Consider the following 144,179-nt stretch of genomic DNA (forward strand, 5'->3'; position numbering starts at 1 on the left):
GAGCCAACTGCCTTTCCTCAGGAAAAGCCTGTAGTTGAGACAAGGGGAAATCATATATGAGAATCATTTTCTCACTCTATATATAAATAAAGAGAAACTTTACTGTGAAAATATTAGCCACGAAGTTGTTTCTGACAGATGTCCTTACATCTTGATTCCATCACAGTCCAATATAATATTTTTGAACTCTACCTCATTTCAATATATATTTACTTAGAGAGAGGGGAGAACAGCAAAATGTAATATTCAGAGGTTTTATTATAATTTTAGAGTACAGAATACGCAGATAGCCATCATCCAAATCATTACCCAATAGTGCTGGGCAAGTAGCAATCACAAGATTTAATATGTGTGCACAAACGTTTCACATTAAAATCTGATAGACTGTATAGTACCTCCCACTAAAAGGAAAAGGAGGGGAAAAGAATAATAAAAAGATGTGGAGCAAGCGATAAATTGTTATGCCTTTGTTTGCTCTTGATTGCCCCTTTATATTCATAATAACTCTGCCCCTCTTCAAGAGGCTGCTATTTTTTGTGACAGTGTGCGGCAGAAGAGACGGTCACTGTTCCCACTCGAGGCGACTGGATTTTTGTTCTTCCAGGTTTCTTTGTTCTGCACTTATATGGTTTCACGTTAGGTATAGCAGCCTGAAACAGGAATAAGGAAGCATTTCTCTTCACAGTATCTACATATACAGTGTATACCAGCGCCTCTACTCCTTAGTTTAGTGCAGCCCTTCTGTGCTGGTTTCAGATGAACCTTGATAGGTTTTAGTTATACCCATTGGAGTTTGCACTGAAAAAGATGTATTTTGATTTACGCAGATCTGCATGACTCCTGCAACATTTTATCACATGCCTCGCTTCAAAAAATCAAGAGTTCTCCACGTCTCCCTGTCACACGTGGCTCTCGGGGCAAGAGCTGGTTTGTGTCTCACGGAAATGAAGCACCTGAGTGTTCAGGCGACCCTCACCAGCTGTGGCCTGAGGGACTACTTCAACAGGAGCCAATGCTGCTGACCTTTCTCATCCTCTCCATCTCTGCAACACCTTGGAGCGAAGATCAACAGCTACTGTGAGAAGAGGGGTTTGGATATTTCCTACTGAAGTCTTCCTTTCACCAAAAAGAAACCTCTCCACCACACTGCAGAGGGCCCAGAATTTACCTTTGCCTCCTCAGGCTCCACAGGGTGAATGATTGCGCTCCCCATCTTTTCATCTCTGCTGTTCCTTTAATGGCAGGATACAGATGAAAACCCTCAAATACGTGCTTTCAAAACAGTCTGAGCAGATCTTCCCCACAGCTTTTTGTTTTTCTTTTTGTTTATTTTTAATGAAGGTAAAAATACAACCATAAGTGTGATGTTTAAGGAGAAAAAATCCTGCTGTTAGGAAAAAGGAGGAAAAAAAAACAGTCAGAAGAGTATCCTATTGTTTGTTCCAGAAGGATCTCATGGAGATGACAAACTTCACCTAACATTAGCAGAGTCAGGTTAATTATTTTTTAAAAAAATAAAAAGTAAATTTGATTCACAGTCAGCTCCATATGCTGTTTATGAAAATCCTGTCTCACTCACCAGAAACTCGTTGTTTAATAGCTGTGAAACAGAGCTTAAAGAAACATCATTGATTAATATGGCACACGCTGATAAAAAAATCTCCATTTACTTTAAGCGTTCACTGATCATTATTTCAGATATTCAATATGGGTCTGGAAGAGACAAAATGAAGAGGTGCTTAAGATCCAGATTTACATCTCTAGGGATTCTGTGGACACCCCATTAGCCTTTCTGATATGCAAAGAAAGGAAAAATAAATTTTTCCCACCTTCCCAAACACAATAATCAGAAGAGGATCCATGACTAGAAGTTGAAAATGAAGTTACAATTGAGGATTGGCTACCCAAAGGGATTTGAAACACATCCAAGAAGACAGAAATGTTTTTGTCATCCTCACAATAAAGGAAATCAGAAAAGCCACTGTTAATCAGGAGGTAATGTAATTCCAAACATGCCTTTTAGAATACTTATACTACCACTGTCTTTAACAGTGATGTATGATTTTGATTGCCCTGACTTTGTGGAACCATTCTGAGTTTAAAAGACTTGATTTTTAGAGGATGGAGATTTTTAGAGGATTTGAAACCACTAATTCAAAAATCTCAATTTTCTAGCATATACAGCAATACCTTAAAAAAGTGAAGTTCTGCCATAAGTTATCTGCGACTGCTTCCTAATTATCTCACTATTCCTAGGATATGGTTGCTCAGAAGTGAGTTCTCTGAAGCACAGAGCTATCTGGACTAACTTAACCTAGTTAGCTCAGACATCATTACCACTCCAGTGGCAGCAGTCTGAGCTAATTTCTCCTCCTCAACAGAGCAAATTGCTCTAACTTTGGCAGAGAGAGTCTTAGAATAAGACATTGCCAGTTTCCGTAGATATGGTGTACAACCTCTTCTTTAAAGTTAGCTTTTAATGTGGGCACGGTAAATCATCATTAGCATTTGTGTAATATATTGGGGATTTTTCAAGTGGTGACAGGTTTTCAGCTATGCAGTAAAGCTTTTTTTTACCCATGAAGGGATGAAATTGTGAAGCAAAACTGAACATTTACAAATGTTATCATTCATGGTACTGAAAGATCAAGTAGCAGAACTAAAGAGACAAGCAGATGCACTTAGAAAAAAATCAATGCATACGAGATATTTCTTTGATGACACATGCCTAGTTTTAGACTCCAAAGAGGTGACAGGAGAGGGAGGCCAGCTGCAGGGATGGAAAAGATGAGTGAAACAGAGATAAGGCACAAGAGAAACAGGATAATATAAAAGATAACAGTTGAGTAATTGTGAAGACAGATATTAAGAGAGGAAGGAAGCATGACAAAAACAGTGAATGCAGTAACAGTCTAATATATCAAGTATTGGAAATCATAGATGGTGAATCAAAAGTTTTAATACAACACTTGAAAATAAATAAGAAAAGAAGTGACAAAACAATGTAATCCAGGCTAGAATATTTTTCACTAGTGGCAAAATGAAAGCATAGAAGGGAACACTGAGAAAGAGAGAGGCATTTCAAAGAAGAAAAAATACAGAATCAAAAACATTGTGAATTTTTTCCTTTAATTAAAGTTCATCTTTATTCTTTTGCCTTGGTCAGCAATAGTTGCTGCTTATTACTGAACTTTATTTTCTTTACTGTGTTGGTTTTTATTATTATTATTACAAAGCTGTGTTCCATTAATAGCTGCTTTTGTTTTGCAGGCACATTCCTGCTAGGAAGCATTTCACAAAGACTACTTTTGTTAGCAGGTACCCTCAGTACCAAGTTTATCCCTCACGTATTGGCCTCCCGTAGGTGGGTAGGACTGCACAACCTCAGCGAAGGACAAGTCTGACCAGGTAAACACTCCACTGTGTGACAGACAATTCCCATCAAGACACCAGGACATACAGCATACCTTCATGGCAGATTTGTGTCACTAAGTGAAAAGAGTGGTACTCAAGATGAATAAGTAGAAGACACATCATGGAGGAGGGCCTGTTCCACAAAGCCATAGCCAGGCAGTAAGTTTTCTAGTGGGAGTCCTTTTCACATGGAGCCTAATGAGAAGACACGCTCCATCTGTATTTGCACTAACCCTCAATGTCCTCAGGATAACAGCACAACTGCTGTGGTATCATTGCACCAGCTACACATTGCAGAGTGTGATTGAACAATTTGCTCAAAACATGAGATGTGAAAGGTGCACCAAGACTTTTTTTTTCTATATACCTCTTAGTGAACTTCCAAGAATAAAAAACAGTATGAACTTTATGGATGTAATGAGCCTTGCATCGCAGGGGAAGGAGGGTTACCCACAAGAAAAGTTCTACTTCCAGCTTAAGGTCTAATACAAGACCTTGTCTCCAGCACAGATCCTGACTTTATCATTATGCAAAGAGCTGTAATTAAATGCATCAGAAACCATGGTCGTCTATATAGAATTCAATAAAAAAATATCATATCATCCATGAATCAATCTTATTGAAATTTTGACTGAGATATAGAACAGAAAATGTCAACAGGTGGTATGGTTATGTCTAGTTTTCCAACAGAGAAGTTGATTGTTGGTTGAAAGTAAAAAAAAGTTAGACTTATGTAAATTTTTTTGTCTTACTCTTTTGGCTTCCTCTCTAAAGTAAAAAAAGAAACAGAATTTTAAAAAGAAAAGCATTTTCCTGATCTAATTTAAACTAGATCTAGTATAGAGTTATTAATTTATAAAAACAAGAAGGCAAGCAGTGAAATGAGCTCATTCTTTTTCATATCATTATTATAATCATTTTCTTGGTAGCTGCTTCTCACAGTTAGTTAATTCAGCTGTAGATAATACCAAGTATGCAGGTGTCAGTTGATTTTTCTGAAATTTCTAAATGTTTTCATTGTATTGCTCATACTGAAAGTACTGGATAGTTTGCTCCCCTACGCCATTCTGAAACTCTGTAACAGCCATTGTTTGTTTTCCATACAAATGAAGCTTAAGCATCACATTACCATGGTCTTCACTCACTGTAAGTTGCATTTACAGTAAAGGAGACTGAAAGTTTAAATTGTTTGAAAATACAGCCAAAGCTTCAAGGTTTCCAGCTGAAGAGAACTTTCTTTTAATAGTTAAAACTCACACCTGTTCAGAGGACCATGCCAGGTCCTTAAAATGAATTTAAGCCCTCAAAATATTGCTATAAATTTAAGCAATAACTTATCACATGAGCCTTGATCCGGCTCGAGACCCAGGAATGAATTTCACCTGTGGTGAGTGTTGTGTGAAGGGAAAAAAATGTATGAGAAAGATTCCACAGAACTAAGCAAGCTGATAAGTTAAACAAGAGGATTGGCAGAGAGCCTGCTATGATTGGTCATATTGGATAAACAATGTGAGAAAAGTAATCTGAGATATTTTAAAAGCCATTCTAAATCCTTACCTAGAAACAAAGGAGAGATATACTACACTTTCTTTGTGTTAGCCAAGAAGAAGGAGTGAGGATATCGTTCTTCCATTCATGCCTTTGTTAAGGCTCTGAATTTTCAACCATACTGAATTAAAGCCAGAGGAAAATCTGAGCTCTAGAGATACAAAACAAACCAGCGATAAAGGAAAAGACTGTATAATAGGATAACTATTAAATACTATTTTCCACCAATTAATATCATAACAGATACAGCTCTAATAGGATTAGAAAAATACAGTTTGACATGGTATCTCTGTGATATAAAGCACAAAAAAAACAAGGGCTATAGCTGAAGAAAACTAAAAATGTTGAGTTGTATTAGTCAACCAAATAGATTAATAACTATCAAAACAACAAATATTTAATGCAGGCAGTAAAAATCTAGTAGCAGATATCCAAAGTCAACTTTAAAGGCTTCATTGATCTAGTATTCAAGCTGCAAGGCTGCTATTTCACACCTTGTCTGTGCTGCCAACTTCTGCAGAGATTTATCTGCTTACATGACATGAGTACTTCATGTCTTTATGCACCTGACCACACAAACTACACATATAAATGTAGGTTGTACATTCATCTTCAAGCTTTTACACGTGATTGGTGCCTGTAACAAATAAGTGGATTTGAAGTAAAGGTTAAATGAATTATCATATTTATCTGGGCCTCTGAGCTGTTACCAGGCCTTCCATAGGCTAGCACCGCTCCGCTCTTAGAAATGTGTATTTCAAAGTGTCATGGTTTAACCCCAGCCTGCAACTGAGCACCACACAGCCGCTCGCTCACTCCCCCCCTGGTGGGATGAGGGAGAGAATTGGAAGGGTAAAAGTGAAAAAAAACCCTCATCCGTTGAGAGAACAGTTTAATAACTGAAATAAAATAAAATAGTAATAGTAATAGCAATAGCAATAATACAAAAAAAATGCATACAAAGCAAGTGATGCACAATGTAATTGCTCACCACCCACCAACCGATGCCCAACCAGTCCCCAGGCAGCTGCCCCCTGGCCAGCTTTCCCCCAGTTTATACACTGAGCACGGCATCATATGGTGTGGAATATCCCTTTGGCCAGGTTGGGTCAGCTGTCCTGGCTGTGCTCCCTCCCAGCTTCTTGTGCATCTCCAGCCTACTCAGTCAGTAGAGCATGAGAAGCTGAAAAGTCTTTGACATAGTGTAAGCACTACTTAGCAACAACTAAAACATCAGTGTGTTATCAACATTATTGTCATACAAATCCAAAACACAGCACTATACCAGCTACTAGGAAGAAAATTAACTCTATCCCAGCCAAAACTAGGCCACAAAATAAAAGGTTAAGGGTTTTATACAGAGAAAAATAATCAAGTAATCAACTAATTCATTTGCTAAGTCAGGTGATAAAGACACTTTATCTTTAAAAATCAGGATACAGGTAACACGGTTTGTAAAATCCTTTATGAAACTTGGGAATGTTGAGGGTTTAAAGCTTCATCTTTCAGTGGGAAATGCAATTTAACTTAACAAGGTAATATATATGCTTTTGAATGACCTTCCTTTTGTTTTACAGTGACATCAGATATTCTGACATAAGACTAGAGCCAAGTAGAATAGAAAGCAGACGGGAACTCTTGGTAGAAAATGAGCAGATTTTGGAACTTAGGTTCACATTTGCAGGTACTCAAATATGGATTTCACTTCAGGAAATACAGCATACAACTACAATATAACTGTCCAAACATGACTCCTGTATGGCAACCGTATTTCATTCCCTATTATGCATGATTTCTGAAACTAGTTTCAAAGCTGTACTCTAGAAATGGCTTCATTCCAAGTCATTGTGTTTTGGATATTACTGAATATAATAAAGCCTCGTTACGGCTGAATATGAAATGGCTGTTATTCATGTATTTGCTGTGCCAGCGACAAGCTTACCCTAAATTTGTGGTTAACCAAAGCAAAACTCGGTGTGTGATGCAAGAAAAACCTGAGCTAATTAATTATCTAAAGCTTATATGCTATCAGCAGTGATAATAAAATGCCTTTATTCACACTTATAAGGGCTCCATCTTATTGCTTAAATTTAAAGCAATATTTTGAGGGCATAATTGTAGTAGTGTTCATTAGATAGAACCAGAGTCATCTTTCATCCTGCTGTATCTGAGCAAAGCTTGCAAAAATGAGCTCTAACTAGAAAAAAAGTGTTGCAACCTGTCATAGACTAAGTGTACAGACCATCTTCAGAGTGTGAATGCATAACATGAAAAAATTATAATAGGTTACCTGGTTTTACTTGTTTTTAAATATTCTGCATGCTTTTTATAAATGGCTATTGTTCTGAAAAGGAGCACTTGTGACATATTGTCCTCCTTTTTTCCCCAAGTATTAATTTAATAAGTTTTAACTAAATACAAGCATATGAAGATTACAGGAGTGTGGACATGAAAGCACATACTGTGGCACATACATGTGTACATATTTTTAGGAGATGTTCAGTACACCTGTAAGTGAATGATAAGGTCTAATTTGAGGGTTCTAATTTCCATCTAATTTGAGGCTAAACCAATAAATAAATGAAACATAAGTTGAGGTAAAATTAAGTACACACTTTCTGGACCAAGCTATCTTTTCCTCTTCAGCAAACCATAATGCTCCACAAGGATAACAGTAGTTAACTATTTCAGCCATATGCAATGGATATTTCTGAATGTTAGTGTTTAACTTGATTTCACCATATGCCACAGGAGCTTATTGGATTTAATTATGACTTTGCATCAAGAAAATTAAAGATTTTAAATCTTCCAAGTAAAACTTTCCAGAGTTCTCCTAAGGGAATCCCATTGTCATTATTATTGGTTTTTGACTGGCCCACTGTGTGAAACAGACTTATCATTTCATTACTCCAGGACATTAAATTGCTCAGCGGAGTGAGTGCATTCCCCTCTCAGTGTGTTGAGTCATGCAGCATCTATGCAGGGTTTGCAAAATTCCTTTATCTCCGGTAACCTCTGTGACCCAACCCAGTGACTGACTGGCACCTTCACTGTGTGGGGTTAGGATACCTCCAGGCTTTCACTTTGAGGAGCTTTTGTAAACTGTTCTTTTAAAAGCTGAACAAGGCCTTCACAATTATGAAGTAATCCAGGAAACTCTTCTGCCTTTCTAAGTTCTTGCACAAGAGCCTAGTGTCAATGAACCCATGTGCCTAAATGAGCTCTATTACAAAAAGAGATAAAGATTACAATTACAGTGTTTAAGCTGACCTATGATTATCTGAATTGAATCTGACACAGATATGCTCCCTGCTAAAAGTTGCAGTGGCCACTGGCAGATTACTAAACCCTGGCAACCCAACAAACATTTTCATTTTAATTGTATCAAAATGATGACCCAGTTCAAGTCTTCCCATTTTCATCATCTGGGTTGGAAACATCAGCTGATAATGTTGTCAGTAAAATCAGCTGTCCTAGCCACAAAACTGATAGCCCTGGGCAATGGTGGCTTCTTTCAATTAGCACTTTGCCTTGCAAAGTTGGCCCATGCGTAAATTGACATGAACGCTCATTGAGCTAAATCAGATGAGGCTGAACAGCCAAACACATGAGAAGAGATGGTATTTATCCTGGCTAACCTGCAAAAATAAACTGAAAAAAATGGCAATCTTTTTTTTTTTAAATACAACAGTAGTACAACAATCTGCCTAATAATTCTGCCTCAGGGAATGGGTATATGCAGAAAGGTGCGGGCTTGATTAGTTTGGACTTGATTTTTTGAAATAAATGTTCAAATACAAACTTAAAAACAAAAAATTATATACCATCATCTAATTTTTGTCTGTGCATGAAAGATATAAGTTTAAAGTATGAGACATACATGAAGTTACTTATTTTTCAATCCATTCTTTCATTTATATCCTTCTGAAATTACACAGTTTTTTACAATGTAAGCACACCTAAAAAATGAAGAGACAAGGGGAAGATAGTGGTTCTGTGCCTATCCACAATAGTTGCATATTGCCTTAAGAAAAATAAGAGATATTGCACAAAACAAATTAACAAAAAACAGCAGCCGCAATCCTCCTGTAAGAGCAAGGTAATGTAAGCCTACAGCCACAAAGCGCTGAAGCACTTTTGAATCACATGATTAGTCTTGTGGTAATGTATATGTGTTTCCTTGAAACAAGGTGGCACTAATATATACTACTATGACATTTTTGGTACCAAGAAAAGAAAATATTTTTGGAAAATATAATAACAAAAATGTAGTAGAATAACAAACAATATGAAATATTGATCTGTCCTATACCAGGTGTATATGCTATTACAAAATGAGTAAGGAATCAAATATAACCAATAGAATAGAACTACTTTCCACCTTTCCAGCACCCCAGATCTTGGTGGTCAAAAGCTTCAGGATATTTCCATAGCTGAGACCAGATTTTAATATCTTTGTGCCACACCCTGTGAACAGCCATGCTCATTTCAAGCTGCCTGTACAGGGAATGAGGAACTAAGAGGACACGAGGTGGATTTCTACAGACCATTGCTCCCTGTCTGCCAGCATTCCCCTCTGCATTTGTCCTGCTGGATCTGTTCAGTGTTGCCCTCACTTAGGAATCCACCCCATCCTACATCCCAGTCTCCCCGCCCTTCCTTCTCTAGGAATACCTCCCCTCTGCACTCCCAGCTCTTCAAACTCCTAATCTCCCAATTAAACTGTTCCTTGCCACAGCATTGCACTATGATAACTGATGATGAAATAGTTGTCAGGTGTGACTGTTTTTCTGGATTCTGTTTCCTCTCCTGAGGCCAGCATTGGTGGAAAAAGTCAAAGTGATAGTCATGACATTTCTTATTACCTATAAGTACAAATTTTCAGGTCTAAGATTAATCAAAAGTTATATTTTATGTATGATTTCACTGCAAAAGAGGATTTTTAGGTTTGGTGATTATGTTGGGTCTTTTTTTTTCAAATGGCCAGCAAAGGGCACTTAGAACATGGACATCTTCCTTAGCTGCTCAGTATCATTTTGTGTTGGTATTTCCAAGGCATATTTACATTAAAATGGCACAGTGTTTTTCCTTATTTTATTAGTCATTATACTCCTGGCATTTTCCTTCTGAACTTTCTTTTCTAAAAGTTTCCTCAAAGGCAGCCAAGTATGCAAGTTCCCTTTTATTTCTTAATTCCAAAAGGGAATATGGTAAGTGCCTGCTCTGCTTTTTATTAATGCATAGTTTACAGTGGAGATAATCCACATGATCCAAGGAATAAACCCACCGACTTCATGCAGGTGTGTGGGCATGGCTGAGTTTCACTGATCTGCCAGAAATCTAACACAGGCCTTGAGATTTATGCTCACTGGTTAAATATGCAATCCTTCAAATGATTTTGCATCCAATATATCACTAATTTATAAAAGTAAATAAATAAACAAAAAGCTGGCATTTGCCACAGTACAGTCGTTGAAAAGCCTTGGTACAATAATGATTTATCTTGCTTAACAAGGGGAAAGTAATGCGTAGTATGCAGTTGTTCACACTTCTTATAAACCTCTAAAACAATCTTTTTTTGCTCAGTGACAGAAGAAATCTTCACAGGTTTTCGCACAAAATCTCTAAGCAGCTATCCAAGATCTGGAGGTTTTTTCCTCCAGCGTTCTTCCTCCTTCTGTTTGCTATTCTACTTGGCTCTGCTCTTACGTGTTAATATGAGGTGCCATTCTAAAACAAAAAGTTTAATCAAAAGCATATAAATTTGCTGATGTGACAGTATATCAAACACAACGACTGCTAGAGCAGGCTTTAAAGAAAACCCACAACATTCTGTAATACCTCAAGCATATACTGCACTGGAGGATGTGCATGCTTCATTATCACATCTCAGAAACAAATTCTCTATATCCTGACATAACAAGAGAATAAAAATGGAAAAAAAACCAACCAACCAACCAACCAAACAAAAACCAAAATGTGAGTAATAACTGCTTGTTACCAGGTCTGACCTGGTTCCTGTGTGGTACTGTCTCTCCATCTACTCCTGGGCACCTGCTGCTCTGGGAGGGGTTATTTGCTCAGGTGCAGCAATGTGTGAGCACAGGGAGCCAGCTCAGGCCACAAGGTACTGTGGGTTTTTTTTCACCTGGATCTGTGCCTTACTTAGTGAGCCCTCTTATAACTAGAAATTTTAGAATACTAGAATATCAACCTTGGGTAAAGGCTGTTCAAATGCAGCTTTATTGTTTCTGAACAATGGCTCCATGCCACATGATATCTGATCTAGTAAGTATGGCCAGATCTGTGTTGCTTCTGTGGAGTCATACCTGGCTTTACCTCACAGCTGTACTCATGTCTGACTGTACCTACTGAGGTCTCAAACCAAGGCTTCCTTTCACCTCACCAGACCTGACCCTGTGTGTGCATGGTACATGGGAAGAAGGAGAGACTGGTGATTGCCAGCAGCCAGTATTGTTAATAGAAACCTTATCTCCTGATTCACAAAGCAGCATAGTAGTCTTTTGACACTGCTCGCTCTCATCTTCAAATGAAAGTGTTGGAAAGACAACTTCTACCCATTCATTTTAATACATTTTAATCTTGTGCCTTACTTTGCTACACTCATTTAAACTTACTCCACAAGTCCTCTCATTGATTTTATTAAAATGTCAGCATACAGTGATCAGGCTACTTTGAAGATCCTTCCTGAAAAAAGACGGAGCAATTTTATCTCTATAAATTTTATCACCTTGTACAGATAAAAAGCCTCTTCAAACAAATGCCCAATAGAACAGGTATCATAAGAAATTATACGGGCAGATAACTATGTTAATTTATTATTATTATTGCCTTTTTCTATTCCTAAACTGTTGCCTATTAAGACAGACAAATAATTTCCCCTTTAACAAACATCAAACAATCCTCATGTTAATGGATTTCTAAAATAGGGGTTCTCACAATACAAGAAGCATTGCAAACAATGCATGACTGCGTGTTTTGGCTCACAACAGAAGTGAGTATCTGGATGTCACAAAGAATGTCTGCAAAACTGCAGGCCTTGGTAGGGCGCAGAGTGATGTGTGGGAGCACACTGGACAACTGGGGAAAGGTTTTTTACATAAGATATGTGTGTAGCAGTGTATAACTGCATGTTTTTCATAACTCTCCTCCATCTTCTATTGTTTACAATTCTCCATTGCTATATCACGTTTCTCATCAGACTGCAATACTTCTGAGACAGGGCTTGTGTCTAGCTGATCTGTCTCTAAGGCATCTAAGATACTACAGGGGTGTCATAAGTACACATTTTTAATCCTTGCTTCTCCTTAGTCATATTCTCATCTCTGTTTATTAACTGCCACTCTTTAGAAATCCCGGTCTTGAAGATTTGCCACTTCCCTGTTTCTCTGTGATATTATATGCTGCCTTCAATTCAAGCAAGTAACTTAAGTCAATGGCACCCAGCTTCTCTTCTAGGCTTTCACCTGCTGCTTCAAGGCAGAAAAAAAGAGCAGTTCTCCCCAGTCTGCAGCTGTAGGCTAATTATCTCTGGTCTGCCAGCAGAAAATTTAAAGAAATACACACTTTTACTCTTTTTTTCTTTTCTTTCAAGTAAACCACAGGCCAAGTGTTCTCCATTTAATTTTCAGTTTAACCCCACTGACTTCAGAGCCTGTACATAATAGCTGAATTTAGTCGGGTAGATTATGATTCACCTAGTTCTTCTCCCCAGGCACTAGATGGGGAATTCACACACCACATTTGGGTCTCTGGATTCTGCTACAGAAATTAAACACCTAAAATTTAGGTTTGAGCATTGCCATGCCTACAACTCTTTCTGCATCTGGGGCATGGAGACTACATCAGCTGTGCCTAAGGCTGCTTTTCCCTCCCATACCCGTTTAGACTGAGGTTTCCTGTCCCACTTTAGCAAATAAATGGATGAAGGGCATTAAAGACACGGAGTGTCTCTTTCCCTCTTTCAGATTATAAATGTTTAAGACAGTGCCTCTGATTTTAGGGGAAATTCAGCCTCATTTCTAGGGATACAGTTTTTCTAAAAACAGGAGTTTGGTAAGAACTCTAGATCTATTAACAAGATAAGAAGTTTATTATTCCTCTTCACAGCAGCAGGAAGGAATTAAAAAAACAATTAGTTCAATAAGTTTCAGCTTCCTCTAATGACCCACTTAAATATGAAACAATAAGCTGATCCAAAGTTTACACCTGTACTCTTTGAACACCACTAAAAGAAGCATATGGAGCAATGCTGAATTCTCTGTTGACCTAGCAGTGATTTTATTCATGTTGCCATGGGGAATACACTGCTCATTAATTAGTTTACTCATCCTTAATATTTTTTGCATTTGCTTGTAAATAGACATTTCTAGGTTAAATCAATCATTTGTCAAGGATCTGATGGGTTGGCCATGTCCTTGTCGGAGAAAATGGTTAACACTGCATTAAGCAGCTAAAAATTGTCATCTCTGCTAATGGAGGAGATATAGGAATCCGTCCAAATCTCATGGAACTAATTCTAAAATAACAAGACAAACCAGGAAGGCTTTCATACACTTTTTTCCACCTTGTAGTGCAGAACTGAAAGTGGCTGTAGACACCTAAGCAACTGAAGCCCATGGAAAAGACATATGGCATAGGATACATCATGTGATTGCTTGGATGCAAAATACTGAAGACATCTGAAAATGTCATCTGTGAATCTTGACTGTTGGTGGGAACATCTCTCACCCAGAGCTAAGCTTTTTGAAGTGCAAGGCCTCAGCTGTTTCCTCGGCACTTCCTGCTGACATCCTCGTCTTTGATGCCAGCACCAGCTCTGCCTCTTTTAGGATAAAGTACGTGTCTTTAACATGAGGATAGGTTTTATTTATTGAACCTTAAACAATATTTTTCTCTTGGTCTGTTTTTCCAACTGTTTGTAATGTCATTTGGTTTAATAAATTGGGGTTGTGACTGTTATAAAATAAAGTCCCCCAAATGCTCCAGTGGGAGGGTATTTTCTTCAGTTATTGTAGACTTTGCAAAATTGTCCCTGCTGTCTGACCATTCGGTATAAGCCAGCTCATTCCAGCTTTTAGTGGTAGAAAATGCACAAGTTAAATTCATAAGATATGTTTACAGCAGTCTTCCTTTCTGCCTTTACTCTTGTTGAGAAAAAGAAGGCTATCGTTTCCTATTATTTATTTTCCACCGTTCTAATTTTAAGCTCATTGTAGTTATATGAACCTCAGGGGATCTGAAACCACAGTGCTGAAGGGGTTAAGCAGGTTTTTAAGCAAAGAAAATATGTGTCTAGACTTGCTGAAGCTTTTAAAATGCCATCTAAAAATCAGTGTATAGGAGTCAGCTCAGCCACTGAACATAGAAAGCAGTACTTTGAAAGGAGCACTTTATTGTTCAAGTACTCTAAAAGTGTATTTTTAAACATCTGGAGCTGTGAAAGCTGTACACCGAGACTGTTCGTTGCAGGAGGAGGCAGGGGATGGCAAGCAGCCGTGAGATCAACAGTGTAACACCTGGTTTCTGACCTAAAGTGACTAAGAAACTGAAGATCTCATCATTGGCAGCCGCAGCTCCCCTGCAACATGATCTCTTCTCTGATATATTTGTCTAATGATCTTTGTAGGACTCCTGTAGGCTCTCGCTCCAGAAAACAATCCCTCTGAGTTCTTTCTTTCCTTGTAGAAACTGGCAGAGATGAGAAACAAAGTATGAAAGACGGCAAACAAATCTCAGTAAGGGGAGCCCCTTTCCCTTCATAATGACCAGCCAGCATGCCTGTTGCTCCAATGCAGAAATTCAAGTTTTGTCTTTAATATTACCAGGCATCTCCTAGACCTCATGAATGCCCTATTTTTTCCTCCATTTCCACATGATAGCATTCATGCTTCTTGCTACAGGGGTCTAAATGCATCGAATGTTTCTCAGTCTGCTGGAGGGATTGCTTAAAAGCACTGTGTATTTGTTTCAGTCCTATGCACTTCCATACATTGTTTGGTGTAGACGTGTACGAAGTCAGTGGGAATTATGTCTGTGTATGCCAGAGCTGAATATGGCCCTCGATTTACTGTGTCATCCAGTATTTGTAACACAATAGTGTTTGTCAAAGTGCCAGTGTGAAGTGCAAGTGGATTTCGAACAGCTGTAGTGCTGCCATATGTTGCCCTTTGGTTAAGCCATGACTTAAAGTTCAGCTTCCCATTTAGAGCAAAAATTGACAGATTCATCTTTTTCGGATCTTCAGAAGCAATCAGGCTCTTCGCTGTGCCTTATTCATCTAAATCCTTCAGATGGGTGCTGCTGACACCCCCCCACCCCGACATCGGACCCAGCGGGTGCCTTAATTTCTGAAAAAAAACTCCTGATGGAGTTCACTGTCCACCATTAATGAAGTGTGTGGGATCTCAGTCCAAGCCAAAAGCTCAGAGGAGAACTTACAAGCAGGCACACTGCCAGTAGGACCTGATCTCCCACTTAGGACATGTGCCGATTTGGGACAATGTAAGGGTCAGAGCCCTCAGACAAGATTTAGGCTGCTTAGGTGGGCTTGCAGTCTCTTCTGCGACATGAGCCATGCCCTCTGTATTAAAAGGGAATTCCCTAAATGTCAGGTTTTGGGATACCCTTGGTCCATCTCTCTTACTGAACAGTGACAGGATAATGCCACTGCACATAACTGGTGAGGCTGGACAAGCAGGGTTAGAGCCTGACTCCCTAGACCGCTGCTTCATGGCTTTTAGTACATGAGAGGATTTTCTGAGCAGTGGCTGTTCAGCTATCAAGAGTGATAAAACTCCAACAGAAAAGAACAACAGACTTAAAATACCTGGCAGGGCACTGGCCTGAATTCATATACTCATATCCCTGCTCTGAGTCACACTGACCACATATTTAAACCCAGGACTCCTACACCACTGGTGAATAACCTAAACTGGAAGGCAAATTTTGCGTGTCCAAAGAAGGGCAACGAAGTTGGTGAAGGGTCTAGAGCACAAGTCTTATGAGGAGCGGCTGAGGGAGCTGGGGTTGTTTAGCCTGGAGAAGAGGAGGCTGAGGGGAGACCTTATTGCTCTCTACAACTACCTGAAAGGAGGTTGTAGCGAGGTGGGGGTTGGTCTCTTCTCCCCAGTAACAAGTGATAGGACGAGAAGAAACAGCCTCAAGCTGCGCCAGGGGAAGTTTAGGTTGGATATTAGGAAAAACTTCTTCATGGAAAGGGTAGTTAGGCATCAGAACAGGCTGCCCCGGGAAGTGGCTGAGTCTCCATCCCTGGAGGTATTTAAAAGATGGGTAGACGTGGTGCTTGAGGACATGGTTTAGTGGTGGACTTGGCATTGTTAGGTTAACGGTTGGACTCGATGATCTTAAGGGTCTTTTCCAACCTTAACGATTCTATGATTCTATGACAAATGCATGCTTCTAGAGGCGATGGAGATGGTGACAGTCCGGCTGCTAGCAGGGACCCTTAGTACTTGGGAAAGGACCCAGCCTTTGCTGGGTGTGGTCCGTCTACAAAAGATGGATTGAGAAATAAGGCAAATTGTTACTACAAGGGTGATTTACATGGTTTGTGAGCCAAAAAATGGATTAAGAGGCCTATTTGAAAAGTTTTATGCTCCAGGGTGGAAGATACAACGAGAGAGTATTCAGAGAAATATTTCCGATCAATGTATTATGAAGGAAATATTCTGGTTTTGCTGTAGAGAAACATAGGTGGAAACCTGTTAAGCTTTGTGACTGCAGCCAAAAATATAATCCTCTCTTTCTGGATAGGATGCCTAAGAGGTGCTGAGCAGTTTCAAATCCTACTACTACTAATGCAAGCTTAAAGTGCTTATCACTATCCAAGGTGTTTTACAGGAGCAGTTTGCCACAATGCTGTGGACACAATAATTGGTTGTGATAGCATCCAAACTGTTTCCTAAGCAGTTCCTTTTCAGTTCTTCTAAGATTACACTATAGGAAAAAGCCATGCAATCTCGACTAGCACACTATATATATCCCATCTCTTTGTTTTTAAAGGATAAAGCAGAACTAAGGGAAGAGTTCAAAGTACAGCAAAAAAAAATTGTTTGGAGCATGGAAAATTCACTAAATGGGAATAGACTGAGGAGCATGGGTACGTTAAGAGTGAGAATGAGATGAATGAATTTTTTTTTAAAAGTAGAAATATGCTAAGAAGTGATACAACTTAGGAGTTGATTTCTCTGTCTCAGAAGAAACAAATAGAGTTTCAAAGGTGGAAAGCTAAAAATTGATCAAAGAAAACATTCTTTCATATAATGTGTGACTGAACTATAAAACTCACCTCCGCAGAAAGCCACTCAGGCCTAGAATTTAGGAAGATTAAAACAAATAGAATTTGAACACTGATTAAGTGTGCTGGGAGTTCTGATTTTCGCTGTTTTTAAAGAAGAACTTGGTACACTCAACAATTACATTTATCCTAAAATAGGTAGGATTTTTGCAAGAGCCATTGTTTCTAAAAGACTTGGAAATGTTACTAAATGGGTCTTATACTTTACAGTGATTTAATTACCACCTCATCCATGGCTGTCAATTGGTTAATAATCAGAAACCAAATTCTTCAGGGCACTGAAATCAGTCAACTGCATCAGTGAAAAACTCCACTTCAGGTTTAAGGAATCACGTTTGGGTCAAATGGTGTTCTAGGAGCCGGCAGTAATGTTAAGTGGAGCCATCAAATAGTAAATAGGGAGTGTAAGCCTTCCCAGACCTCCTTCTGTGGCCCAGAAATAGCCTCTCCTGAGAAGCCGGTGCCCACCTCTGGGTCTGCTGAAGATGCTGCTGTGATAGTTGCAGCTGTTTCTCCCTGCCTCTGTGATTCTCACCACCCGTGCAGCTTCCAAGGGTTTAATTAAGCCGGATCCTCCTCATTGCAAAGCACGGCTGGCAGAGTACTCGGCAGCGGTACAGCAGATGAGCTAAGGCATGCCAAAAGCCCTGGATCAGCCCCCACGTGCCTTCCTTACGTGATCAGCCCACTTCCAAGAAATCTTTTGATTTCCGAACGGTTGCTGTCACAGCCATGTGCAGAAAGCTGAATGACTGAGCACCATCGCCCAGAGCTTCAGCCCTGCATTTATCACACGCTCAGTGCCATGGCGAGGGTCATGCGAAACTCCCGTGTTTCCCTTTGGGAAGGAACGATCAAAGCGCTGGGGCTTGAGGCCTCGCCACCTCCTCTCCGCCTCCCTGCAAAAGCCTGAACAGCCCAGGGTAATCCCTCACTGCTGGTGACTGAAAGAGAGAAAATACAATCAGTCCTTATAACTTTTGCGAGCAGGGATGAAGCCTTTCTGGACTGAGGTGTATTGCTGTTTTGATCTGTCAGTAACATGACACAAGTAAAATGCAATGGTAAGATCTCTCTCAAAAACCTGATGCAAAAATAAGTCTCCCGAGTCTCATCTGTATGTTCGTAGACACTGGTCTATTAATGGTGCCTTGAGTAAGGGGACAGTGTGGAAACGTTGCAAGCAGCCAGCTACACAAAAACCCAAAAATGCTGTATAACTTGATAAATATAGTTCTGATGCTATCTTTGAAATATTTAGGCTCGGTGAAAAATCCAAAGGAAAAACATCTGCTGTTTTAAAACGCAGCTCTAGAAGGGGGTGGAGGGGAGCTGGCAAAAGGGATTTATGTTTCTCCTGCAGGAACAATGTCTTAGTATAAATCCCTTGTATTGTGTGTAATCACATAGGTTACACCTACCAGTGGCCAAAGCATCCAGACTTTAGTTTTATCACTGCTCATCATAAGAGACTGAAAGGACAAAGCTACGTAAATAAGCCCTAAGCTGGCTGCCACCAGGCTGGTGCACCGACAGTAAAACCAACAGCACTTTCTGTCTGTTTCTCAGTATTGAGCTGACTTAAGGAAATAAACCAAAACCAAATATTGCTTATTGCTAAAAGTCATTCTGTCTTTCAAATATGTTCACTCAATTTTGAGTGGCACACCAATCACTGTTTCTTAATTCTGCTTAAATGATGCCTTCCAAAGTGAACTGCTTACACTCTTCTGAAAAGAGATTTTAATAGATTTTTTTTTTAATTGCAAGACACAAGATAAAATAACCTGCAATATTTTTAGCTTAATGTATTGATGAATGTAGATGTAAAACCAACCGGATTGAAATGAGCTATATTTAAATTGTATTTAGAAATTTTACTGCATGCTATTTTCCTTCAGATGCAATTGAATAAATACAAAAGGAAGAGATAAAGCCACATAAAAATTCAAACTAAGGCTGATTGGAAAATAAGGGCCTTAGAAGAAAAAACACTCTCGGTACAAGGACTGCTCCTGTGTTCCATCAGAACATAATTTTTTTTCATGAAAAAGTTGTCACCAGCTGAAATCCAAAGGCAGTCATATAAAAGGAGGAAAGCCTAGGGCAACATTTGAAAAGAAACTTTCACAGTGAGCAACAAAAGCTTTGTCCAGAAGTGAAACCTTATCTGGGAAGATACGAAGCCCCAGAAAGGGCTTTGTGACTGACAGGGCTGGTGTACTGAGCAGGTGATCAGGGCACAGCATCACGGTATGTGATAAACAGGCTGAAGGAAAGCAGCCACCATTTTCTCAATAGTGGAAATTCAAGAGAAGACCTCCAGAACCAGCAGTATGAATCTTTACAGCTTGAATGTTGTTTTGAGGCTCGGAAAATTTACATGTGCATTGTTGGTCACGTACAAAAAGGAAACATGGCACATAATGAAGGAAAGAGTGTGAAGCAAAGGCAGCACATGCAACTCTAACTCTTGTATCATCATTTGGGTTTCCCCAAATCTTGAGATTTTTCAGAGTGACACACAGAGTTCTTTTGCATCTTCTTCTGCCTTCTGGCCTTACGTCCTCCAGTATTCGTTGCGGTGATGAAGGCTAAAATGCTATCGCTTCTGAATAATTACTAAATTGTTCATGTGATCATATACTTCCAAAAGCTGAGTTTAAAGAAAGCCAACATTCAGTATTTTGACCTAATTATGAAATTTGGAAACACTGGGAATGTGGCGTGTGGGGATGAACAGATAATGCAATAACAGCGGACAGCTGACCTGCCAGTTATGCATATGGAATAGAATTGAATGCAGGAGTAGGAAGGAATGAGTTTAAATATTAGAAGATAGGACAAAAAGATACATTAAAATGAGAACAATTTTTATTATACATTTGCTAGTACTTTTAATGAACAGACACAGCAAATTGCTGAAGATGTTCAATAAAATACAAATTACAATGTTTATGGCATTTAATTGCAGTCTCTTATAAAAGCATGTCATTGTTGGTATGTTTTTGACTACAGTCTTTATAATATTCAGGACAACACTCATAAAGCACTTTCTCTTAGCTAAGAGGTACAATAAAATCTGTATGAGTATTGCTTATGCATGTGCAGTTCTGAACTGTGATAAGTAGGATCAGATATCAAACTGAATCATGCTAATTTATATCCACTGAAGGTCTGATCTAGAAGGAACCATTCCCCCACCCTCACTGGATTCCCCATATTATTAAATTAATTGCACTTCTTCAGCAGCCTAAGCATATGAGGCTCTGTCAATGCATTTATGAAAACACAAGCCCTATTCCAGAGGTTATGACAGCTATACACAAGGTTCTCTGCTGTTTAGACTCTTAATAGTCCTAGAGTTATTCAGTTCTTGCAGACCTTTGATCTCTTTTTCACAAGATCCCGGTTTGCAGAAAACACTGAGTTCTGGTCTTGGTTCTCCATCCCACGTAGGCTCTTTCTCGTCTCAGTGTCTAGCAGAACAACCTGGCCTGATCTCCTCACCTGCTCGAAACAACAGCCAACACTTGCCAAACACTATGCTTATTTGCCTTTCATCTGTCAACACTTTGCTTGCCATTACCTGTTTTCCACCGAAGCCTTTACCAGAGCTGCAAAGACCCTGTCTCACTACCTACCTCCACAGATGGGCCTGTCATCTCGGTCTGATTTCTCCCCGAAATTTTGTCATTGCAGATGTCCGCAAGCCTCCCCTTGGGAAGTCACTGCCCTCTCTCACACCTTCCCTCTCCAGTCCTCCTCCCTCTGCTCCACAGGCCTTTCTCCAGGAACAGCCACCGGCAGCTCCCCCTCCTCATCCACACCGCGCATAGGCAGGCTCTTGCCCCTGTTTCACAAGAGTCGCCAGCCCCTGTTTGCCAGGACCTCACCCATCATTGGCAGATCCAGGCACAGGCAAGGATATCATCTGCACACTACTTCCAATAGGAACTCCAGTTCCACCATCAGCCCAATGATTTTATCAGTAGGGTGACTCCTATGGGTTGCATTATGCCTTAATTAAGCATCAAAGTATTTCCGTGAGTCATGTGAAAGACAGATATTATTTTATTTCGTCGATGATAGCTCAGTCAGCTGAATCCAGCACCACTGGGATTATGAATGGCACAATCATGAATACACTGTGGCATATTCTCCAACACTCATCTTTTTCCAAAACAAATATTATTTGATTTCTGATCTGATGCTTCATGTAATGACATGCCAACTGTATAATGAGTATATTTGGTGTTTTTAAACCCTGGGCTTTTTCCCCACCAAAATTTCTATTGTGGCTGTGATGATGGAGAGTGTCTCTTAGAAAGACTGAGTTTTCGCTTTCCTTTATTTTGCTAACCATTACATAATTTTAAGCTTTTCTGCAAAAAGAAAATTTACGGTGCCCATAGAATCAAAACGAGCATGCTGCTGACTGAGTGAGCATTTGATCAATGCATCACAGCAAAGCTAAAGAGAAAGGCTAAAGAAAGAGGTGTAACATTTTAAACCTAGGCAGTAACATGGTTATGCTTACTTTGTGAGGCAGTATTTTATGTAACAAATCCTTATTCCACTCTAGATGGATAACAACTGTGAATTGTAATTTTATTTTCCACTTAGCGGAGCCTATTGACTTGGACTAGTTCTTGCCAGGGAACCAGTTTTGTAATAAAGGCAGTAAATTCTGATTTTGTGCTTGTTTGATAATTAATAATGCAATGTCAGCAGCAGTGCAAAATGCAAGTATGATTTTTTTTTTACTCTGCAAGTTATAAAAGATGGGTTATAAGTCAATGACTTTATGCTGAGTGTCTAAGGCACATATCATTTACTAAAATGAGTTTAGCAGACTCAGCGGAGGTTCTGTTATGTTTGTGAAGGTATGTGTGCAAGGCCCTGCCATTAACCCAGCATCCTTGTCCCCAAGCGTTAACTATACAGATACAGTTACACTGGCAACCATTTTTCCTCCCCAGTGGAGACACCGTTTATAGCAACATTGCTTTTCCTTATTGCTAAAAGAGTGACAAAAATAGGCGTGTGTGGGTGTCAGTATACATGCTAGTTATAAATATAATATATATCTGCAATTATATAATAATATATGTTTATCATCTGTGGAAAAAAGGCACAGAAATGAAAATGCCCTGTAAACTTGACACTATTGAATTATTTTTCATATCACCATCTTCCAGTATTTACGAAGGCCTAAAATAAAAACAATAGCCTTAGCCTTAACTAAACTAGAGTCACAGCTCTAACAGATGGCTGTATCAGACAAGCTTTCAGCGTAGACTGCACCTGAGCACCTCACAGCCATTAACGATGTGGGGACCCTCACAATAACCCACCAAGAGGAGCAAGCGAAATCCCGTGTGCAAGCACGAAGCAGGGAGTGAAGTCTCAATCCAGCCAAGTATGCATGTGCCACTGAGTACACAAGAATACGTCCTTTGAAGTGACTTACAGCCATAAATGCAGGATTAGGCCCAAGTGATTTACTGGGAAGTCAAAGGATGCCCACACGCTTCACCATGGGCATTTATGCCTTCTGCTGGACCAAGTAACTCTCCCAAGGACATCTGTAGCAGAGTCAGGAGGAGAACCTAAATGCCACTGTGTAACTTTCCCCTCTAAGATCAACTTTCAGCAGAGATCCTGTAAACAACCTGTCCAAAATGAGCCCTGTCAGCCAGAAGCCATGCTAGCCCAACAGTTCAACAGTCCCTAGGGCTTTCTGTAAGTCCAGTTTCAGAATACTTGTGCCATTGCAACACATATAGTGCTTTGCCATACAGCCATTTCTTCCCTGATTATTCAGAAAAGAAAAAATAATTTAACAAATGGGAATCGCATGACCAATACTATGAATAACTAGCCGCCTTTCTTCAGTGAAAACTCTATGACAAATTGGCGTTTGTTGTTAGTGACAGATGCATCTTTCCCCTTTGTAGACCTTCCCACCTGTTACTCCATGGATGGGCACACCGTTTATGTGCTGCTAACAAACTGAAAGGTGCTTCACTTCCGAAGTGACTGGGCTTCGTCAAAAAATGAACATATTATTTATTAAATGAATCAGTTATCCTAGTGAAAATTAGAGCAACACAACCACACATCTTGTATTAAGGCTTGTGTCACCTGCATGTTGGCCCCCATCTCCCTTAAGGTGCAGTAAAGCAAGGACAGGATGATGCATAGAATCATAGAATGCTTTCGGATGGAAGGGACCTTTGAAGGTCATCTAGTCCATCCCCCCTGCAATTGGCAGGGACATCTACAACTAGATCAGGTTGCTCAGAGCCCCATCCAGCCTGTCCTTGAATGTTTCCAAGGATGGGGCCCCACTGAAGGATGCATGGCCCCACTGAAATAACCAGGCAGACATGTTTTGACTTTGCAGCATTTCTAATCCTTCGCCACTGTCCTAACATCTTCCAGCTCCTGTCCCTTCTTGCTTAGCCCTGCCACCCCAGGCTTGCTGCTCCCCCTTCTCAGGAGCAGCAGTGACAGCAACAGCACCCGGAAGGCTTCAGGTGTATTTTTTTCTGACTCTGCCCACAGTATAAACCCACTCCATAATGTCTGGGAATTGTTTGTGTGGTTATCTCACCTCCCAGATCATCCAGGCAACCTGGCTACTGCACCTGACTGAAGCTCACAGACTTCCAAGGGCATAAGACCCCCACGTGTTTTTTAAAATCTGCTGATACACGTAAGAGAAAGTCTGGGAAAAAAATAGGTTTAACAGAAGTCAGTGTATTATAAGGAGCTTTCTTTCCTATAAACCACTAGCAATCAGGGTGGAGAGATGGGGGAGAAGAGAGAGAGAGAGAGAAGGGAGGGACGGGCAGAGGGAGGCAGGCTTGGTGGCTTTCTTATGTATTTTCATCTTTCAAAAAAGAAAAAAATCACAAAACAAAAGAAGAAAATACTTAGAAGGCAAGGTTTCCATAGGAAAAAAATATTTTATTTTTTTAAGAACAAATTCAGTTTGAAACAGACGTGGAATGTGATTTTTATAATTTTCATTTTCTGGGAACTAATTGCAATGTGGAACTAAAGCAGATTTCAAACTTATGACCGGCTAGTTTTAAAACAGAACGAAACAAACAAACAAACCAAACAAACAAAAAAAACCAAAAAAAACCAAAAAAAAAAAAAAAAGAAGAAATTATTTATAACTCAAGCATAATACTGTGTTACTTACAAACTGGACAAAGAAATTCTTAAATAAATATTCATGGTACACAATTTCAGCACAAATATGCGGCAATTTGGCAACCTTTTATACCATTTTTTCCTCAATACAGTGCAAAGGGGAATGACACTGCCTTTAAACAAGCTGTAGCTAAATACATTGCAAAATTCAAATTTTATACAAAACATCTTGCTCGGACTTTATAAAAAACCAACATTGCTCTATATACACAATCTGGTTAAGAAAAGCCATTTTTGTCTTGTTTTCATGTGGTTTTTTTTTTTTATTATTTAAAAAGGTGAATAAGGCTACTGTAACACCCCAAATCCATATACAGTAAATCTGAACCTATTTACAGCATCTTCACTTAGACATGATGGTGCAAATTCCAAGTCGGGTGACTAGGGATGATCATACAAGCAAGGCATTTACAGTAACTTTTCAAAGCTGGACCAACGTCAAATAAAGGAACAGTTGGTAGATTGTCATAATTCTGCACCAGACACAAAACAGACGCACAGTACATTTTTTTTTTTCAATTCGTTGCAGGTTGCTCTTGAGCAATTCGTCTGATTTTTTTTTTCACAGTTTAGTACATAACTAGAATGTAGCCAATTGATGAAGCACAGATTTGATTTAATAAAAATCAGGATCAGTAACCCCATCTTTTCCCTTCCTCCCCCTCCCCCAAAATAAAATCTTAATGACTTACAAGAGAACCTTGTATGGATGGATTCACAGAAAGGAAGGGTTGTTGAAAAGAATTACATATGTACTGTAGTTAGTCACCATGGTAACCTTCCACAGAACCACGGGTCGGGATTTTTTTGTTTTGTTTCTCTCTTTTGGACCAACATCCCAACATCATTTTCAGGTTCAGGAAACAGAGAGAGTGATCATTTCTATGACAGATTTTTTTCTTTTTTTTTTTTTTTTTTGCAGGTGCTCACCGGAGGTCTGAGAACCCCAAAATGCTGTTGCTACATTTTCTTTCCAAATCAGAAAGCAAAGTGTTACCATAGTAACATGACTATGTTAGAAATGTCTATTTGCATAGCACATATAAAAGTAGAGTTTTTTTATTTCCTCCCCAGGGTGGGAGCTTTAGGGGAATAGCCATACTAAAGAGAAAACTTTAACCTGAAAACCCCCTCTACGAACCTCAATGAAATCTACAGAACACATCAGCCCACAAGGCAAGGGAAAACACAACACAGAAAATAAATGCCGGCACACCTTGTCATTGTTAAATATGTGATGCAGTAACATTGATTTCCTGATATTTTGGGCCTTGTATTTCCTAGTTTTCTCTTACGAGGTGTTTTGGATTTTTTTTTAATATGCTCCCATTCTTATTTTTGGATGGCTGATGTTTTTCCCAGAAGCAGTTTCTTTGTTTTTTTAAATGTGTATACATATATATGCATATATATGCATATATAAACATATATATGTGTGTAGATACATACACACACACACACACATATATCTGTAAAATGACAAGTTAAGACTATTTAATTGCCGCAAATGAATTTCACATGTTCTGGTGTAGATTCTGTGCAATCTCAAAATATATATTAGTAAAAAAAGCAAACCAAAACAAAAAAGTAAGAAAGAATGAACGAAAAAAACTCTCACTTTATATCCCTTGTGTTCTATACACCTATTATAAATAAGACATATCTTCCTTCTCCATCTCAGTGTCATAATTTATTTTATTCTTACAGACTGCAAGAGGTTTGCCATATGTGCTTTAACTTTGCAACAGAGCACCAATGAACGGCTGTGTCAGTCACAGTACCGACACTCACTGTGCAGGGACAGCACTACAATAAACCAAAGCATCAAAAGGCTCAGTCAGAAAGAAATTCTGTCTTACTTTAAGAGATGAGAAAGGTTGTTGTTTTTTTGGGTTTTTTTTGTTTTTTTTTTCACAACTTTACCAGTGATAGAATTACAGCTCATTTGACCTGTTGGCTTATAATCATCTTGGTCAGATTTGGCTCTCTGCTATTTTCTTAAACGCTTTCCCTGTGTTTAGTATAACGTGACAGTATAGCAGCTGAGTCTGCTTAAAAGTCATCCAAAGCAGACTACATTTTCGCTACAGCTTCAAAGCTGTATATTTTATTGCCAGTACCACAACAGCCCTGCCCTAATATATCCTCAGCGGCCTGCTATTGTCTTGTCCTCTCCAAGCTTGTTCACTTACTAACAATACCCCTTTGTTCTACTGTATTGAAGGTACTATTTTTTTCTGCACTGGTGTTTGATAACCATGAATTCCTTCAAATGCAGCCCTAATCCACTGCGTGTGTTATTGTGCCTCCTACTTGCCTCTTTAAACTTAGCATACCAAAGTGCTGTGCTACCTAAATGTTTTTTTTTTTTTATTTTTTCTTCCCAGCTTCTATTTTTGAGGCAGCAGTATTCAATTGCAACTGCAGTCAGCCCTTCCCTCCACCACCCAGTCCTGCTCTTGACTTTGTTGACAGCCTAACTTTTTGGCTGGAAGGCTCCTTACTATCAAACACAATTTCTATAAATGCATTACCCATTCGAGTGAGGCTGCTGTAGCAGATGGATGGAGTGCGGATCTCCAAACATTAATGTTCCATTAGTGATTCAGGAGGTGGAGTGAAAGGAAATCTTATGTGAAGGATGGCAGAGCCCCGGATAACAGAAACAAATGGAACAGTGACGGACTAAAAGCAAGAGAACTTTAACAAGTCTTACTTAGACACCAAGGTCTGTGTGACAAATCCAGTACGCACTGAGAGACACACAAAAGTCAGAAGATTGCATTTCAAGCTTGATATATCCTAGAGCACCTTCCCAGGATGCCTAGAGCTATTAACATCCACGGATCACTCCATCTTCCCTTGGCTTTTGTACATGCCTGAACGCCCGCAGCACATGGCTTTGAGGATGATGAATGTAACAAGAGTACAGCAATCAGAATGGGCATCTTCTACATAAAAGTCTTCCAGCTTTTAGTGAATACTTATTCACCAAGATAGGAATTCTACAGACTAGGTAAGCTGTCCAGCTTGCGTCGGCTCCCGGAGAAAGAGCTGTCGCCTTCTACCCCCCTGTGCTTGAGTCAATGCTAGCGCACAAGGCGTCATCACAAACCCCAACAGAAAGCATTCGACCAGTGAGTTTCCTCTATGACTCAACTGTACCACAGAGTTGGCTGTGTGTTTCTCAGACCTTGTAATAAATGTTTGCTGGACTCTGAGGAGGCATCTCTTGAACTATGTACACCGGATGTCCATAGTCGCCGCTGACCTTTTCATAGTGGGGGCAAAAGACACTGTCTGCAGTCCTTAGAGGAATGATAATGTCACTGGGCTCAGAACCATTGTTGTTGCCACTGCGTTTTGGGGTGGCTAACGTACTAAGTGAGAGAGTTGTCGTGTGTTGCGGGGAATGCTTCCTGTGTCTTCTCCGGTACTTCAACAAAAGAACCACCAAAGTGATGATGATGACGATGAAAATGATGCACCCTGATGCAATCCCTGCAAATAAGGCCACCTCTGAACCCAGTATACTGGAATGCCCAGCCTTACTGCCATCTGTGCTAGATCCTGGAAAGAACGGAAATACAACAGACAAAAGTTATTGCCATCCTGCGACCCACTTACGCTGCTTAAAAATGTGTGGAGTAAGCAAGACTGGAAGAATTAACTGACAGCTAAACTTTGACAAACCAATTACCCTGTTAGATAGCTAAATGCAAACAGCCGAAGTCAGCAATCAATATTAAACAAGACTTTGTGTCTGTTGGTCTCACTTTTGTGCTGCTCCTGAACCACCCTGTTTCATACATCATCATCCATCAGCAGTGAGGACCAGCACTGACAAGGCAGCCTTTGATGCACACTGCATCTTTTAACAGATGCCGGCCAGCCCCAGGCATCAGAGAGGGGTGGGATAGGACTGTGAGGGGAAAATAACACAGGGAAAAGCCAATTCTCAGGACAACTGGTACCATTCAGTGTCACACTGTTCTTCTGCTATTTTATCTTTTGCATATTGATTTAAGTTAAACCGTTCTTAGTGCCTCTTTACATGGACTCCTCTTGCTTGCACGTGAAGCAAAGGAGCTTGAGGCAGTGCCGGAGATAGGCAAAATGGCTATGGCATGTATCTGTTTGTGTTAACTTACATTTACTTAAAAGAAAACTACACTACGCATTTGCTAGTCAGGAAAAGCTCACATGCTGAACAGCCTGTTGAATATTTCGTGCCATCACGGTGTCATATTATTTGTCACAAAAATTAAATGAATGCTCACTTGACACTTTCTCACTTGAAAATTTGAACTGACTTCCCTCTCTTGATGCTCACTCACAGGTGGAAGAATGCTGCAGATGCTACGTCCACGTAACTGTGAACTTTTCCTACTGGAACCTCCGTAGGAAATGGCTGAAACCTGCCCAGTGACTGCCATATCAAAGATTCATTAACCCAGTTACTAATGACAGAGCTAGCAAGGAAAACTTGCAGCCATTTTCGGGAACCCCAGAATCAACTGTCAGCAAGTTTTGCTTTGTAGCATTCCCAATTCACTGAATTTTCTTCCAGAGACCTTGGGTCTTAAGAGTTAGGTTTTTTTCTTGTTCACCTAATCACCCTGAAGATATTTGTTCAGAATCATCTGCTTATCTTGTTTAGATAATTTTTTTAAAAAAAATAATCTCTAAGAAACACCAGCCATTCACGTGTAGACTTTATATGGTCAGTTAAAAGATCAGGACATTAATTATAGATGCTTTGAAATAAACTTTATAAATGGCTGTCGAGAACCACTTGATAATGTATCATACGGGAAGAGAAAGACAGAAAGACTCTTTCATCTGCCAGAGTACTAAATGTAAGGCAGCATTTACCATCGCAAAGCTGCTTAGCGAATGTCCTATCCAAAAACTTTCCTGTAAATGAGTGATATTCTCACAAGATGTAATTAACTTCTACTGCAGAGTGGAAGAGGGGAGAGAGCAGCCACTGCCAAAACTTGCAACTCCCAGACACTATCCACCGGAGCATCAGAACTGTCTTTTGCTTCATCCCAGTACAAAAGCACTTGTTTTTCTGGCACTTTAATGGTAAAATAAAATGTGGGGACAAAGGAGGAGATGCTGCCAGAGCCCCGTCCCAGGCGTGAGCCCCGCTGCACTTACCTGAGTGGTCTTTCACAAAGGGGCTGGTGGTGGAACTCTTCCCGTTGGTGCCAGCTTCCTGCTCGGGGCGCTTGGTGGGGTCCGTGTGCCGGGGCAGCCCCGCCGAGTTGGGATCTGGGGGAGAGAAAGACGACTCATGCAGCTTCGGCGCTTGATGGTACGGAGCCTTCTAAGCCGGCTCTAGGTACCTCGTGAGACACGAATGGCTTTGAACAGAAGAATCTTTATGCAAAAGTCTGGGAGATATAAGTACGTAATTTTCCTTTTAAAGCAAAATGGTTATATTTTTTCAGAGGTTTAAATTGTGAGGCCATCTGCGGAAACTATAGGGACTCCTGTAATTGGCAAGAAAAGCTTTGCAGATGACATTTCAGTTTAACTGAGGAAGTTGACTGACTACTAAACCAACTTCTACTTAGAAGAGTAATTCTTTCTTCCTGCACAATAGGTTATCTATATGTGAAAAGAGACAATGAACAAAAACCTCTCTGTAATCAGAATTCATAACAAGCAAACTATAGAAATATTAGCTTCCCTCCTTTCATGTATTTTAAATAATTTTGAACAGCAGAGTTGTGGCTTTTGTTTTTAAAATAAAAATAAAAATGACTGAAACACACTACTCCCAGGTGACCTTTCCTTCTAGGGATCTCTCCAATGAAGAGACTGTATTATGCTAACTCTCCTCCTGTAGAAATCTGTCAGTAGCCGAGGAAGAGAAAATAGGCTTGGCTTTCAGACCATAAGGGAGGAATGACCACACTAGACTCTGTTGGCTCTCTGCTCTACACCGCTAAAATAAGCCTGAAAACTAAAAGGACACTGACACTGATCAAAGTGATTTCATGAAACAGCAGATGGTCTTTACCTTGTCCAACTTTCATGAGGATCTTCATGGTTTTTGTCTGGCACACCCCTCCCTCCTGGTTATCCAGGCCCTCCAAAGACCCATTTGATGTTGCTGATTAAAAATAAAAGAAAAATAAAAAAATAAAAATAAATAAAAATCAGGAAATCAACAGGCAAAGTGATGTGAACATGAGTGTCTGAAAGCAGAAATCTTTCAGTCTACCAGGACCTGTTCTTGTTGCTCGGGCTGACCTATGGAAAGTTGTGAAATGTTAAAAGCCAAAGGAATGAATACATTGGTAAGTAGTACAATATATACAAATGGTGGAATGTGTTATCAAGGTTTCAAATTTACCCAGCAACCTTTTTTTCTATGCACAATTGACTGACTAACTGACTTGGACGAAAACACAGCACCTTGCTAAAAGGTGATGGGAGTCAGCTGAAAAGGAAGCCCTGGCAGGCTCAGAGGAGCAAAGCACTGAAAATTCACCCTTTTTTTTTCCCCCAACAATATCTTTATAATCAGCACGTTACACCTGCTTCCTCTATTACAAATCTCCTGCTGGAAGAAGTGAATGCATACAAAAGACCCAGGTGAAAGCTGAGATTCTGCACTGATTGGAAAACCATTTAATATTTTAAAGTACAATCTCACTTTTCTCAGCATTGAGGAGCCTCCGCGGGGGCGGGTGGGAATACGGTCTATTCTCACGGAAACCTTTTAGCTCATACAAACAAATGGGTGCTTTCCCCTGCATTTATATTGTTCTCCCTTATCTAAGCACCGGCTGGAACCGTGCAACCCTGCTGCAAGCTGCAATACGATTTGTGCACAAAGCACAACTCCCTTGGAGACTCCAAAATGTTGAGTCACGGCTTAGGGGTGCGCTGCCGCTGCCGCCCAAGCCAGCTGTTGGTTGCAAACCCCCAACAGCTGCTGGAAAACTATTCGGCAGCTCCTCAGCCCTGGGCATCGCCGCCACTCCGCACCATGCCACGCACTGGCACATCAGCATGTGCGCTGGTGCCACAGCCACGGTGGCAAAGCAAGCACGTCCGCCAATGCTAGACTCCGGCTTCACTATTTAGGGAATGCACCAGGGATTTTTCCACCCTGGTTGTCCTAGGGCTGCAAATTTCACCGTCATTTCTTGGAGCTGTTTATCCAAGGCCCAAACCGCATGTACGAGCGGGTGCATGCACACACACCGGCACTGGGCCACTGGCTGGAGAAAACAAATAGAAAATGGGAGATAACGGAGCTTGCTGCTTGCCGTGGCTGTGGTGAACTGCTTAAGCAGCACTTTCCTGCCTCTGCCCCTCTCCTTTCAGCTTGGGATCTAATTCAACCAGGGCTTCACACTGTTCAGATCTTTGTTTTTAATTCTCACTTCTTCTCTTTTGCCTTCCTTGGGGATTTCTTTCAAATGCAGCCTATGTATATTTCCTTTTTCCTTCACAATGTCTTCCTAGCCCCACGGCAGTATTTTTCTTGCTCTAATCTTCTCTCTAGCCGTAAAGATATAAACCCCATACCGCTGAACCCTGCTTCCTAGCCTTTGATCTACTTCTTGTTTTTGTTCCACTTCTGCCTCTTTTGTGACTAACTCGAATTACAGCCACCGTACAAACTTCCCAAATTGTGCTTTCCTTTCCTAAAATTCCCTTCTCCTCATACGTGGTCCCTCCCAGTTCCTCCTCTTGTTCCCTCCCCCCTGTAAAAACATGACAATGGCCATATGTGCAACTACTACTTTTTTTTTCCGACTTGCAAAGAAGACTTTTTAAAATATAAAAGAACACAGTGAGTAATTTAAGATAAAAGCCGATCTGAAATGTGCCACTGAATTGCCAGGCTCAGAAAATAATGGAGACATATAGTTTTGTTTTCTTTTGTTTTTTTTCCAGAGGGGAAAAAAATCAATACTAAGAACCAGTTCTGGACATAAATCAAATGTGTCTTTGCTGAAAGTGTTTTTTATGACCTATTTGCCAATGTACCAGCACAAGGACAAGGGAAAAAAAGCAGTAAATAGAAATACCAAAGCTGAGCATCAGCTGAAAGTACAACTAATAAACACTGACTTTGTCTTGTGGTTTTTGTTATTCCTCTTTTGTTTTTTAATCGAGGCGATGGGGACTCACATCTCCTTAAACACCTTCCACTTGATTTTAATTGAATAGAGTGCTGCTTCTTCTGAACATCAATGCCTTTTTATTCTTTAACGGCCTATCCATTTAACCCACAGAGCAGGAGACCTCAATAAGATGCAGAGGATGCAGTCTGACCTCAGTACAGAATAAGAAAGTAAGACGGCAAAAAGAATGCAAAATTACTTCAAATACAGTCTCCAAACGGGAAGGCCCAGATGTACAATGAGTCTGGTTGTGTGCCTACGCGAGCGCAATCTGCCTCGCTTGCTTGCTAAAAGAATGCTTTCATAGCTTTGATGTCAGATGAATGAATTTGCAGAAGTATTCACTTTTTCCACAGTTCTTCAAGGGGTTTTTGGAAAGCCTACATTATAGCTCAGAGTAGCTCAGACTACTACATCCCAAGGAACGGGGAATTTTCAAAGAGGAGCATTTCAGTGACAAAGCAAAGTTTCCATCTCAGCTTCTCCCTGTAATTAAACTGACAATTACCCAAGGCCACTGGAGGAAATTATTTTTCAAAATTCATTAAGACTATCGAAATATAACCTCACATATCCCTAGTGTACCAGGAAGAAAGTGGGTAGTTTTAAACACATCGTTTCAAGCCTTGAAAAGCTGCACAGAGAAAAAGAAGTAATCTGGGACATCAGAGAAAACAGAGTTTCATACTGCCAATGCCCCTTGACAGTTCAGTGTGCAGAAGTCAGACAAGGGAGTGAGTATAAAATACTCCTCAAATGCTTGCCAGTGCCCTTCTATATGGATCTCCAAATGAAAATTACACCCACTAACATGTAAGCTCCTCCACTACACTCACACTTCTGCAGGAAAGTGACCCTGTACCTGGAGCTCTGCTCACACTGAAAGGATATTTAAAAAAAAAAAAAAGTGTCTGTGACAGGAGTTTTGGGTATAAACACAGAAACATAACACAAGTTTCTTGTGTCTAAAATGGAAATGCTACTCTCCGGTGTGTTTATATGATCAAATTTTAGACCTTACATCCATTTTATTTTTATATACCTATATATAAAAAAGAACAGATTTGGGTTTTTTTTATATTTAGAGCTAAAGATGGATATATTTTAGAGGCAATTACTCACACATGAACTACTATACATAGCCCTGTGCTAAGAAGAGTAGATACTACTTCAATATTAAGATTAATAAACATACTTAATGGTTAATATAAAGTTTCTCATGAGTATTAAATTTTCTCAGAATCCCACGCTTCACTTTGTATTAATACAGCAACACATAGGAAACTAGAAGTAAATGCAATGTTGCTAAACAGGTAGCAAAATATTTTTAAATCTTTTGATGCATAGGTACCTCTGATTTTCTGAGACCTGTCCTGTTCCACTGGTGTCAATTGCAAAACTAATAATTACAGTCAAAAGCACACTAAATTATTCAGTCAACAGTTTAGGCACACCTACAAATAAACAGATATAATTGCCCTAAAATCTCTATTATTTTTAAGACTTTCTGACAAAATCGTAATAATTTATAGGCAATGTTTACAGCAGTCGGTCAAAAATTATATTTCAGCTCTGTATACACAGGCACCGTGTGTCTGCATTCCTTGAATACAACAGGAGTTGCCATTTTTTAAGGTATATAAGTTTGGATTTTCAACTTCCAGAAAAAAATCGTTTGTTATGAAATTATAGTTAAGAGTCTGCTGATACATACTTACTTTGGAGAAGCTAGTATACGTTTTCAGTTTCGTAAAACACTGCCTTAACATATCCTCTCCCTTACACAAGAGAAATAAAATTATTCAGGCCAAAGAATTTCATTCCAGCTCTGCCTTCCCTTCTTCGAAATATGTAAATTATTAAAAAAACAAACAAACAAACAAACAAACAAACAAACAAACAAACAAACAAACAAAAAAACACCAAACCCGGAAACTCATGTAAATCAATGTAGGATGTTTTACATTTATTTGCTTTTAAAACTTCACAAGTGTTGTTTATTGTACGAAATGCATTAGTCATAAATGCAGAGGCAGGGAATCAGTGAGCGAAACAGAGTCAGCTGACAAGAATAGTTCCTGGCTATGATTCTCATACAGTCCCCATGGAGAGGAAGTAATATTACATTTTAATATGTCTTCATTTGATTGTTATTACTCTGCCTCCCAGGAGGCTAAGCTCCTGCATGGATCTTGGCTGTTTTCAACCTATCAGGTTGGTAACATTGCTCTAATCAGATGGAGAATTAAGCTGCTGGATTTGTGCCTGTATATAGATTTTCATTCACAAAGAGATTAGAAAGGAAGGCACAGTCACAAAAATTCAACTTCCTTCACTCCTAAAAACACACATTACAAAATGAAAAAAGCCATCACAATTACTTAAAAGAAAACACCAGCAGACAAAAGTCTCAGCCTCTCAATTCTGTCACAATTATTACCCATACTTTTACGTTAAAGGATTATGAATAACATTACCTACTTGCAAGTTACATGTCATATCCTTTGAACCAACACAACTTTATAACACATTTATTTCTAGAGCTTGAATATGAAATGGACTACATCGCTGAAAAGAGAAATTATGATCATCATATTTAATTTTCCTGTGAAAACTAAATGGACCTTAAGCCACAGTCTATAGGAATGAATGAGTAATGTCAACTGATGGGCAAGTGCAAAATTGGTTTTGTCCCCCCTTAGTGTGCTGGATGATACAAGCCATTTGGCAATGTATCAAAGACACATCATTGACGAGGTCATCAAGAATTAATTGCTGCTGGTGTGGATCTGTTAATAGAAAAATGAGAATTACAGGTTTCTTTGGGGTAGATCAGTACAGTCCAATAGTAGTCATTTTCACCATTTTTTTTTCTTAAATACTGCTTGAATTCAGCATCAGAAAACAGGTTTCTCAAAATCAGAGCTAAATAAAATCAAATAACCTTGCCTATCTTCACTTTTCCCCAGCTGTGCTTAGAAACTGAATGGAAAAGCCTAAACAGCAGCAAAAATCCACAAGAGCTTTAGACTCAACAGCAGTGAGAAGTTACTCTTAAAGCAAAGCTGCACTTGATCTCATATGCACTCACAGGATTACTAAGCGCATGTAAAGCTTTTGAGGGTTTTTTATTTTATTAAGTAACAGAACACTATTTTGGCAAGGCATCGTGTGTTTGTGCTCTGACTGCTTTCATCTGCTTTTGGTCCTTTTAATGACTCTCTTAGTAAAGCACCAAATAAATAATTCTTCTTTCCCATAAATTATCTAAATTTATGGGACAGGTTTTAAGAACACCAGAAATCGCACACTGTAAAACCACAAATCACAGATCACAACACAGAGGTTGTTTCTAGACCAGCCAGGGATGAAGAACAAGGCAGCTGAGGTCATAGAAAGAGTGTTTTAATTAAATGAAATTAAATTCTTTTTTTTCCCACTTAGTAGCAATGCCAGATCTGCATGGAGATCTGAAACAACGAAAAAAAATTGTTCAGGCCACTCACCAAAGAACAGGTAGCTTGGCAAACACTACGTTGGATGAGCTGCAGAAAGTTTAGAGAGAAGATAAATATACTAATTTCAACTACTAGCAACTAACAGTTCACTCTTGCTTGTAGTGACAAAAAATGAGACCGACACTGAAATCTTCACTTTTTTAAAAAATGAAATTGTCTTCCAAAATTTAACTATCAGCGCTCCCAAACCTGGACCTCAAGTGCTAAAACTTAAAATGCGTTACGAATAGTCGCACGGAGTACTGTCAAGGTGTTGCGTGTGTTTCTATCTACAGACTGGAGACCTCCTTTGTTTAACTCTTTGTGCTTGAACAATGAAATCATATCCTAACTTTTCTACTGATCTTATAGAGACAAAAAAAGGACCTTTAATAGCCTTTTTTCCCCTCTATCCACAGAGGAGGCAAAACTTCTATGTGAAGGAAAGGAACAGAGTTCTCCCTTCTTCTTTTCCGCTTCTCATCCTTGTTTTTTAAATTAAGTCCTACGATGTATGTCTCAGGATTTATATCTAAACAGGATCCACAAATGATATTCTGCACAGCAAGTAAGAAGCAATGCCCTCCCCAGTCAAGCTAAAACAAGAACAAAATGAAGTAAAATAAAAAACAGGCCTCTTCTTGCCTGGAAGAAGGCAAAGGCTCTGCAGTGAAACTTTGTGATTCACTTTTCTAACCACTGCTCTGAAATGTATCTTGTCCAAATGCGAATGGCATGACTTGTGGTACTTAAATGGGACTCACGATATAGGGGTCTTTATATAATTCCCCATATAAGTCTCCACTTGTATTCATATGCCAAGAGAGGGACAGATTTTACTACTCTTTCAGTTTTTTGGGGCAGGGTGCAATGTGGAGGACACGAACAAGACAGAGCCAATCAGTTCTGTACTGTAATATACCTTGGTATAAACCAACTGTTTAATTCCAGGCACACCTCTGGGAATCCGTAGACTCTCCTTCCTGCATCTCATGTCATCCGACTGAGAAGGCCTGTCCAAGTATTAAGCACAAAATAGGGAAAGAGTTCTTGTAAATTTTCCTACATTCACAATGATTCTATTAATTCCAGGGAGATGTGGCATCATACAAGAATACAGGTGGTAAAAAAAAGCCCTTTATGCCAACAAAGTCTCTCCATAAAGGGAAAAAGAGACAGTGAGCAAGATGGAGTTGGAAAGTATCAAAGAAGCTGTGAGCTTTGACTGGTTTCTGCTGCCTATCATTTTAAAAACAGCACCACTTTATTTCTGGGTTAAGGAGCACCACAGCTGAAGTGTACTAAACAGTAAACTATTTGCTAAATTATTAACCATTACAAAAGGTCACACCCACCCACAACAAAATCCTACTTGCTTCACTGCTGTCAAGTGTCCCTTTTCAAAATTCTCTTATAATGATTAAGAGATTATAAAAAAATAAAAAATAAAAGCGTCTCAATACTGTATCACTATGAATGACAAGTTAAGTCTTTCATTACGGTTAAGCATTTCTAAAAGTATTTCAGTTCTATATTTCACATACTCTGAGAAATGTTGTCAGATAATGATCTACTGCACACATGGTTGCTTCTAGTTTACATAAACAAATTATATATCTGTGAGCACTGAAGTAACTGTGGCAGATGCAAGCCCACTAATTATGGTGTATTCAGCGTATATCGGAACGTATGCATCTAAAACAGATTACTAGCTAGTTAACTTCACCAACCACAAACAGGTATTTTATGTAAGTTTATCCTTTCTCCTGGCACACTACTGGCAAAAGCCTCTCATGGATGGGGAGAAATATCTCCCCGCTACCACAGCAAGCTTTGCTTAACAGTTCAGCTGAACAGAACTAATAGAATTAGCTAGCATTCAAGTTACACTAATTGTTGCTAATGACCGGCAGGCTTGCTGGAAACAAAAGCAGAAGCTTTAACATGAAATGAGGACCTATTTTCTGTATTGTACAAACTCAACACCACTCTTCAAGGATGTTCATCTGCCTTGAAAATCTCTCTGGTTTCTGTCAGTAGCACTTGGATAAGAAAGGGTTATAGTGAAAGTTCATATGAAATAAATAACAAACCTCTTGCTCATTCTGCTGTCACTAATTGCATGCAATGATATTAATGACCCAGTAATTGCTATACGAGTAGCACTGAAGTGGAAAACATCGTTTTGAGGCAGAGTTCATCTCTAGGTGGTAGGACTTCACCAGTGACTGAGTTAATGCCTAGTGACAGTTTAGAATATAACACTATAGACGAGAAAATGTGCCAGTCTCATGGTTATAACAGTTTAGATGGACATGACGTTATTTGCTTTGACCACACAGAGTCCAGGAGTAACCCCAGTAAAGTGCCACAGTCAGAGTTTGCCCTATAGATGAACCTCATTCCTTTCAAGAGAGATGCTCTGCACTATAATAATCTAGAGCAATTTTCCACATGTTTGCTTCAATAAAAGAATACCTTCATCTCCTGCTTTTACATCAAGCACAACAAAAGTGTGCTTTATTGCAAAACACAAAAAGCTATTTACATCATCTAACTATCCTTCAGCAACACAGAGTTTGGCACCTTAGTACTGAGATCAATTATGATACTACTGGATGACTGTGCACTTGGCAAAGATGATCAGAAGTTAAGCACTGTGTTGATTGCAGAATGCTTTTGTTTGTGTTTAGAACTTTAAAATACCCATGGAGTAAAACTTAATGAGGGAACATTGCTGAAATAAAGCAATCTGAACTTCAATGGTGCTACAGGACCTCTAGTTCAAATACTTGCCCTAAGAAATTAAGGGGTTTAATGTCTTTAGAAATTATCATCTAGCCACGTCTCGGTCCATTTTAAGAAACTCCGATGGGATGGGTATGTTAATCCTCCAGTGTTTGGAATTTTGAAAATTCATGACTAGACAGGAGAACCAATACTTTTAATAACGACGTTCACACAGTTTCTAATATTTCATTAGTATTTTAACAGTATAACATTTTTAATAGTTTAACTTTTTTTTTTTTTTCTTTTGCAACACAAATTATTTAATTAATGTCTTCGTTAGGCTACTAAATCTGCTGTGGCAGCCTCTAGACAGCAGGTGGAATCAAGTTTCAGCAGAGACTGGGGCCAAACACCTGGAAGGCAGTTTTGCAGAAACGGCACTGGGGGTCCTGGTGGACACCAAGTTGACCACAAGCCAGCACCGTGCCCTTGCGGCAAAGGTGGCCAACAGCCTCCTGGGCTGCATTTGGCAGAGTGCTGCCAGCAGGCAGAGCAAAGTAATCCTTCCCCTCTACTCAGCACTGGTGAGGCCCCAGCTGGAGTGCTGGGTGCAGCCACAGGCTCCCCAATACAAGACAGACATGGACTTACAGGAGCAAGTCCAGTAAATGCTCATGGAGGTGATGAAGGAACTGGAGCATCTGTATAGGAAGGGAGGCTGAGAGAGCTGGGACCGTTCAGTCTGGAGAAAAGAAGGCTCAGGTGGATCTTATCAATGTGTATAAATACCCGGTGGGGAGAGTAAAGAAGGAAGAGCCAGACTCCTCTCAGTGGTGCCCAGTGACAGGACAAAAAGCAAAGGGCACAAACTGAAATACAGGGGATGCTCTTTAAACCTGAGAAAACCTTTTATATGTGAGGGTGACAGAGCACTGGACCAAGTTGTCCAGGCAGGCTGTAGAGTTCTTATCCTTGGAGATATTCAAAACTCAGCTGGACAGGGACCTGGGCAACTGGCTGCAGCTGAGCCAGCTTGAGCAAGGGCTTGAGCAGGGGACTAGATGATCTCCAGAGGTGCCGTCCAAACTCAACCATTCTGTGATTCTGCGATCAACCGCACTGTTGCGGTCTAATGCATTTACGTGCTAACATGAAATACTTGAAAAAACAAATCCTTCTCTGTTTCCCTGGCAGGATTTGGATTCTGACTTCTGTTTCTCTCATAGCACCTCAGTGAGCACATAAGGACTAGTCTGCTGCTGCTGTGGTTTAGTTGTTTTTGCTGTCTTCATCTACTGAACAGAAAACAGAGAAATCACGCTAACAAAGATCCAAACGTGCTTTTTAAAACCAGTTTTATCAGCTTAATACGGACTGTTGTCCAAGAACTGCTAAGACTACCTTAAGCCTAATCCTGCTTTTACTCACAGAAATATTTGCATGATTTCCTTGGGACTGAAAAAAAGCAACTGGAAGACTGCCCATTAGGGCTTAGTTTTACAGTCTGATTTATCAGAAATAAATCCTGAAATACTCTTCCTACAAAGTTTCCAGGATTGACTAAAGTCAGGAAAGAAAGTTCAAATTGACATTTAACCCTGTTTTTCAACCATTTCAACCCTGTGTTTTAGCTAATGCAGCTCTCAGACAGAAGTACATTTCCCTCCAATCCAGCTATGTGAAGACTTTAATGAGGCAAACAATTTCAACTATTTAAAATCAATTTCATTAAAGCCTTTATAAACACTTATGCAGTTCCTGGTCTTTTATTTTAGGACTTAAAATACTGTAATACGTAGCAGATGTAATACAAGCAACTGTATAAAATAAAGACTGATCACCCCACTTGATGGGATAAATGCTCATCACTGAACTTAGGCACAACATGAAAATTAAATGTCGTTCAGTATGCTAGTGCACTTCTAAGTTTCAGTTTAGACAGATACTTTCCTCATAGCATGGCATGTCTCCCCAATACACACCCCCTTGATTTAGAGTTACTCATACCCTGCATATAAAGCATCAAATACACACTCAACCAAACCCTCTTCTGCATGCAGTCCTATTAAGGATGTATATGTAAACCTAAGAACATCTACTATTTGTAGAAGATCTGCGTTTAAGCTGGTTTTTTGCAAAGTACTTCAAATGTCCCTTATTGTTGGTATGTGTACTATATAGATAAAGACTTCTAAGTGAGAATATTGTATCTTTGTGAATGTACTGTATTTCCAGTATTTATAAATTGTTTATGAGGGACTAAAAAAAATGAGAAAAATAAATAGTGACTAAAAATATTAAACAGCTTCCTATGAAATTTTAAAACCTGTTTAATTCCTGAGTATTTCCTGAATAATTCCTTCTTCCAGTCTGAATAATTATTCTTCATTTTCATCTGATTCCATATCTATCTGGGGTACTTGGGGGGGTGTGGGGGAGGATAAATGTATTTTTTCACAAGATGCCATCAATTAAAAAACCGAGCATTCCTCTCTCATTTCTTTCCCTTAGGAATAGAGAAATTATAACAGATTTCCTGCTGAACTATCTCTGTCTACTTTAAAGGAGATAAACGGTCAGTATTGCCTAGGTAATGGCACCGAATATGAACAAACTCCATCAATCTAAAACAGCCTTATTCTCTTACAAGACCTGTGTGGTCTGGGACAAAACCCCAAAGGACAATGACTCCATTAATCCTGTAGGTCTTAGACTCTCTTAGAAATCTGAAGCTGCACAGACAGTGATTTTTTTCTCCAGTAATATTATTTGTATGAGCTGTATTTATATTTAATTCAACAAGAGCTAAGTGGTATTGCTGATACATCCCTTAAAAGACTCAGCAAAGTCAAAGACTGACCTCTGGATATTGTTTTACACTAAGAAGAAAGAATTTATCTAATTTTCTGAGGAAGAAGGAGGAGAAAGGAAAGAAAAAAATGTGATCTTTGTACAACTGGAATCGGGGTGGCTATTATCACATAAGCTCTCATTAACACCACCACCATCAAAAAATAAATAACAATAGATTCCTGGACCACAGAGTCTTTAATAAAAAGCATGGAAAATGTGTTTGTTGCAAAAGAAATGTAAATGAAATTCTGGTACAGTTTTTGTCCTGGCTTTGGCTAGTTCGGAACCAACCTCCAAACAAAGGAAAACCTACTCTTTCCTTTCAGGTAGCTCTTGCTAGGTCTTTGGGAGGTTGCAGGGGGCTGCTGACTGACACCTGCCTCAAGAGAGGTGTCAGAATGCCCAGCCAGCCAGATTAGCCAGCGCTTAAACTGTTTGGTCAGAATACTAAAATAACAATTTAATGTAAGTCTATTTGGCCACACAAAGAGATTTATTCTTCCCAGCTGGGCTGTATTTCAGGGCACAATCTATATTGTCCTTTAATGTGTTCTTCCTCAGACAGTTATTGCCCTTTAATTGTAACAGAATGACAAAGTGAAAACATAAAAAGCCTTGTGATTTTTTCAAACCCAGCTAATGCTAAAGTTTCAGAATGACTGTTTTGATTTTAAAAGCTACAGTACTATTAAAGCAGTTATCCAAAACATAGTGCTACTAGCCAGTATAAACCTTTAAATCAGTCAGGGATCAAATATACATATGTATGTTTTTTAATTTAAGCCAGAGGCCAATTATGTAAGTGGGTCACTTGAAAAAAGTTGACAAAAAACATTTAAGGAAAGCTGTGTATTCCATTTTGCCAGTGTCAAAGCCAATGAGCATCATTAGCTCGGCAAGCTTGGCTAATGAGGTTGCAGGCAGAGCAAGCATTTCAGAGGAATCTTTTCTAGGACCACTCTGTAGCCCCTGCCCAAGTCTCAAGCAATTCTTTTACAAATGTCGAACAGGTGAAGACTTCATTGCAGGTGACTTATTTTTTAATGCTGACGATGCCAGCCCATGATCTTCATTTTACTTATGCAAAAGAAGAGATGAAGTGAGCAGAGTTTGTGCTTGCTTGGCCAAACTACCTCAGGAGCATGATGGTGGCTCGAAGGCAAGTGGCACTGCTCCCTTCCTTCCAGCGTAGCTTCCCGCAGGCTTCCCCAGGGCTCTCCCTCAGTGCAAACCCAGGGTACCGCAGCGCTCCCTATGCCCTCTGACTAAAGGCCAAGTTTGTTGGGAACAGTTCAGGACAACTCCCGTTCACCAAAAGTAAATGCCTTTGGCGTATTATATATGCTTGTACTACGCTAACACGTCTCCCTCCCATACAAGAAATGCTGCACCTGAGAGGGGTACCGAAGCAGTGACACCACGACGCAAGTACTTGCAGATCAGTCCCTAGTATTGAGAAGATACTCACTGCTCGTTCTGAGCAATCCACAACAGCAGAAAATTATACTTCATTCTCTAACCATGCAGAGACATACAAAGACTTTTTAATGCAAACACTAGAGCTGCAAATCTGCACACCCTTCTGCTTAACTTTGCCCTTCGCACAGATATTTATGTTGTTGGGCATGATGTGTCTTCCTTCATGCATCTGATTAAGGATTTCCTTAGAGACTTATGATACGTTCGCTAAATGGTCACATATTTTAGGATAATCTAAACATTAATACTTCCGAGATCTCAAGTACATTTGACCTTCTCCAGTTCTGCTGAAAAGAAAACAGGTAACTGTAGGAAAATTAATCTATTAATTTCCCAGGAACCAAAAATTGATGATAGCAAAGAAGAGAAAAGCAAGGACAATCTGTTACATCATTTATTCACTTTCACAATACCACTCAGGATCATCTTTACAAGTACTGGTGTTCACAGAATTAACTCTTTGGATCCTGATACTCATATTGAGGAATATCTTGCCAAGAAATGGATTAGATTGTTTTTGGATTAAAGTACCATTAATCAGGTATCAGAAACTCATCCACATTTTTACTTTTTTAAAAAATTCTGAATTGTGGAATGAGAAAAGTTGCACCTTTTATATGCTTATACCTAGGGAAGAACTGAGTAGAAAAGATCTCCTTCTGCTATACCTATCATGAATACATCTGGATGATATAAAAATTATGGATTGAAGCATTCCTGTACAATCACATTTCCCTGTACACAGGGTTCAGGAAGCTGCTTCATCCTGTGTTATAATTCCTCATCCCAAAATGACTAACCCTCTAATCTGAATAGAGATTTTACTGTTTAATACAGCTCCACAAACCACATGCTGTTACCTTAGAAAAACAAACCGCATTTTCAAATAATGGCAAGATGATAAAAGCACATGACGATGCACAAAACATTCGAAGGGCTGACAACAGCCTGCCAGTATAAACAGCATGAGATTAGGCTGTAGACGCAGCCATAGCGAGCACTGCAAAGATGCTGGGCTCAGTAAACTCTCATCTCAGGTTTGTTTGATGCCCCTTAGTCGAGGGAATACAAGATACTAAAATACTTCAAAATCAAAAGCTGGCATATAAAATGCATCATCGCCTTCACTTCATAGCACTCCAACCCCCCCCAAAAAACCCTAACAAATCAAGACAAAACTCCAAACTCCCAAACAAACAGAACAGAAAGAAAGAAGGAAAGAAAGAAGGAAAGAAAGAAGGAAAGAAGGAAGGAAAGAAGGAAAGAAGGAAGGAAGGAAGGAAGGAAGGAAGGAAGGAAGGAAGGAAGGAAGGAAGGAAGGAAGGAAGGAAGGAAGGAAGGAAGGAAGGAAAGAAAGAAAGAAAGAAAGAAAGAAAGAAAGAAAGAAAGAAAGAAAGAAAGAAAGAAAGAAAGAAAGAAAGAAAGAAAGAAAGAGCAAGCAAGCACTGTCGGAGTCAGTGGGAGACCCAGTGCATTCCCCTTTCGGGCCTGAGCACACCTGTTAAATTACAGGTCTGGGAATAGAGATGTATGCAAACGATTTACGGCCTGATTTGTGTACATGATTAAGATATATTATATTACTTTAAAAAATTACAGTAAATGTCCTGACTACCAGAATTTGTATCTGACAAAGCTGTGTCAGGTCATGAGCTTTTGAACACAAACTGTTAAAATCCTATCTAGCTCCAGCATCTCTGTAAAATGGTGTCCTAGCTGAGCCCTGGCCTAGTTTTGTACGCCTCTTAGTGTTTCTGAGACCAACATCACTGAGTTCATTGTTTTCTCCCTGAATGATAGAAAAGCGAGAGTTTTAGCTTCAGGATGGTTGGGTTTTCAGTTTTGGGGTTTTTTTTGTCCAACCTATTAAAATGTATGGGTACCCCTGCTGCAGCTCCGTTAGTATGCTAACAATATAGTGATAAATTAGCCATTTGTTTATGCCGGAATGAGCAGGGAAAGTAATATCCTAAGGCACTCCAGTATTACTGCAAGGCCAGTGTAATTTTTGAGGCATTAGGCTGAAGGCTGAGCAAGTTCTTTCAACCAAACTATACTGTAATCTTCCAGAAAATGCAACGTCTATTATGTCTTATTGCTATAATGAAATAATTATACAAAACTAATGAAAATGAGACATATTTAATAATTCTCTGGGTAAATCCATGACATAGATATGACAGAACTGACAGGGTATCAGAAAGCTCCATTTGTGCCCATAATTTTCAGGTGATAATTGCAACAGTGCCATTTGTTCCACTGCAGCTGGTCTGCTGCGGATGTTTTTAAAAGCAGCACTAAATACTGAACATATTTCATCATTAAAGCCAACTATTTGAGCGTGGTCATTTTTATGCTACACATTTTCACTGGAGTTACAGACAACTATCTCTCAACATCTAATTTTGCAGATTTTACCCTAGTAAATCTCACTGGATTTCAGTGGGAAGTTCGTCAAAGTTAAATGCTGTGTAAGTGGGATCAGGTTTTTATATACCCCCTGACTGAACAGAGAAAGCACCTATTATATTAAGTGATCTTTTTGTCAAACCTTAAAAACCAAAAATGGTGGTTTTTATCTCCCACAACTGTTAATTAGTAATTTCTACATTTAATATCTAATACAGTGAATTCTTACTTAGTTTCTGTGACATACAACCTGTTTTATACGCAGTGTGTACCATTATGGATATAACAGGGAAGTGAGCATTAATTCATATTAAATGCATTTCCATTTCCATTTTAAAAGTACTTTCTCAGAGCACTTGTAAAATTACCAATATTTTTTAACTGAGAAATTAAGAACTATTTAGAGTGGCAGACATTCTATGAAATAGTTATCAGCCTTCCCATTTTCAAGGAGGTAGCAGAAATAAGATACACCAGTATCTAACTTCATTGTAACTGCAGAAAAGCCAATGCACAGAATTTGTCCATCTCCTACTAACTGGTGATCCTTGCTCAAGACTTCAAAAGTCCCCATGGGGCTAAATAAGATCCACAGGCTATAGTATTACAATGACAAAACCCAAGCTAATGTAAATTGTTGTTGTACTGCTGAGGTCTCGGCTTATGCTAACTCCTGATTCACATCATTAACTTTACACATCATAAGTAATTTGAATCACTAAACACAGTGGTTACCTCCAGACTTGCTTTCAGCCATAAATCCCTTATCAGACTAAAACTCACACAAAGTTTATATTGTTGGACACAGGCCTGTGTCATGCACATTCTTTTTACAAGTCCAGGACCATGAAAAAGGAGGAAACTTAAGATCGTGCTAGTCTAGGTTTTGCCCAAGAACCCTCCTAGCTGCTGTATGGACACAGTAAGTATGTATTGCAGCTATGCATGCCCAACTAGAGCCCACCAGTAACCCTTGTGGGGAAATTACACTGTCAAAGTTGGCACCACAGCGGCCAAAAGGTCGCTGCAAGAATGCCTGGACCACTTGGAGCAACGGCCAGCCATCTCACGTAGGATGCCTCCGCTCAGAACAGCCAGGCCACCCCACTCCTACTCCTGGCATAAGGGCACCCGAGGGCAAGTCCTATAGCATGGCACATCACTAGAGCTGCGAGCGGGAAACACACCACGGTTTAGCCGCACACAACTTTCAATGTGAATACAGGACATGATATTGTGCACAAAAGGAGAAGCCCTTTACAGGCATAGGAGTACAATTCAATTTGGTGTACACAAACCAAGGAAAAAAGAGACAGAGGCCCCATAGAACTCAGGAATAATGTTGAAAATATGCTGGCAAGAAAATATTTTCAGAGAAAAAAATACAAACCCATTCACATTCTTCCTAGTTTGCTTATAATGTACAAGACAACATACAAAAGAATACACAATTATATTTAAAAGAACAAACAATTGGTATTTTGAACTTACATATGACGTAATAATCTTTGTTCTTCTGAAATTCCAGGCCCCAGAGATTAGGACTGAACTCTTGAAACTTGATGGTAAACTTAACATCTTGATCTGGCTTGGCACAGTTGAGTAAAGGTGTATTGTCCTTTTTAATAGCACAGCTATCTGCTTGGTCTTTATCAACCATGTAGACCTTATAATATTCATACTGGCCAACAGTTTTAGAGTCCACCTTTGGGCAGATAATATCCAGTTTGTCTCCTATCTGTGGATATAGTACCAATCCTTGTCCAGGAAGGAATCTAAAATAGAAAAAGGGGGGGGGGGCGAAGAGAAAAAAAGGGAAAATGTGAGACGCTTTATAAAATCTCATCCAGAAAAGTAGCAATTGCAGTGGACAGAAAGGAACAAACACACAGTTTCCAAAACCAAAATGACAGACTGAGCAAACAGATCTTAATAGTTTGGGCCTGACTCAATTTAATATCAACAAGATGTTTATTTAGATCTTGGAAATTACAGATGGATTGAGTCTTATAGTCCTTATCCCAGTTGGGAACTCTAGTAAGTTTTACGTCTCTGGCAGGCGCTGCTGTTTCTTCCACATTTGGCCATTTACAGCAGCTAGTACAACGTCTGGTGGGCTACAATCCTGTTTTTCCGCTTTGGTAACGTTTCTACTATTCTTGCACATATTTTGCTAATTTTGGACACGGGAGAATGACAAGAATAATCTCTCAGCCCCCCTGAGCAGCCATATGGGAAAGGAAACAACTTAGACTTTAAGAGTTAACAACATGTTAAGATGCTGATTGATATTACTAGTATAACACAAAGGAACATCAGTCACTCACCAGGATCATGCTTACAGACCTGGGGTGGACAGAGATCTACCTGACCCAAGGACCACACATGCTTCTGATAAAACACTTTTCCCAGACAGTGTGACCGCTACACTACAATGATTTCTTCTCTTCATAAACTCCACCATTACCATCATTATTTTAGCTCTTTTTTTATTTCTTGTGCTACAGGTGAAACACAAGCATGCTTCTTACAGAAGATGAAGACTTCTTACACAAGTGAGTGTGCCACTTACACAAGTGGCAGTGAGTGTTTGGGGTTAGACTCCATATTGTATCTTTCCTACTCATAGCAATTAATAGGTAAACTTCACCACTTCTTCACAAAAGAAAAATATAAATAATTACTTATAGTATTGATTCACCCACAAAATGAGCAGCCTTATTCTCACAAGGACAAAAGCCACAGCAGGGTTGTTTCTTTCTCTGTAAGATATATTTGTTCCAAGTAAGGCCAAGAAGTGCGTGTTTTAGAACTACAGCCAACGACACAACGTCCTCGAATACACAGACCTAAAAGACTGACTTTCTTTCCTCTTTCTCCTGCCTGCCAGCCTTTTCCAAAGATGTTCCTTAATGGAGAATTGGCCTGAAAAACTGACTGAAACAATTGCCGCCTAATGAACACCCTTCTCCAAGTGCTAGCATTTAAACAGCACACGTAGCAAATTTAGCTTATTCACAGGCAGCCTTCCTGGAAACTTTAAATTAGGGTATTAAGGCCCAAGCAGAAAAAAGCTGTAGGCGTCGGTGACCTCCAGCCTCTGGCTTGGCTAAGGGAGCCCACCAGCACGGAGCAGTGCTGGGGGAGAACTTACTAAATTAGAAAGAAGGATGATGGGACGCCCCAAATTTCGAATCCATCATTTACAACCGCTTGCTCCCACACAATGCAAGTTTATGATCTGTGCTAATTGAGCTGGATTATTTTCACTCACAAAGCCTGTGTAAGAATTATATTTGTTGTGAAGCAGCACAGAGCAGGACAAAGACATGTAATTACAGATTTAGGGAAAAAGAACAATGAAATGTTATGGCAAGAAAAGCGACTGTTGATGTATAAATCACTGCACATTTTGTGTCGTGCAGTGTAATTTCCAGACTACAGAAACTAGGCTTGGCCATGGCTGTTCAAACTGAGACACAGTGGAGACGGGTCGAAGCTGCGCCTCCTCCTCCAGTTTTCAGACACGCCAAAGGAATGCAGTGACCACCACCTCCCAAAAGCCAAAATGGTGAAACAAATGGAAATGTGGAAATGCATCCTCCTCAAAGTCACCAGCCTGGTGAGGGATGACTGAGGGAGAGGCCAGCTCTGCAGGGGTGCCAAGGAAACGGGGGGAGAAAGACCCCAGCCAGAAAACATTCCCAAGGAAGCATCACAGATCCTGACTCAGGCTCTCCTCGGGGATCAACTCCGACCAGGCAAAGGCAAAGGGACAGAGTTTCTGAGCTAACCTCCGTCACCTGTGACTGACTTTACCACTTTGTCTGACCACAGCCCCATTTTACTTTGCTCCTGTGCAGCAGTGTTGTACCAGAAAAATGAAAATTACTCGTATTCCCCCATCTGCATGCCAGGACAAAGGCTGGTCACCGTATGATCCCACTGCTGCAAATATTTCTTCTTGCCAGTAATTCTTCTTCACGTAACGGGAATGTGTAATATGAAACACATGAGATTTCAGAGGACCGGATCTTTCTTTTTAAATTAATCAATTTAGATTCCAATGCATAATAAATATGAAATGCATAAGGTTAGAAATGCACACCTGTCTGTCATTATCAATAATATGACCTAAAAGCTGCCCTGAAAAACAAAAAAACACTGATTCTAATTTTGGGTTTTGTGTATATATATGTGTGTAATGAAGCAGCAGCGGTATACGTTCTCCATGCAAGCTCCGAGCGCAAACAGGATGGGTTCAGAGATGGCGTGCCAGGCAACCCTCAGACACAGCTACCAGAGAGAAAGCACACTTGTGTGCCTTGGTTAAGTAGCCAGGAATTGCCCCATAAAAGGTAGAGGATAGAACCACTCCCAACAGACAGCTAAAACACATTTTACAAGAGCTTTAAACCGATGTACTCGTTAGACTTTATGGCAGGGGAATATTCTCACTATGGCTCTGAAGTCTGTACAGTTTGAGTAAATCTCCTTCCACTTGAGTTTCTGAACTTGTAGGATCTAACGCTGATGGGATTAGGGAAGAAAAAAGGCTGAAAATGAAAGGATTAATCTGAGAACTTGATTGTATTGAAATTTTTTCCAGTTTGCAGTTTTGATTGTGACCTTTCCGAGAAAGAGATTTTTCCAATCTACTTTCCTTATTTTCTTACAACAATAAAGCACAAATATGGATGGAGAGAATAAAAAAGTTTCACCTCATACAATTCAGTTTGACCACAAAACTTACAGTGGCCGATTAGTAGTAGGCATGATTATTATCCCTGCATTTGTGTAATACTTTTGCTACTGTATTTTCATAAAGACTTTAAATAAATCGTTTGCTGGGTACTAAGCATTTTCTGAAGCTATTTATTAAATGTCAGGAGGATTAAGACTACTGTTTTATGATCCTATTTTTGAAAATCTTATATCTGAAAAAACCCCGACAATGTACATTCAGCCTTGGTAGTGGTTAACAAAAGCTTCAGGATTAATCCTGAATCTTTATTTCTGCAAGTGCTGATGTAGCCTTAAGCATTCTGGGGTAGCATCAACACTTATGAAATGTTTGCAGGATGGCATCTGTAAAAATAAAGTTAATGAACTGGCTTTAAAAGTCTGATCGGAATGTGCCTTCAACTAATTAAAAACCTTTTTTTTTCCCCCCAAAAAGGAATATAATAAAGATGGAGCAAGAGGTCTTTAGAATCCTGTGACTGATCCCGAGGAGGCTGTGTTACTCCAATTGTTGCTTGGGACAGTGACACGCTCTTTAAGCAGTCGGGATAGCGACAGCCCTGGAACCACTGCTTTCTATAAAAAGCTAGCTTTCTAATTTTCTGCTTTTCAGCTCTAAATTTTTTTTTTTTTTTTTTTTTTTTTACTGGGAAACTATAGGCCCCTGTATGCCAACAGAAACTTAGGAGAAAAGCTTAGCGAGTTTCCCGACTCATTTCTGTCAGCAGTCAGATACAGTCAGACCAGAGCATTCAAAAAATCTTGCCCACAATTAATAATCCTACTGCTTACTGTGAGAAAGCACAGAAAAGTATATTAAGTACAGTAAAAGCTGTACGATGAAATTCATGCACTTTCTGTCTGGCACTTTTGGATACAGAGGTCATTTTTACTGTCAGCCCAAAATTGGTGTATTGTGGGCGACATTTGACATCTGTGCAAAGCCCATGGATGTGAATCCCTCCCACGCGTCCAACTAGTCACACAACTCATCAAATAACAGCAACATGCAGAATTCCCAAACCTTTTTAAAAATAAGTATTTTATCAGACCAAAAATTCACATGACACATAAACAGAAAATAGGAACAGAGTAGTTCGCACCAATATTACAATAATTTTCTGTACCACACTTATTTTAAGGTCCAGCAGTTCCTGGCACTAATGTACCCTTACTGGTCAAAGTCCTAGAGAAGTTAAATTTGATTTTGAAATTTTACAAAAAATAAAATTTATATTATACACAGGTTTCAACTAATTTCTTAAGAATCTACTTCATGTTTAGAGAAACTTGGCACATTCAACCGTATTAAAATTATAAAGGTGTTTTCCTTAATAATAACCACTCAAACCTACCTAATTTCATAATAGTAAATTCTCAAAAAAAATAGAACTTTATCTATTATCAGCACTCTTTTTCACTGAGAATATTCTACTATTCCTTACTACACAGATATTTCTGAGACTGTAAAATTATCAACAGACAAAATTCTTAGAGAAATAAATTCTTAAAGAGATTTTGTTAATCAGTACTGACCTATGTAAAAAATGTGTCGTCATGCTTTTCCCAACTTGCAAAACTATATATGTACACACAAACTATATATATATATATGAACACTTAGCTTTAACTACATCCTAGTAATTGTAAAATAAATGCAATTTTAGAAAGCGTGTTAGTACTTGTTGAGAGTCTTGTATATTTAACTGGGGAAACAGTGCCAAATTTCTGTGCTTTAATACCTTACCTGAACTAATTGGTGTAGGCAGTTACCTTTAAATTAATGTAACAAAAATAACCCTAAAAATGTGAACAATCAAGATGCTTTTTAAAATGCAGCCTGAAACCTTCTGTTGGGGAATCCTACCCACTTAACTATATGAAGTTTAACTACCAGCCTGACTATAAAGTTATTCATTGAAAAGTTTTATTAAGGAAATGTCATGAAACTAATAACACAGTATGCTAGTCCGTTACTTGTACAAGTGCAAACTGAAACAGAATACAGAACAGCATTCCACATACAAGTCCTTGCCATTTAAAAAGAATGGTTATTAAATAGTGTATATGGCTTTTGAGAAAATAACAACTTTTGTATTTTGAATATAATTTTGTCCACAGGAGAAATATTTAAGCAAGGCAAAAATCCTACCAGCTTGACGCAAAGCAAATAAAAGTCCCAGGAAAAGGCCCTAGTGATTTCAGTGAAGTAGCACTGGCCTAATTACAGCCTGCTGAACGACATGAAAACCAGTTTACTGATTCCCAAGACTTTGAACTGAAGAAAATCCAAAAACATAGACCAATGCTCTCTGCAGGAGTGTCCTTCGCTCCATACAGAGTTTTCACATTAGTTTCTGTCATATTCAACATCATATACAAGATATGCCATGTGGATATATATACACATCCAGCTGTAAACCTGAAATGCCTTTTTGCAGAAGCAGTGATTTTATAGGACTGATCTCACTCCAGTTTAAATAGATTAAGTGAATGTGGATTCAATGAGAAGAGGATCAGTAACTGCTGTGGAACAGACAGAAAAACAAGCTTCATCAAAAAAGACTAATGTGGAGTCTCTGTCTCAAAACGGGTACGGAATCTGGTTAAAAAGAAAGGCACTACTCTTACGTGAAGTCTCTGCAAGAAAAATTACCATAGTTTGACACAGCAAGACGACAGACTGGCTTTATACACAGACTAGCAAATGAAACTTTGAAAATAAAAGAAGTACAGCATTTCATATTATTAAAATTCTTTTAAGCGCATTTTGGAAGCTACTTTTCTTTGCCAGTGCAGTATTATTAAATTATTTTAATACTATAACAAGGTTCTACAGAACATGCTAAATAGCCATGTTTTTGAATTTAAATAAAATTTAAGAAGTTTAATCTGCTGACCTTTATTTATATGTAACATTTTTCCACACAGTTAATGAAACTATTCATGTAAGCAATGGTTACTTGCATTAATAGGACTTGCAGGCTAGAAACTAAATGGAATTCAAACAAATAAATAAACAAATATATTCACGCTCATCCCATAAGATCTTTAATGGTAAGTACCACATTACACAAAGCCAGATTATAAAATACCATAACACAAGTTTCTAAAGCTGCAGCTCTTGTATTTCACTTCCATTGGAAGGAAAGGACTTCCTTTTCGGGGCTTGGGCTCTCCTGCAATAAAACCTGCAGCAAACCCATCAATGCTTTGAAACAGTCCCTGAAACTGTAGCTGATCTCCATCCCGAGGTTTGTGGTACCTCCTTGCTCTGCCCCTTCCTCACCTCCAAAGGAGCCCGTCTTCTTTCGGACTACAGGGGGGAAATGCCTGCAGTGCACTGAAAAAGGGAATGGTCAAGGGTTTATTTTGTTTTAATCAGCACCCTGGATACAAAATGGTAGTGGTGACACCATTTTGTGTGTCTCAAGTAGCCATGCAAATGGACACCACTCTTGGTGCCTTTTCCTGGACCTATTCTTATTGAAATCGGTTGCAAAACTTCCATTGACTTCAGTAGGGCAAGACAATGCAACATGTTTACAACTGAAATCTGAATAACGTACGCAAGAATGATTCTGCAGCATTATTACGTTTTCTCAAAATTTTAAGTGGACAGGGAACGAGGAGCATGTATGAAATTTTAGCTGTTTCATTTATCAATTCATCATGCTACCTTTCACAAAATACTAGAGGAAAGCATTTAAAATACAACAAAGGATTTCTAACAGGCATAAAATAAGGATGGGCTGAGAGTGCACACACTTCTCCCCAAATAAAGCATTTTTTTGCATGGACCTGCAGGATTTGACAGTCAAATTGTGCCATTACATCACAGTCCTAAAGGCGCAGAGCTTCCACTATATAGAGAGACACCCACAGACACCATCCCTCTTCAAACACGTCAGAAAATGCCCTGACCTGTCTCCTGGAAAGATGTGTCATGAGTTTCCTTCACCAAATAACTCGTGTGACTATTGCTGTTGCAGAGATATAGACACTCACTTCTTCGTTCCACTCAGCTTAGGACGGTCACAAGTCTAAAGGTGCCTTGCACTTGAGAGAGCAAGACATGCAGCTAAGACATGATATTTGGCAAGAACTGTACCCCTTTTACCTTTCACATATACAGAAGGTGACCTGCAACCCAGCACCAAACACAACTTATCGGAGACACTCTCTCTAAGGGAAAATCTGGTTCCTTAAAAGCTATGATGTACGAGGTTATGGATGTGATCTCATTCCATGGAAAAAGTAAATAAGCCAAAGGAGGTGTTGCAGACTCTCCTTCGGGGCTGCCCCAATCCTGGGCTCCGGCAGAGGTAGCTGACTCTGCAGTTCCTGTCCAGGGGATCACAGCATCTCGGGGTGACCACGGACGCCAGGAGCGCCCTCTCGCCAGCCCACCCTGCTGAGCAGAGGCAGTGCCCTGCCTTCAGCCCCGCGGCGCGCAGCTGCCAGAAAGGTTTTGCTGTAAGACAGGGTACCTGTTTCAACTGGACGCCATCTCCGCCTGCAAGAGATGGTTCAATTTTGCTGGAAAGCTGCCCTTTCCCTTGCTGCTTGGCTCTCACTTGCAGAGCAAAGCAAAAAACCCCCTTACATCACTAAAACCTTCAGACCAACTTGTGCTTTACCCCTCCGTCCCCAGCCTAAATCCAGGGTGTGAAAATGGATGCGTGGTTTTCCTCCCATAAAAAGGGAAGCACGTTTTCCTCTGCCTTAAAAAAAAAAACCTCTGAGAGCAAACACCTATCTGTTTGTTTTTTCCTCTACAATGGGAAACAAGATCTGGGCTTTTTGCACAATAACGTGCAGCCCGGCTTAGAACATTTACCACACACATAACGCTTGAAATGCTGAAAAGATGTACGATTCGATTTTTTACCAAGGTTGACAAAGGATTTTTTTTTAAAAATATAGATTTTATATTCAGTTTTCATACATGACCTCCACATAAAGCACTATTAATAGCAATTAACTTTTTGTATTATTGTGCAGAAAGCAATTACTGCTGTGCTAAAAGTACTTAAAGCACTAGAGAATTCTGATCCATTTACAAAATCAATTCTGGTTACCACAAAAGAACCGCTAATGTGCTTCAGGACAGTCTCCTAACTAAGGGGGGGAAAAAAAAAGGATGGATACGACCAATCTTCTATTTTAAAGTGTATTGTATTATCATTTCATCAGCATTTACAGAAGTATGAACCCTCACAACAGTGCTGGACTTACTTAGCTTCAGCAAAGAGAGAGTCACTCCTCAAATCATTGCTCGCTCGCTCGCTCTCATGCACAAGCATGGAAACACACACAGGCACATTCTCCTTTTTATTGCATTTCAACAGAAACATGCGTTCTACATAGAGTTTAAAAACTGCAAGTGGCTGCAGTGGAGAGTAGCAGCCAATCTGCATAAATGGCTTATTCTGAGGAATTTCTGAAAGAGAAAACACTCAGTAGGTGCATTGTAATTAGTTGCTCTTTCTGGTTACCTCTTGACAAATGATGCATGCGGGTCTGGATGAGAGCCCAACTCTTGACCCATGCCACCACTACACACTTTAGTACTTCAAGCAGAAACCCCCTAGCCTCAGCATTCTTTTCATTTTGTTTTTCCAGAAACGCGGTGCTGGTAATGCACAACATGAGAACCAGACATGATTAGCAAAGTTGGAATTCTTTCAGAAGTGCTTCGTATAGCTATGTCCTAAATATATCTGAGGAAAGCTTCCTGCCTTCGATTCCTTCCAAATATGCAGTATGTTTCAGGACTGGGTTAAAGGACAGAACATGGAAATAGACACAGCAAACATTGTTCCCACAATGCTTAACGATACGCTTTGGTGACATTTGTAAACCTTTCAAACAGAAGATATTAATGTGATCATGATTTTAAATACAGGAGATTATAAGCCTATTGAGAAATGCAACTTTTGCCACAAAAAATACCCTTAAAAAATAAACATTTTTTTGGATAGCACTTTACTGCCCCCTTTTGCACTTTAACATTAGAACACGTTTCAACATGAACATATGTCCGAGAAACACTGTGAAGATATGGGGTAAGACGGCTGGGCATCACGTTTACACCCTAGTAGACTACCCGGCACTGCTTTGGGGACATCTTCCACGTGCCTGCGCTGTAAACAAATGAAACATCTAGCTTTCATTGTCCCTCATCTTCCATGGAAGAGATCAGCAGTGGATGGTTTAAATTACCATTTTCCATTTTAATCTGCATGTACATGGGCAACTGGGAAGGAAGGGGATATTGCTCATTAACACTAGTTGTCTCCCTAGCACAATTTTCTAAAGCAAAGATCAGCTGCAACTTGAATTTGGTTTTATTCATCAGGAAGAAAAGAATGACAAAGGGTTTTGGAGTCTGAGCCCATTCATGTGCTAGCAATCCCTTAACTGAAAGGATGGGTGTATCCTTCAGAAGAAAACTTCACAAACTGGCAGGCAAGAATATTTTCATGAAAGGTGAAGACAAGAAGCCTAGACATTCAAATACCCTGCAAGCCTACAGGCATAAACCCGTTCCGCAACTCCGCACTGCAATTACAGTCAGTACAGAATCCATGTATGTCTGTGTGTGTCCACATATATCTACAGAAGGTAATAAATCTATAGTGTAGTGGCCAGTTATTTACAAAATACTAATTCATTATGACAGAGCCAGAGGGGGGACCCGTCCTGCCCCAACCCTCAGCTTCCATGTGCTGCTGTGTACACTTATATTTAAACTTAATCCATTTTCCTCTGTCATCCTACAATTACAATACAAGTCACAATAATATTAAATTTCACTGCCTACAGCATTGCACAATTGAACCATTACTGTAATGAAAACTGACTCCCTTTGATATTAACACTGGTGTTTTCTCTCATTTGCTAGCCATGAAATACAGGAAGAGACCAATGTTGTTTTAATTAAAGAACTGTTGTTAAAAATATGCTACTGGGAATATTAAAGTAGTTCTTTGCTCTCGCAGCAAAGATAATCAGGTATTTATATGGTTTCGATTTTGGAAAAAAAAAGAAAAATAAAAAAAATCTGTGCCATGAATTCAGCGTAACACAAAACCACTGCTCTACTTGACTTGTGCTCGCAGAGGCAGGGTGTGCCAAACCCAAGAAAGATGGCGCTTTGTTGAAAAGATGCAGAGCAGTAGTTAGCATGGAACGGAAACTCAAACCAAACCATGTGTGCTTCTTACACAAGTCACTAAAGTCTTTGCTTTCAGAAAGCTAACAGAGAGCAGCTGGCATTTGCCAAAGAACTACTTTTCAAAAAGGGCACTGTAAATTACAAGAAAGAACAATAAAACCAGATTGTTCCATTGCTGTGCTATTCTATGCTCTTCTCCACTGTTCCTATTACAGAAACAAATCTTATGTCAGCCGCAATACAAGGATACCAACCAAAGTTTGCAGTCTTCCTTCCCTTAACTACAATTTGTTCGCACCTGTACAGTCTTGTTCCCAAGACATGCTCCAAGCAAAGTCTATAAAAGAGGGCGGGGACTGTCTTGTTACTTGATGAGACATTAATAATCGGTGATTATATCTCAAATTCAAAGAAAAAATTTCAGCTGCTTTGCAGTTGTTAGAAAATATATTATTGCATACCATTTGCCTGCATAAGTAAACACTGGAAGCAGAACAAGTTGTTAACTCACAACTTGCAGGAAAAGTTATGCCAAATCAATAACAGCATTGTATGACAAACCAAACTTATTTTGGCAAATCATTGTTATGCAAAGATTTTCAGAATCCAGTTACAACTCTCTCTCACTCCTATACCACATCCTGTTTCTCTTTATATTAAAAAGATGAATTTTCAGATGGGAGAAAATTACCTTGAGCAAAAATCCAAATGGGAATCTACAATCAGTCTGCACTTGCATCTCACATTACACCCAAGATTCAGCCACTTGCAAGCGTGGAGATCCTACGTTCTTACATTAAATACAAACTTTTTCAAAGTTTGACTGACTTTCAGAAGCGAAATAAAACCAGGCAGCCACTACCACCTCCAAGGCAGTAGTAATATCCGACCTACCAAGAACCAGCTTTTGGCCTGCTGCAGGGCTGAGCCCCTCAAATGAAGCTAAACTGACACTGGAGTAGTTTCAAAACTCCTGTAAAGGTCCAGAAGTGGATTCATCACTAGATCAGACATCCCTGCCCAGGGTGGAAGAGTCCATCAGAGGGGTTCAGCAGACGGCCGGCGACAGCAGGAGCCCCAGCCACTCCATTTTAACCCACTGCCCTGCGCCTGCGAGAGCGTGGGCATTTTGTTCAGCCTCTACCCCCGGGAGGCTCAGCCTGTGCACTCGTTGCAAACTGCGTTATCTCTCAGGGGGGTAACCTGGGCTCTTGGGAACAGCCGGGTTGCTCTCAGCGATCAGTCATCAGTGGAAATGCACACCGAACTGCAAGCAAAAGCACAGAAATCTTGGTACCAGCAGAGCTACCAGTGCAGCCAGGCCTCCAGGAGCAAAGCTGATGGACCCGCTCAAGCTGTCCCAGACGACACAAGGGATCATCACTGGTACAGCTACGCTGACTACTGGCAAGCCACACGAAAATTAAGACTCGTTCCAAGTGCAGACAGGGCCATAGCTTCTGACATAATTTTCTGATAGAGAAAAAAAAAAGTAATGAAGCTTCAGAGAGATCTGTATTTGTCCAACCCCAAAAAACCTTTTCACTCTGGCCTTGGTTCAAGACAGCTCATGCTTAAATTCGCCCCGCTTCAGCAAAAATATTCAGCATTCAGCACATGCTTAACGTGAGCTTTTCTGAATAAGGACAGTTTCCTGAGTCAGGCCCTGGGAGCACAGCACAGTCTTGCTCGCCTTGCTGTCACACATCGATCCACAGAATGGAAAAGACTGTAATAAGCAATAAAAGTATGAAGATTTGGCTTTTGTTTTTCTTCAAAAAGTGCCTGAAAACTGTCTGATAAAAAGTAGAAGGAACAATGATTACCACTAAAAACTGTCTCTTTTAAAGTAATTATCACGTAGACTAGTAATCTCGCCTGTCAACATGACCTTCCCTGTTCAGCTAATCTATATAGCTTGGAAACACCTTGGAAAAAGAAACCCCCAAAAACCCAAAGGTCAAGTGTTGTGCAGTGATTAAGCTAGACTGCTTCTGAACGAAACTGAAATTAATTAAACATGAAGAAAGCAACTGAAGTGTGGACAGTGAATGCTATGGGATTGCAAATCCTCAAAAGGAACCAAGATGTTCCCAACTCCAAATTTACACTTTTATCCAGTCAGGTATAGAAACCAACTGCTGCTCAGGCAGTAGGTAAGCAGATGGCAAGCACCAGCAAAAATGAAAATGCGAAACGATGCACCACTTGAAGAGTCAGAAGCGCAGTTATGTGTGCTTTCACCAGCGCTTGCTGCATAGGTTCCTTAAACAAACTGCTTCAAACTTGCAGAACATCAAAAGCCAGATGGGCCTTCCTGAATGAATCCACAGGCAAGGAGCCAGGATTCCCGTTTGCTGCAGAAATAGGCCTGGACTTGATTTGAGTCTTCTCAGCTCTGACAGGCTGGAGTCTGGCAGGACTCCCAATTCAAAATAAAATAGCATTCAATTGCGACTGGGCTTTAACTAATAATAATAATTTTTAAATCCCTCTTATTAGCTTTAACACGCACTTCTCTCTACAGTGCATTGTTCACCTTTCCCACCGCTGTTCTTTGGTTTGGGTACCTAACTAAATGCACTATTCCAACAAAAGCTAACAAAACAGTGAGAAGTAATGGGCAGCATCACAGGTTTTTCAGCCTAACGTATCATTCCACTATCTAACCTACCCTCCTGTGTAAAACAAGCCATGTAAGTTCTCATTTTCTGTTGACACATGTAAAACTTGATTATTCTTTCAAGTATACACAGCTCTGAATCCTACTAAATAAAGTTTTGTAAATCCTATTTTAGCCATTAACCACAAGACATTTAAAAAGAACACTATAGGTAGGAAAACCCATCTTATGTGTATGCCATACCTCAGGAATGATTCACCTAGCAACATAATCCTCTACCAGCCTTTATCTTTTTTGGCTTGGAACCTGTGTTTAAAACTGGAAGAAAGCATAGACTATTACATCAAAGTTTAAATCAGCTGCATTATAATTACCATGCTGATACCGCAATAAACACTGGGTGTTGGCTGGCCAGGATTGCCAAAAAAGATAGAGGTCTTGCCCTTATTCGCTGTCTTTGACAATGTATATAATCACATCAAAGGAAAGTTCTCTGCATCACAGTTAACAGGGGAAAAAAAAAAAAGAATCTAGATGTTCTCTTTCCTCAAGTAAAATAACAGACTTTATGCATTATAAGAAAACTAAAATTTTGCCTATAATGAAAAAAACAATTATAGTGTAAAGCACTTGCAGGCTAATGTAATACTCACTGAAATCACGGAAGGTATTTTCATGGAGTTGAACAGGAGCTAGACAGAAGCCTTGCACATGTTTATCTACTTGCAACTAGAAATATAAGATACTAAATGACATTTTCAAATCTGGAATTTAAAATTATTTATTGTAATTCTGCATTTAAGTCTGCTTGAAGACTTTTGAAAATCAGGCTAAGATTAAACATGAATTTAAAAGCCCCCAAAAAATAACCAATAATTCAAAATGACACTGAAGACACTCCAAGTTTAGGGAACTCGTCTGTGTGCGTGTGCTTTACAGCTTCAGTTTTGAAGATCTACCCGTCCTTGAGGGCGGAGGAGGAACGGCAAAACTGTTTTTTGTTCTGCCATTTTGTTTTCATACTTGGCGTTCAGAAACATACTGAGCGCAATGTGCTTGTTTTCTCAAAGCCTCTCCACTGTTTTGTGTTCTCCCCCCCCCCCCCCCCCCCCAATTGAGGAGCAGAAGTGCCAATTGCAGAACCTCTGTGTTTGAAGTCCATCTCCGAGGGGACGTACGACAGGGAAAACGACTTCGGGGTGGCACCTGAGAGGAGCCGGGAGGGAAGAGGGGGACCCGGCCGGCGCTGCCCAGGATGCGCTGCCTCCGCGGCTGCCCGCTCCTTGCTGCGCCCTGCCAAACCTACCCAGCCTTATCTGGTACATTTCTGAAACGTGACATGACAGGCAGGTTCGAAAGCTAAACGTTGGATAATGGTGGGCAAACAAAGGACATCGGTTTTTGCATTATTTCTTTAATTACTTTAACCCTTGTTCGAACAGAAAGCATAAGGCCAGAGTAATTCAGCTTCTCTCTTTGTCATTTGCCTGCCATAAATATGCACCAGTCTGCATTTGAAAAGCTGAAGGAGGCCGCAAGCTTGCTGGACATTTATCATGCTCTGTTCCCTGTTAACAAGCAAATACTTTAGTTGAATGGCCCATTAGCAATCATTGTCAAATGCAGAATGCAAGGTGCTTGGATGTGACCGGCCTGTAAATTAGATGAGGGTGCCCCTGCGCTTTGGAGAATTTCAGCAAATGAATTGGATCTTTTGATATAGATTTGTGAAGGTTAAGCTGCAAGAGAGGAAACGTATCTGAGCACTTCAGGCCCCGTATATTCTGCCAATCTGCTCGGCCCCCTATATGCACTTGTTTATTTTTCATTTCTTAAATCACATCAGCATCAACAGCTTGACAGTTTTGGTTCTGGAGTTCCCTTTTCAGTCAGAATTGTGAAGCTTTCCAGCTTACTATGGGGTATGATAAGAATGATAAATTCAAGCATGTAATTAACATCTTTATAAAAAACCCAGAAAATGGAAAAAAAAACTTTAAAAGTGTCCGAGCCACTGCCAAACAAACAGCATGAATTCCATTTTGCCGAGCTCATCCCAGGCTCATTCCCACTAAAGAAAGACACAACTGTTATTGTAGGCTTCAGTGTTTTTTCCCCTTATGTCTAGACTTTGCCTAACAAATGCAGAGTGCTTTCTTTCCCTCCTTAGCAGACAAATGAGCAGGCAATAAAGTAAATATTTCTCGTTTGAATCGTACCCCTGCTTTGCAATGTAATGCTGGCTTTAAGTTGTGGGTGTTTACGGTTGTCAGTTGGGTAGAAAAGCAAGTCTTAACTGTTTAGAAGGCTCTTTAAGAGAAAAGGCAAGAAGAAAAAAATCCAAGTAGCTGCACTAGCAGAGATACTTTACTACCTTTACAGCTGCAGATCGCTTAAAATAAATGACAAAACAATGGCTAAATTGTCTGCCGGCTGAACTCAAGGGACTGCCAGCGAACCTATCCCAATGATTTTAAGTTGGGGGGGGGGGGGGGCAGATGCTCATCTCATTCATCTCTAGATTTCAGCCTGCCTTTCGGAAATAAATACCACCTAGAGACTAAGCCAGATCAATTTGGTTATCTGCAGCTTTATTGGTAAACAGGAAGGGATGCTGGTTTGTTTGTGGGTTTTTTTTTTGTTTTATATTTTTGCAGGATGGGAAACACAAGAGATGCTGAAGTATCACCTGGCCAAGGCACAGACAATGCAGCGTGTTTATCTTTGCTGCTCCCATGGAGTGCGAGATGGAGACCGCAGCCTGAAACACAGCTGAAATCAAAAGGTCTCTGTTTTCTTTCCAGATAACCCCAGTCCTACCTATCCCCTCAGCTCTCTGTTCCTTGCCAGCATGCTCCTGCCCGAAGCCCAAATAGATTAAGGCAACAAACCCCAAGTGCAGCTAATTCTTCAGAAAGGCCGCTGCTAGGGCAGGAGTTAAAAAGGAAAATCTTCCACACCTAACAATTGCAGCCATCTCAAGTTTTAATCGGTCCCCGTCTCGGCAGAAAGCAGTAAATGAAATCTATCTTTACCACGTTATACGCCACCAATGAGCAAGAACTGAGCAGCTTTTCTTTACTGCTTTAACCATCCCAAGCCACAAGTAGGCCTTTCATACTTTCTAATCCCGGCCCCCAAGTTTTGTGCGGTTCTCACATAATACCTTACAGCCCGGAGCAAGGCCCTTAGTTTCTAACACCCCTTTCAGAGACGTGTCATTTCTAACATCAAGCTAATCTATATGTTGCCATGGCATCACCCTTTATCTGCCTTTACATCTTATGAACTGCATGGATTTACCACATTATTTTTATCTGAAAGACAGAAAATGGTGGTTTTATTGCCATACAATCAGATTACTGCTGCTAGTTTCTCTATGCCTTTTTACCATACTTCAATCAAAAGGGATCAGTTTCTTTATACTCTGCCCTTGATTTACATTACATCTGTAAAGACCTAGTCTGGGTTGTAATCCCCTTATTAACTATGACCAGGGTTGATTTGCCTAAAAATAAAAGCAAATTGTGTCAGACCTTTTCACTTTGTTTTTGATTCGGAACTACAAAATGGATTACTAAAGAAATCTTCAGAGTTCACACGGCTGGTATAGTACTGAATTTAAAATGAGAATTAAACAAGTTAAACACGGGAGCTGTGTCAACGGTTTACATTTTCCATCATGGGAGAAAGGCTGAACTGCGTTTGTCTTTGTGTTCTCTGGCTTTAAAGAGACAATGAAGCCACAGGAGTTTTTCCAAGCTCTTCTAACACTGTCCATTTGCCATCCTCCCTTCCTCTGCTTTTCATGCAACTCCCCCCCCAAACTCTTCTCCCTTGCCGCTCCCTCCCCACCCCCCAAAAAAAACCCCTTCCCCTCATTCAAGACAACAGTCTTCTGGTTAAAAGTCTATATTCCGTGGCACTGCATATTTTAATCAAAATATTTCAAACAGTTTAACATTCCAATTTAAGTTTCCACAACGCCTCACAAAGAATGAGCTCATAAGCAAATCCACGTAGATGTATGATAAATGACCAGAAAAACAGGTTTCTTTATGTCAGCAGCCAAGGCAGGCAGACATTAGGCACACATGAATAACATTTTAATCACTATTTTTTTCTCAGAAGAACACTTTCTTCTCATTTGCAACAAGCGATTTCAAGTACTGCAGGTTGCACGACACATGAAGACCAGATCCTCCTCAAAAAAAAAAAAAAAAAAAAGCCCCCAAAGCAACCCTGGCTCTGGCTGCTGCACAGGGCTGCAAGGCCTGTCTGTGCCAGCCTGTCACTGCAGTCACCTCGGGTCCTCCGCTGACCTCCCATTGCAGGAACCTTGGCCGAATTTGAGAGGATCCTGAGTGTCACACCTAAAGCAATGCGATCTCCTTACAATAAAACAGGGAAGGGGGGGAAAAAAAAAAAAAAAAAAAGAGGGAGGGAGGCATTCCTGTGTGTGGGAAGAAGGAGAACTTAAGTGATTTCAGCTTGACTTTTTAGTCACTGCCTTTCTAAAGGCAATTACTTCATTAAACGAAGTGAAATAATGTAGCACAGCTTACAGATAACATGCTTTAAGATAATTACTATAAATAATATAGCAATTATACGTCACATATAAAAGGCTGGGGAAAATAACCAGCTCAAGAATTCGGCCTTTGGTTTGTTCTGAATTCATTTCGCTAATTCGCTTGTGCTTCGGAGACCTGGCTACCAACGCCAGAGATATCAAATGGACTGGAAGCCACCACTCACTACTTGTATTAGCACGCCAAGTGTCAACAGCTATGTTTTGGGTACAATTTAGGAGCATGTGTTTAAATCATTTTAACCTTCCACTCCTGTTTCTTCAGCTTGAAGCTGTAATTGCTGAGGTTAGAAAGCGCAGTCCCATGACACACGGCTCCCAAATAAATTCTCATCTAGCCGAGAGGCTCCCAAACATGTTGTGAGATATCGTTTTAGCAAGCTCTTTGTGCTCCAGCTGGCTTGCCTGTCCTGTGAAACAACGGCTGTCCATTACCTACAGTTTATCATCCTGACAAAATGTGAGGAATGTGGATGTGAAAGCACTAACAATTCCACCCCTGGTGCTTTCTCCTTTTTTCCTCTCTATATTAAAACCGACAAGATTAACCCAAACGCAAACTGCAGAGCATAGTTCAAGGGGCTATTCAATCGGTAGTGAATGTGCATTTGTTTACCTACAAAAATAAGAATTTCAGATACAATGAGAAGCAGACTAGTCTATATGCTACTGAATAGAGCATTTAACAGGGTCATCAATTGTAGTTTATTTTATCAGATTCTGACATGTTAGCATTCATTCAGAGATGGGCTGTGAGATACCCCATATAGAACTGGTTATCGGAGGGAGAGAGAAACAGCTATATAATCTAACTTAATCAGTGTCAAACACAGCACTTGTGAGGATAACCTTCCACATGTCGTTAAGGGGACCCACTTCGCTCGCCGGCCTGTAGCATGCAGGGAATAGCGACGCTGAGCCATAAGCAATGCTTTTTTGGAAGGAGAGTTTCTGTAGGGTTTGGCTGAAAGGTGCCCCACAACGCGACCTGCTATCCTGCCTGTCGGAGGCGGTGCTGAGCCCTTCCGAGGTGAAACTGAGGTAACCCCGGCTATCTATAGACGTTGTTTGTCTTGGCAGAAACACCACAGGCAGAAAGTCCCCCATTAAAAAGTGTCAACAGGAGTTAAGTCTACAAAGTAATTTTTCTCTGTGTTTTCAAGCTCATGAGATCTAAGGTTCTTCAGATGGGAAGTCTGTAAAGTCTACCAAAACCATCTGCAACAATGACGTTTACCCTCCCAAGCAATAAAGTCGCAGGTATAATTATTTTCCGTATGTCACTTAAAACACACCTCCTGTGTGTGTTTTTTTTGGTCGAGGCAATGAAAGCAGATCTCTAAAAAGGGAGAGAGGGGGGAACGGGAGGGAGCTCTGTCTTCCAACAGCTACTGCGTGCTCTCCATCCCAGCCACCTGCTAGAAATTATAACCTCCAAACTTCAGTGCAAAACCAATTCAGTTTATACGTTCACCTTAACCTAAAATTTATTGTTTCATACTTTATATTAACCTAACAACTTCTCCCAGCATTTAATTGCCTACCTGTTCAGCAGATTTATGTGTTGAGGCTTTCAATAGAGTTAAATGCACAGCTTCCCTGAATAAATTAACCGGTACCAAAGATAGTTATTATTTCAAACCTAAAAAGGAGCTTTATTATTATACTAAGCCAAGATCCATTCAGCAGCTTACTTCTCCAGCTAACGTTCAGCTTGAATCCAAAGCGAAGACAACCTCGTCTAAGGAGAAATTATTCCGTATCCTTCAGGCAAACAATTGTGACAAGAATTAGTAAGAAATCCTGCTCAGAGAAGCAGAGCTGTCTCACCGGCAGCAATATCGGTAATGCATTTGTAAGCTTCCTCAAACTACAGGCCTCCAAGTGGCCTATAAATCACTAGCCCCAGCAATTGAAAAGACTAATTTTAATAGTGTACTTCTTCACTGTGGTGATTAAGCCTCAATGAATCACTCAAGAAAACTCAATTACATCAAGAGCACAGCCTATTTTTAAGCGTGCATTTAAGTTGAAAAATTAATTAGATATTATCATTAGATCTACCATTAACAACATTCAAACCTTTTTTTGTAGTCAAATAGTTTAGAATTAGCCAAATGGAAACACAACTTGTATTTGATAAAGGACTCGTATCCCCAGGCACTGTAAGATGGGTTGAATTCAGCTGCTTGGATACTTTCGTTTCACCGATGGCTAATAAAAGCTATCAAGGTAAGTTGAAAAAAGCGAAAGGTTGGAGCTGGCAGGGGAGAGGCCAGAGCAGCGGGCTCTTCTGCATTGGAAGAGTGACCTCTGTAGGCACAAACCCATCAAGGGCTGGGGATGCAAAAGCCTTCCCCTTCCTCCAAGGCTGAGCCGAGCCTGTTTTCCACCAGCACAGCAGGCCCACTAACGCAATGCAACCCCGGCTCCTAGCCTTTGACTTTCGGGAATTCAAACAGCATTGTAAAGCCCGCTTTATAACCGGCCAGGTCGCTTTATTCTCGGATGTCACATCGTACCTTTCTTAAGCCAAAGAAAAGCTTTAGGTATGTAGCATCATGAAAGTGCAGAGCCAGAGACTGAAGCTAAACTTTATTTTAACTGGCTTCCCACCTGGTGTGTATACAAAATTATCATTGTGTCAAGCAATGCTAGTAATAAAAACACTGAACTGAGCAGTCCACAGCATTCCTGTCAGTTTCCAGTTTTTTAAAGAAAGACCAGAAATCTTTTCTGTAAAGAAATCTTACAGAGATACAGCAAACATGTCCATTATTGAAAAATACTGGCAGAAATCTGCAGCGAGTTTTTCCTTCAGTAGGAAGGACAGTAGGTAACGATCACTGTAACGCAAGACTACTTGATAATCAACTTGAGATGCTACTCCTAATTCAAACTTTGAAATCTTCACCAAACTCCTGGAGATCCTGCCACCTACAGAGAATTAATCCCCCATCGAGGGAATTCTCCATTCTTCTTGCCTCATCACCACCTAACATTTCCTCTAAAAAGTCCCCCGGGAAAACAAGACATGTACTTACTGGACTTAATGGGAAATTCTAAATTCAATTAACACAACGCGTATGGTTTGCTTTTAAATGTACATAATTGAATATGTAGCATGAGTTAAAAAAATATTTTAACGCATTTCTGGTGTAAAACTTCCTAAACTCATCACAGACTTTCTTCCTGTCATGACTTTTGTTTTCTAAAATAGTGGGTTTAATCCCAAAAGTTCAAAGGATTTCACAACTGAACAAAGCCAACTTTGTATGTCAAAAATGAAAGGGGACAAAAAGAGAAGTAGAAATAGTTTTTCATCACTGACTCAGATTTCTCTTTAAAAAGACGGACCACTTTCCAAAAATTCCTCTTCCCAATAGCAATAATTTTGTACGTTTAAGTAGAGGGGGTTTTTAAAGGATACGCTTCTATTTTAAGTGTGCTTTGATGGTGAAGTCCTGGGAACGCGTGTACTTTTTTGCCTGGGTTTGTTAATGAAGAGTGACACTAAATGGTTGTGTGATGGGTAATGCTTAGTTCATTACTCACTGACATGTGCCTTGATACCATCAACTCCACAACCAAATTTAGCCCTGTTATAAGCAGATGTAACTTCGCTGGAGTCAATGGGATGAGTTTGCATCTGCAGACGGAGAAGTTGAAGAGTATCACCCCTTCCTGGCCGCGCAGCGCGGCGCGGCTCCGCCCGCCGCCCTCCGCCGCCGCTCCCACCCCGGGGAGGCGGCGGCTCCGGGGGAGCGGAGCCCGCACCCCGCCCGCAGGTTTCAGCCTGCTGCCGCCGCCGCCCCGGCCCCGCTCCCGCTCCGCCGCCCCGTCCCGTCCCGCCGCGGCTCCCCCTCCCTGCCTCCGTCCCTCCCGGGACCCTCCCGCCGGGGGCAGGCGGCGGCGGGGCAGCTCCGCCGTGACACGGCCCACCCGCCCCGGGGAGGGCCAGATCCTGCCGCCAGCCCAGGCCGAAGCCCTCGGCAGCCGCCGCCGCCGGCGTCCCCCGCCCCGTCCCCGTGGCTCCCGGCGGCCGCGGCACCGTCCCCCCGCGGAGGGCAGCGCCGGCCCCCGGGGGAGGCGGCGGGCGGGAGCGGGATGGAAACTTACTTGGGGTTGGAGGAATTCCAATATATGGGGTCTAAAACGATGGACCTCGCCAGTGCAGTTCTGCATAAAACCATCGCGACTCCCCAACAGTACTTCCAGGCGGAGGCGTCTCGCCTCCGCGCTGCCATGGTCGCAGGCGGCACCGAGTCCCTCCCCGGAGCCTCGCCAACTCCGCCGTGCGGCTTCCCCGCACCTGAGCGGCGACAGCAGGGTGCGTGCCGGGTATCCCAACAGCCGGGACGATAGACAGGAAAGAAAGAAAGAATTAAAAAAAAAAAAAATCAAAAATCACACGCGAAGGGTCGACGATGCACTTGGTGAGAGCTGCAAGCAGATCTACTGAGTCATGTATGCCACTCGCATGTAGGAAATGCTCCTGCGAGGTAAGATCCAAGCTACCTCCGAAGTAACAACAGCGGTAACAAAAAAATGCAAACGCCTCAGTCCTTCCTCTTACTGGGGGTCTCCCGGCTGCCTTGGAAGATGCCACTCAAACTGCCAACTCCCATTTGGATCCAGTGCGCCATACACGTTCACAGTGTCTAAGGCTCGCGTGAAAAGGAGGGGGGAAAAAAAAAAGGTAGAATAAAAGAGATGGTGGTGGGAGAAATAAAGAGGTTGGGGTAAGGGACACAGCCTCGGCAGGAGGCTCCTCCTGTGTGTGTCTCTCACTGCTCCCTGCAGTTTGCAATCCGCGCAGGCACCAGCCCGGGCTGTTTCGGGGAGCTCGGAAGCAACCGCGAGTCAATAAATCCACTCCGAGAGTCAGCCCCCCCGGTCCCGGGGAGGCGCATCCGCAGGGCTCCGGCTTCCCGGGGGGCACTGCTGTCCTTGTCGCCGGCAAAGACCCCGGAGCGGAGCAGGGAAAGAAGGCGGCGGCGAAAAAATAATTTTTAAAAAAATTAAAATAATAATAAAAAACCAAAACAGGAGGGGGGGGGGTCGCAGCGTCAGAACGTCCCTCTCTCTCCCGTGGCGAGATCCGCAGTGCGCGCCGCGGCGGCAGGAGGAGGAAAGCCGGGCGTGGGACTTGCGCCGCCGCGGAGCCCGGCGCGGAGGAGCAGGAGGGAGGAGCGGCGCCAGCCGCCGCCGTTCCCACCGCGGCGCCTTCAACCCGCGCTGCCGATGCCGCCGCCGCTCCGCTGTTACTGTTGCTGCTGTTGCTGCCGCCGCTCCGCTGTTACTGTTGCTGCTGTTGCTGCCGCCGCCGCGGCGAGTCCCCGGCGCAGGAGCGCGGCCGGCGGCAGCGCGCGCCGTAGCCATATAAGCGCGGCCCCGCCGCCCCGCCGCCGCCGCTCATAGGGCCGCCGCCGGGCCGCCGCGCTGGTTGGGCGCCGCGCGTGTCACTTACCGCCGCCGCCGCGGCGGGCGGGGCTGCGCCGAGCCCGGCGGAGCAGGGCCGGCAGGTAACACCCCCCGGCCCCGGGCCCGGGCCCGGGCCCGGCCCCGGCCCCGGCCCCGGCCCCGCCGGCGGCCGCCGTGCGGAGGGAAGAGCCCGCTCGCCCTTAGGCACGCCGGGGCTGGGCGGGAGGCGCGGCCGGCACACGCGGGGAGAAATCGGGGGGAAAAAAATACAATTAAATAAAATCCGCCCCAAACCCCCTCTTTGCTAAGACTGAGCGTTTTTCAGGTACACTGCTGTTTAAAGAGCGGGGAGCAGCGGCAGGGCCGGGGGGCGCGGGGCTCCCCCGCACCCTCCCCGCTGCTGCCGGGCGCAGCACCCCCGGGAGAGCCGCGGCTGCCGGCGCCCCGCGGCAGCGGCCACCTCCGCGCCGCTGCGCGGGGTCGGGCCGGGGCCGGGTCTCCGCCGGCGCGGAGCCCCCCGCGCAACTTTCTGCGGGTGCCCCGCCGGGGGAGGGGGGGCAGGGGGCTCTCCCACGCCCGACCCCGGGCTGGCCCTTCCCGCGGGGTCTCTGAGTTTTCAGAGTTGATTCGGTTACGCGACAAGTAGCCACGGGCGGTCGCGAAGTAAAGAGGAGTCGGACACGCGGAGCCCCGTCACAGGGACGCGGAGCGGCGGGCGATGCGGGGCGCAGAGCCCGGGTGGGGGTTCCCTCGCCTTTCCCTGGCGACGGCTCAGCGCCTCTCCCTTCCTTTCCACAGTTGGTTTTTTTTTTGGGGGGGGGGGGGGGGGTGTGAATTTTCGGATCCAGTTCTTTTTCAGAACCCGCGTATCTCGCCGGCACCTGGCCCTTTTGTTTCACTTTATTAATTTCTGGTCAGAGGGGACCTGACTGCGGACAGCGCTGGAGATGCTTCCCCGTAGGCTCCGGAGGGCCCTCGGGGGGGTGCGGAGGGCGCCGGGGGGTCTCCGCGGCTGCCCCCCGGATGCGCCCGCCGCCGCGCTGGGGTCCCGGCGCGCCGCGGCTCCCGCGGCGCTTCCACGGGGCCACAGCTCCCACTAGCGGCCAGCGCCGGCCCGCCGCGGCGTGGTGGCGGGGGCCAAGCGGCCCCCTCGGCCGTCCCCCGTCCGCGGCGCCCGCCCCGCCCGGCGCCCACGCCGCCCCCCCGCAGAAGGCGCCGGGCGCTGCCGCTGCCGCGGGTGGCGGCGCGGGGCCGGGGAGGCGGCAGATGCGCAGGGCCGGCGCCGGGAGCCGTGCCGCGGCTGAACACCGGTGGTACGGTGTCATAGTCGCTCCTGTAAAATGAAGGGGGCTGCCGAATTTCTTCCAGTAGGGATTTCTGGCCAAAATAGTATCTGCAGAAAGGATTAAAAGTTAAGTCCCAGGAAATTGCGGCGCTCTTTCTGCCATTTCCCTACCTTTTAGTTAAGGTGCGCAAAGAACATGCTACAAAAGACCGTCATAAAGAGCCAATTTCGTTTAATTTTATTCCCGAAGAAATACGGGCATTTACTTAAAAAACGGGTTAGTGGCGGTGCTCCTTCGGCTTGTAGACGAACGCGAAGAAGCCCTTATAAGGAAAACGCCTGGCACTGTAATTTGTTTCCCTGATCAGTTTGGAAGAAGAGGATCGCTTTCCCCCCCTTTCAGCCGAGCCGGTGTGTCAGCCTTCGCCGCCCTGCCTGGCAGAGACCGCTCTTCTCGCTCGCAACAGAAGGGAAAGGAGATTTGAGGCGCGCTCGATGCCCCATAGATTTTGTGTTAATTGTGTTTGGTAGTTCTCTAATGAAATCTACCACTCAAGGAAACAAGGAAATCAGTTTGCTTTTCACACAAAACATCGAATACGTTTTAAGTAAACTGCTTAATTAAATTTAATTTGCAGTGAGGGAGGAATTGCAGATCCGGCGACGCAATTTGGTGGAAAAGGATCCGATTCCCAGGACGGAAACTTAGCGCTCAAGTGGGAGACAGAGATTGGGTATCTATGCACATCGAGGGGCATCAAAGGAGAGCTTCGCCACTGAGGGGAGGAAAGTACTTAATTATTAAACTTCTAAACAAATGTGCGGTGCGTATCCAGTCGTGAGCCAATGTCAACAGTGAGCCTGATAAAGGCTTCTAGCAACAGAGACGTGTAAAATAGTTTTACCTCAATTTTGCGATGCTGCTTCTTCTGTTTGTTTTGAAGCAAAAGGTTATGAGCGGTGTTTTGTAAAAGCTGTGAGTAAACTGTGACCTCTAACTCTCCGTATCCTTGCTTTAAGTAAACCAGAGGAAATGAAGAGCCCTGGTATTGTCTGAAAATATCCTCCTGGAGCTAAATATATCACTCGACTTCTATTGTCCAGCGGCTAATCATTTTACGTAAATACAGCTGGTTTACTCTACTCTCCAGCATCCTATTGATGCACACTGTCGGTGTATAAAAATCCGCGTTAATAAAATCACTTTAAAGTAAGAACATAGAGAAAAACAGGAACTTGTCTCCGAAATAACCCTAGCACCAAAGGGGGGGTTACATCTCACATCCAGAGAAATGCGGGCTCGGTGCCTCCTCCCCTCAGCTCACCCTTTTTGCCCGAGGGGCCGATCCCCGCGGCTGGGGTCGGGGCGGGGGACGTTTTCTGCGCCGCGGAGTTACTTGCGGGTCCGAGCGGGGCCGGGGCCGGGGCCAGGGCCGGGCGGGAGCGGGAGCGGCGGGCGGCGCTCGCAGGGGCCGCGGCGGGCGCAGAGCCCCGGGGCAGCCGCGGTGCGGCCGCGCTCCCTCGCCGTCCCCGTCCCCGTCCCCGTCCCCCCGCCGCCCGCTGCATCGGCCTCCAACTTTCCCGTCTCGCTTCCGAGGAGCAGCAGGAATCACCTCGGACACGGAGGAAACGTGAGAGCAGGGGCTGGGGCGGCGGGGGGGGGGGTGGGGGGTGTAAAAGCAAAAACAGCTCACAAATATTAGGAAGTTAGCAACCGGCTTCGGCCGCAGTGGCGGCTTCTCCGGGGGCTGTTTCAGGCGGAGGGCCCGGCAGGTATTTCGGGGTTTCCTGGCAGACAAACTCGCAGGGGAGAGGCTGCTGGGGGAGGAAATCCTGCCGCGGCCGGAGGAGCGGTGCCGCGGGCCCCCTGCGCCCGGGCGGCCCGGGCCGGCCCGGCCCGGCGGGCGGGGATGGGCGGATGGAGGGATGGACGGGTGGATGGAGGGATGGACGGGTGGATGGAGGGATGGATGGGTGAATGGAGGGATGGACGGGTGGATGGAGGGATGGATGGGTGAATGGAGGGATGGACGGGTGGGATGGAGGGATGAGCGGAGCCAGAGAGCAGGTGAGACCTGCCGTCCCCTCCAGCTTCAGCGAAAAACCGGGACTCTGCCATCTGCACCGCTTAAACCTTTATTTTCTGTACCTCAGCCGGCCTTAAGCAAAAATCGGGTTTACCGCTGAATAACCCGTTTCGGCTTCTTTCTGACAGCGATGTGGGCAATAATTACATAGATACGGGCTCTGATCTTGTGAAATCTATAACAACAAGGCAGCTAATCTGAATGGGATCGGGATCGGGCCCACAATCCCTGATTCTCTTTTAAACATCGGTCTAAACATCGGCAATGAGAATACATGCAGCATTTTTTTTTATTTGGTGGAAAAGCCCACCGTCATTCATCATTACTTGAAAATTTACCAATTTTGAAAGCCAAAAAGAGGTAACTCAATAGATACAATTACTGCTAAATTTAATAAAGACAAATGATCGCATGATTGACGCTTACTGATTTAAATGGATTATTTATTGTTTGTACAAAAGGCCAAGCGTGCCAGATACTTGAAACAGCTCCTAAAATATCATTCACACCATAACAATGCTTTTTCTGCACTTATGGTAGAGTGAGTGTATATCTAGACGTTCATTTGCCTTCCCCATGTCTGTTTTATGACCACAATTTTGGTTAACCATAGCTTCTTAGAAAATGAGCTTGGCTCCTCCTAAACACAGCCATGGCATTCAAGCAGCCTCATAATAAAAATCAGAAGAGAAGTTGGTACATCCTAACCATGCATTTTAATTCTCGGTTTGACTTATTATTACACTGATTCTCAGTATCACTCTGTGAAAACAAAACCTCTTACATTAATTTGTGGTCTGCGATGAGATATGTGGGGTGGGAATCAAGAGCAGGGATCAAACCTCTGCTACGTGACAAGCCTTTTATACGGGTTTATGTCCCCCTGTGCAGGGTTTATGTCCCCCTGTGCAGAGCTGACCGCTGAGCCAGCGCAAACCTTGGTTCTACGCGTCAGTCCAGGAAAGATGATAGGAAGCATCAGGTTGTTCAGTATGGAAATGTCAACAGAGGCTCAGCACTCTTCAGCTGGCTAACAGAAGAGTGGGATGATTCAGGGAATAACCCTGAAATGCATGCGTTCGGTGGTACCAGCATGAAAAAGGAACAGAGGTGCGTGAAAGTCATGGTTCAGCTCCAGCTGGACGGGCCTGTTGGTCCGAAACTGTACCAGCCTGGGCGCTTCGACCATATCCTCCTGCCTTGGAATGAGCCCTAGGCACACAGGCAGCTCCACGGTTCTCTTCTGAAATAAATCACCTCGGCAACGCAAACCGGAAAGCGTTCCTCAGCTTGAATTTCACCTGAACGTGCACTGAGTCGAGACCCTACAACAACAGAGCTAATCATTTCCCCCCTGCTTGCCAAAGGGACAACACATCCCCAGATACTCTGGAAATGTTTAACGAGACACTTCACGCAGTTAAAAGTGAATCACAACCAACGCCTTCATGTTTGGCGTACATGCAAAAAAAGGTACAGAAACTCAAAACAACCCTAAGAGGGCACGTTAACAGCATCAGAGAGAGGGGTTACGATCTTCAAGTCAGCAAGGGCAATAGACAGGGTGAGGTTATGAGGTGGCACAAAGCTTAAGAGAAGAGGAGAGGCGATGAAGATGGATCCTTCTTTTTCAAGACAAGATAGGAGCGGGTGAAGTATTGATACTTTAGTAAGATAATACTGACATATCTGTCTACACGTAAGTACGCCAACCTAATTGCCTCTCCTTTGCTAAGCTCCAAGGGCACCCATACATTTCACAGCAGTCAGCTTTCCACTTGTACTTGGAAAAATGATGATGATGCACATGGGAAGTTCAAAGGGCGGTTTAACAAATCCCCAAAGTAACAGCACACCACTAGGGTACTGCTGCAAGGCCTTCCACTCTCTCCTGCCTCTGCTGGATAGATGCATCGTTCGGTATTAAAATAACTCTCCGGGACATTTATGAACAGGGGTTGGGAAAACCTAAGATCTATTCTGTCATGGTATAAGGGAAATGAATACTGCTCAAGGGAGGTGGCAACAAAAATGCCTCTCTGCCTCCCTTGGGGGGAAAGGACACCCCCCCCCCCAAAAAAAAAAAAAAATTGTCTAACCAAAATTTGAAGTTGAAACTTCTAAATGTAATGAAATAAAAATTAAACACCCAACATAATCTCTAACAGCCGTTTCTCTAGGTAGGTTAAGATCCTCATGTAGACCCACACACAGAGCTCATATTCAGTTTAATCACTACCTAAATGTCAGCCTACGTTCTAACCTACTTTGCATTAGATGGGCATCAAGTTTTAAGGGAATATAAGAACGTCTCAAGTTCTTATCATCAAATGTCAATTTACCCGCCCTCCAAAACTGTCTGCACTTCTTTATTTTCCCTGAAATCAACAGTATCCCTGAAGTCCTACAGTAATTTTAAAAAGAAAGAAAACCCCAAAATAATGCAAATGTGATGTCCACCCACACCAGCTCTACAAAAAGCTAAGAAATTCAGAATGCTTTAGGACAGTGAAGAGTGGTTTCTACCAACTCAACTTCTGCCCCAAGAACAACAACAAAAAGAAATATGTAGCTGTTTTTCCTTTTTTGAGGGCAGGGGGAAGGAAACACAGGTAGGGAGGTGTGGAAGGGCAGAAGGGGCAATCTAATTGTGACTGGACATTTTGTCCACACAGTAGTCCTCAAGGTGCGACTGAAAATAACCTCTCAAACTCCAAGCCTATGCCATGTGAAGTGTAAAGAACAAACGCTACGATTTAGCAGCAAATTAGTGATGCAGAACAAAATGTTTGATACCACAGCTGCATGTACGAGAACTTAGCTTCTTGCTTTTAGAAGAGGAAACAAAAATGCATAGGTCTGTTTTGAGTATTGACTTTTAATAGCTTGTTTCTCATAAGGGAACAGGGGATGTTTTCTGTTTTAGAAATACAGGTATCAGTTGAGCTTTAAATACAGCCTGCTCCTGCCAACAGGTCATGTACATGATTTATTTGGCTTCAGCTTTTGTTTTTATGCATTAGGCAACCTTCAACCTTCTTTTGTAATACAATATATAGACAAATTTAAGTACAGTAATAGTGTAGGTATTTTACTGTCTTCACATTTTTTTTGACATACTGGACAAAGCGATACACATCAGTCTGCCCCCAGCCCACGTTTCATACAAAGCACGTTGAATACTGCTTTCAGTGGCACACTCAACTTGCTCCCATATTTAATTTGCCAAATCTACAGAACCAGATCCTTTGGGAATATCAAAATTATTTCCAACTTTGTCCAGTGACATTCAAATGCTCAGGCAACTGCTGGTAACTTTCATTTTACGGTTACTACAGATGTTGCATACCGACAGGAAAAAGAAAGTTTTAGAACTGGACAAGCTATAGTAATCCAGGTTTTGGTAGAAGAATTATATACAAAAAGGGGACTTTTATATATAGTTTTCAATCTGTAGTTTCATTTTTCAAAATAAAACCTGTATATATAAATGGATAACATTCAAGATCTGTATATGAATAACAGTTGGTTTCTGGCTAAAACAATATATTTAGACAGAATCTCACTTTCTGTTTTTCACTTCAAGTATGCTAGCCGTCCAGTCCTTTGGGAAAAAACCTTCCACTTTTAAAGTCCTTTAGGATCCATCAGATTCATTATATGGAAATGACCTTAACTTATACAACATACTATATTATGAGGTGAACTGAAGGGGATTAGATATCGAAGTATTGATCTGGGTGCAGTAAGCCAAACAGCTGTTTAAACATGATACTACAGCTGAAATAAGTCTCTGTCAGAATAAAAACCAACATTCATGAAAACAGCAGCAGCCATCAAAAACATTCACAACTGCAGGGATTTTGTATTGTGTGTAATTCTGCATTATAAGTAGGAGAAGCCACAACAGTTTAAAGCAAAATTAAAAAAAAATACCACTACAGTCTTGAATTTAATAATGTGAATTGTCACTCTTAGAGCTGTTTATAGAAGTGTACTAAAAAAATTTACTTAAACATATGAATTTAAGACTTTCACTTTATTCAGCAAATTGGTTTATTTACACAATGGGGAACGCTGGTTGAATGCTGTCAATGTAATAAAAACAAATCTAACAGAGACAATACTGAACTCTCTCTATGTATTCATAGCAGAAATGACAAACTATTTCCTTACCTGTATCAGGAACATCAAGCGCAACAATGGGACAGTATCATAGGACACTGATTTAACAATAAACCACAGAGGTCCAGTAATACTATGGCAATTTACTCATGTATTTACTGACTTTAAAAAAAAAAAAAAATTAAAAGTCAGCAATACCCAGTATAAGTTCTGTCAATTATCAGAGTCAAACTCTGATGAGTAGGTCAGTAAAACCTTATCAGATCATCCACAATTCATAAAGTGACCTGATCTGTTTCAGACCACTAATACAGAAACAAAATTGATGAGAACAGATTACCCTCTAAAAGGCAACAATGATCTGATAAGGGTTTAACTTAATGGAATTTAAAAAAAAAAAAAAAAAAAAAATAAGAATTGCAGAGCACAGCCCCTATTAGAACAAGCTAACTTTCCAGACTTTCAAAAAAGACAAAAAAAAAAATTGAGAGAAAAAAAAAAAACACTTCAACATGAAGCTACCATACAAAGTTTTTTGTTGTTTTTTCTGTTTGTTTCTTTTTTTTTTTTCTTTTAAGAGTTCAGAGTTGCAATTTAATCCTGGCTTTTTAGTGAGAAGGACAGTTTTGGCCTAGACTTTCCTTTGCCCAGGATAATTTTTTGCTCTTCCTTTTGCTGACGTTGTCTCTCTTGTTCTAGTTTCATCCTCTCCTCATGAATCTTTCTTTGTTCTTCAACAATTTTCAATTGTTCTTCAGCCTATATATGAAAATGGTAGAATTTAGGCCAGCATATTTTGTAGTCATAAAAGCAATTTACAAGTCCGTATTAACTTCCAAACAGGTCCAATCCTGCATAGTTATGTAAGCAGTTCTACCTGAGCTAGATGCCATAGTTGGTTTCAGTGAAACTGTTTATAAAATGGTTATTTGAATTGCGTTTAGAAGAAACACTGAAAATTTTTTACAGCTAATGCACCGAAATCTTGAGTGCTTACATGCAATGTTTCTCAGCATTGCTTTGCAAACAACACATTACATTTCAATTAAGGAAGTCAGTGTACATATAGAGAAGTTCCCCTGACGCCTGTCACGTGTCAGATGAAAGCAGAATATAATGAAGCAACAGACCTTCAAACAGAGGTCTCCCCGCTCCAAAACCCATTTAAAACCCTTTCCTGATTCAAAACCATCTTTACTTGATTTGTAACAAGTCAATCCTTATACTGACTTATGTTTCTTACGGCTCTTCCAATGGTCTTCTAAAGGTGCTTGTTTTGTTCATTACGTTAGTTAATACTTGGAATTTTCTATTTGGCCCATTTCCACCATATGAGTTTGGGAAAAGGGTAAAACAGAAAGAGATCTAAAGCAGATTTAGTTCAAACGAAGTTTTAATAAGCATCATCTATACCTGAAAAAGGTGCAATTACTTGGGTAACTGAAACCGATAGAGTTCAGTCGGGATTTAGAAGCAGCTGAGTTTGGCTTATCATTAGTTGATTATGATCAGCTAAATCATAGTGAACGTTCTCATGAGGCAGGCACCTGCTTAAATAGGCTTGGAGACCAACATAAGCTAGACTTTCATAATTTAGACATCTTAAGCTTATGCTGAAAGTCCCTTTCAGCACTTGTATAACAACATTATACTAGTCTCAAATCCAGTTTGTACTTGTCCTGCTCAAAAGAACGGAATTAGTCACTTCTGTTCTAGAAGTTCTGAACATGTTTGCAAACTTACTTCAACCTTCCCTGTGAGATACAGTTAAAAATGAACTTTTTAAATTCTGAAGGCAGCTATCTTCCTCTAAATTAACTGCACCTGAACTATTTTTTCAGACTAGCATTACTGCTAAGGGTCTGGTCTCTCACGCTCAAGGGAAGGAGAGCAACGCTACTGACATAACCGGCAATAGACAAGTTAAACTCCAGAAAGGGTCAATTTGTTTATTTTAATTGTGTTGCAAATCAGGCAGAGGGACCTGTATTCCCCCACAGAACTGTTAACTACATCTTCACATACCAGTTTAGCTTGTGCTTCTGCAATTTTTCGATTATTCTCTTCTAGTATTCGCTCTAGTTCCTCACGCTTTGCACGCTCTTCTTCCTAAAGGGGAGGACAGGGCAAGATGTTAGTAAAGTAAAATATTAATTTCTGCATGTTCACTAATCTTTCTCAGAATTCTTCTGTGAACTGACTTAAAGTGGCAGCTTTACAGCCACCTATTTTGTCTCACAACGGTAAATTGTGCAGCCACTAAAACTGGTTTCTAGTACTCAATTTAAATCATCCCGCCCAGTCCAAACAGCAACCAACTAAACCCTCCCTAATCATAGAATCCTGACAATTTATTACTAGAATTTTAATATCACACAAATCAACAAGGACAACTACAAAAACTGGATAGTATTTACCAAATTAAAAAGTAATATAGAAAATATAAATAAAGTGAATAGTTTGTCTCACCAATTAAGTATACCTACGTATTCTTTACCTATACTCCTTTAATCAGCATTAAAAGTTGAATATTTACTGTCTTGTCCAGTGTCCTGCAGAGTGTGCTCCTCGGCTGCCATACGCGCCAGCTTCCTCTTTAAAATGATTTGTACTGTTAGCTTGGCAATACCTGCATCAGCAGCTCAACCATTTATAAAGAAACAACATACAAGGAAGGCTGAGCTGAGGAATGCAGATGTTTATGATAAGAAGGAACAAAAATATGTAAATCATTCCTAAGGCAAACAATTAATAAGAAAAATACATTTACTGTTAGTGAAAAATACAAATGGTAATCCATACTTCATGGAGCTATGGGCTTCTTTCATGGGCAGAATGGACTTAACATTCAATATTTTGACAATTTTAAGACAGCTGAAACTGTCATTTGCAGTCTGAACTTGGAATTCAGGAGTCCAGGGAAGGCAAGATCAGGAAATAAAGCCTTGTAATTGTTGTTTTCTTGGTGAATTTTATGGAACTCTGTTATGCAACTCAAATATGAAGACTGCGTGAAAGTTTTTGAGGTGTTTCAGTTCACGTAATATATATCCGAATTATTTTAATATTTGGAAGATTTAAAGTTAGCCAGAGGTTTGTGTCTGTGTAAGAAAAAAAAGTTAATACGAACAAAGCAAGCATACGAAGAGAAAACTTCTTACTATGACTAGTAACCAGCTACTAGCTAGCACACTTCACTCCAGGCATGGAAGTTTGTTCTGTGTTATAAAGAACTGATGTGACTTCTTCACATCACATTGACAATAGCAAAAATACTTTAAAAAAAAAAAAAAAAAGTCATCCATCTGATCAAATGAAAACCTCTATACATGAAGCATTTGCTGACTATAGACATCTAAATTCAACTTCAATTCCTTCATAGTTAAGGTTTTAATTTGCAAAACAAGTGTAATTTACATTCTTAATATTTGTTGTAACTCAGTGTTCTGGTTTTTTTTGTTTTTAATTTAAAGATATTATGTGACAGACAAGTCACATTGAGGATGAAGGGGAAAGCTTCATTGCTACTGTCTTTTCTTTTGTAAGCCAATTGAAATATTAATTTAAAATAAACTGTGTAGGAGGTACAGAGTGAAAAAGGCATTTGAGACTTATGACTACTTAGCACAAATTTCCTTTACAGTTTAAAGTTTGTCTTGAAATTTCTGGATCCTGGAATGATTGGTGCAGGCAGGCATCAAAGCCTTTAGTAGCAAATTACTGTCTCAGAAAGACATTTTCAGCTTCTGCTCCAGCTGCTGATTAAAAAAAAAAAAAAAGAAAAAACAAAACCAAAAACCCAAGTCACATGTTCAGCTTGACTTCAGACAAGGGCAACCTGCTCTTTTATAACTTCTAGGGAAAAAAAAAGGAGTTGTTAGTAGTTATTAAAAATTGATATAATGATTTGGTCATAGATCCTCCGTGAAGACGTGGATGGGCTTATGCTCGAAGTCCCAGAATTAGTCCAATGTATGCTCAAGGAAAATGTTCATTTTAAATGAAGAGTAAGAAACCTATTTGTTAAAGACAGGTACTGCAGCTCACTGCTGGACCCTGCTTTTTGCCTGACTGAAGGCAAAAGCCTCTTACAGTCTAGGTAAACAAAATGAAACAAATGAAGGATACATAATTACAGATTTTCAATACCCTTCCCCAAAAATGAAAGGACCGCTGATAAATCCTGCAGCCATGGCAAAAGTTTCAAACAATTATGAAATATGTAGGTCAGTTCCATTAAAAATCAAGTATCCTTGTTCAGGTTTTAGGAGAATAACTGTTTTAAGTATCAGTGAGCTCCTCTGAATAGGCTAGAAATTAAGTTTCGCAGCAATGCAAGTTTATACGAGAAGGGAATTAGATTTGCTGTATTCCATCTCTTTCTGAACCGAACAGGAGGCACAAACCGACACTGAAAGTTTTGCCATGGACTGTCTCTACTTTCCAAACGACCGAGCGTTACCTCTCTGGCTTTTTGTGCTGCAAGTTCAGCTTGTCGCTGTCGCTCGAGTTCTTCGAGCAACTGTTTTTCCATGATGCGCTTAGCCTCCTCCACCCTGCGGAGAACCTCTCGCTCAATCTCATCCTTCCTTTTCTCCAACTCTTCTTCTACACGTTTAGCCACAAGCTCTTCCACTCTTCGAGCAGTTTCTTCCTCTATAAGCTTCTCTTCAATTTCCTGTTGACGACTAGAAAATGCAAACACGAGGATTACCTTTTTAATCAATGAAGAATGGTTGCATTGAAACGAACTCTTGCAAATGCACAGCATCAGCCACGCTACTGAATCAACTTTTTAACCTTCTTAGACAGACAGATCATATATTTAAAGAATGTTTTGCCCTACATTTAAGGAAAAGTGAATATTCAGGCAACCAGTGTTCCTAGCCCAGGGAACTCATTCAGACCACACCATATATAGCATCTCTCCATATCTCAAGACACCAAGCTTAATACGACACTTTACCATACTACTTCTTGATCATTTTTAGGGAAAAAAAGAAAAAAAGAGGGGGGGGAGGGAGACATCCCCCATCTTTGGCCATCTTTCACCCTTCAGGAACTTGAATTTTAAGCCACGTGTTGCAATAATATCTTGTAAAATCTTGTCTTAAAGCCACCACCTCAGAGGCACCAAACTAATCTCTAATAACTAAAATAGAAGATAGAAGCAATAAAATCTGTAATTTGAGTATTTTAGTAAGAACTCCAGGTGTTGTTTCTCTAATCTAGTTATCTAATAATATACCTTATCAAGTTTCAAATACTTCAGGTCTCCTTAACTTCTTTATTGCAGCACTCTATTTCTACTCTAGTTATCCAAAATAAAATATACCAAGTGCTAAATAAATCTTGCAACCTTTACAGTTTTCCGTGTTCTGAATTTTGGAAGTATTTTCAAATGTCTTCTTGTCTTTACTTTTGTTTAGCAGCAGCATTATCAATTAGCCTGATCTCTGTTTTACGTTTTCATTAAAAAGGATACAAAAAGACTAGGTCAATTCACAGGTTTATTACCAAGCGCAGGAAAAAAAAAAAAAACAAACCACTTCCAGGTAGTAATCACTAGTACAATATACCAATTAGATATCCAAAGATCAACAAAAGTGAATTCTGTACAACTATGTTTCTTATAATACTATTTATTTAGAATTATTATGGGCTTTGGGGAGAAGGTTGTTCTTTTCTAACCTTGAAACCGAACTTTCATTTTAAGTATTCTGTGAAGTATGGAACAATCTTATAAACTTATCTTCCGGCCTGTCAGCACCAGAAATCCATGATTTACAATAACAACTACTGTTGTAATATCCTAACACGCTGTCATTTTCATAAGGTTTGCATTTTCCTACCGTACTTCTATTGAGAGACATAAACCCAACTTTGACTAAAAAAAAAAGAAAAAATGAAAAAAAGAAAAAATGTTACAGGATTTACTAAATTTTAGATTTCCCAGTGTACAATTTGCTAACATGCAATAGGAGATAACAAAGTATGGATTACCAATCTAGACAAACATGAAAGGTGAAAGGCTTCCAAATTCCCCCTGTTCATGTATATTCTTTTCAAAAGTGTGCTGAACACAATGGATAGTCTATCTCCTTCAGTAAAAAGTTCTGGAACCCCCAACTTAAATGTTCAGCCCGAGAACACAAATTTTATTCTTCCATTCCTCAAGAGATAGCAAACTTATTCAGTGACACATTAGGCCAGCATTCACTTTTCCTAAAGCGACACAATACATCTTGAGGCAATATTTTCAGAAAAACAAAAAACCAAAACCACCACCATCCAGAGAAATGCATCAACTCCATTCTGTTAGTGTGTTGCTGCCAAGCCACTACTACCTACCATTCCTTTTGGATGGAAGGTGGGGGAGGGGTCAAAAGTTTAAAAGACAAATTGTTAAACACTCTTTATATACAAAGTGGCCTTTTACTTTTAAAAGTTTTTCTTTCCTCTTAAGGGTATTTATTCAGCAGCGAGTACTCTCACCGCCCTGTAGATACAGCTTACCACTACATAATAGGCTGTTCTACGGAAATCATTTTTTCAGAAAGCTCAAATTCACGTGTTTTATTCAACTACTTCAGCTTTACGTTTAACACTACGGAAATCTAGAATAAAAGTTATCTAATTGAATAAAGATAGTACCTAGTTATAAAAAAAACCCCTGACACTCAAGTCTGAAGTAAGTTTTCAAATATCCTCAGCAATTGATGATGTACTCAAATTAAGCACTCTGCCTGCACACGTTTCATTCTTCTCACCCCAACAAATTCCATTCAAATTTAACCAAACCAAGCAAATATACCTTTTCACATTCATAGGCTATGACAATATTACAAATATATAATAACTGTTAAGTGTAAGCAACCACATTTCTTGAAACACTAGAAAGAAGTGAAATAGAATAAAGTAAAAATTTATTCTCAAAGTTAATGTATAAGACCAACTTGTGCCTATGGCTAAAAATAATATAATTCAAATCAATGGCTTTGAGTTTATCAAGAAAATCAAATTATAAACACAGGTATAAATTTCAATGATTTATTCTGTAGTTTATACTAACTATTCATTATTCTTTTTAAGTCACATGAACTTACAGTATTTTATTTATAGGTGTAAGTTTATCATCCTGACCTACTGAGCCATGACTCCAGAGAAACAGACAAGTCATTAATGTAAAAATATTTTTAGTATGTTCCATTTCCTCCTTAAAGAGTAATTTTATAAAATCTGCAGAAAAGAAGCTGCTTAGATTTCAGCAGATTTCTGAGGAAAAAAAAAAGTCATATTTGCAAGGCCTTTACAGAAAACTAGCATTACAGGAAAAAGCAGCAGTTAGGATTTGAACAGACACGAGAAGAAGAAAGTCACTTTCAATATATGAACTGTCCACTAGTTAATTCAGTTAGCAAGAGAAGTACTTCTTTCCTTCACTAACATGAGTATATACCAACATATATAACACAGTTTACAGATGACTTATTCAAATACCATAGTTTTCTACTCTATTAAGTTTTTTTGCCTTTTCTTTTTGAAATTTAAAGTGTATTCTAGAAGTATCAAAATCTATACCAAATCTTTTCCAATACTGCTTCTCCCTCAGGAGTTTACTATTCTGTTGCCAATATCACTCAAATGTCATACTCCTCCTATACAGACTTCATGAGTATTCTAAAATTTCAAAGCTAACTTATACAGAAAACTTACTGCAGAAAATAATTGAAATGTATGTCGCTACATCTAATGTTAATGAATGAACTACTGAATGAACTTCATTCAGTTTCAATTTGAGCACTCCATGGCAAAAAAAGGTGATCAAATATTTTAGATGTCTTATTTAAAGATTATAAACACTTCATTTTCCACAGGCACTTGAAAGATCCTCTCTCAACTTTTAAAGCCTGGACATAGGCTAACCATAAAATTCTCCACTAAGACTAACACCATTTAATATTTTAAGTTAGATAATATTTATTTTTTGTGTCATGTTCTCTCTCTTCAATCTTTAAACCCATTTACATAATATTTAAAAGAATACATATGAACTAAAATAGCTCCAGTATACTAAGATACGCTATTCACTGTATTGTCAAATTGTTAAGCACATTCCAATCCTTCTTCCCAGATACGCATGGAATATTCTTATCAATTTAGGTACCGAGTAAAATTATAAACTGAAAAATTAGGGTAAATAACTCCGAAAGCCTTCAACATTTTCACGTGTGTTTGTGTTACCATGCAAGTTTTTGATGATGTTGCTGTCAAATTCTGAAGTTAGCAAAGGAGATTACCAACAAACAAAAATGAAAGTGACAACTCAGGATGATCAAGCCTACCGAACTACAATTAATATTTCATTAGAACAACATCACTGAAATAAAACTGAAAGCTCCACCTGAGAATTAACAGAACTAGTTGGCTTCACCCGTACAAACAACTACTACTTCTGGATTCAGCGTCCAATGAGCGAGGGTAACATTCAAGTAACAAGAATCACTTTATCACAATGGTTAAAACCGTTGTTATCTCTGCTGTGTAAAGGTCTCTCTCATAACTTAACAATATTGCTAAACACCTTAACGCACATCCAACGTTTTTTAAAACAGAATTTATCTATCTCTGTAGACTTCGTAAATAACCGCATTCCCCATAACGAAAACTGAAAAAGGAAAAGGTTTCAAATGAAACGAATCACCGGATCTCACTGTCCCATTTGGCAAGAAAATTTAAAAAAACCCTCAACGATAATATAGCCGTCGTAGAGTATCTCTTAAAACCCTACGCCGAGCAGCTCCAGATGCCTCCGCTGGACGCGGAACAAGAAGCTCCACGCAAAAAAAGGGGAGGGGCGGGCAGTGTGGCAGCGCCGCACAAAGCCTGCGGGCCGCGGGGCCTCCTCCGCAGAGAGGAGCGTAAGCGCAGCGCAGGGGAGCGGCGGCCGAAGGGAAGCGGGCAGAGCGAGCGGGCGGGGCGGCAGCCTGGCACCCCGAGCAGGCGGCTCCGAAGGCACCGGAGGCAGCCAGGCTTGAGGGAGGGGAAGGATGGCGGGAAAACGGGCAGAAGCGAGGCCTCAGCGAGGGCCTAAACGCCTTTCCCCCAGTCGCAGACGGCCCTGGTCTGGAGGAGGAAGGCGCGGAGAGAAAGGGACCCGGGCGAGGAGCACCTCCTGCCCTCCCCCTGCCCCTCGCCCCCCCCGCCGCCGCCCCCTGCCGCCCCCAGCCCAGGCCCGGGGCTCACATTTTCCGCTGCCGCTCGAACTCCGCTTTTTTCTCCTCCTCCTCCCGCTTCTGCTTCTCGTCCAGGCTGCTGCGCTTGCTCACCGTGCGCCCGAAGATGTCGATGCGGTCGGGCGGGGAGGAGGCGCGATCGCGCTCCCGCTCCCGGTCGCGGCGGGAGGAGGGGGCTGTGTTGGAGCGGGAGCGGGACCGGGACTCGCGGCGCCGGTTCCGCTTGCTCTCCCGGGACTTGGAGCGCTTCCGCGCCCGCTCCTTCTCCCGGGAGCGCGACCGCGATCGGCTCCGGTTCTTCTTGTTGTGCTTGGAGCTCTTGGTGTGCTTGGAGCGGGAGGAGCTCCGGCTGCGGGACCGACCCATCCCGGCAGAGGAGAGGAGAGGCCGCGCCGGCGACCGCCCGACCACCCCCGCCCCCTTCGCTAGCGGCGCCCGAAAGAGGTGCGGGGAGGCTCTGCGCGCATCAGCCCCGCCCGGGCGGGACCCTCGTCCTCTCCCTTCCCGCTGCTTTGCGCTGCGAGGAGAAGGAGCAGGCCCCGACAGCGGGAGCAAGTCCGGACGCAGGCAAGATGGCGGCCCTAGCAGAGCGGTGACTCTCCTCTTCCGCCCCACAATGCACCGCGCCGCGCTCGAGCCGTTTACTCCCCCTCCCCCCCACCTCCGCCTCCGGCGCCGCGCCGGAGGAGCACGAAAGCACTCGGTAATGTTCGACAACCAATGGGAAGCGCCGCTCCAGGAGGAAGCCCCGTCAGGCAGCGCTTCCACTCCGCGCATGCGCGCGGCGGGCGCCGCCGGCGGAGGCGTTTCGGGGAGGTTATTTGGGACCGGGGCGGCTGAGGGGCCGGGGTGAGGCTTTCGGGAGTCCGCGGGTGGCCTGGGAGCTGCCCCGCTCGCCGGCGCCCCCAGCAGTGGCGCTGTACTTGCCGTTAGTGCAGGGGGGCTTCGGCCCGGCCGCGGTGAGCGCGGCCTCTTAAAGATCCCCGGTGTGCGCGCGCGTGTGTGGCCGGGGGAAGTCTAGGAGGGGACGGTGAGGGGGACTTGAGGCGTGTGGAGGCCCATCTCGCCCGGGAGGCCGCCTCGGGAAGCGTCCGAGGGCCAGGCCAGTAGGTGCGGTGCCGGCGGGGGATGTTTCCCCGGTCTCCCACCTTTGCGGCGCAAGGGCTGCCCGCGGGAGCGCTCCGTCCGTGGGGTCCTCCGCGGCCGGTTTCCCTGCGGTGCCCTGTCCGGGGGGCGGCAGCCCCGCGGCCAGCGCCCAGGTGCTCCGCAGAGGAGGAACTACTACGTTTTCCTTTAATTGAAGTTTTTTCAAGCTGTGTTTTTTTTTTCTTTGTTGGGTGTTTTGTTTGGGTTTTTGTTTGGTTTTTTTTGTTTGTGTTTTTTTTTGTTTTGACATAGAGGGGACAGAGGGAATCTATTACTGCAGATTAAGGAAGTTACGAAAAACATTTAAACTTCCTAATAAATTGTGAAAATTAGTTTTTCTGAGTACTCTGTTGAACCACATAGTTACTGGGATCTATTTTATTATAGCTAATCTCTAACCTGGCACAACGAATGGGTGTTCTGACTGTATTTAGGGTGAGTTTACCTGTACACGTTATTGTCCTTTGTTAACAACAGGTATGTAGGCAAAGGAAGCAGCTTCAGGTCAGGCGGAGAGCATGAACTAGTGATTCAGTAGGTGTCTGTGTATGAGATTTTTATCCCGGTTCTGCCATGGAATTATTAGTCTCTTCTGCCATAACAAAATTTGCAACTGATGTTATTCTTGATTTCAGATGAACTGGTGCAAGCTATAGATAGTTAAGCCTGCTCTTTACTTTTAGTGGCAATTAGATCCTTGATATCTTTCACAATTTGGGATCTTTTTTAAAACAGGTCTGCATTTTTAGTAAGTTTAATAGGTACATTTTACAAAACATTCCTTTAGTCACTGGACAAAATCCAATCTCATCTAAAGGTCTTCTCATGTAATTCTTTTGTCTGACTGACTTGCCTTCTTTTTTGTGAAGGGGAACTTTCTTATTTTGAAATTCAGACTTACTCTAATTAGTACCAAAAATAAATAAAATTGAAGCATCTTTCTGACAGACCAGTTTGCAAGTAACAGCAGAGTAATGGACATTGTGAAACCTGCATGGCAGGAATTCGAGTCACAGACCCTGGGAGCACTTGTTTATTTCTAGCCCTGGGGAAGTTCATGCAACAGGTAACTTAAGGAAGTTGACAGTCAGACCTTTTAGCTCCGAACCTGGCAGGTGAGTTTCCAGCTGGCATAATTTCTACAGCAACTTGTCTACAATTCAGTACTGGAGCTTTTAAGTTCGTATGATGCAACAGGTTCTGATTAAAAGTTCTGTCATAGTTTTATTAGTACTACATTCCATATTGGATGTACCAAACCTTAGCTGGAATGCAGAAGGGAGGAGAGAAAAAAAAAAAAAGGACATCACTAGTTGTTTAACAGTCAGTTATAAGTATAAATGATTTTTTTAAATATTCACCATAAGCTGAGTTTTCTCCTTGGTAAATCACTGTTAACAGAACCTATTTTTAGCAGAAATATCAATTTGAATAATTCTATTCCTATTTAGTAATATTGATTCATCAGAATTATAAAATGCAATATACAATATTTTATGAGAACAATTAATGATGATAGATTGTGACGAATGAAGAAATTATATAATATAGTGAATGAAATAATTTTTCCCTGTCCATTATTGTATTGCTCCATCTCAGTTTTTTTTTTTTTAAAACTCCAATAAGAGCATGAGATTTTTTAATACCTATACTAGGTTAAGGTCATTAGTCCGTTTGCTTTGTTATTTATGAGGACTAAATTCTGGAAAAAGCTCCTTTTCCTCTTAAAAAATACATTCCTGAGAGCTGACAAGTTGGTAGAAGAACATTCCTGTCTGTGATTTCTTTTTTACTTTGAAATTTGCTAGGGTTTTTTTATCCTATCACCTTATTTTTCCTAGCTTAATAGTAATAAAATATTAATAGTTAGGATTTTTCCCCCCAAGTGTAATTACAATTGATATGGAATTACAGTACCAAAAGGAAGTTTTAATAAATTCTAAATTTAAGAACCTTGTTTCATTAAATGATATCATTTCTTGTTTTCAGTTAATTGAAAAAGAAGATGGTCACTTCCCATGTCAGTTCCCTTTCAAAATTTTCAATATTTGGTTAAACTCGTGTAACTTTTTCTGGATTAAATAATACTAGGATTTTTGAGTTTTTAATCACATGTAAATCTGTGTATTGTCCATGGTTTGGTAGCCATACTTCATTTATATGCACTCTTGTGTTTTTGCATTATTTTTCTCCATTTTAATATATCTCAGTATATTGAAATGCATAATTTGCTTCTTAAAACGGTTGCCTTAGAGTTGGAAAACACCTTATTTGACAGGCAAATGGTGGCATAATTGAAGCACCTCACCCTTCTTTACTGAGGCTACTGTCATCACATCAAATCTCTCAACCCGTAGGCATTTGGGGGTAGCCCTGTGGAGATACAGTGTTCTGATAATCTCCAGATCATACCTGCTCTCGCACCATCGCTTTTGTCATTAGCTGGGTCAAGAGGAATCTTGGGAGATTAAAGGTGGATTACTTTGGTTTGTGTTAGTGTGTCACAGCTGGATGTAAGAGCTTTGTAATAGGTTTAAAACAGAAGAACTCTGGAGGGTAAGCAGAGAAAGCAATAGAGAATAATAGGATAAGGTGTTTGGTATATAATTTACTGTCATCTGGCATAGTCTGGCTCACAATAGTAAGAGGGCAGGAGTAGTGCAGAAGAGCTAAGTTCTTGGAAGGAAAAAAAAAAGGTGGTTTAAATGTGTGTTGATTCTTTCAAAGTAGCTATTTCAGCCTGAGTTTATTACAAGCTCAGAAACTATGTATACAGGGTTTGGTTTTTTAAAGTATGAGTCAGCACTGTGATTCATGTGACATAGATCACAAGCTGTGCAGGTGTGGAAGTTGTATTACTTAATAACTTTTTTTTTATTTACACCTATTGCCAATGTCGCTTGTTTTGCTTATGCATTTTCTGTCAGCTGCTCTGTTTCTCTTTTAGCAGCGCTGTGGAGTTGGGAGCTACTAAGCTGCAGAAGTAGGGAGATGAAGCATCTGGAAGACTGGCAGAACAGCTGTGAGGAAGGCATGGCAGCAGCATGGAACGGTTGGCAGAAGGGGAAGTCTTCTTTCTAAAACTTGAGAGAATAAGTCATTAAGACTGCTGTTGCAAAGGACTCCTTTGAAAAGGGAAGGAAAAGTTTAATTGAAAGACGGGAGAGGAAACCCCGTACAATGAGAAGTTAAATAAATGGAAAGGGTTCTCACATTGAACCTATACAGAAAGGCTGGGTAGATTGTATATATAAGTATAGTTATTAGCTAAAATACTCCTCTTTTCCATATGTTCAGATGACAATCATATCCTTGGAAAATGAACAATACTATACAGAATGTTGTTGAAAGTGTTTTGTAATTTGGATATGAAAAAAGGCACAGCTTTAGTAATCAGGACTAGTGTGTGGATATATGATAATCAAATTAATTTAAAACAATATCTATTTTCATTCCCATGTGGTTTTAGTTTTAGAAAAGAAATGAAATGAAATTACGAAATCATGATCAACGTGGGAATTTTTAAGTGACATTAATTATCAATGTCAGAGGACATTTTACGATTTTTATTTTATTTAACTTCACTTACCGCTTCTTTAATGTTTGGACTACTTTCTCCTTTCTGCATGGAAGAAGGGAAAAGGAACATTCATTTGCTTGCTTTGTTCACATTGCCTAGTCAATTTAGGTCCTAAATAGGTGAATACCATTGAATTGGTATTCATATATTTTCAATGCTCTTGAATACCATTAGAAGTGGTGAATGTAAGTTTTGAACACAACTTGACACTGATCTGCAAGCTGTGTATCCATAATGATATGCCTTTTTCTCATAGTGAATATTTTTTTCTAAATCATTGATGTTGTATGGAGTATGCAGATGTAATGTCACATCAAGTACTTATATCTGGAGCTAAGACTTGGTTCATTGAAGATGGACAGTAATCCAATCAACCTTCTTCAGCAGCTGCATAATCATGGAGCTACTTTAACTCTGTAGGCATATTCTGATTTATCTGAAAGATTTCATAGTAATTGCTAGTGTTCGGTATCTTTAATTAGGGACTTAAGCCAATCAGAAATGAGTTGAGGTGTCATCTAAGCCTCATGAGGGACTGATCCAATGTGAATACTTGGATAATTCCTTAAAAAAAAAAAAAAAAAAAAAAAAAAAACAAAAACAAAACACAAAAAACCCCCAAAAAACCACCCCCAACAACCCAAACAACAAAACAAACCAGAGTAGCAATGGACACTTATTCAAAACCAGGTTGCCCATGATCCAGTGATTAGCATAGTGGTTAGACTAGTTGGACAAGCAAGAAAATTGGATTCAGGTGTGTCCTCATTCATATCAATGTCTCTTCCTTCCCATGACAGTATGTTAATCACCAGGCCAGTATCTAGGCTGGAGGAAGGTGGGAAGTGAGTTAGGGTCAAAGTCCCCTTCTGCTGCCTCAGTTGAAACCAAGTGGATTTCACAAAATACAAAATAGACATGTTCAGATGCAGGAGGCAACATGGTTGTAACCTAATGACTGTGGTACTCTGGAAGGGGGGGAAAGATTTGCCGTGGATTTAAGTCTCTATTCAAAAGACTGGTTTTGAATTTTATTAAATAATCATGAGAAAAGACACAGCGCTAATCCTCAAAGCTGAAGTGCAAAACTTGGCAGGTGCTGCAACTGCCTGGCTGTTGCATAACATGCCCCCTCCCACGGCAGCTGTGTTTCAAAGGGGTGAGCCATGCCCAGTTCTTCAAAGGCTACTGTAGGCACTGCCCTCAGGAGAGGACTCCAATTTTTGGCTCCTAAATAGATGAAGATGCCACCCTCGCGGTGCTGACTCAGACACCTTGGCTTTAACGGGGCGACAACCACGCCTCCCTGTACAGCATTTCCGCTTGGCTTGGTGACTCCTAGTTAGCATGTGTATTTTACGAGTTCCTAATTCTTGTTTAATTTTGAAAAACTATTTAGATGAAATACCGGCTGTGGAAATTTTATATCCAGAATATTTTGCATATTTGTAATGCATTTTATTTGTAACCAGAATTTTTCCTGTTTTTTTTCCCCCAATTTCTTTAAGCACACTAATATGTCTAGCAGTACCACTTTTTCCGTATGGATATGAAAATGACTGGGAGTGATTACTTTTTTTTTTAAAGTAGTCAAGAAGCAACTTGTTTATGATAAAAACAGGGTGGCAGGTATGGGAAAAGCATCCTACCTACACTTAAAAATTAAATCAATGCTACAACAATGAATGGGAATTGGCCCTGAAGCATTTTTGAATGTTAACAGCTATTCTGTTAAAATTTTATCAAAAAAAGGTCGGATGAAACCTTTTTTTTTTTTTCTTACCACCATGCAAATTGATGAACTTGAAAATTAAAATTTGCACACATTAATGGGCAGAAAATAGCAGTTATTACTTTCCTAAAATGTTTTGTTAAAAAGTGTAAGACAAATATGCTGTCTATATGGGCAAGCCAGTTTAGCAGGAAGTCTTCCGAGTGCCAGGTTCTGCCTCCTGTATTCACAAAAGTAGTGCTTCATTTTGCAAGTTGATTCATTAATTCATTTCCCTGACTAGCTAGGTTAAAGGTTGAAGGAATAAAGCATTTGGGCATGATGCAATTTTATTATACAGTTTAATTTTAACAGAAGCTTTTATACTTTTTTTAAGTTTTTGTGAAAATCTCATTAAAATGGCAAAAGCTGAGAGACTATACTTGTAGAGGTCTTTCATAATGATCTGAAGAGAAATAAAATACTAGAGAGAAAATAGACGTTTTGAAGTCCATCCTTCTAGGAGTTTTCATTAGAATGTCTCCTCTTTCCACTCTTTTTGGAAGACATAGAAAGTGTTATGGCATGTGTTGTTTGACTCTATTATTGTTCCTCATGTCCTTTATTCCTAAATTGTATCAGTAGTACTTGTGTGCAGATGGTTTTTTAAACTGCAATGATAGCAATTGTGCAGGTCAAACTGAATTGTATTTTCATGAGTGATCTGGCTGACTTTATTGTCCCAGCTGATAATCTGCCACAGAGCTATAACCATGACTTCAGCAATACGAGAACAGGGCTGTCCTGATCGATCACAAAGCTCTGAACACTGAGCACCCTCAGCATGCATAGCATCGAACCCACTGCTTACGTAGTGTAGTGTCGTACTGTACACAACTATACGTTCTGTAGAGTCTGTGCACAGTGTATTTAATCTGCCATCAGCCCTGCTGTGCATTGATTTCAAAATGGGCTTGGGGCCTGGTTCATTTGGGTCTGTGTCTAAGATAGCAATGTGTTAGAGCAGGATAGGCTTCCAAGTGCATGGAATATCTAATGCCTATATGTACTTGTCTAGAAATACAGCTGACATCAATGCATATGTCGTTACTGGTCATTGATAGTGTTTTGTGTTGGCATACAAGTTTGATAAAGTTGTTTTCAGGTTTCTATCACAGGTGCTAATTACAGCTTTATGAATTCTTGGGATATAATCTCAGTAATGTGGGAAACAAAGTAAATGTGGAAGGGAATGCACCAGTCTTTCTCCTTCATCTCTTATTTGCATTATTACCAAGTTTTGAATGGATGAAGCATATCCTTCTATGATTTAAACCATTGCAATACATAGCGTGGTGGTATATTTGTGTTTAGACAGTTCTCTGTATTTTGCTTTGTGTCCTGTTTTTGGAGACGGGGAAGCAGCTAAGGAAGAAGAAAAAAACCTGTCCATACCATGTTGAAACATTTAAAGAAATACTGTATTAAACACCACTTTTTAAAGTCAGGCACTGCTGATTGTGAATAAGGGTGGCAGAATGTGGTTGTAGTAGAAGAACCAGTGAATGAATCTACAGTAGCATTTCAGCTAGGATAAAGGGTTGTGTTTTTGCTGTTGGAGCAAATCTCTTGAACATCAATTTGATTACATTGGAGTGGTCTCAGACTGGGTAAACTGGATTCTTTTTGGATAAGACTAAGTCTAAAATAAAAACTGAAGTATGGTACGCTCTGTTTGAACATAAAGAAACACTTTTTTCACTGTGAGGATGCCCCAGCACTGGCGCAGGTTGTCCGGAGAGGTTGTGGAGTCTCCATCCTTGGAGATACTCTGGACATGGTCCTGGGCAACCAGCCCTAGGTGACCCTGCTTGAGCAGGGCAAGTTGATCAAGATGACCTCCAGAGGTTCCTTCCAGCCTTAACCGTTCTGCATTTCTGTGAAATTGGGTGATGTATTCTAGGACTCCATCTGCTATTGGGTTTTCAGTCTGCAGGACTGGTCTAGAGCCTAGTGGAAAGTAAAACACTTCCCAAAAGCATGTAGTGTGGGCATCTGGTTCTCAGCAGCTGCTGTCTTAGTTCACAGGCTTTCTATTGCAAAGTGCTACTTGCTAATGCAGACATAGCCACTAACGTCACGTAGAGCTGAGTTAGCAAGTCTTTTGGTGTTGGCTTCTTTGCTCAGGAGCACACAGATGTTGCAGAAAGTGCAGACCAAAAGTTGACACAATTACTTTGTATGTTGGATCTATACAGACATAGCTCCTTAAGCCATTTTTTTCAGAAGAGTGTGGTATTTGGCTGCCAGCATTTGATAGACAGGCACCAGGCCAATCTGAATGTATATAGCATTGGAATATCTAGCCAATCTGAATTTGTAGACTTTCCTGCTAGTTGGTTGATGAGTTAGCACACCTTAGACTCTCTTCGTTTAGCTCCTCATTGGGCAATTATGTATTCTTTCTGGCTTGCCAAAGGTAAGTAGAAGAAGCAAGTGGGGGAAGGTAATACTGAGGTTGAATGGCACAGGAGGCATGGGAAGAGATGAAAGTATTGTACTAGATGGTGGGGGAGGATGTGTGTAGCTTAGGGTTGGTATGATGAAGGTTTGTCTGCACATTCAAGTCCTGAGCTCCTGCTGTGTATATTAGGCAATGAAATAATGCACTGGCGTGCTCTAGCTGCTCAAAACAGGACTCCCAGGGCAACATGCCATCCGTGCTTACTCACCCCGCTGAATAGCATTGTCTGCAATTTTTCTCAAGCTGTTTCTACAGGTATTCAGTCTTGGTGGTGCAGAGGGACCTGGAATTCTCTAAGAAGCTGTACTTCAGGAAAAGGTGACTTTGCTGCATCTGTATAAAAGTGCTGTTGCAAAGCGCGAACGTGAAAAAAGCCTGGAGCTTCTCGCAGGCTTGCAGCCAAGAGCAGGCTTACAGCTGATTGTGAGACATCTGTCATCAGCAGGAGTTGCCAGTAGTGGAGCTGGGGGCTACAAATGAGAGTGACAGAAGTACATGATGACCTAGTGAAAGAAAAGGATTTTCTAGGACAAAGGGTAGTAGTTCATGGTAAGAAAGCAAAAGAAACTACATACCTGTAAAAGGAGGACCAGGTATTGGGGGTGTGGAGGGGTAACTAAAGAGGACAAAACCACACCAAGAAGTAAGCTGTGAGTGAGTAAGGCTGGGGACAGGTAGTAAAATGCATGCATTGGTGAGAAAGAAATGAGCATGGTGAGAAAACAAGTAGGAAGTGAAGAGTAAAAAAGCAAAGATATGAAGGATGCAAAACCCCAGAAAACACTCACTGCATTAAGGAAAGAAAAAAACCACAAACATGTATTTTCGATACTACTTTTCTGTATGGTCTGTTGCTAATGTTGCCCGAATGAATGTTAAACAGTTTAAATGGAATGGTGTCTGAGATGAATTCTCTTCAGCTGTACGTCTCCTAGGCAAATGTGTGAGAACTGCTGATGTGTTCATCTTGTTCAGATCACATGAATGTGAACACAGCAGAGATTTGACTTGGTGTCCCTGTCTACAAATAGAGGGGAAAAAAAATGGGAAGAGAAAGCCTTCCCTGGGAAGAAAGGGAGTGATCCCATTATAAATGAGAGTCATAACGACATCCCTTCTGGAGGCGTGTTGAAATTTCCCATGGGAGGAAGAAGAATAAACAAAGGTTGGTATTACTAATAAAAGAAAAATAGTTGGCAACCAAGGAAACAATAATTATTTGATTGCAGTGTCCTGAAAAGCTAGCAACAGAAACAATACCAGTTAAAAGCAACAGGCCAAACGCATCTTACTTGGATGCGTTGTCTGCTACCTGTCATGACACCAAGGATGTGTTTGCCTTACTGCTGAGAGCAGTACTTTGCCAGAAAAATAAATATGCCCTGACTTTTTGCCTTTGCTGCTTCACTCTCTGTATGACCACAGTGTTCCCGAGGTTTTATTGTGTTTAACTTCATGACACTATTGTGAGGTAAGCGAGGAGTTGCTATTATCTCTGCCTCACAAATGAGGAACGGAGCCTGCCGGAGAGTGGTGCTTACAGCCACACAGCTTATGGTAGGCAAGGGAGTTTCCAAATCACAGACCTGTGACTTTCTTTGCTCACTTTCTGCAGTGGCAGAAACAGTAATGGAATATTAGTACTGGGAGGGCATGTATAATGTTTTTTCCTGAACAGTGAATTTTACCTGCCAGGAAATAAATGAGCAAAGCTTGCTATTGCAAAAAAGATATCCCCAAATCATGACTTCAGCAATTTCAAGAAGACATCCATGTAGTCTTGAAAAATACATTAATAATGAAATACATGTGTTTGTACAGCAGCAAGACCCCATTTAAAACCAGCACAGTTTTATTTTAAGTTAAAACTGGCAAAGCCTGTTAAGGCCAAATTGTAACAGGCATTTTTATTTCTTAATGAAGAGGTGTGTGGTGAGCTAGACAGATGGAAGCTGTGCAGTGCTCTGGTCATGTTTCCAGTCTACCTGAAGGTGCAATCACAGTCCTAACTCTGCACTTTCTCAGAGGTAATCTCACTGAATGGCACCATCTAGTTTAGCTTTGTCACAGTGCAAACAGTTGTTCTACATTCCCAGTGATCTTATTTTTACTAGCCGTGTATAGCTGAGTTGTGGGATGATTTGTTCGTAGTTCACTGGGGGTTAAATAGAGAACACTGTTATGGCAAGTATCACTTTCTCAAGCCTGAGTGGATGCTGGAAGTGCTTGAGACGCAGTACTCCAAGAAGAGTCCAAGCTAATGTGAAGGGTTAGATTGTGTAACATAAACTCAGTCCTCTTTTGGCTAGAGAATGGCAGGGTGTGGGATGTTCCCAATACACCAATTACTACCCGTGTATAAGGGCTGTAGCCCGCTGCTTTTCATCTGCAGGAAGACAATGCCATTTGGCTAGATCTTCTTTCCTGTTTGTTTGTTTGTTTGTTTGTTTTTCCTTTGTTTCAGCAATGTCCATTTCTTACATTAGGTATTAACATTAGGGCAGGTCTTCAAGAGCTTCAGGATCTGCTCCTTTTTTTTTGGTTTGTTTGTTTTTGTTTTTTTTTTACCTGCATCTTTGAGTTTTTCTTCTGTCTCCTTTGCATCTACATTGGGCATCACTACCCCCTAAATGAGATCACAGTCTTTTAGGATTGTTATTTCCTGTTAGAGTAGTTACCTTGGAGAACAGAAGAGAAAGCAAAACATCACTTTGAATTCTTGAGTTTTTTTGTTACAAAACAGATCAGAAAACTGAACAGTTGTGACAAGCAGAATCATCTTTTAGAACTTAGTTAACAGCATAGGAGCAAAAAACACAGACCATGCAAATTAGTGTTTCTAATAATACTGTTTTTTTATTATGCCTGTAGCTTTTTTAATATTAAATTTTAATATTAAATTAAAGGTATTTTAATATTAAATATATTTTCCTTACTGAAAGAAAGCCAAAACTGAAACTAAGTTGATAGCTGAAGACTGATAGTGGTCATTGTGCAGGGACACTTTCATATGGCTGTGTATGAAACTGACTGTGCTTCATTTTGTGGTGTTAATTTATGACAGGATTTATCCTGTGAATGAAGCTAACTGTTCTTATTTCTGACATAGCTCTGCAAAGTTAGATAGCAGCAGTGTTTTCCAATGAGGTTGTAAATTTATCTTTCATTAGACATTTGTATGCAGATACTTAAAAATATCAGCCTCCTGAATTTGTGTGAAAGCAATCAGTTCAAATATGCTGTTCTAAACAGTGATCTGAAGAACAGCATGTAGAAGCAAGAATTTCTGAAATATTTTCTTTCCCTTTTCAGTGACTGCCTTGCTTGTAAGAAAAACAGCCACATTTTAGTTTCCTCTCGGTTTCCCTCTGTGGAAAATGGTAATAACAGTGCTTCGCAGTCTCTTTACAATTCTTTGAGATACGTGAAAGGAAAATGCAAGCAAATAATTCAAATATTTTATAATAGTACTATACGCAGTTTATTTTCCTTTGTCCATAAAGTATGCTTGAAAATCTATTTTCTTCTTGCCTGTTTCAAGATGGGATAAAGAGTTTTCCCTATAACTAGGTACTTTGGTTAACGTTTTTGAATTGAAAAGACCATTTTAAGTGCTCCAGATAGACTCTCAGAGGTTGGCAAAAGCATTTGCACTCATGCTTGTGGGTGTTGGATGGTGATCTGTGTGCATTAAAGATGAATGCCAACATGATTGTATAAATATTACATTAGCGTGCCCTTCTAAAAACAGTCTGCAAGGCACCCTTGGATTGCCCTACTCTAGAATTCATAAGCAAGTACGACTAAAATAGGAGCAGCCTAAATAAGTACGTATTTACGTGTGTGCTCAGAGCTCTGACGTGTGTACTTTGTACACCAGGAGATGCTTGAACAGTCGGTTGATGGTTTAGGTGCCAGTAGATGGCACTCGAGAGTACGTTCCCCAGTTCCACGGGTCCAGTGTTGTAGGATCAATAACCGCGGCCTGGTTGCGGCTGATTTCTGTCTGAAGTTCTTCGTAATGAAAGTTAAGCCTATTTTAAGCCCACTGCTAAAACGGGGCCTAGGGAACTTGCATTAGAAAACTATTGCCCCATGTGTGTGAATTGTAATTTTTTTTTTTTTTTTTTTTCTCCTACTGAAGGTCACCAGCTTCATTCCAGGTCTCAACACTTGTTTTGCTTGTGCAATTCTTTCAAAGCATAGACGATTTTAAATGAGTGTGTCCATTTGAATATATAAAAGGCTGCAATGAGAAGAATTGGAATGGTACAATTAGAGGAACCCAGCTTCCCATTCTGAACAAAAGCAGCGTCGACAAAAATCTACAGGAGCAGGTCGACTTTTGTTGAACGACATTCCATTTCCTGTTTTATGGGCACTGCACTAAACGCAGTCCCTTGCCTTTCATGGAAATAAACGAACTGTTTGTCAGTCCCGGTGGAAGCAGAATTCTTGAATGAGCCTAAAGTTCACTTTTATAAGAAAGCAAGTAAGTATGAAAAGTCCTCGGTGGCTAGTCTCACACCTATTATTACTGGTTTATCAAAGCCTCCACCCATTCCATGTTGATAATGGACTCACTCTGTCCTTTAACATAATTATTAGTCTAGACTGGAGACATATCAGGTTAATATTTCCACAGAGAAGGGTTTTCCCCTTTAAAACCAGACGGTAGCTTGAACCATGGGACTAAATCTGGAATGTGCTCCTAAAAAGACCACAATTTGGTCCCATTGGCAAAGATTACTATACTGGGAACCACTCCCAGAAAAGGAAAAAACATGAATCAGAAATAAGCTGGTTGATTCCCTGTGGAAAGGATCTAGTGAAAAAGTCTTAAGAACAGCATAGGCTAAAGGTATTTTACATTAACCATGAGTTTCATTTCATATTTGGCCTTGGCCTACTGCTGTACAGAAATTACTGTACCCAAGTATCCAATTCATTTCTGGGAGTGTCAGATAGTACTTTTTGCTAAACTGTAATGAAAACCATGCGTGATTTGATTAGATTGTTATTTCTCTAGCTTGTATCAGATAGGTAATGTGAAACAAATGCCTTCAATTTGCCCGGAAAAGAGAAAATTAACTTTGCAATGATATTTTGGCCATGGCGACCTCTTCAAAGAATGGTCTCTTAACAAAAAACTTTTAAAGAGTTTTAAATTCATGCCTCATTAGCACTTCTTATAATACATCTTCACTCATGACTTACAATAATTCCTGTTTCAAAGCTATTCTGGGAAGTCAGGAAATTTGCAAGATAGGGATTTCTGTGCTTATATCTGTACTGAGCTGAAAAGCTGGGAAAGCTGGTCATCCATTTTTGGTTACGGAAGCAGCGTTTATCAAAGAAAGCTACAGATTCTTAGAGTGTCTGTGAGCATTTATGTGTCTAGCTAGCACTGGTGAAGTAAAGAGTTGGTCAGCATTTCCATTATGAACCTTCATTTTCAGTGTTTGTAACAGTCCCTAAAATTTCTTTCCAAGTGGAAACTTGGCATGTAAATTCTCAGTCCAATTATTTTTGTATAAATTTTGAGACAAATCAGTTTGTCCATTTTTAAGTTTTATGGGAGATCATAATTTTTTTATGGCTTCAGATGCTTTATTACATTCCTGTAACAGTGCAGGAATTCATTAAAAAGAGTTCTTCATTAAAAGGAAAGTTTTCAATACATACTGTTAACCTGTGGTTTTTTTTTTTTTTTTTAAATTAGAAAGTAGCTACTGTGCACCTTGTCTTATTTAGCATATAATATTATTTCACAGAAACAAACTGACTTATGGACTGCTTGGTACTCTCCTGTCAGTGATCTGTAAATAAAGGACTATATTAAGTGTTAAGTGTGTGAGAAGAAGTCTTCAATTAGGCCTGTGCTAGGAAATGCCTTTGAAGGTAGGCTAAGCTCAGATAAGGCATTGCAGTGTTATCTAACTTCGACTTTTTTCCAAGCTAAAATCCAGGATATCTCCCTCCCCCTGCCCCGATTTACCTAGCTGGCATCCATTTTCAGTGCCCATCAAAATTAAACTTGCCTAGTTAAGCTAAGTTAAAGAGTATTAATCCACACCTTCATGAGGGGGAAGAAAGTGAGGTTAGCTCATGTGTGGACTAACTCACAACTAGTCTTGAATCATTTTTCTTAATCTTGATAAATACTTTCTTGTAATAGATAGTAATAGAATGTAATAGAAATTGCTTTAATATCTCTAAATTTCTTTAAAACTATTTCAGGAGAAATAGAGTTTTCTTTTGAGGGTGCTTTCTGTCACTGAACACTGGTGCAAGATTAGATCCTCATAAATAAAAAATACCATAATTATATGTAGTTGAGTATGCCAGCTTTATACTTGCTGGTACTTGGATACAAAATATTTTAAGACATTAACGAGGTAAAAAGATCTAAAAACTTATATTCCATATAAAGCCTAGAAATTGACAAGTAAAGTGGAGTATCGTCCTACTTGCTGGCCACAGTTCTTTGTATGATAAAATGCCTCTTAAGCAATACCTCCACAGCGTTAATGTTAGAGCGGAACCACCGGGAAGTTAACAATTCACAGAAATAAGCACTTTTCCCTTTATTGTCCACACATTTGAATCCATAGTTCTCTGAAAAGCATATTAACTCCCTTGATGAAGAAATAACTTCATCATTGGGTTAAAGTAATTTTTATTTATAGAAACAAAGTGTATTTGTAATGGCAGGTAAGTCTGTAGATACAACAGCATATTTAAAGTCTGTAGGCTTTTTCCTGATCAGAGCATTTTCTTTGGCCATCTGATTTCTGTGCTTCATTTTAATAATGAGCGATAATGGTAGCAGCAATGACAATGAAAGTAATGATGGATCTTAATAGAAATACAATGTCTCACTTCACAAAAACATTTTAAAGCAAGTGTATTCAGAGAACAAAGGCAGTCTGATACTCTGTTTTATAGTACATGTCTCTTAAATACACCCAAATCCTTGTGAAATTGGGGAACTTCAACATAGGATGGGTGTCAAAAGACAGGTATGATGATTCGCTGGGCACCTGTCTTTATAGCTCGTGTTAATAGGCTTTGGAGGTACAAAGACCTACAAGAACAGCATTTTGAATGCCCCTACTGAGCAGAATCTTGCAGAGACAAAAGTTTGCCATCAATCCAAGATGATTCTGCTCTGGTCTAATGTCAGGTCTAATGATGACTCCAGGATTACTGCTTAAGATGCTGGATTTGACTGTTCCAAATGCATTATTGCTATTATCATCATTATGGCGAGTTCAAAATCAGGCCTCAGACTGAGTAATCCTATGCAGTTCCAGGGAAGATGTTGCAGGTGAATATCTGTCTTATTATTCTGTGGCTGTGGGCACCTTCCGCCGCTCCAACCACCCTCTTTTTCCTTGTATATGCTATTAGGTTAGGTTTCCATAGCAGAAAATGAAGCCAACTCTCTTGGGTTTAGGAAAGGCAGAGACTGTTTTCACTAATTCAGACCCAGAGAATATATTTCTCATAGCAGCAGAGGGGTACACCACTCATCCTAGAACTTCCTCCTTGATATTTTATGAAGTTTAGTAAAATTTTCCTTTAAGTGAAATGTTTCGGTTTGTAGTACCTTGTCTTGGTAGCATCATTATAACGTCATTTAAGCCCTAAATGAGTATCGTTTAAGCAGGACTTCTTTTGTCTCTGTGATAACTGCATTCCTGAACCCTCCCTTGGCCATTGCAGCCTTATTGCAAATGAAAGAGTGGGAGAATCTTCGCTGTGATTGACATCAAGAAGGGACCATCTCCCACTCCCTGGGGCAGTGACTGTGGGTGACTCACTGTTATCCTTCCCTGCTGGACTGCAAATATATATAATAATAGAGATCTGTAAGGGGAAAGACTTTCTAGCAGTGTGTCACTTGTGTCAAGCCATAGGGGTTTCAGATTTTCTTGGGTAACCTTACAGTAGTATCTCTGAACTGGCAAACCCTGGTGGAATCAGAATTATTCTAGTGAAACGATTCCTTCATGTAAAAAAAAAGTTAGAAGAATACAATGTGACTGGAGAGATTCAATATTTTATGCAATGATTTCCTTTAAAAACAACTGTAAAGCATGTGACTTTAAAAGTCTGTATTAGAGTCATACTGATTTCTTGTGAAGTCGTATAAGAACAGGAGCATATGAAACATCACAGCGTAGGCAAGTTCATTACACAGATCTTGGTTCTTGACAGTTGCCTCAATTAAGGGAGTTTGTTTTTTCTGAGGATGCCATTTTAGAGACGTTTATTGCAATATGATAACCTGCACAAGAAATGAAACCTTGCTGTGGCTTGGCTGTTGTAGCTACTATTGGACTGCTGGTGATAAAAAGATGATGAAGCATTTTTTTCTGAAAGCATTTTGGTTTTGTAATAATACAAAATTATAGTGATTACATAGCCCTGCTTTAGAATCAAAGTTTAATTAATTGTTTTTGTTTTGTTGGGATATATCCTAAAGCATGTATCCTATATGAGTAATGCATTATAACAGAACTAAAAATGTCCCTTAAAATTCAAATGTTTCTGAACGATTTTTGGGGTTTATTTTGGTTTTGCTGTTGTTTTTAATATTAGTTAATTGATGCACGGTTTAGGAGATTTAACTGTTACTTTATTCTTAGTTTAGAACTTGGAGTGGAGGAATTCTCATCTAACTTTAGGGGTCAGTTAAGTCCTCTAAATAGCTGATGAGAAGAGATGGAGACCTGCTGAGGTCCTATCCTAGGAAATGTATGGCAGTGTAAGTGGGAACTGTTATCCCTGGCAGCTGGCTGTCTTTCTTTTGCCTGGGAGGGGGGTGAGGGGGCTGGTGTCTACACAACTGCCTTGAGCAACATCTTAAGTTGAGATTTGAATCCCTTTTCAAATGTACAGAGGTCAGGGGACCAGTTTAAAAAGTGCAGATTTAAAAAATAAGAAATGTTTGGTTCTGTTTTTGTTGTTTTTGTTGTTTGTTTTTTGTGGTTTTTTTTGTTTTTTTTGGTTCTGTTTTTTTTTTTTCTGAATGCATAGAGTTTATTTTTTAAATGTTTCTTGGAAGTTTCATGGGACAGAAACTTTTCAAAATTAAACCTGAGGAGTGTAGTATCATGACAAACACTGGGGGCTAAGTTTTTAAGTAAAAGATATTAAATGTCCCATGAATCATGATGAAATTGTGAAGACTGTCCATACAGGTAGGCAGAGACAGCTTTTTGATTGACCCTATAACTGTGACATTTTATTTTTGTCCTCATTGCTATCATTCTTACTGATACTAGCAGTGTTCTCATTGCTAGGAGTAACGCACCATTGCAGATCTTATTGAGTTCAAGGGCAGTTGGACTTCTCTTTTTTTGTGACTGATTCTGCAAGAAAAGATCTCTTGTGAAAAAAATGCCCTTTATGTGATAAGGTTTCTCTTTGTTTCTTAGTTGATTATGGAAATTTTTTTTTTCTTGGTCAAGTCTGGAAAGTATCTGTTTTGCAACCTTTAAAAGCTCAGTCTAGCTGTAATGTTACAAGGTAAGTGTATTTAAGGGTTTTTTTGTCAGGCTTGCTGTATAAAAAAATGTTGCCTCTTGTCCATTCATAACAAAATCTAAAGGGAATTAGGCAATAAATAAGTCCATTAAATACATTTGCAGTATGGTATGTAAAACAGCTAAGCCAACTGATATGCAGCTTGAAAGCCTGGCTGAAAAGACTACTAAAACATCTCTGAAGGTATTTTTGGACTTCAAAAGTATTGTAAGGAAATATTCAGTAGTACTGCTGAGAAATTATGTCACTGTTGCTGAACTATATATTACACAATTAATTTATACTTTATGACATGTCATTATTTTTAAGTGCATGTCTTGGAAAAGCTAGCTCTTTAAAAACAAGACCAAAGAAATGCAGTAAAAGTTCCCATCGAGTCTTGTCACCAGAGCTGAAGGTCTAGTCTAGGTTAACTTCTTCTCATAGGAAACAATCTGCAGGGAATAGAGCTCTATCTTGATGTCCTTACCGATATGGTTTTTTACTGTTTCCTCTATTCTTGTGGAAAGCTATGACACAAACTACCTGTCTGGGTCAGTTTTGACTCTCATTTTATGATCAGAAATGGTAGAGGAAATGTCTAGTGTCCTTGTTCTGGATCTGTGCAACTTCAGATGATATTGAATTTGTCATTGACCTCTTCCTGTGGTAGATGGTGCATACTGGAGCCACAACTGTCCAGAGCAGGAATGCTGTGCTGTGTGATTTTACTTGAGTTGTACCCTGACGAAGCCACCAAAGTTAGAACAGATGTGGGACTGTTCTGAGGGATTTTCCTCAAAATTACGTATCTCCAGAGGCAAGGCTTTGTAAGAAAATTTTCACATGGGACCTATAATAAATTTCATCCTGTAGATTTTATGAGGGGAAAGGGCAATCCAAGTCCAAATGTGGTATAGATCTGCCATTTTTTTCACAAATAACTGTAGTGATTCATGAGTTGAACTATGAAAACAGAGTTGGCAAGCAAAATAAAGTCAAACAACGTCATGGTTCTGTAAAAAAAGAAGGGCCAAATGACTTTTCTTTGTATAGTTTTCCTGTCCTTACTCAGAAGGAAAAGTGGCTTTTGCCAAGAAGTATTTAGTAATTGGGAGGGGATAGAAGACCGGAAGGGTCTTTTGTTATTCTTTTTTACAGTTCTTTATGGAAGGTGTGAAGCGCTCATTTGGTAGTGGTTGTGCTATGCTAATTTTTGTTTATTTCTGGAGATGGAGGCAAGATTGCTCATTTCTTTAATACTACTATGGTTGTCTTTCTTGCTGTGCTAACCTTTAAATCTTTTTTCCCTTATGACCGTGTATGTGGAATACGAAATTCATGACTTAATATGCTTCCTTATCCTCTTTTTGCCGTTGTACTCAGAAACAAATAAAATTAATGGTTTTTTTACCCTTTCATATTTGATTTTCTTGTAGATTTACATTGGCAGAATTTTGCAGAGGGTTTCTCTACTTCCAGAGTTGAAATTTGCTGTTCCCCTGAATGAAAATGAAATTGTTTTCCTTCATCTGTTTGCAGAAAAGAAATAAAGAGGGGGATGTTAAATATGAACACACACAATTTCCACTCTTATTTATTAACTTTAAGACATGAGCACATGGCCTGCTTTACATGGTAATGGAGTTAATTAAGAATTCACTACTAAATGTAAATCATTTCTTCCTATTAGGTGTTTGTAATTTCATTTGTACAGAGTCTCTACAGCATTGTAAACAAGTGAAAAGGAAGACAAAAAAAAGTGTGTTTAAAATAATGATATCCTACTTTTGTAGAGTGTAATTCTTCTCAAAGAATTTTAAAAAGAAACAAATTTTCAGTTGCGAGAAGTGCTCATCACAGCTGAGGAGCTACATAAATAGTTTCAAACCACATTTCCACTCTTATTGAGTGGAAATGCTGAAATTGTTCTGGGCAAGCCAGTTCCTTAGGAGAAAGCTGCAGAATAAGGAGCTGCACGACTTCAGTCCCTGCACTGTTGTGGTGCAATAGACTGTCAGTGTCAGAAGCATTTTGCACCCCCACAGATCATCTTGTGCAGTGAGAATCTGCTCAGGAATCACTAGGTCATGTTTAGAGCACCTTTACAACTGCCTTTTTCTAGGAAGATGTTTGGTCTCAACCATTCGGAGTACTGCAATTGCTTCATTGGTGACAGCTGTCTAGTTGCTCGGTTGGCAGCGTGCAGTGTAAGATGAAAGTGAAGAACGCCTTTTCCAGCTGAAGCTGGGAAATGTTGATCCTCTGGCCAAGCTGGTGTGGAAGCTGCCCTACCACTGAACTCTGGGGATAGGAGGAGTACAGTGGAGGCCAGCGCTGCTTTTTTTTTTGGTTAGGATACTATGGGAGAGTCACCAGTGCTCAAGAAATCTGCCTGGAAACATGGACTAGTCTTAGTCTTATTCTGAATCAGAAAGACGAGCGCTACTAACGGCCTGCCTTTCCTGTGGCACAGAAATAAAATAAAATGTATGATGTATTTATTTGCTTTTATGCTATTTGTTTATGTCCTATGTGTACTATTGTCCAAGTTGTAGCATAGCCTGGTGCTACCTGATGTATGATATTTAAGAAAAGCCTACTTCGGGTTGCTATCTGTATATTTCTCTTAGGTAGAAGCTCTTTTTTTTTTTTTTTTTTTTCTTCTCTCTTCTCTCCCAGTAGTATATTTTCACTGTGCATTTCAAACAGTGGTGAACAATAGCTCTGATTACACCACACAGGCTGTGTCCCTTCAGAATGTATTATCTCAACAGGGACTCGAGTGAAAAGAAAGCTATTTCCTTGCTTTCTAGCAATAAGTCAATGGACTATTAAGAGGACAAGCTTTGCCACAGATGCAATTCTTAGGCTATGAGCAAGCAGAAGATAAAAGAGATCAAAAGCTTCAAATTCTGGTGAGGGGGAAAAAGCTGCTGTTAGCAAGGGGCCAAAAGCTATAGCAACACAACTATTCTCTAAGAAGTGAAAACTTAAAAGGAACTTTTAAAACGTGTATCAAACAAAATCTAGTGTATGTTCTCTGTGGACAAAGGAGCATATGCAGGCTCACCACTTTCTATCTCTCAGTGAAAGGTAAACAAAAATCTTGTTTGATTGGTCTCTTTTGTATTCGCCTAGTTACATAGAAGACAGTGGGGGAAGGAGCAGCTTAGAAGCTGGAAGGACTGTGCTCAGCAAAACTGTTTTTATTGTTCAGGGAGCTGAGTTTTAACTGCTAGGTTGAATTAGTATATAAAGTATAGCTTTGCAACAAGTTATCTTTTATTAGAGAATTATATTTCATTTGATCACAGTTCTCTTTTTAAGGATTCACAACTTTAGCTGACCTAAACAGCAACTGAAGCTGAGGGAGACCACTAAATTTTCCCTGGTACTAAAGAAGCATTCCGGCTGTCTTTTGAAGTATCTCATATTTCTTTCTTGATGTACATAAAAGCATTTACTGCAGAGGACCTTGAGGTTTGTTACATTAACGAACACATTAAGTTCTGAAGATGAAATCTATCTTCCTAAAAACGTAAAAGTAATTATGTAATTCATTTACATTTAGATATGCAATCATATATAATTTGTGAGTCCTTATAGGCTTCTGTGCCATTTGTACAAAAGCAGGTTGTTGTTACATAGGCCCAGGAGATGCAGTTCTCATCAGTGGAATATATGCAGGAATTCAGAGATACCACTTCTCACACTGTTCTTGTAGGCAGCATTAGGAATAAAGTCTTTTAGTGCAACAATGCCACGGAAGAATTATACGGTTATGACATTTTGTTCTCCCAAATTTTAGTTAGTCTTGTTTTCTCTGGGGGCAGTGTTGCCAGGTCATTTTCTGTTCTGTACGAGGAAACAATGGAAACTCCCGTGCCTCTGAGGTCCTAAATTTGGAGGTAGGATTCTTTTCAATTAATTGCCTTTTCCCATTGAGGGAAAATGCTTCCCAGTTAATTGCAGAATTTAGGCAATGGTAGTTGATTTTGGAAAGAGATTCATTCTCCAAGATAGATATATAAGAATGTTACCAGAGGTTTCACAAGAACTTATGCATGTTTTACGTAGAGTGTGAGAGATACTGAGCTGTTAAATATTGATTAGGGCACTAAACCCATGATGATTTTTTTTTTCCTTTTCTTCATTTGAACTGAATTAGGTGATGCTGCAATTTTTACACCATTTTCCTCTTCCTAACATAAAATATTTTATAGCTATGTATCTTCTGAAACACTTGTAAAGCCTATGCACATACAGATACACACACCAAGAGCCTGAGTAGAATTTGGTAAACACATGCAAGATTTTTTTTTTCTCCCTCGTATATACACGTGTTCATCTGAACCAGATTGCATTATTATTTGAGACTCAGTATCTCTTTCTCAGATCACAATCTATTTTGTTGATCAGAGGTTCAGCCTTAATGGAATGATAGAATGAGAATGACAAATCCCTAAATAGTTTGTTTTGTTTTGTTTTTCTTCATTTCACTTAAATGGCACCAGACAAATTAGACTGTGGCTTGAGGTCCTTTTTTGTTACTTCAGATTTGGCATACTTTGCTTTATGCTACCACAATCCCAAACTGTTCCATAAGCCTTCATAAACATAGCCAGACCTTTTATAAATCCTTGACAAAGACTCTCGCATCATCAGCAGGGAAAGTGATCTTTTTCTCCTGTTCTGATATCTGTATGCCTTCTACAGCAGTAATCCCTTAATTTAACAAAGATAAAAATGCAATAGCTTAGTTAAGTAATACAGGACATATAACAACATTCCTGGTTTATCCTTCTCTTTGCCTTATTGATCTAATTACAGATTAATTATCCACATGGGTGCACTGGTCTTCTATACAGTATATAGATCCATTTAAATCTGCATTCCTCTAAAACCTTTGCAGAAAAAAATGCTCAGGAGTCAAATGTCTCGCTGGCATTCATGGTCCAGAAATTCTTAAGTTCATTAATTACCTTGGCTGAACATCCTGCGTGGAGCAATTTCATTATGGTGATCAGCAAACAGTGTCCTTTATTAACCCTGCATTAGCCAAATGAACTAACTTGGGAATCGGACTTTCCAACCCATATCTTAGGCTTCAGAGCATACAAGAATCAAGATTGAAATGCTGGACTTGCAGCATCTTCCACTATGTTTCATATTACTTTAACATCATCTGGATAAACATAGACCATGGAACCTTCCTTACCCAGCAGTACAGGAGAAGGTCTGCTTTATTTTAATTGGCCTAAGATTTGTTTCAATCATCTCCTTTGCGTTTTGGTCTCTCCTCACCCATTAATAATTAACAATTTGGTCACAACCCTACATTTCTCTATGTTATGTCCTTTTTAAGTGTCTCACAAAAAGATCTTAGTAGTATCATTATGAGGCTTGGCTATTCTTTTAATTTTAGTCCATTTTCTTTTGCTTTAATAAGAAGAATATATCCCCTGGTTTTAATCAGGAGTTAAGATGGCTTTATGTAGTACACAACATTCAGCAGCACTTTCTATTGAGACTCTTCAGTCCCTACTAACTTCCTGCCTACCTTCAGTACCTATTGCCCATTGTTGAATTGCTTTCAAATCAGAAGTTTTTCCTCCTCATGTCATTTTGAGTCAGGTTCTTCAAATTTGGCTAGGACAAAAAGCTACTGTATTAAAACTGACATTTTGAAATAATGTTTGTTGTATTAATTTTTCTTTCTTTTTGATGGCAAAACGAATTTACTTACTTAAATTCTGACATACTTCTCTCAACTTTTTGGCTTCTGTTTTGCTTTTGTGCGTGGTCACTGTAGTAAGCTATTCTCTGAGTATGGTTGTGGGGTATGGTACTGGAGATGATTAGTTGGAGCAGCCCAAAACAGAGCCATGCACTGAAATAACAGTTAAACAACACAGATGATCAGGTCTAATGCCTGGGCTCCCTCCCTAGCTCTCCTTTATTTAGCACTCTACCTCCATCTCTTGAGGTGTTTGCAAGTATGATTGATGTCTTTCTAGAAGATTTCTTACAGTTGCAGCAGAAGTTATAAATTTGCTGAAAAGATAACTGTTAAGAAACTTTATAATAATTTATTCATTAAATCAGTCTAAACATATGTTATGGTCCTTCCTAGCTTTAATACGGGTGAGTGTATGTGTAATGACTGAGTTGTCAGCAAAGCATTCTCAATAATAAGGATACTTTATATTTCTCTCTGAAAGATTATGATTCCTATATTTCACAGATATTTTTCACAACTTGGAATAAAAAAACCAAACAAACAACTGTGCTGCCCTTTTCCATATAGCTATAGCATTAGTGTTTTCTCTATGGGGTTATAGAATTGCATATGGTTATCCTTGGTTTCTTTCCTGCTAGGCTCTACTACCTCTTAGATGCATTCAATTTTAACTTAACTGTTGTGGGGATACAGACTGCAGCTAAAGAAACAGGGATATTTGTCCTCTGTTTCCTCCAGTAGTTCAGTATTGCAGATGTTCTTCCTTTTCACGCTTTTTGTTCAAGTCTTCAATTCACTACTGTTTTCATCAGCTGTGCAGTTTGTTAGCCTATTCTGTGTCTTATCTTTAATGTCCAAAGGCATTGTTTAACTTTTAGTACAGTTCCTGGGCTGTTACAATGCTACTGTTTGTATTTTCCAGGCCAGAGAGTTTTGTATCTGTGGCTTAAATCATGTAATGACTTATACATGCCTTTGATACAGTGGAAATTCTTGCAATTTCAGTGGGAACAGTCGCAGGGTATTAATTTTATGGAATGACAAAATGTTGGTAAAAGTTTACTGACAATGAGCATTTTTGATAATGAGACAATATATTTCTGGAGAGCTGTACTTTCAAATACTAGAAGTACTTCTATCCTACTGCCCTACCATGTTTTTTTTTTCTTTATCTGCAGCTGTATATTTTTAATCCAATATATGAGTACTCCTCTGAGTGGCTGTTGTTTTTGAAACAGTGCTGTGGGCCTCTGCAAAGATAGACAAGTAGTAAGCCTAACCAGATGGAGAAGACCGTAGTTGTGCCACTGACTTCAGAAGGGCCAGGACCGAGCTGCTGAACTTTACTGACTCAATGAAATGCTGCTGCATACCCCTGCCCTTTGCCTCTCATCAACTGCACATTCTCCAAAGTACTTACCGTCTTGTGCTGTGACCCATGTCAGTACCCAGGGTGTGGGTAAGTGACCAATGTAATTGTTGCAAGAAAACTGGAAGTCCCGATCCTTTCTCCTTACTCTTTGGGACCCCTGCGCCAATATCTAGCCATATGGTTCCACCCCTTCCCTTGTGTCAGCTTTTGCAGTAAGACAATTCGTCTTACTAGTCTGGCAGGAAGCTAGTCAGGTTTTCTTCTGCTGTATTTTTCTGCCAGATTAGTAAAATGCTTTGGCTTGCCAAGTGATCTGATGACAGCTTACTTTCCATACTGACAACTGTCTGAGAAAAGAGCTCTGCAGACAAACCGTACACCATCTCTGAAGCAAGCTTCCCCACAGCCCAACTTCTCCCGAAGACCCCATGAGCTCAATTTTGGGGAACACATACTGGATGTAAGTAGAGGCCAAACATTGGTCTGCAAGATCCTTGGTTTAAGAGTGCTGTTTTCCCAGTAGAATTTCCCTTGTGGAGTGAAATCACTTACATAGAGCAGTTGGATAATCGGAAAAAGAGGTCTCATTCATCTTGATTTGAAGATCAGCGCTGAGGGACACCTGTTGTGTCTTCCTTTAGTGCAGTTCTGTGTTGCTTAGAGCCAAGGACTGTAGGTGTTATAAAACCATTAATTTAGGGAATATCTTTGGAGGGTCTTTACAGAAGAGGCTTTTTGCAGTGTTGCCTGTCTTTCCTGTAATCTGTTGTAGTGGAAAGCAACTTAGGCCTGGCTCTAGGTCGGCCTAATTTAAGAGTAGATGTTGCTTGGAGGAAGAGACTGTCCTGTCTACTGCTACTGAATGATTTCAAGATGAAACTGGGATTCTCCCTCATGAACTCAATTTTCTGTCCCTAACATATATACATGTGGTCCTATCCCTTATTCCCTCCAGAGTAAAGGCCTCTGTTTCTGCATGCTGCTGTGATCTATTTGTACTGATCCAGTGGAGGGTCCTGCTAGGTATAGGGCATCGGTGTCCTTAGACACATGCATGAGAAATAATGGAGAAGGCACAATGTGTAGGACCATCCTCTTCAAGCAGAGGCAAGCTGAATTTGCTAGTGGGAGAAGACTGAGCCTGTAGGGTGTCTCCTTGCTGCCTGGGCTTGTGTTGGCACATGAACAAACATGCCTTATGAATAAGGAGCCCAGACTATGCCCTGTTTCCTCCTTTTGTTGAGAAGTGCTGGCAGTTACTGATACGAGTCAGGCAGGGAATTTTGTGTAGGTCATGGGCATGCCAGCTTGCTGGCACGTAGATGGTGGCATGGGGATGGGATCAGCCTAGGAAAATCTTGCTGGTGAGGACTAGTGGATAAATACTATCTCTCAGGGAGTACCAACCTAGGTATGCTCTGTCCATGGTGGTCTAAAGGCACTCCAAGAGCCTGAAGTGGAAATACTCTGCTCCATTGCGGCGCCATAACTGAGACCCTTTTCAGGAATAAATCTACCTTGGAAATGGCCAAAGAGAATGAAAAGTACATTCCTGAAACAGAAATTTTCTGGCTTTGAAGGAAAGTGTTTCTTAGAAACTTTCATATGAAACATCTTGTAACATTCCACAGACAATGTGGACTGACTGAGGGAAGGCTGCCCAGTGGAGAAGTTTCAGGCAACAAAATTCCAGAGTTTCAGAATATCTCACCTGGCTGGTCACTAAACTGACAGCCCAAGTTTGATTCCTGGGGAATGAGTCTTTTAACAGAAACACTTATTTTGCCTTTTGTGAGAGGAAGAATCAGAGAATCATAGAATAGTCTGAGTTGAAAGGGACCTTTAAGGGTCATCTAGTCCAACCCCTTCTGCAATGAGCAGGGACATCTTCAACTAGATCAGGTTTCTCAGATCCCCATCCAACCTGACCTTGAACGTTTCCAGGGATGGGGCATCTGCCACTGCTCTGGGCAACCTGTTCCAGTGTTTCACCACCCTCACTGTAGAAAATTTCTTCCTTATATCTAGTCTAATTCTACACTCTTTTAATTTAAAGCCATTACCCTTTGTCCTATCGCAACAGGCCCTGCTAAAAAGTCTGTCCCCGTCTTTCTTATAAGCACCCTTTAAATATTGAAATGTCACAATAAGATCTCCCCAGAGCCTTCTCTTCTCCATGCTGAACAACCCCAACTCTCAGCCTTTCTTCATAGGAGAGGTGTTCCATCCTCTGATCATTTTTGTTGTCCTCCTCTAGACCCAATCCAACAGATCCATGTCTCTTCTGTGCTGAGAGCTCCAGAACTGGATGCAATACTCCAGGTGGGATCTCACCAGAGTGGAGTAGAGGGGCAGAATCACCTCTCTCGACCTGCTGGCCATGCTCGTTTTGATGCAGCTCAGGATACAGCTGGCCTTCTGTGTTGTGGGTGCACATTGTTGGCTCGTGTCCACCTTTTCATCTCCCAGTACCCCCAAGTCCTCCTCAGGGCTGCTCTCAATCCCTTCATCCCCCAGCCTGTATTGATACCAGGGGTTGCCCCAACCCAGGTGCAGGACCTTGCACCTGGCCTTGTTGAACCTTATGAGGTTCACATGGGCCCACTTCTCCAGCTTGTCCAGGTCCCTCTGGATGGCATCCCGTCCATCCCTCAGGCATGTCAACTGCACCACTCAGCTTCGTGTTGTCTGCAGGCTTGCTGAGGGTGCACTCGATCCCACTGTCTATGTCATTGATGAAGATATCAAACAGGGTCCCAGTATGGACCCCTGAGGGACACCACCTGTCACCGATTTCCATCTGGACATGAGCTGTTGACCACTACCCTCTGGATGCAACCATCCAACCAATTCCTCATCCACCTAACTGTCCACCCATCAAATCCATCTCTCCGATATAGAGAGAAGGATGTTGTGGGGGACTGTGTCAAATGCCTTACAGAAGTCCAGATAGATGACATCCGTAGGTCATTCCTTGTCCTGTACTGATGTTGCCACTCCATCGTAGAAGGCCACTGGGTTGGTCAGGCAGGACTTGCCCTTGATGAAGCCATGCTGGCTGTCTCGGATCACCTCCCTGTCCTCCATGTGCCTTAGCTTCTAGGAGGATCTGTTCCATGCTCTTCCCAGGCACAGAGGTGAGGCTGACAAGTTGGTAGTGCCCAGGGTCCTCCTTTCTAGCCTTTTTAAAAATGAGTGCAATGTTTCCATTTTTCCAGTCCCCAGGGACTTCACCTGACTGCCCTGACTTTTGAAATATCATGGAGAGTGGCTTGGCAACTACATCAGCCAATTCCTTCAGGACTCTGGGATGCATCTCGTCAGGTCCCATGTATGTTCACGTTCCTCAGGTGGTCACGAACCTGAGCTTCTTTTACAGTGGGAGAGACTTTGCTCCCCCAGTCACTGCCTTGTGGTTCATCCACTTGAGAGGTGTGGGAATAGAGGTTGCCAGTGAAGACTGAGGCAAAGAAGTTGTTGAGTACCTCAGCCTTCTCCTCGTCCGTTGTTACCAGTTTGCCACTTGTGTTCATCGGAGGGGATTACACTTTCTTTGACCTTTATTTTCTGGCTGACATACCTGTAGAAGCCTTTCTTATTATTCTTTGCATCCCTTGCCAAATTCAGCTTCATCTGCGCCTTGGCCTTCCTGACCCCATTGCTACACAGCTGGGCAGTGTCCCTATACTCTTCCCAGGATAGCTGTCCCTGCTTCCACTGCCTGTGCATTTCCTTCTTGCCCTTTAGCTTGACCAGCAGGTCTTGACTCATCCATGCCAGTTCCTTGCCTTCCTTTCCTGATTTCTTACACCTGGGGATCGAGAGCTCTTGTGCTTTAGGGAAAGTGTCCTTAAAGATCTGCCAGCTGTTCTGCTCCCTTGTCCCTGAGGGCAGTTTTCCATGGGATCCTATTGACTAACTCCTTAAAGAGCTGAAAGTTTGCTTTCCTCAAATTCAGGGTCCTGACCTTACTCTTTGCCTGACCCATATCTCTCAGGACTGTGAACTCCACCAGTGCATGATCACTGCAGCCCAGGCTGCCTCCAATCCTGATGCCACCGATTAGCTCACTTGCTTTGGTGACCAACAGGTCCAGTATCGCATCCCCTCTGGTAGGGCTGTCTATTACCTGGTTTAAGAAGTTATCCTCAATGTATTCCAGGAGTCTTTGTGATTGCCTACAGCTCGCTGTGCTACTTTTCTAGCAGATGTTGGGGTGGTTGAAGTCTCTCAGCAGGACAAGAGCCTGTGAGTGCGATGCCTCCTGTAGCTGGAGTAAAAAGGCTTCATCAATTGGCTCCCCTTGATTGGGCAGCCTGTAGTAGACACGAACCACAAGGTTCCCTTTGTTGCCTTGGTCTCTGATTCTTACCCATAAGATTTCAACCTGCTTGTGGCTAATCTTCAGCGACAGCTCTTCACAATCTATCCATTTCTTGATGTAGAGGGCAATGCCTCCGCCCCTCCTTCCTTGCCTGTCCCTTCTGAACAGCCTGTAACCATCGATAGCCACATTCCAGTCATGGGATTTGTCCCACCAAGTTTCATAATGGCAACTAGGTCATAGCTTTCTAGCAGCATGGTGGCTTCCAACTCCTCCTGTTTGGTGCCCATGCTGCGTGCATTGGTGTAGAGGCACTTCAGGTGGGCTATCGGCTGTGTCACCTTCTTAGAGGAACACCCCTTAATTCCTTTGAGGTATTTCACTGCTGTTTCCCTGTTGGCTCCTATTACCTCAGGAGCCCCTGGCTCATCTCCGTAAGACTTCAAGTGTGCTGCAGCATAGCCAGCATGTCTCAGAGCAACAGGCTGAGGGCCCTCGCTAGCACCCTGTCCCTCTAGCCTTGATGTGTCATCCCACAGCTTGTCACGGGCAAGCCTGATATTATCCCCCTCTCCCATTAAGTCTAGTTTCCTAAATGCTGAAAGAGTCTTTCCTAAATGCTGGAAGTAGTAGTCTGGTTCCCTAGTCCTTGTGGAATCGACCCCCTTTAGAATAAAACCAATAGAGATTTCATTTGAAAATGATGTCATGAGTACCTTGAAACTTCAGATGAACACCTTGCCTCATGTCTTAGTTGTAATCCAAAAAGATCACCATTTCTCATCAGAGTGAGGTTGCCGTTTTTCTAATTTTAGGTGACATCAGCTTTTGGAACAGAACTAATTTACCCAGAAAGAAATGATTTATTGTTTTACAGCAATACAGCCTTTATATTTTCTTTTGTTAGTTTATCAGCAAAGCTCCCATTGTTTTTTTCCTGATGATAAATTACACTTTTTTATGGAGTGCCGAGTCATAGTAATTTCCTTGTTCCAATTTCATTAACTTCCTGGTAGTATTGTCTGGAGCAACCAGATGCTGATGTGTAATCCAACTGTTTCCCTAGTATGTGGGAAGCAGTAAACTTTTTGTTTATCTCGTAAACAGTTCTGGCTATATATCTTTGGCTGTTTCTTTCCCATGGCCAGATTAAGATTGGCATAAACTGTATTCTCATTGGCACCATATAGTGCCTAGAAACAGGGACAAAAACATCCTAGACCTATGTCATTAGTCTGGTTCACAGACGTTGAGTGGCTTTGTTTTGTTTTTAAATCTGGTTGGGTTATGTTATTTTTGCATACAATCTATACATGAACAGTCTCTGAGAAGCTGGAACTTTACAGTTGATCACAAAATTACATGTATTTTTCTAGAACCTTGCCTAAAATATTCTGCAAAAGGGAAATATTAACATTTAAAACCAATGGAAAAATATTAAACAAGATATAGCAGAGATACATTTTCTTAATTCTCACAAATATATAGTAATTGCCAAGTCAAAAATAACAAGTTAATAATATTAAGTGAGTGCTGTAAGAAATAGTCAGGCATTGTGCATCTATTGCAAATATTAACTGTTAAGAAAAAGGGATTTTGCTAAGCATCAACCTGTATTTGGATAAATGTATGGATTTTATATCAAATCTATCAAGAACTATTTCAGATAACACTTTTGGTTTTTAACATCTCTTTCAAAAAAGTTTCAGAAGGGTTTTAGGGCTAGTCTTAAGAGCATTTGAAGTCTTGAATTACTGTTTTTATTGGTGTAGCCGGTAATATCAGGGCCATAATCAATCACCTATGCATCATATTCGTAAGTTGCTTGAACATTTTGGGATGAAATATCTCTGTTTTCCTTAAGATTAGTTCAAAATACATCAATATCTAACATTCCATCCAAGTTATTCTGTCAAAGCTGGATATTTTTAGCAATAGCAAATCTGAGCAACTATGAGCAGCTATTGCAACAAGATGTGTTTTCATTTTCTAAGTGTTGAAATGGTTGCTTGAAAAGAGGGGGGGAAAAAGCAATGCATCGTTCCTGGTTTAGAATTTCTTTGCCTTATGTACTTTGAGACAGGTTTTATGAAAGACCATGCTGATAAAAGTTTGACAGTGCCACTTTCATTGAGGTATCCTTACTTGAGCAGTCTCGACCTGAGTTACAATTTGAAATATTTATTTTTTAATTTTTAGACTTGCTAATAATGATCTGAACAACTTGAATTTAGACTCCTGAATTATATTTGCAGGACTGGCGTTATCTTGCTCTGTGATTGTGGAGCGCCCCTTTGCTTTATTTTAACTGGCTCAGAAATAGGCACTCTAATCTTTGCTTACATGACCAGATTGAGATTGGCATTCAAGCTGATTTTTACAGAGTGTGGCACATTTATAATGTTTCTTTTAGATGCAGCAAGATTGTGAAGTTGGCTGCGACTATATATAACTATGTATGCAATATAACCACTTGCAGGTCTAGATTCAGCACTGAGGCATATATAAATTAGGCACTGAAATTCTTCCATTTTGGGTGCCCAGATATATGATGGGCCAGAACTGGACATCTAGTATTCCTATACAATGTGCAGGGAGATCCAAGTGCCTTGGAAAGATAACTATGCTTATGAAGTAAGGTTTCCATCACTGGCACCTATGAAATGGGAGCAGGAGGGAAGAGGGAGAATCGTCATTTGCATGAAAGACCACCGTGGAAGAATGTAAGCAGACTGTGGAGCTTGGCAGTTCTTCTCAATTTAGTTTAGACATAGCCTCTGAGAGCCTGTGTGGCTTTGCAGAGGGCTTCCAGAGCTAGGAATTAGACAATAGTGAGTACAGTGATATATTTAAAAACCTTTATCCTCTATTACTTGTTGCTGGGCTGTAGGTAGGCACCTCCATCAACTAGGGATCTAGAGTTCAGAAGCCACTGCTAAGAGGTGTTGTGCACACATGAATACTGCAGAAAACAGCAGAAAAGAATTTGCACCATATTTTCTTAAGTTTGTAGGTTTTTTGTGACTTTTTATATTGTAGCCAATACCATGGGAGCCATGCTTCACGGCTCTTTTTCTGATACTCTGAAAGTCAGGATTTTTGCTGCAAAATAGGCTGAAAAGCTTGAAAATGTTCTTTCTTGCCCAGATAAGTTTAACTATCTTGACAGTTAGGTGGCAGCTCAATTTGAAATTGTTACTTTGTACACAGGCCTTTGCATTGGCCTATATTTTGCTTTAGATGCCTGCATCCTCACTTGGACCTCACTCTTAGTTTTTGGCCTATAGAAATACTGGAACTGGTTTCTCAGAAATATAAGCTAGTCTGGCTGGAAAATCTCCATATCACAAGTATACTAACTCTGCTGATTTGGACAGTTTATTTAGTTACCTGTCTTTAGATGGAACTGAGCCATGCAGCGTTTCTGCTGTATCCAGAAATTTTGATATTGGAAGCAACTGTAGTTCTACTAGGGCAACTAGAGCAATGCCAAAATTGCTATTATTATGTAAGTTCAAAATTTACTGCTTGCAAAGTAGTTATTAGTTTGGTTTGTAGACTGTCTGCCAAAATGGGAATAGCCAGTGGAAGTTTTTACTATTGTTTCTTTTTGTTCCAACAATGAAAAAGAACCAAAGACATTGGATTTAATGTTTTAATAAGGTTTTGGATTGAATTTTTCATTTAAAACATTTATTTATAGTTAAAAAATGCTTCTGTGTCTCATAAAAGTAGTAGTCATGAACACCAGAGTTACATGAACTGATGTTTTTATTCAGCTCCAACTATTTTTATCAATGTTATTTATACACTTACTTATACACTTATTTATACACTTATTTATATACTTATTTGCAGTGCATTTGGTAAAATACATAAAGTATTTCTTAAAAGTAACAGCAATAGGGATGAAAATATTTCAATTCTGATAGTAAACATTTTACTGGAAGAAAAGTGCACACAACTTGTATGAACAAAAATAATTGCTACATTAGATGCAGATCTTTCAGTTTTACTACTAGAAGGTAAAATTGGGAGACTCACTGTAATTTCTAATCTGTTGACATTTTTCCACAGATTTGTTTTAAAATTGACTGAATCAGACCTTGTTCTTCTAATCAGATGAGCATTGCAGGTATTTTTAAAATTTTTAATGGTAGGGGGAGTTGGTTTCTTCTAATATGCCTATTAATTTTTTTGATAATGCAATTGTATTATGAAAATAATAACTGAAAATAATAAATAATTGCTGTATTAAAATTTTCATACAGCTACTGCTTAACAGTCCAGTCCTGTAGGAATTTATTAAAAATGCATGTTTTCATTTAAAGGTGCTCCACAAAATGGATCTGATTAAAGCCAATGGAACTGCAAATCTGAGTGTTTTAGAAATGTTTGTACCCTGCCTATAGAGAAATTGTCACACTGACTGTAAGAAAGTATGGTTTTGACAAAAGAAACAGGTTCAATGTATGCAGTAAATGAGACATCTAGTTATCTTTTCTGCTAAATGCCTAAGTAGGGCTTAATTCAGGCATGTTAGTTTGAAAATGTTTATGTTATCTCTTTTTCTCTCAATATTATAATACTTTCATACACATTGAGTTGTATGCCTCTGTCTCATCTGATATGGTGGTGATGTTTAGCATCTCTTTCCAACGCTTGTGGTGAGCATGGAGGGAAATAAGGTGGTCGGAGCCCGGTCTTTGTGAGGGAACAAAGAGTGTGGGGGAGCTGGAAGGGAAGGTGGAGACAGTACTGGATTGAATGCATAAGTCTGCTAAAAGTTTTGAATGCGCACAATATAAAGGCTTTTTTTTTTTTTTTTTTTTTTTGCTTCTGTTGGCTGGTCATACCAGAATAGAATAAAAAAATGAAGTCCACTGGAGCCACCTTGCATTTTCCTGTCAGTTGCCTTTTTAAAAAAAAAGAAAAAAAAAAGTTTGCTACATAGAAAGCTGTTTTGCAAACAAAAGGGGATCAGATTAGAAGGTCATAATAGAACTGAGGAAAGGAACTCAGAAAATGCCCCTGCAGAAGAGCAGTACTGTTAATTGCCTCTCCCACTATAAAATTCTGGTGTCTGAGGAAAGCTGGAAGAACTACAAGTAGTGTTTTAATCTGTCTTCAAGCAGTGGGTGCCAGCAAGGATAGAAGGCAGCCAGCAGTATGTTTTTTGTTTTTAGACTTTCTTTTCTGACACCAGCTGGCACTGAAGCACTTGATGTGTTTAACAGGCAGGAAGGATAGCTATGAAATGGTTTAAAATAAGTGTGAGGAGTACTGAAATCTGTGTAAAAACTAAACATATGAAAGATGTTTCTATATTTGATAGGAACTGTAGATGAAAAGCCGAGCATTTGTGACTGTTTAGAGGTTGAACATCCTCAATTTTGAGAGTCTGAATCCCTGGTGATAGGCCAGATTTAACTGCAATCTGGAACAAAAATCTCTAGAAAATGTGCTGTTGAGATATCTAGAATTAACCCTTGGCAAAGCAAGCACAGTTATATTCCTCGTTGCTTTGGGGATATGGTTATGACTTATAGCTGTGCTTTGCTTGGTTTTTGTTAATCCATGTTCTCTGCCATAATACAAATATGAAGTTTATTAATTACATTTGTGGGTAAGATTTATCTTTGCTTTGTTTTGATGTCTTCAAATGCTGTGGAGGGCCTGTGCAAATTCACACACAGAGAAGGACTATTTTGTTTAACAGTTTTTTGGGACTTGAATGCTTTGCTGTTACTCTGCACTGTCTAGCCTTTCCATTTTGGGACATGAGCATGAGAAGGTAGTTCTATAAATCTAAATAAAAATTGTCTCAAGTGGATAGTCCATCTTGGACATATTCTAGTCTGGCTTTTCGATTTCATCTGGCGTTGAGGTTATTTGTGTCTCTAACATAGTTACCTGCAAATTTTGAACCTTGTACATATGTTAGATCTATCAGCTGCTGATATGAGGGAAAATTCATTTTTTCCTTTGAGTGATTTTTGTATGTACATTTGAATGCAAGCATCCAGGAGACTTATAACAGTGAGCTTGGAGCTATTTTGTTTGGCAGTAGCATATAGCATGCATACATATAAACCGAGGTTTACATTTGTGCCAAAATAAGTCATGCCCATAGTTCATATCAGAGGTAGTTCCAGATTTCCAGCCAAACCAACAGATTCACGTCATATTTTTCTGAAAATCTCATCATCAAGTGTAGAACTCTCTCTCCACTTTTTGGACAAAATCCTGTTTTTTTTTTTTTTTAAATACAAACACAATAAATTTTTATGCAGTCTGTCGCCATAATAAAGAGAATCACATGTAAAACTTGTCAGATAGACGTGAAATGTATAGAGATTTGGTGGTGGGCTGGACTGAGAAAGCACTCCAACAAATTTTGAGCAACATTGGCAGCTTAACTGAAAAGATTAATGTTTAACTGCTTTTTTGTTTTGCAGTAGGTGGAAGCAGTATATGCAACATGCTAATTTGTATAGGCAATATGTATGAAATCATACATCAGCAGGTGCACAGGTAAGTAACTTTGTACTGTATATGTAGGGAAAGTTATTTGGTAGTGATGGGTAATTCTGTATTGTCAACTCATCAGCAGATTTGAAATGTCATCCCACCTCTTATATTTCTCACAAAATTCAAAATAAGCATTCACAAACTAAGGAACAGCTGAACAATGTTATGATTATGTAGAATAAACTATTAAAAAGTTAATAAGGGCAATTAAGATAATCAGTCATCAGAATTTACGAGCATTAGTTTTCAAAAGGAAAAAATAATGGGATATAGTAGTAACAAATGCATTTTTAAAGTTCTTATGTTGCCACTTGATTGTTTTTTTCTGATTCTTCTTCTAAGTGTGACCTGATTTAAGTTGCAGCAAAGACATTCAGGCAAAAGGCATATTTAAGGAATAAGTTATTCCCCCCCCATTACTTTCAGCTATTAAGTAACAGTAATATTTGGAACAAATAAAGGACTATCATAAGCTATGCCCACAGAGCTGTAGATATCACTGATTTTATGGGCTGATAAGCATATATGGTAAAAACCTGGCTAAGAATATTCCTCACCCTTTGGACTACTGACTGGTGAATATGAGTGATCTGAAAATTAACTGATAGGTAATGGGGATTTTTTGGTTTTTAGGCATCCCTATCTAATGTAGGTTTTGAAGGCTTCTGTTTTTTTCGTATTAAGCATAAGTGTTTTTCTGATGTTACGGCAGAATGGCTTTTGATGTGTGAGAAAGGGGAAGACCTGATGTTTCAACCTTCCTGCTTTAACTTCTGTTGCATGTTTATTTGCAGTGTTCTATGAGACTGCAGTCATCTTAGTCCCATTTGGCAGTAATCACTATGATGTCCTGTAAAAATCTATAACTAGTTTAAGAAGAATAATGTTGGAGACAGAATATGTTTCAAGGGAGTTGAAACAATATGTTCATTAATGGAGGGAAAGCAGGAGAATATGCTGGACATAAAAACATGAAAATAGGAAACTTGACAAACAGTATAAGGCCTCCATATGAAGTTTTAAGTAATGGCATTTAGCATAATAGTTTCCAGAACTTCAGACGAAACACTTACAAAAAGAGAAAATTATCACTTTTTGACAAGGAGGGGAATTTGGACTTTGAATTAACAGTGAACTAAAGGAGGATAATAGGTGTGAATTGAAACTAATTGGTGTTTCAGATCATTAAGCTGCTTGAAAATAACATGTGTGGTGAGAACTGTAGAAGTTAAGTCTCTCTTAAATGCCTAATTAAGCACAGTTCTGTCCTGCAAGGGAGAGAAAAAATGTTATGTCACTTGCTGCTTTGTACTCAACTGACTGATTTAAATGGACAGTCAGTCAAAAGATTTAGCTTCTGTGTGGTAAAGTTCTCCTTCTGATTAGGCTGATCTGCTGGTCCAAGAGGGGGTGATGCCCTTACGCAGACAGCTATAGGCATAACAATGGGCACAGATATAATCAACGCTCTTCAGAAAACATTGTGTAAATCAGAACGAGCATGTGATTGGCACAACTGACAAGCATTTTCAAGTGTGTTATTAATGTGGGTGCAGAAGTCCTGTAGCTGGGTGTCTAAATGGGCTCACACGCTATGGCCTGATTTAAGCACACATATATGTGTTAGGATATGACACAAAGATATTAAAAATGAACGTTTCACTGGAGAAATATCCATTAAAAAGCACGGAAGAACCTCCCTTCTACTCCCTTGAAAAAGGGCTGACAGTTGTTAAACTTATGTAAAATAAATTGGACAATTTGACATGTAAGATCCTTTGCTTTCCAACAAACTATTGAGTTCACTGGCCACAGTCCAACAGAGAAAACAGAATGAGCAGAATAAACACTGTCTATAGCAGGTGGAGGTAATGCCTTATTATACACAAATGCTGTTTTGTGTTGTGTAACCTGGGGACAATTTAGCAGACAATTTTGTACATAGAAGAATCATGGCTTATGCAGAAAAGGAGAACCACGGATAATGAATTGTCTACATCTGAAAATACCACACTAGATCTGAAACACATGTCCTACCACATTGTCTTATGATTTCAAAAGCAGAGGAAGGAAGAGAGATTATTAAATTTAATTTCACTCCCTCATATCACTTTAAAACAGATGTTTAAAACAAAAAACTTATCCCTTCTTTCCAGTGTTTATTCTTAAATATTTTAGTACCAATGTTTTGTCACTCAAGACCAAACATAAACGGTGACCCTTATTCGTCATGCAACTAAGAAAGAAGTATTGTAATTTTGTGCATGCAAACCTCTGTTTAACTGTAAAAATAATCAAATCAAATAAAATCAAATCAAATAATAAAATAAAATAAAATAAAATAAAATAAAATAAAATAAAATAAAATAAAATAAAATAAAATACAGACAAAACACAGCTCCACTGTGAGAAGCATGGGTTGTATGCGTGTACATGTATGTGCACAGGTGTGGCTGGTTGGCTCCAGGGGAAGCTGATCCCTGAGGCTTTCCTTCCTCAATAGTTTTTTACCCTCAATTCCACAAGTGCTGATATTTTCAAGGGAATATGGGTTAGCTGAGATATGAATTATACATTTAAGAAGCCAGGAGTCATCTGATGTATTTTTTCAAGACCAAAGCATACAGAGTTACTTCTTTCACAGTTTAGGTGGTTGTGAGCAAAATGGAAGCTTATTAAAGTTTTCAGACTGCTGACATTATGTGCAAATGAGTAAGTTGTCTTCACATACCTACAAAACTGGAAAGGCAAAATTATGTGAATACTCAGGTAGGAGTATGGAGTACATCAGACTTGACTGGAGTACTAGACCCTACATCACTGCATCACCAAGAGATTACTGCAGTTCTGTGTTTCCAACTTTGAGATGTAAAGGAAGAGGAAACAACTGGTTTCCTATGCAACATGTTTTGCTGATTTCATCCAATTTCATAATTATCAGCCATAGCACTTTTTCTTCCAAGGGATTTATAAATACTGACTAATTTCTTCTCACAATTGTCACAACAATCTGGATTTTACTCTCTCAGACTAAAAAATATCACTGAAGACAAGGAAACAGTCAGTCAAATATTAATCCAAGGGTTCATTTACTCTGTGAAGTCAGCCTCAAAATGGCATTAGATCTCTTCTGGGCAGTCCTTATTTCCAGTGTAGGTCTAGTCACTAGGCACTTGTTCACTTGCTCGTTTTCTGTGAAGCTGGTTTCTCTGGAACCTCATTGCCAGAGGAGAGGAAATTAAAAGAAAAAAAGAAAAAAGAAAAAGAAAAAGAAAAAAGCAGCTTTCCATTGTTAATGCAGCTGGTTTTGTAAGTTTACTTCAGCTTCGTTCCCATCCTTTTCAGTTTATGTTTTGCTCTGCGTATATTCAGGTGGAAATGTTTATAGAAATGATCATTTCTTAAAATTTATGGTTATCTTCTCAAGTGTGGCATGCGTAAGTGTTATCCAGAACTTACCATTCAGGCAAGTACCAAATAGCTGCTCTCTTGTTCTCTGCGGCATCACAAAAAAGAAAGATGAAGGGAATGAATGAGACAATGGAGCCATGCTCAGCTCATCAGAATGCTTAATGCTCATCAGGAGATCTGGCAAAGGTGTCCAAGGTTATGTTCTCCTTCACAGCGAGAGAGGCCTGGGCTGTACTACTCTGGGGTAGAGTTTTTCCCCACTGCCCTCTCCTGCAAGGGCATGACTGTACTGTCACCCACCCCAGTTATGGCTGGCTGACACAATTGAGCCTGCTGATTGGAGTGGGACTGCTCATGGAGGAGACACTCTTTGTAAGCATGGCTGGTAATAGCAGACATGAAACGTGGTAGTGTTCCTCAAAGATCTTACCCCTTGGTACCAGATCAGCCTAATCCTCTTTGGTTGGTAAAGTCTCATGGAAACGTAACATGACGTATGATGACGATGATATTGAAAGTCTCAGAGCAGTTTTTGCTCTGAGTGCTGTTCTGAAACCTCATGGAGAAGTATTTTCTTCCTGCCCTGCATGTGGTGTGAATTAACTCTATGAGTAGAGTTTCAAAGAAAAATAAGCATTTAAAAGCTTTTTTCTTGGCAAATGTTTTCCAGAATGTAACATCGCCTGTGTGCATATCCACGTGAACGTGATGGGACATTTAACAATCCAATTTCCATTTTGTTTTAATGCTCATTTAATAATCACAAGAGCTTTACTTTTTAAACATTTGCTTAAATTCAAATATTAAATATTAGTGAGATTTTAATCTGAAAAAAGTGTAAGAGCAGTTCTACTTTAATTTTACTCCAACCTTGTGTTCACCTTGCAACTATCACATAGGGAAGCCTGAAACATTATTAGTAGCTATAATTTGTGACAAGCTTATCTCTGAAGAACATTACATGAAGTCCAAAAATGTGACTTCCTATTGTCCACAGGACAAAGAGTTATACCTATTCACTGGGGCAAGAGATGGGAATGGCTATTAAATAGCAATGTTTCAAGGTTTTATAAAGCTACTGTAAAAGATTCAAAGCAGCTAAAATTTTTAATGTTTATAGAATTTGTTCAGTTCTTTAAAATGAAAGGTGCAATTTAATTGATGGCGTGCTAATACAAATTAGCGGTTTTCAGCCCTTCTTCCTGAAAAATGAGATATTCTTTAATAATTGACTGAATTCTCCAGCACCCGCCACCTCTGAGACATTGTAGGTTATTGTCAGAAGATGACCAGAATACAGAGCCACTAAATATTTCATCTTAATGATAATGTATGCTGCAAAAGGTTTGAACTTTATATCGAGCTTTGAATTGACTTTTGATAAAAGACATACTGGATTCTCTCTCTCTTCCCCCCCCCCCCCCCCCGCACATTAACTTTGTGCCAGGAGCAGGGGTCAAAGCTAGCATTTAAATTCAGACTTTTCTCTATTTATTGCTAGTAAAATGGGAATATCACAGGATTTATTTATTTTTATTGTAATTTTTAAAAGTTGTCTGGATCAAGTTCAACTAATTAGGTGTGTTTTTAAAAAGATGGATGGGATAAATGTCAAAAATGTTGTGAGTCAGTTATTTAAGTGAATTATGTCCCTATTCCACTGAAGCCAAAGGTAATTTTACCATCCCAAACACTTTGAAAATTTTGTGCTGTACTCAGCCATGCACCCATCTGTGTCCTACCCAGCTATGTGCATTTATTAGTCAGAGAATCAACATTAAATGTTGGTGACATAACAACAGGTAAATGTCTATCATCATAGTCATATGGGCTGTAGTTCAAGACAGTTCAAAATGTATTTCCTAATTTTCATGACTGACTACAACACAAACCCAGGTATTTTCTGCATGTCTAGAGTTGTTACTTCTTTTCTTCATTTTTTAAAGGAATTTCAGAAAAAAGTTGTTCAAGCTTAACATGGACAGGTCTTGCCACGTTCTCTTTCAAGAGTATTTTACAATCATAGTCCCATTGTCCAAAGTTTCTTCTGTATATGAAGCAACAATTAATTTATGTGCATTGAAAAAAAAAAAAAAAGTGAAAGTAATCTTTAGGGCTATCAGGTATTTTTCCTGATATATATTGTTTTTTCCACTTTCTACTTACTGTATGCTTTTTGCTGTTGAATTTAAGTCTTACAAATGCACAAAGTGCTATGCGTGCTTTAATACCTTTGTCAGTTTATAAATCTTTTAAAAAAAGATCCTAAGTACTCTTGCAACATAGTAATAATAACTTAGCACTCACATAGTTTTCTGTTTTGGAAGAATTTCCAGGAAAATGACGATGATCTCTACTGTTTCTAAATATGAGTATTTGCTCTTAAACATTGTTTTAGGGTATTAGGCCCTGCATTTGCCCCAAATAAGATGGTTATTTATAAGTGTTCTAAGAAATAACTATATCCAGGCACTTACCCACTGATGGATTTATAACTTAGCAGAATGGAAAAATTATACTGTTTTGTTATATTATTGCGAGGTCTAAGTGTCAATAATGATTTTTTCCTCCTTGGACTGGCTGCTTGAGATCTTCGCTTAAGACTGGTCAGGTTCGAAACAGAGAAATGAATTCAGAGTTTGAGAAAAATGGCAATCCAACCATTTGTGTGCTCTATATCATACCTGCATCTTTTCAGAAACAAAAATATGCTTTACTGCTGCTTCCTTCCGTTACCCGCATTGGTTTTGCACCAGCAAAATAGGATGAGAGGGTTCTAGGGCTTTTGTGCCTTAACTACAGAAATGTGGACCGTGATGCAGTCACTTACACTCGAGCATCAATGAGAGGAAAAATGCATTCAACAACTCATAGGCTTGAGCCTTGTGAAACAAATAAAATCTGGGCTTTAATCCGACCTTCATTAAGGCTGATGTCAAAGTTTTTGCTGTCTGGAGTGGTACAGGGTGGCGCAGAAAGAGGAAGTTTGGGACTGAAGGATGATGCCAAGGGCTGTGAGGGGTAAACAGGAAGTCTCAATCATGGAAAGAGAGGAGAAATGGAAAAAACCCTCAGAAAGCACAAAATGTTGTTTGCTTTGCAATACTTAACTGAATGAAGCTTGGAAGCTACAAATTTACTTGATCAAGGCAGAAAAAAAAAGAATGGAGAGGATATCAAAACACATAAGCTGCAGCAGATCAGTGGATGTGCAGCTGCTGCAATTAAGCTCTTTAAAGGGCATGTGTTAAGTTGTAGAAGTTTGAAGTCAGAAATGTTTATTTTGCAGTTATTCATTGTGTTGGGCGATGAACACGTATAGCACTATGCAAACAAATGCATTTTCTCAGTTGGTTCCAAACATTGACATGAGTGCTGTAGGTGGTGAATTCCTTCATCGCCTGGGGTCTGTGGGAACAGGGAGTGAGGGCCCTGCCTGTTCTCTGAGCAGTGGAAATGGAGTTTTCTTGGTGTCACCAGCACAGTGACAGACTGAGCTCTTCTCCACATGCCTTAAGAGAAGACATTTATTACCTCTTCTTTCTGTCTGTACTATACACTATACCAAATTGCAGAGCAAAGTATCGTGCTGTAATAACATTTATCATAGTATATTAGTTGGGTATACACATATTACATTCAAATTAACTTAATAACTTCAATCAAGTCTGTAATTAATGTAAAGCATTAAAGAATGCATTTAAAGTGTTACCGTATGGGTTTTGTTCAACTGTAAGTGGTAGAAAGGAGATTGAGGAGGCAAGCAGCATCAAAGTTAGTTAAATTCAAAGCTTGTTCACTAAGTGAACAACTCCTGATCTTCCAAATATTCCTCAAATGTTTCATTATAACGGTTGACAGTAGTCTCATTGCTTTTCTTGGGGTCATTTGTGAATTTGAAAGTACAGCAGTGAAGCATAAAGCATCAGGATGAAAAACAGGAGAGGAAAAAATAGCGACCCCTTCTTTCAGCCCTCTGGCAAATACATATTTGCTGTTGGATATACTGAACACAGCACAAAAAGTCTCTCATGAGAACTTTGTGTGAGGAAATGCACCGTGTCTGTCACTAAAAGAAAAAAAGAAACATGTCATCGCTCCAAGTGGTATTGATTAAAACAATAAGGATTTCCTGGTGCCAACAGTTGAAACAACTGTGTGAAAAGTAGTGAAGAGGTATTACCGTATTGTTGCAGCTTTCTCAGGAAAATTCCAAATAAACTGAAGGATTCCTGTCAATATTTGTATAAGGAAACATGCTGCTGCCTGATTCACAGGCACTTCACACACATGCGTGCGCACACACGCCCCCCTACATACAAAATTCTTGAGAAACTTTATTACAACCACACAAAAAAAAAGAACACACTCAGAGTTTGATGCACTCTTTCTCATGCTAATATTTACAACATTGATCTCTTATTGTTGGTATTTGATCTACATTTCTCCCAGCTCCGGTCAATGGAAGGCACAGCTGCTGAAACCCCATATTGTGCAGCCAGCGTGCCTTTGTGTTCTGCAGCTGGGGAGTTCTCATGTCCACAATAGCCAGTCTGAGCACACTAAATTAGGAAAGATTATTGTTTCATTTATTGACTACACAAGTTTAAAACAGCAAGTATATCGTTTGTTTCATGTTTTATTTGTTAAGGTCATTTTCACCAAAAGCCGGGCACATGGACACAAGTATAGGGCAGCTGTACTTCCAGCCACCCCAGTAGGAAGAAAATTACAAACATTATTGAAATGAAATTGGATGGTTGGTTGCTTTCATGAGGCACAGCTTCCCACCTGCCTTCTCCCAGCCATCCATTTGTGAAGACTTGCTGCAGGTTTTTTTCGTCTTTTCGCATCCAAGTTCCTTCCCAATAAAGCATTTATCCTACTGTACAATTCGTTTTAAATGAAGCTGGTTTCACCGTGGAAGGGAAGACAAGCGAGTTCAATTTTTGAGCTCAGTTCTCCAAACGTTTCTTTCATGGAATGGTCTATAGAAAAAGGAAGGCAGCAGTTTTAGCTGGAAGCAAATATCACGTCGGAGTAACAAAAAAAGGGAGGGGAGAAAACGGAGAAAAATCTGTTTAACACTTTAGGATATAATGGTATTCAAATAATATATTTTTCTGCCATTTATTCAGTTGTGAAGGAACTCCGTGAATAATAATAGCTGCTGTCAAAGATATTTATATTTAAGAGGGTCTTTATGTAAAATCATTTTTTTTATCAGGAGTGATTTTTCTCCAGGAGAAGTCTGCCATCTCCTAGCAACCGATATGGCTATCTTTTTTAACAGACGCTGCAATAACAATGGGTGCCTAACCTTTATATGGAAGCATTTGCACATGTACAATCAGAACGCTTACGAATTCAAACTGAGTTGTTAAAGTGCTCCAAGGGAGACACTGGTTACCACTTTATCTACTATGCATCTCATCTACCCAAGATTTTATAATGGCAGCCATTTTAGCTGTAGCCGAGTACCTCCCAATGAGCTCCAAAACTAAATCTGCAAATCACCCACACCTTTAACTTCCCCCTTTCTTCTCTCATAGGAAACGAGGGGACTCATTTCACTGTTTAGGTTTTATTTCCTTCTCTTTCTTTCTGATTGTGTCGCTCCACTTGCAGAGTAATAGCATCACTTAAACTTGCTAGGTAAAGAATTCTTTAGATTTATAAGTGTAAACAATAGAGCACAAAGACCCATCTCTGCAAATTGATAATTAATTTTAAAGGTATGTGACTGTAAATTAACTATCTCTGACTAAGGCTAGGTTCTTCCACTTTCTCCACTTGGCTGCCTTTGGGCCATGCAGATTCAGAAGATTTGGACAAGGAAAATCTGGCTAACTATAGCATGCCCACGCTCGTTTCAGTGATTCACACCTGCATGCCTGAAGTTTGGACTGGATCATGAACACCACATAATGCCAGGAATGAGCTCTGTGAAAAAAAAAAAGAGTAGCCATGCAAAAAAGCATGTGTGTGGTATCCCAGGAAACGTGAGATCTAGCTTCCAGGAGCTCAGAGCTCTCCAGGATGTCTCAGCTACTGCCCAAAGGCTGTTCTGTATCACGTTTCAGTAAGGGGCCTTCCAAATTTCTGCTGCTTTGCAGAAATAGAAACAACTGTTGGCTTGGAAAGAAGGATCAGCAGATTGAATGAATCTTCGGGACATGTACCTGATACATGCCCTCTGTTCCTGCTCCTGGGGCTGTTAATATCTTCTTAATATCTTGAACCGTCCTTGAACAAAATAAATACAGGAACAGTGTTGGCAGCAAGGGTGTTGCTGGTGATAGGAACAAATGAAACCAAAAACCATGTCATTCCCATCAACCACATGACTAAACTGAGAATTTCTTATCTATATGTCATAATGAGTAAATCAGATCCAAATCAGAATGAAAATGAGGAGCAATTACAAGTAAATAAAAGAACTTTCCCTTGAAAACTCTTCTATCAATTAAGTACAGCTAAACATTGAACTCCAATCCCCCCACCCCCAAACCTGTAGCTCAGTCCCCTATTTAGCAAATTCATAGGAAGCTATGACAAATCCCCAGGTGTGATGCCAAACAGACCCTTCATTAAGCTTCTGCATTGTTCTCTGATCCCAATTTATCCTCCTCCATTCTGCTATCAATTCCATTCAAAAGTGATGCATCAGATTCATAGCCTGAAAATAAGCACTTTTTTTTTCATTTGTGGTTGACCCAAAATTTGATTGAGAACAAAACCATCTTATATATGCATTTTTTAGTCAAAACATTTGAAAGCCGGGGGAAAAAAATGGAAATCATCTGTTGTAGAAGAGATTTTTCTTTCTTGTATTACTAATAGCATTCTGTTTTTCAATCTCAAAACTGAAATTTTTACTATCAATCTACTTTGTATTCCCTTTGCCTTTTCTCTAATTTTCATCCAACTGCAAATTCCTTTTGTATACATTTGGATATTCTTTGTTTAGTGGTTGAGCATTTTCCAAAGCAAGCTTCTAGATCCTTCCTTTAAGTCAGAATACAGAGCTTCTGTTTCTCATTTTTGATATCTATCTGCAGGCGTTTCCAAGTTGATTTAGTGTGGTCTCTGCTTTTGCCACAACATTTAATGTTTTCCATTATTGATGCTCTCTCCTTCATTTCCACTGATAAATAAGACTATTGTGTTTGCTTATCTACAACTTTGGGATCACAATTTAGACGTTTCCCTATAACTTAATATATATATATATATATAGATGTATATATCTATCTCTCACCATATATAGATAGCTTTCATCAGAGAGGCTGGGTCCGAGATCACTGGAGTGCCTTGAGGATGTATCAATACACACAGAGGTTTTGGACCCAGCAGTTCTTACTTTTAAAATACATTTTAACTTAAGACGTTTTTACATAAATCCTTGCTGGAAAATATGTATCCCAGAAAAAAAAAAAGAAAACTGCAAAATCTTGATGTCAGGGAATTAAACAGACAACGTTCTTTGGGAATCTGATGCATGTCATTTGAGTGCTTAACAACAAATCTTTTATTTAGTTCTACTGAGAGAATTCATTAATATTAGATGAATTTCATTCACTACATAAGTTATAGAATAATAAAACTAGTGAATAATTTGCAGTGGATAATTTACTTCAAAAGTGCATTTGACAAATTTAGCCTCTTTTTCTGTTTGTGGAATACCAACCAGTGCTGAGAGGCCTGTGTTTTGTAAGGATGTGATATAAGAAAGGACATCCTGGGTAATGGGGAGCAGCTACGACCTCCTGGGTAACCGCAGTCTGCTTTGCTGGTAACCACGTCGTATAATTCCTTTTAGAAACTTAGCCAGTTTGATCTTAAAAGTAGTTAAGCTGCTATCTTACTTCTCTGGCAATTAGAAAACAACTTGTAATTTTCCAGTCTAATCTTACCCAAGACTATTTTTTTTTTTTTGATCATTCTTGGATGAACTTTGGATTTTCAGCTTTACTAGCTCTTTGTCTTCTCTAGGGTATACTTGTTTCTCAGCATCTGGTTTGCTAAATTAAGCAAGCTTCATCTAAATCTTCTTTCTATTCCCTGGACCATCCTAGGAACTCTTTTTTCCATCTATATATATTTCTTACTTTTAGTATCGTTTGACTTATTCAGCTGTCTTTTCTAACTTCAGAGACCAATCATGAGCAGTTGGTATTTAATAATCAAAAGTGTTGATTGATCTCAAGTATTGTTTTTATTCATAATCTTTCTCTAAGCCCTTTTTATTGTAGCTTACCTAAAATCTATTGATTTTACAGTATTCAGTGGGCTAATCCAACTCATAATAAAAGAACAGAAAATGCCCCATTGTTTTCTCTTTTGATGGTATAATACTTGCAGAAGATGAGTAAAATTAGGTAATTTTACAACCATTTAAAGATTTTTTTCTGGGTCATACATGACTTGCCTAGGGTTATTACTCTAGAAATCATCCTGTTTTATTATGAATATATGATCAGTGATGATTCAAAATATACACACTCTGCCTTCTATGTCTGCCTGTCCTATGTCTATTAACCCTTTGTTTCAGTCCTTCTGCATGTTATTCTTGTTACCTGCTATAAAATTTCTAGGTGGCAATGGCTGGATGAATTGTTCCTGACTGATTTCAACAGTATTTTGGTTTTGCTTATAAAATTAACAACTTTGCCCTGTTACTTGCCTGTGTAGCTACTCTATAATTAGCTGTTTCCTTTTCAGACATCCCAAGTGTCTCTACTTGATTTCAAGTTGAGTGCAGCACCATGCAATAAATGAGGAAAGAGCTGCAAAGAGGAAATGTGATTTCTAATGCTGGTCTTGTCATCCGTAGATCACAGATCAAGGCATGGTTTGCATTTGGCATATAGGGCCATAGGGCTGGAGAAAGCTGAGATACTGAGCTGCAAACATAGGAAGTAAGGAGAGAAAATGAGGCAGAAAACAGTTGTGCGTGGTTTTCTTGCTGTGCAACACTTCTTGGATCTCTGACTTGTTACTGATGTTGTCCTTGCTCTTTCCCTAGCTGTTTGCTGTAGTTGCTTGCTGAATCAAGCTAGATTTTATATATTTTATCAAAAAGGCAAAGGCAAGAAGATAATTAGCTGTTTTTTTCCTGTGTAATCCAACAAGCAAGGTACCACATATTACCAGCAATCAAGCAAGCTTTTGACCAAGGGAAGATGCAATTTTAAGAAAACTATTGTGCCAGTAAATGCCGAAGGTCATACTCTGCAGGTGAGAAAATTGTTCCTTTTTCCCGGCTGAAAGCAGAGGGAATACTGATCCTCCTTTCCTGTCTTGGGAAACATTGCTGCACTGGAGCGTGCCTTTGTCGTTGGCCGGTGTACTGAGAGCTCCCCCTCCTGTTTCATTCTACTTCTAAATGCTTGCACATCTCCCATCTCTAAATCACAAATTTCTGATGTCTTCCATTTTTTCTGCAGTATGATATACCAGCGCAGAGAACACTTTTCAGTGCCAGTTAAGTACATTTCCACAAGCTTAAGTTGCAAGCCTAACCTAAGAGGGTGGGGAGGAGGGGATGCTGCCCAAGACTTTCAGATACTATTCCGCATGCAACCACAGTTTTCCCATGTTTGACTTTGGGCTTATGGCATTAATCTTCCTTTTTCTGTTTCCTAACTGTAAGATGAGGACCATAAAATTTACTCCTGTAGGGAATTTCATAAAAAAATGGCAATTTTATTTTTAAAATTTCCCATGAATTTTTGGATGCAAAAAAAAAAAAAAAAATATTTCTCAGACAACCAGATTTAAGAAATTTCACCAGCTCAGATTCAAGGAGAAGCACCATGAAACCCCATGGAAAAGTAATCAGAGAGTACTGAGTAGCAAGCTGTGACTATGAGGGAAAAGGATAGCAAAAGGGGTTGGATCCATGCTACTGGAAGTTTTCAGTTGTTACATCTTCAGTACAGAAGCTGAATGACATCTTAGATCCAGGTGACGATATAGAATGACACATATTTTGTGGAAAACTACTCAATTTTGAAAACAAAAGGAACAACTTAACTATCCACAGCGACCCAAGACAGAGAGACGGTCTTTGCTGAAGACTGGTTAAAGAATGAGCGACAATATTTTTCCTGAGACTTGATATTGGTATCGTATAGGCTCCTAATTCAAAATGTGGAGAACCACAGATGGTGGTGTACATCCTCTGTAACGACTGGATTTCACTGGATACCTCACAGCTAATGAACAACTTCAAGGACCCCTAAAGGTTGCTAAAGGAGAAGAATTCCTAGCAATCATATCAGTAATTTTTCATTTCCTTCAAGCAAAAGAGGATAGAGGACAGAAGATTCTGGAAATAACCTGCTGGTAAAGTGAAGTGATGAAAGAAACAGATGTGCGCTTTTGTGGAACATTGTTCACTTTTGTGTAAGAAATGAGGGTTATGCAGTTTGAATGTCAACAGAAGGAAAATCAGGATTAAATATCTGCAGACCTATGTAACACTCACTTGTGGTAAGACAACGTGAGAATTTACAAAAATTCTTAATGCTTCATCCAACAGAGAAGAATATTACATCTCTTTGTGACAGACAAAAAGAAACAGATCAGAAAATGAAAAAAAAAGTGGCTATAGAGGTACCACTACTTATGACAGCTTTATTTATATAGACAGAATAAAGGTCCAGCCACTAGTTAATGCAACATCTAGACATTGTTCTTTAAAGCTAAAAGTTAGGTTCTTACAAAAAAAATTCTCTACCATTTGATATGACATTTCACCATTTCTCCTTTCTTGCCTTTTGTATTTTGCTTTCTTGTGTCCCTTTACCTTTTCCTTTTATTCACAAAGCTCCCTATTCTGCCCGCTTTTCACTGCTTTCCTGCTCTTCTACTTCCTCCCTCCAGGTTTGTCTTCTGAATCAAATACTTCTATTCTGTTTCTCACAGTAAACACATTTATCAAAAGAAAATGGAATTGAGACAGGAGGGAGGAGACTAGTCACAAAATCTTGCCTCTGTCTGTAAGGTATTGAAGAAAGTGCATAAGAATGAAATTCCAAGAAAAATAACTAGGGTTAATGATGTTTTGAATTGTCTGATGTTTTATTTTTCAAGCGTTCTTGCAATCTTTTTTTCCCTGATGAAGTTCTTCTGGAAAACTACTCAATTAGTTCTTCATTGTGAGTGAGAAGACAAGCTTTTTTTGCATTAGTTTTTTCTCAGTGAGCTTATGTGGGAGACAAGGAAATCTCGAAAAAGAAAATCGTTACTTATGTTTGAGGGTTTTAGACATACATATACATTTTAAAGAAACTTGTACAAACAAGAGTACATCCTATCTGAGGGCTGGCCTTCCCTAATCTTGTTTGGTTATATGGATTCATGTAGAGCGAGGAAGGAACCAAGAGTTTAGTTTCATTTCTTTTTTTTTTTTTTTTTTTTTTTTAATTTCCAAACAGGCTCTGCTTTTCCTGTTTACCCATGCTGTACTGTCTTTCACAGCCTTGCAAGAGATCGAGGCAACCTTTGGAAAGTTGTGGGAATGGGTGGATTGCAAAACAAAGTTTTGGTGACATGAGAACTCAGCAAATCATAGTCTGAGAGCTGAGATTGGGCGCCTGTGTACAAGCACCAATGTCTGGAAGGAAGCAGGGCCTCAGGAAGGATACAGTGAGGCTGAGGCTTGCAAAGCACATTGTGTCTAGAACTGCAATAGAGAGTTTCATTGCTTTAAGATTGTGTTTCGGTTTTGTCTGCAGAAAGAAAGATTATACTTTTTTTGCTTTAGGACTGATACTTCTGGCTTTATAGTCCATGTGAGTTTCTGGCTCCTTCATTGCTGTGAAGTAATTAAGATCTGAAGATGTCAGTGCATCCCGGGTGCCGGGGACCTGAAAGTCTCAGACTCAGGAATGAAGGGTCTGCTTTAAAACAATCCTATTTAAGGGTAATTTCACTAGTGAATCGCACAGAAAAAAGGTGTTCGCATCCTCTGAATTGCCTGGCTTTTAGGTATGTTTCCCAGAGGAAGTGCTAGTACATTAACTACTACTCTTCTTAGTACATTAGAAGTACTATTCTAGTACATTAACTACTACTACTTCCCTTACATAGTTCACCTTTTTGCTACAACTCCAGCCTACCCACAGGCACCGCCAGCTCATGCACAAAAAGGAGTGTTTCTGGAGCCCACTGCTGCAAGATTGCATAGTCGCTCATGCAATTTAGTCAGCGGGGACAGGAGAATGAGGCTCCTTCACTGCCGTTGTGTGTAGCACATGAAGAGGAGTTATGGCTAAATAACAGCAGCAGCAGCCAATGAAGCATCTGTATTTGGCTGGCCACTCAAACGGATGAAAAGGAGGATTTTTTTCCTACTTCTTCATTAATGTAAGCAGTTACGTGTTGTCTGTGTTGATTGCTATGTACAGATTACAGATGACTCAGGGCAGAAAACGGTGAGAAGAAGGTAAGAGACTGTGAAACAGAGGGAGAAATATACTGGAAGGTAGCTTTGGGAGAATGAGAAAGAGGAAAGGGAAAGAGTGAGATCATTACCCTGGAGATTAAAGAGCAATTCAAGACCTCTTCCTATCAGCGAGGGTTAGGATGGTAAGGGGAATGCTCTTATACTTTGCTGTTAATTTGTCTGCTCTTTTGGATACATAATAATTGTCCATATTATTGGATACAGACTAGGCAATAAACTTCTATGGTTTTAAAAGCCATAACACAGGTGATGTAACAATGACACTTCTTTTCAACTTTATGGTTTTTCATGTAAGGCAAATGACTAGAAATGTTGACCCTGGGTACGCTGATCCTGACTCCTGGTTTCTGACTACATGCTCATTGATGTGAGTTCCACTATGATGGACCAGCCCCAGCCGTGTTTCACAGGGTATGGTAGCAGTATATACTGACAATAATTTCCTTTAGCAACAATGTCATTTACTTCCTAAGAACTTTAAAATTGTAACATAGATTTGCATAGGTTTTACAAGAAATATTTTATATTTTCATTTTTATTCTTGCAATTAGTCACTCTAAAAGTGCATTTAGTTACTTTAAAAGTATCTCAAGTGACTTTCAGCAAACTCAGACCTACACAGATTAGCAGAACAATCTCTGTGTGTTACTCAAACTGAAATTCTTCATATTGAGAGTAAGGAATGACAGTATGAAGGCAGTTCAGTTAATATTTGATTACTGTCTATGTTTTTTTACCATAACTATTTTTCTTGTCACTTGCTGCTGTAAATCTGGGTAGACATATATTCTCTTGTAAAAATAAAAACAACACTTTAGAATCTCTAAATTAAGCATCTAAAATAGAAATTGTTAAGCACTTGTTATGTATTCCATTTTACTTTCCCAATATGATTCCCAGTGAAAGAAAAAAATTGAACAGCTTTATTCATAAATGCCAAGGTATTCCTGTATTATGGGAATATATTCTTAAGCGCTCCATGCATCTGAAATTTGTCTCGATGTGGCCCATTTATTTTAATTTGGGTCTGTCAGCGGAAAAAAAGAAGTAATTAAACTTGTGACTAGCATGGAGAAACATTTTACATCCTAACACTGTAGCTTGATACCCAGTAGTTTCTTTATATTTCTTCCAGTTGTCAGATCAAAGTCTCTCAAGTACTATAACTCAGCCATGCTTTGATTAATTACTTCACACAATGAATTTGCAAATTGTATTTCTGAAGTGATTTATGTACTTTGTAACTTCAATCACACACACTCTACCCTCCCTTTTGTTGTGTTTTGTTTTTTTTGGGTTTTTTTGTTTGTTTTTTTTTTTTTTTTCCCTGTTCCAATCTTTATTCACTAATGTAGTCAGTCCACACCTTGGAAAAATATTTTTGAAAAATAACCGATGTTATTTTATGCTTAACAAATTGGTATAAACAGAGGTTTCCAGTAAAGAACAAAATCTTACCTGGACAGTGCAATTAAACAGAACTACAAGAGTCATTTAAATTGCAGTCACCCACCAGCACGCCTAGTCAGGTCTTCAGCCTCAGTGCTTTGTACAAATACATGAAGTACCTCCCTAAAAATTCCCAGCTGCAGGTTTTGTCTAGGCTGGGGTTTTGTTTGAGATAGGGCTACTGGAATAGCTGAGCTAAGGCAACCTTTAAAATACATGTTCAAACCAAACATTTGGTTACTGTAGTTAGACATTGGTAAATAGTATTTAGAGAAGTAATAACTTGCCTGCACCAGTGATGTGCTTGTCTGGGCAAAGTTTAATATTTACATTTGTGGTTTCATTGTACAGTCTCATATGACATACTGCTGTTGATGTTCAATCCATTTGCATTACATAGTGGTATCTAATCTCTGGTTAGTGGTATTGTGTTTATAGATATAAATATCCATGCTTTCCTTACAACTTGAGCTGACAAGCTTCTGAAGGAGTGCTACGAGGTTATTTCTCTCATTACCCCTATCCTCAGCTCTGAATGTTTGAACAAGGCACCCATTCGCATCCTTTAGAAGTCATTTTCATCTAGATGCTGCTTTGTTTTTTATTCAGGTATGAACCAAACAAGCACATGTGGGTGGAGGTAAAGGACAAGAAGTAGGGTCCTGATTGCAGATGTGTGACTGGGATACTGTCCCAAATACTGTTCCTTCTTGCAGCTGCAATGTAATTATTTTGTCCATCCATATAAGAAACTGCACAGAGTGAAAGGGGCCAAAGTTGTGCAGATTGGAAGTATTTATTCACTCCCTGGCTTCCTTTTGAAGTACGCTAATAGCTCTCCGTCAGACAAAACCCAGCTATGGTTTGGGGGATAGTTCACTTTGAAGGCCCCTCATTATAGGAAAAACATACAAGATTTCAATAAATTTGGTTATTTGATGCTCCTGGTAAGATTTGCACTCTCAAACACTCCAAATGCCTTCACATCATGTCCCAGGACCTCCAATCACTTCCTTAGTATATGACATATAACTGCTGTGCCGGTGGACAGAAGTGTTGATCTCGCAATATTTTGAACTCTTTGAACTGGAAAAAAACATGCACACAAAAAATATTGTGTTCTAGGGCCACCAAAATGGGGCACAGGGGAGACCCATAGGAAATGCCGTGCAGTGTTGACGAGGTCAGTCTACTCTAGATGGGGACAGCCAAGTAACGTATGCAAAGGCACGCTGCAGCACCTACCCAGAGGTGAATAATCGTTCCCCAGAGGTGAATAATCGTTCCCCAGGACAGACACATTTAGTCGCATAGATGTAACACAGTCAGAACAAGCTGTCTAGCCCAGAGTCGTGTCTCCAATGACAGCTTGTAGTGGAAGCATGAGGTAACGAGTACACATTTTAGTCAGATTTAGAGTGATACTTCTCCTTGTATGCCTTCCTTGTCCTAGCTTGCTTGTGCTTTCTACCTTTAATTTTAAATAGACCCATTACTTCTGGGTCTGATCTTGGACATTGGTAGAGACAGGTCTATTTCCATTTGTCAGGAAACATTTTTCAGATAAATTTTCCTGGTCTTTCTGAAACTCTGTGATATTCCAAAATTTTGTAGGCGTTTTAGAAGACTGAAACCTTTTATGAGTCCTGTGCAATATAGTTTCCTATTATACTGACACTTTTGCTACTGAAATGCTAATTTATTTCACCTAAAAAATGAACTTGGACAACTGATAAGGAGGGTACATGTATAGGAATACCCTTTACAGACTGCTTAATTTGGTCACTGAAACATAAGCAGAGGAATTGTAGTTTCTTTAGTTTAAGTCTTGCCATTGCATCATTTAATAATGTGCTCATGGCACTTGTCAAACTTCATTTTAACAGTAATATGGGCTCAGCCTATGCGCAGCTGCACAACGTCACTATAAGATAGGGCATAGCATTGCCTCCATTTTTTAAAAAGCAAGCCCAGCTGACTCAGACTGAATGCCCATGGTCATAAAAAGGAGCCTACACGTTCAATACATTTTTCTGTTACTGTCCCAAAGGGTAAAAAAAATACAGATCACAAGATTGTTTCTATTGCTGGGTTCCAAATCAAGAAATAAGAATGTCAGCAAGCTAAGTGCCAGCTTTACACGAAATAATCGAGTTACAGGAGGGATTGTTAAAAACTGGATAGGTTGATTTTTACATAGGGGCCATTATGAAAATTCTCTCTTTATGAAAGAAAATTAGTGTCTCCATTTCTGGGTTGAGACTTGAGAAACCAATGGACCTAGCATAGTAATATGGCATTTTAGAATGCTTATTATTAGGATATAAATGCATCTTGTGTATTGAAGCAGGAAATCCAAGTGTGACATTCTTCAGCCACATAACAAGTATGTCAAAAGACTGCTATCATTGTAGAATAAATCAAAATAAATAATACATTCCTGGAAGGACCTCATGTTTCTTAAAGTAGGATTAATTCATCTTATGTTTGTTTTTCACCATATTTATATGTGTCTGTGATGATCTTTGTAAAGGATCTGCTGGGATACATGAAATGTACTTCCTTATAAATAAAAATGAAAAAGTTCAAAAGTAATTATTTCTTTGTATCTGTTATTACCTCTGTGTATGTAAATTCCTCTCTTCCTTGTTAAATATTGTCAAATCTACCTAAACACATTTTGTTTTCTCACCCTAGTACCCTCAATAGCCTGGTAGACATTTTGCAATAGTTTATAGTTTAACACTTCATACAATTTATGTTGTTATCCCCTTTCAGTTTGCATGTTGTTTCTTAATAAAGGAAATATTTTTAATAAATGAAGGAAAAAAACCACCCCAAAACAAAGACAATACACTACACTTCCAAATCTTCATATGTAATTCATAGTGATGTTTGATCTAGAAAAATAAAAGAATAGTGACAGAAAATACATTGATATGACACATTAGAGTAAGGAATTATTGTTGTTTGTATCGGCATTGGAACTGACATTAAGACTTGGATTCAAAGAATACATGTGTCCTCAGTTCTACCATTTACAGTCCTTTTCCTGCAAAAGAGGTGTTAGCTCAACTTTTACACATCCAGGTTTGTCTCATGACTGTAGCATGTAAGGTTAAATGCATGTGTAAACATCTGAAGATTGATTCCTTGATGGTGAAAATGTCTTTTGATAATTTTCAGCACATAAAATTAAGCTCTTGCATCAATCTTCTCCAAACTGGAGTGTGTTAAACCCAAATTAGAGCTAGCCATCTCCAACATATAATAACAACCTGTTGAATTAATAGATGATTATCCTCCTCAATAAAATTTTATTTCTTATCTTCTCATCAGAAGAAAGTTTGATGGGATGCCTATTATCCTAGATTTCTTTTTTTTTTTTTTAAATAAAACTAGATAATATTTCTTTTGAAACATCATCTAGGT

At 40.1% G+C, this 144,179-nt stretch overlaps 2 protein-coding genes across 4 annotated transcripts; both read right to left on the reverse strand.

Moving 5' to 3' along the window:
- Positions 1 to 24,326: 24,326 nt before the first annotated feature.
- EFNB2 (ephrin B2) lies at positions 24,327 to 70,076 on the reverse strand. The gene is made up of 5 exons (XM_082304489.1): positions 68,910 to 70,076; positions 47,145 to 47,428; positions 30,564 to 30,656; positions 29,696 to 29,809; positions 24,327 to 28,099 (listed from the first exon to the last, which is right to left on the reverse strand). The coding sequence occupies exons 1-5, from the start codon at positions 69,035 to 69,037 to the stop codon at positions 27,717 to 27,719; spliced, it is 1,002 nt and encodes a 333-aa protein (XP_082160615.1). The 5' UTR covers positions 69,038 to 70,076; the 3' UTR covers positions 24,327 to 27,716.
- A 6,372-nt stretch (positions 70,077 to 76,448) lies between these two features.
- Positions 76,449 to 87,588, reverse strand: ARGLU1 (arginine and glutamate rich 1). 3 transcript variants are annotated; one of them, XM_082304639.1, is made up of 4 exons: positions 86,958 to 87,588; positions 82,174 to 82,399; positions 79,737 to 79,820; positions 76,449 to 78,470 (listed from the first exon to the last, which is right to left on the reverse strand). In XM_082304639.1, exons 1-4 carry the CDS (start codon positions 87,311 to 87,313, stop codon positions 78,306 to 78,308), a joined length of 831 nt encoding a protein of 276 aa, XP_082160765.1. In that variant the 5' UTR covers positions 87,314 to 87,588; the 3' UTR covers positions 76,449 to 78,305. The 3 variants fall into 3 exon arrangements, 1 of the variants encoding a protein (XP_082160765.1); XR_014227467.1 differs by having other exon boundaries at positions 78,411 to 78,470; positions 79,737 to 80,305; XR_014227468.1 differs by lacking the exon at positions 76,449 to 78,470 and having other exon boundaries at positions 79,781 to 79,820; positions 80,248 to 82,399.
- Between the last annotated feature and the right edge of the window lie 56,591 nt (positions 87,589 to 144,179).

Source organism: Platalea leucorodia, assembly GCF_965183815.1.
Source record: "Platalea leucorodia genome assembly, chromosome: 2".
NCBI lineage: Eukaryota > Metazoa > Chordata > Aves > Pelecaniformes > Threskiornithidae > Platalea > Platalea leucorodia.

Bases quoted from the DNA above. Each gene is read 5' to 3' on its own strand.
- EFNB2 (XM_082304489.1), bottom strand. From the start codon at position 69,037: ATGGCAGCGCGGAGGCGAGACGCCTCCGCCTGGAAGTACTGTTGGGGA. The intron at 47,429-68,909 runs GTAAGTTTCCAT...TTTCTATTTTAG, and splicing joins TGGAATTCCTCCAACCCCAA to ATTCCTTCCTGGACAAGGAT. The intron at 30,657-47,144 runs GTAAGTTCAAAA...ATTTTTAATCAG, and splicing joins CAAAGATTATTACGTCATAT to CAACATCAAATGGGTCTTTG.
- ARGLU1 (XM_082304639.1), bottom strand. From the start codon at position 87,313: ATGGGTCGGTCCCGCAGCCGGAGCTCCTCCCGCTCCAAGCACACCAAG. The intron at 79,821-82,173 runs GTAACGCTCGGT...CCTCCCCTTTAG, and splicing joins CAGCACAAAAAGCCAGAGAG to GAAGAAGAGCGTGCAAAGCG. The intron at 78,471-79,736 runs GTATGTGAAGAT...TTTCATATATAG, and splicing joins CAGAAGCACAAGCTAAACTG to GCTGAAGAACAATTGAAAAT.